The 144,179-nt window shown below is 41.8% G+C and overlaps 1 protein-coding gene across 1 annotated transcript; it reads left to right on the top strand.

Moving 5' to 3' along the window:
- Positions 1-31,421: 31,421 nt before the first annotated feature.
- PTCHD1 (patched domain containing 1) lies at positions 31,422-99,193 on the top strand. Its single transcript, XM_063127536.1, has 3 exons — positions 31,422-31,832; positions 67,291-67,951; positions 97,259-99,193. Exons 1-3 carry the CDS (start codon positions 31,482-31,484, stop codon positions 98,911-98,913), a joined length of 2,667 nt encoding a protein of 888 aa, XP_062983606.1. The 5' UTR covers positions 31,422-31,481; the 3' UTR covers positions 98,914-99,193.
- Positions 99,194-144,179: the final 44,986 nt, after the last annotated feature.

A 144,179-nucleotide genomic window follows, 5' to 3' on the forward strand; every position in this document is an offset into this window, starting at 1 on the left:
AGAGGAAACACAGGACTTGAAACAACGCCTTCATCTACATCAGCCTGCCTGCAACTTGAGATCTGCCAATGCCCAGCCACAGGCCTGCTCCTGAGAGCAACTAGGGTGGCGGAACTATCATAACACTGATTGTCACTGGAAGTTTCACATAGTGCAAATCCAGAGTTGTGTCCAATTTGAAGTGCTATTCACTTCAATGGGTCTACTCTAAGTAGGCCCAACATTGGTTGCAAACACAGATTGGATATTCATGAAAAAGATAGGAAGAACACCCAGAGATTAGGTTGACCATATGAAAAGGAGGACAGGGCTCCTGTAACTTTAACAGCAATGTAGAAAAGGGAATTTCAGCAGCTGTCAATTGAAGAGGGTGAAATTCTCTCTTCATCACAACAGTTAAAGCTACACTAGCTATAGTAGAGTGGCCAGATACAAAAGAGGGCAGGGCTTCTGCAGCTTTAAGTGTTGTGATGAAGAGGGAATTCCACCCTCTTCAATTCACACCTGCTGAAATTCCCTTTTCTATATTACTATTAAAGATACAGGAGCCCTGTCCTCCTTTGCATATGGTCACCCTACCAGAGATCCAATCATCTCTAGGCACCAGCAATTAACATTAGAGATTAGAAGACATTTAGGAGAGGTAGCAGTGGTAGATTAAATCTGTTTACTGTTAAAAAGCTTGGCATCTGCCTTTTTATAAACCGATACAACTACTTTTGATGGACTAAGCAGGCCATGCTTAGATGGACTCTGAATCGTTTCAAAAGCTATGACTGTAATCCATTTTACAAACTGCTATGATATACTTCTTTTTTCCCCCAATTAAAATATTCACCCAGCCAACAATGACAACAGGCATTCTTTGCCCACAGAAGAGATAGCAGGGAAAATAGCAAGAGCAGCATCCAATGCAGCCTTCACTGGCTCCATTGTGCTCGCAGGACCCACAGCTTTCATGTGTCTACAAATAACACCAGAAATAAGTAGGAACACCCATTTCCAGATTGGAACATGTCAGCGGAGCTCCCATCTGGAAATGAGCATATTTTTAAAACCCCAAAAGCCCTATTGCACATGCAGTAGGTCCCCATAAACTCAGAAGCAGATTAGGATATGCTCCAATTGCCCCCTTTTTTTCCAAGAAGTCCCTCATATTGACAGCCCTGTCTAATGAAAACCCAAAGTGGCTAACAATATACACATACATGATGGTATACCATTAAGAGTAGAACTGGGGGTTTCCATGCATCTGACTTTGAACTTAAGCAACATCAGTCTTATGGGCTGACATAGCACTTGGAAAAAGTGCATAGCCTCTTGTGTCCACGTGTGCCCATCCACTTGAAAAAAATATGTAACCTTTGCTACTTTATATAAATAAAACATGGCACTCCCCTAATTTTTTGTGGGTGTTTAAAAATTATTTTTCATCTAAAATATCCTCAGATTAACAGACTTAAATTCACAGAGTGGATCAAAACTGTGGTAAATTGTTTCCAACAGTTCTGAAGCCCTTCTAGCAAGCTTTGGACCCCTACATTGAAATCTGTGCTTCCAGATTTATGTGCTTATGTTCCACTAAAGTTATTTCATCCAGAATGAATCTTTAGTGTCATATATTTTCATCTCTCTGGTTTACAATACACTATCAGTTGTATAGTGTAGATTTATCTGGTGGGGTGATGGGGATAAACTAGAGGAAGACATCTGACTTCAAAAAGTAGACAAGAAGAATGAGGTCCATTCCTTTCTATTCTAAAATGTTGTCATTCTATAAACCACTATAGAGGTCCATTGATGAAATTTGGCTTTTTCAAGTAGTTCCCCTATTCTTTTGGTATTATTTTTATTAACAAAAATGTTGTTGTTGTTGTTGTTGTTACTATTACTACTATTGCAACTACTATTACTATTACGAGGTTAGTAATCTAAAATGTGTATGACCAATTTTTCTACAGTTTAAGGTATCTTATTTTATACAGTTAATTTCATGAAAGAGTATTTCCTCACTTTTTCATGTGTAATATCATGTACATGATACCCATTTAATCCTTTAAAACAGGGCTGGGGAACCTATGGGCTGAGGGTTTCATGTGAGTCTCAAGTCTAGTTTGATGTGGACCATGGCCCACCTTGCAAACTCCACCTGCTTTGGCTCCACTCACTGCTGGCTCTGACGTCACCCTCTGCCAGCATGCAGAACCTGACTGATTACCCCCAAGAGAAAGTAGCTCCTGACAAGAACAAAAGGTTCCACACCCCAGCATTAAAAACAAACTTTTTTTTCAAAGTTAGACCTAAGTTAACAGGAGAACAACCAGTTTTCAGCAGCAGACTGACATATATATATTCACAAAACTTTCTCATGAGGCTGCCTTAAAATTGCATTGTTGTTGTTGTTTCATATTGACATTCCCATGTTGAGGAGACTTTTCTTTATTACCAGCTAGCTGATGTTAAAAGTAAGGCTTTGTCTTATGTAGTTTCTCTGCCACTCAATACATAGGTGATGAAACTTATACAAAGAATGATGGACTTAGATTCATCATCTCTTTTGCATTACGTGATACACAAAACACTGTAAAATAATCTGCTAATTAAACTCCTAACATTCCCATGAAGCATGTAAGTAAATAGTACTATTCCTGGTTTACAAGAGGAAGCAAACAAGAGGTCTAAAGGGACCTACTCAAGATAACTTTCGGCAGCTTTGCCCCTTACTAGATGTAGCAAAAGTTAGAGGAATGAGGGCACTTCTTTCTTATGAGTATCATAAAAGGGAGTCCCCACCTGTCTCCAGGGTCTATGTATCTCCCCACTGGATATTTGGCACTGGTAGGCTATATCTAATTTGAATTACTGTGTCTTAAGAAAGATATACACAAATCAGAGAACGATAAAGGAGCTTTTAATGCGTAACACTTGACAGAAGGCCAGGGGATATGATAAAAGCTTCTATTTATCTAAAATGCCTTATAGAACAGAAAGAGCAAGCTGGAAAACAGAGGGAACAAACTGTTCAGCAAGTCTTCTGAAGGAATGATTATATAGCGATGCATTCAATTTGTAGAAGACTTACAGCACAATCCTATGTATGTTTACTCAGATTTAAGTCCCACTCTCCCCAATAGAGCTTAATCCCAGATATGTATGCATACGATTGCAGATTTAGGGAGGTATCAGCAAAGCAAGTTGCCCATGGAAGTTCTAGAATCTTTTTTCTACATAAGCAACTGTCAATTATTGTTCGCTGCTAATATATCCATTGGTCAGTCAACCATTTTGTGGTTAGAAGGAGGTTGAAAATGTTATTGTGAAATGAACCAGTTCTCATAGAATCATAGAATAGCAGAGTTGGAAGGGGCCTACAAGACCATCAAGTCCAACCCCCTGCTCAATGCAGGAATCCACCCTAAAGCATCCCTGACAGATGGTTGTCCAGCTGCCTCTTGAATGCCTCTAGTGTGGGAGAGGAAACAACCTCCCTAGGTAACTGATTCCATTCTTGTACTGCTCTAACAGTCAGGAAGCTTTTCCTGATGTCCATCTGGAATCTGGCTTCCTTTAACTTGAGCCCGTTATTCCGTGTCCTGCACTCTGGGAGGATCGAGAAGAGATCCTGGCCCTCCTCTGTGTGACAACCTTTTAAGTATTTGAAGAGTGCTATCATGTCTCCCCTCAATCTTCTCTTCTCCAGGCTAAACATGCCCAGTTCTTTCAGTCTCTCTTCATAGGGCTTTGTTTCCAGACCTCTGATCATCCTGGTTGCCCTCCTCTGAACACGCTCCAGCTTGTCTGCGTCCTTTTTGAATTGTGGAGCCCAGAACGGGACGCAATACTCTAGATAAGGCCTAACCAGGGCCGATTAGAGAGGAACCAGTACCTCACGTGATTTGGAAGCTATACTTCTATTGATGCAGCCCAAAATAGCATTTGCCTTTCTTGCAGCCATATCACACTGTTGGCTCATATTCAGCTTGCGACCTTCAACAATTCCAAGATCCTTCTCGTTTGTAGTATTGCTGAGCGAAGTATCCCCCATCTTGTAACTGTGCATTTGTTTCTATTTCCTAAACTTGGCATTTATCCCTATTAAATTTCATTTTGTTGTTTTCAGCCCAGCACTCCAGCCTATCAAGATCACTTTGAAGTTTGTTTCTGTCTTCCAAGGTATTAGCTATCCCACCCAATTTTGTGTCATCTGCAAATTTGAAAAGCGTTCCCTGCACCTCCTCATCCAAATCATTAATAAAAATGTTGAAGAGCACTGGGCCCAGGACTGAGCCCTGCGGTACCCCACTCGTTGCCTCTCCCCAGTTTGAGAAGGTTCCATTGATAAGGACTCTTTGAGTCCGATTCTGTAGCCAACTGTGAATCCACCTAATAGTTGTTCCATCTAGCCCACTTTTAGCTAGTTTGTTAATCAGAATGTCATGTGGTACTTTGTCAAAAGCTTTGCTGAAGTCAAGATATATGACGTCCACAGCATTCCCACAGTCCACAAGGGAGGTTATGCTATCAAAAAATGAGATCAAATTTGTCTGACAGGTCTTGTTCTTGACAAATCCATGTTGGCTTCTAGTGATCACCACATTGATTTCAAGGTGTTTACAGATTGACTTCTTTATAATCTGCTCCAGAATTTTCCCAGGGATGGATGTCAGACTGACTGGTCTGTAGTTCCCAGGTTCCTCCTTTTTGCCCTTTTTGTAGATAGGGACAACATTAGCCCTCCTCCAGTCGTCCGGCACCTCACCCGTCTTCCATGATTTTGCAAAGATAATAGACAAAGGTTCTGAGAGTTCTTCCGCTAGCTCCTTCATTACTCTAGGATGCAGTTCATCGGCCCTGGAGATTTGAACTCATTCAAGGAAATTAGGTGTTCTTTGACCATTTGTTTATCAATCTCAAACTGTAATCCTGCCCCCTCAACTTCTGCTTCACTTTTTCCATGGGGGTTGTAGACCCGCTTTTTGGAGAAGACTGAGGCAAAGTAGGAATTGAGCACTTCAGCCTTTCCTTTGTCATCTGTTATCAATTTGCCATCCTCATTAAGCAGTTGAACCACCATTTCTTTCCTCTGTCTTTTACTATGTGTCTGAAGAAAGCCTTTTTATTGCTTTTAGCATCCCTCGTTAATCTCAGCTCATTCACATCTTTAGCCTTTCTGATGCCATTTCGGCACTTCTGCGCCACCTGTCTGTACTCTTCTTTTGTAACCTGGCCTTCCTTCCACTTCCTATATGTATCCTTTTTTTGTTTTCAGGTCATCTCTAAGCTTTTTGTGGAGCCACATTGGTTTCCTCTGTTGTCTTCTATCTTTTCTCCTTGCTGTGCCTTTAAAATTTCCTTTTTTAAATACTCCATATACTAGTGAAGATCATCAGTAGCATTTACTGACTGCCTGGTCCTGTACTGAAAGCAAAATTCACTGCACTAAACCAGCCAAAATGAATTTGCACATTTTCAAAATGGCTTGTGCCTCATCTGCAACTGCTTCCACATTTAGAATTAGTTAGTCACAGAATTAACATCCACTCAAAACCTTTATTGCAAGAATTTAAACTCATTTCTCCTTAACTTCTTTCAGGAACCCATAAAGTGAAGTTATATCACACTTGTGAAGTTCCTGATGATTATGACTAACTGATGTTAATAAATCTAAGGATGCTGAAAAAGCATAGCTACAGTACTAGTGAGAAAAAATCTTTAAATGATTCTGAGCAAAGGCATATGACACATTCATATTTTACATGAGTGGTGGTAGAAGTTAAGGCTGATATTAAAGAGCTCCAGCTGTATAAGCCTGTGTGTTACTTTCTCATGTTATTAAAAAACAAAAATAAAGAATTTATTTTAGGACTCTATGATCATAACAAAAAAAGGAAATTCAAGGACTCAAGAATACTTTCAGAAGACACATTCTAAAGCAGCTTCCCATAGCAACTACATCTACATCATTGTATTATCTTCACAAAATGAGTTTTTGATGACCCCAAAAATAAATTCAGTGCATCTGCTATTTATGTTGGATAACACTGAATAGAGTTGAGGTGTGGCTTTTAAGGCTGCAGATATCCAAATGCTCATGCCAAATGAGTATCAAGGGTATAATAGCTTTCTTCCCCCAGCCCAGCCCCAAATTTACCAAATATTTCTATTTCATTCAGCTGAACTACTTATATGCCTTTTGCAGAGTCATGGGCTATGAAATTAATTGCTTGGCCTATGAACTCAAATCAGATTCTCTCTGTGGATTGTTGACTCCATGCTGGCATTCCAAATGAGCTTTCTTTTGAGAGTTCTCCAATTTCATGTCTATAGAACTGTCCATGGTGCTGAAAAGTCTCCTTCCCTCCTGTTATATTTGCGTCCTATCTCTCCCCAGTAGCCACCGTACTGACCTTATAATCTCACAACCACCATATAAGGTAGGCAGTGATTTGTACAACATCATCCTATGAGCTTCATAGATGAGTTCTATGAACTTGAGTTTCCCAGAAACGAGCCAAACTTTCTAGCCATGACATCACACTGGCTCCAGTGCCATCAAATCAACTACAGATTCAGGCAAAGGATATTGCATGTTTTCCTGTGTAATTTTTTTTTAAAAAAAATCCACATTCCAGTTCTGTTATAGTTGTTTTCATGGGCACTGAAATGACAGCATACTAAGAAGGGGACAGAGCGGAGGAAAAAATGTCAATTTGCTTGCAGCAAGTTATTTGTTTCTCAACAAAACTATTGATTGCAGGTTGTGGTCTGAGGTTAAGTGTTCTTTTCTTTGAAGAATAGCAGTTTTGACTTAAATTACATTGTTTACTTTGTGCAGGCGGAAAAGTACAAGTCATAGTGCTGTTTCACCAAGCTTCGTGGTTGCTGCTCTAAATCTCACAGTGTGGCTGCCAGCCAACATCACGAAGGCACAATATTTGTATCTGCACAGGGCTTCCCCATTTCCTTCTTTGATTCTGTGTGGTGAGCCCACAGCTGCTCACCATGCCGAAAATCCACTTTCCACTCTGCCATGCCCACCCACATTTAGAGAAGGATTTGCAGGGACATGTTTAAAAGCTGAGGTTCCACATGGCAGGCAGGGACACCTCATCATCCTTGCACACAAATCTACCAAATTTTGTGTTTGTTTGTTTTACTAGACCAGCTTCCACAGCCACAGCTACAGTATCTAAGAAAAGCACAATTAGGAGGAGGAGAGGAAGGAGTTGGACAGGTGAGGCCCACTGTATTCTTTGGTTGGTCACCTGACACCAGAGTGCTCCATAATTCCTCCCGGCATTAACCCTTTCTATGGGTCTGTTTAGAACCTTTGCAAGCAGAAATAACTACCTTTTCATAACCACATCTTAATTCTAATGATTACTCATGTTATACCCTGCCTGGTTGTAACACCATTAACTCCAGGTAATGGGCCCTGTGGGGAAACTCTGTTCAAGACCCTGGAAAGCTGCTGCCACTCAAGACAAGTCAGTGGGCTAAAAGAATTAATCATTCATCATTTTGACTCAAGGTGAACTAAATGTGATGATAATTATGTCATTACTGCTTGGGTGAGTGTCCCCTCTCCCAATAAATAGCAGCCACCAGTGGGAGGGAGTGAACCAGATCAGGTCTATGCATTAAGGAAGGGGGGCTTTGACCTTTTTCACCACCCATGGTCCAGATCCAAATTTAGAGCACAAAGATGAATGCTTCCCCACCCCCAGACCATGAGTCTGATTTGCCTTATCCCTCCCACCCATGACTACCATTTATTTGGGGACAGGAAGTAGATAGGGAGACATTTCTCCCACCCTCATAATATAAGAACCTGGGGTCATCCCATGAAGTTGATTGGTGGGAGATTCAGGACAGATAAAAGAAAGTACTCCTTCACACAGTGCATAGTTAAATTATGTAATTCACTTCCACAAGAGGTAGTAATGGCCACCAATTTGGATAGCTTTAAAAAGGGGTTGGACAAATTCATCGGGAGAAGGCTATCAGTGGCTACTTGTCCTGATGGCTATATGCTCCCTCTAGTATCAAAGACAGTATGCCTATGTACACTAGTTGCTGGTGAACATGGACGGGAGGGTGCTGTTGCATTTCCTGTGGATTTCCTGTGGGCAGCTGTTTGGCCTCTGTATGAACAGAATGTTGGACTAGATGGACTCTTGGTCTGATCCAGCATGGCTCGTCTTATGTTCTTATTTTACTTAGCCATCCAAGGGCAAGTGATGTGATTAACATTGTGTCTGGCATGACTCAGTATAAAGCAACAGCATGTGCTCAGTATTTTAGAGTATTCTACAGTGACCCAAACTAGTAGAGAATGTGGTGGGTGGCTTCAGATTAGGATTCTCCTGAGGAGAATAAGAAAGGCAATTGAACTACTTTTGAAAGTCTCCTCAGTGTCAACAATGCTATATCATGTGGGATAGGGAAGGGAGCTGATGTTTGAGAACACCTGAACCCAAAGTTCTCTTGAATGTCTGCAAGTGTTTGCACACTTCTGAGGCATTGGTCTAAATGTTAAAGAGGAGGTGAAACAGTTAGAGCAGCTTTCTCCAATCTGGTTCCCTGGAGATGGCCATTGGCTGGGAATGATGGGAGTTGCAGTCTATCACATCTGGAGGGAACTAGATTGGGATTAGAAAGAGGGGTACTATTCAACTATTTTGGACATGCTCGATAGATTTTATGTTCTACTAACAATCTCAGTGGAATTTGGTTTACTGCTGCTATGCACATTTTCTAATTGTGTATCAACTACATCAGTACAGAACTGTACTTTTCTTGAAGGCATGATGCCTCTATTTTAGATTAATTAGTCTATCTAAATATATGAACAGCTGTTTGATACAAACGCATGCCCTTGACAAAATATTTGCAGTTATCACTTTCTAGTAAGCTCCTTCCCTCAACTCTCTTATTTAACTCTATTTAATTAACATCAGCCAGAATGGGCTGCCTTTCAGGCAAACCTGTTATGTTATCTCATTCGTTCCTTTCCTGCCTTTCAAAATATAGTATGAAAGCTCTAAATTGACTTGTCTTTTTGGATTAGCTGTTATGTTTCAGCATATTGGAGCCATTTAGGCTGTGTGTTGAAAAGGGGGAAATCACAAACCATTTGTCCATTACTGTTTGGCTTTTCTTCTCTTTTTTTCATTCTCATTATATCATGTGTTTTGTTAATGCACATATTCATTAATACTCAGGAAATGCCCTTCTGACATAAATCAGTGAACAGATGGGTGCAAACTGGCCAAGATATTACTCCCACAAATGCAAAAAAATTAAGATAAATACAAGAAATATAGGGGTGCATAATATGATTGCAGTTTGAGATTGATAAACAAATGGTCAAGGAACACCTAATTTCTTTGAACAAGTTCAAATCTCCAGGGCCCGATGAGCTGCATCAGAGAGTAATTAAGGAGATGGGGAAGAACTCTCAGAACCACTGTCTATTAACTTTGTGAAATCATGAAAGAAACTTCCTGACTGTTAGAGCAGTACAACAATGGAACCAATTACCTAGGGAGGTCATGGGCTCTACCACACTAGAGGCATTCAAGAGGTAGCTGGACAGCCATCTGTCAAGTATGCTTTAAGGTGGATTCCTGCAATGAGCAGGGGGTTGGACTTGACGGAGAGAGCATATCTTCTTTGAGAACTCGCTTACACTTCCATAAGGAAATTGGCTCACAGTTTTAGAACTCTGGACCTAAGCAAGAAATGATCCACGCATAAGCTGATGTGTTAGTAAATGTAATCACTTGTATCCAACACACTAAAGTTGCATTACAATGTTTGTTTCCCCTTTTCATCTGCTTTTTCAATCTGTTCATGTTAATGGTGCAATCTGAAGATCTCCAAACCAATTTTAGTATGGGTGCTGTCAGAAAGAAAAGCAAGCTAATGGACTGTCTCAGGGACAGACCACAAAACTGCATTTCTAGCCACCTAGGGCACGTGTATGGGAAATGAAACCTACACACAACTATATTCTATACAGATTAGTCACAGACACTTTTTCTTAGAAATCACCATGAATCATTAAAGGGCTGCCTACGAATGGCTTTTGGGAGCACCTACTAAGGAATCAGGTACTGACCATCCCAATGTTTCTTTGTGACTAATGTTCTTTGGATATTCTTATTACAATGGTTGGAGGGACAAAACTGCAATGATCCAGTTAAGAATCTGTGTTTTACAGAACCAGCTGTAGAACTGAAGGTGGTATTAGGATTAGTATTTAAAGCAGGAGTGAAGACCAACTTTTATGTTCCTGAGTAAAGCAAAGGGCAGAATGTCTAAGACTGCACCTTCCAAAATGAAAACTTGCAAGTGTATTTTGAATTAGGCTGATGGGAGGGAGGGGAAAATCAGATCACCAGAAGATGAGCAGGGTTGAAGAGATCAGCATAGAAATAGGTAATAAAACATAATGTAAAACCTAACACAGTGTTTAGGCCATGATTTTCCAGCCTGATGTGCTCCATTAGCACCAGCCAGCATGGCCAATGGTCAGCAAAGCTGGGAGCTGTGGCCCAAAACTTCAGGGGGGCAACAGGTTGGACAAGTCTATTTTAGGCCATTACCATCCAGGTGACTCCACACTTTGTATGGCAAACACAAAGGGTGTATGTAGCTTGGCTTTGCACAAGTCTTTCCTGCAGCATACAGATGACATGCCTGGGTTGCATTTAGTTTATGTTTATAAAATGTTATGTAACATATTTAAACCATCCATAGAAGAAAGGGACTGGCTAGTAGCCACCCACCAGGCTTCCTTTGGCGGGGCACCCAAAGGAGGCTCCAAAGATAACTGAAGAGTCCTAACAGGTATATATTGGAGACATTCCTTTGGACATACTAGCTAGTCTCTTTCTACTAGTCAAGTCCCTAAAATGTCTGTGAGAAAAGGTCTTTGCCAGGCACTGAAAGAATAACTATGTAGGTGCCAGGCAATCCTCTTTGGGGAGGGCATTCCTTAATCAGGATGCCACAACTGAAAAGGGTGCTTTAGGAGTACCCTGGGGCTTCTTCCTGATTGATGGATGGATGGATGAAATCACAGAGCAACCAGATTGAAGGTTAGAAGAGTCACTAGGCTGAGAAATACAGCACTCTTCAAGGAAGACTTAGGGAACTACCAATTGATTTTTATTTTTTGGGAGGCACCAGCAGAAGTTGGAAAACTGTTAAGTTGTTCAAGTACAAGGCAGAGGTGGGGGACTGAACTCCAAAACACAAAACCATTTTTTGAACCAAAATAAAGATGGAACTGGAGGGCAGAGGGGCAGGAAAGTTGGTGAGTGCCAAGAGAGGTGTCTCTGGGCACTTTGGTGTCCCTTGGCACCATGTTGGAGACTCTAGCTTGAGAGCAACTTTCTCCTTGCTGAACTGTCTCTTTGCTAAACTCCAGGAGAGCAGGCTAATGTTTGTCACACGAAGTGAGGAATTGCCCAGACTATATCTTAGTGGAACTGGTTACAATCCCAAAAGACTTTAGGCAGGAGCAGATAGCAAAGCAAGGGTGGAAGGATAAAAAACTAAGTAATGAAGTTTCCCCTCCTATAGCACCTTCAAAAAAAAAGTATGTACATTTTGGTTTAAAAATTAGTAACACTATCTTCTTCTGGGAACCTGAACTCTCTCTCTCTCTCTCTCTCTCTCTCTCACACACACACACACACACACACACACACAGAGAGAGAGAGAGAGAGAGAGAGAGAGAGAGAGAGAGAGAGAGAGAGAGAGAGAGAGAGAGAGAGAGAGCTCTAGCCATTATGACATCAGCTATGAAGATGAAAGTGTGATGCCATTGTGTCTGAAAGGTTCCAAAACTGGAAGGTAAATGGAAAGATAACTTTATTATGGTTCTAAATCCAATAATTTCTAACATGATCTCAGAAGCCTATTTTGAACATGAAGGAGGATTTTTATGATATATATCAGCCCTGCAATCTATTTGGAATGCCACAAACACACACCGAAGCCTGGGATAAGTGAATAAAAGGCAGTTCATCAAAGCTTTGAAAGATGTTTTTTCCCCACATCCACTGACTGCACATATGAAGAGAAGTTGGAAGGTGCATCTCCATGCAGAGGTTTGACTTTCCTCATTCAAAATGAGCTTCTGCAAGCAGGATTGGAAATACTCTTGATCAGAATTTCTTACTAAACATGAAATGCTCACTGGAGGCCTAGCCAAAGATTCGAGATTAAGATATCTTTAAAATAGTACAATGTACTATTGTGGCATGGAAAGGAAAGGCAAATCCAATGGTTTCATACAAAACCTTGTGCAAATTACATCTAAGACATATTCATTCATTGCTTTGTTTTGGACAAATTGTCCAAGTTTTGCAGTAAAGTCCAATAAGAACCTTGTGAACATCTGTAAATTCTTTCTTCCAAAATCAAGTTCTCTATTCTAGCAAGGACAACTGTGAATGAAACCAGATTGGAGTGTGGGGATTCCCCAGCAATGGGAAATTTCTAGTTAGGAATCATATTTGATTACATTTCCTTGCCCTGGACTGCTACATTTTTTCATTGTGAACACAGCTGCTGTTTCAGAGTAAAGACTGCAAACAGTGGTTTCTTGAACTAATGGCAAGTAGTCCAGGACAGTCGTTGGTGGTCCAAGGTAGGTTGGCAAGTTCTATTTATCCTGCTCCTGTCATGAAACAATACAGCAGTCTTACCCAACCTGGTACCCTTTAGATGTGTTGGACTACAACTCCCATCATTCCTAACCATGCTGGGAATTATGGGAGTTGCCATTTAACACATCCGGAGGGTACCAGATTAGGAAAGGCTGCAGTAGAAATGTAACATGAGAAACAGAAATCAGGATAATTATCTCTTCAAGAACATTAGAAAAATATTTACTGCATCATACATAGCTTTTATAATGTATTTGTTTTAATCCAACCTACATTCCCATGTGTGTATTCTTGTTTACACATACTTGTAATATTCACTCACCCCAGGGATGCCATGAGACCACAAATGAGTGTAGGAATGGAGTGAGCACCTGCCTATTGAGACATTATCCACTTCACCAAGAAGTATGAGAGTCCTCATGCCATTCTTATGTGTTAATTGTATGCTGAATAAGACTAAAAGCTGTGAATTCTCCACATTCATCATCCACAGATGTTTGCTTTATAGCGCCTGCTCTGCCATCAGCATCTCAGTTGCCTTTTAAAAGCATTGGTCTGGAACTTCATCTATAGCAAAAAATTGCATGAAAGCCAGCACAGCACAGCAGAAAGATTAAAAGAATGGCCACTTTGTTCAACCCCACATATGCTCTGTTTGTATAATTGTAAGATTTTTTTAGCATAACTGGCAATATCATGATATCCTTAGAGGGCCCCTCTTCTTTATGTGCCAATATTAATGTGTATTTAGGGGGAGAAATTCATTCAAGTTCACATTTTAATGCCAACCTACCTATGCAAACTGAAACTTGGGTGTTCCTTCAAAGTCCCTACTTCTCTAAAATTTGCAATGGAGTTCTCTAATTTTTTTTAAAAAAACATACAAAAAATGCATATATTCAGGAAAATAACATTCCAAAATGTATTATATAGGAAAATTGCTCACAAAAATATATGACACTACTTCATACTAAACTGCATGTATTAAGAGAAATGTGGACAAAAATGATTGTGTATTTTTATTTGTTATTTTTTTTAGAAAACTCTCAACATTTGGGATGAACCAAATTTAAGAAGAGAAATTCTCAAAATTCAAGACAAACAGAACGTAAAATTAGAAAAATGGGAAAACAAAAATGAGTTTTGTCAATCCCTATGTGCATTCCATGCATTTATACCAGAGTATAAGGAAGCCAGGTTCAAATCCTTGCTCAGCTATTTACTTGTTTGTTTAAAATGTTTGTCTTTCCTTCCCTGCAAAATATTGTCCAAAGCAGCTAACAACTTAACCAATTTTGCTAACTATGGATCTCCTACTTTATTAATTATTATTATTTTGTATTTGTTATATTGTTATCTCACCTTTTCCTCCAAGAACCCCAAGGTGATGCATACAATTCTCTTCTCCTCCATTTTATCCTCACAACAACCCTGTGAGGTAGGTTAGGTTGAGTCAGTGATAGGCAGAAAGTCACCCAATGAGCTTCATGACCAAGTGGGAAATGAACTCGGGTCTCCCCAGTCCCAATCCAACAATCTAACCACTACACTACACTACCTCTCTGTAGAAGAATGTACGGGTAATTTCTATCTTCATAGATGGAGCCCTGGTCAGTTCACTATCTCAGTCTTAGCCTAACTGGTGCCATAAGATTATTGGGAGAATAAAATGAGATAATCTCATTGTAGGGATAGGGGAGACATTCACATTTTAATGCTGATTTACCTAATTATGTACATACTTTGGGGGCGTTATGTGAAACATAATTTGCACTTGTCCAAATTTCACAATGTAGAAAATTCATGCAAAAAATTAACATTATATTAGGAAATTTGTTTGCAAAATGTGTATATTAGGCAAAAATGCATTTTACATGCATGCATTTAAATGCATGCATTAGGAGGAATGTACACAATAATCTTTATTAATTTTAATGCAAACTCAATGTTCAGGATGAACCAAATTTACAAACGTAAAAATGAAAAAAAAATGAAATTGACAGATTTGCCCATCCCTACCTTACCAATGCTACTTTGGAGGAAGAGCCGAATCAATATGTAGGGAACAGACACAAAAAACTACATGTTAGAGGGGTGGAAATAAGTGGCACAGTCCTACCTCAAGTAGCTGCATTTGCAAGAAGCAATTCACTAATGGCTTTTTCCAAACTCTACTGATGTTCAAACTAATCTGTCAGTTGGAATGTAGCGAAAAAGTAGTTGGAACAAAGTTTATCAAACTGGAGTGCATGGCCCTGCTTGAATCTGTGCCAAGGTTACAAAACGGAAGGTAGTCATAGACCTTTTATCTGAGAAGACAATGTTTGCCAGCCAGCAGCAGAAAAAAGCCAGACTTCATGTATTGTTTGGAGACGAGGGAGAGACTGCTTCAAAATGTGTTCTGACCTTTTTCTTAGAAATACAGGTGATAAAGTTAAAGATAGGGAGAACACTTCAACACCCCAAGGATGCTGCAGGTACCAGGTACACCCTTCTTAGCAGGCCTGAGTCTGAAGAGCACACAACATCTTTCATAATGTAGTTCTCTTCAAGTTGCTATCATTGCACTTTTATTCACATGCATGCATGGATTTGCGTGTGTGCATGTGTCAAGATGGATGAGGAAACAAAACAAACCTTCCCAGAGGTATAGCATGCACATTGCAAATTTATGTGCTGTATTTCAACAAAGTTGGGGAAAGCTAATTTAAAGTCTGGGTGCAGAGAATTGCTCAAACAACTACAAAGGCGAATCCCGGAATCATCCCTGTGCGTCCACATGACACACAGGGGATCCCGGGATCAGGGAGGGATGATCCCTCCCTTGCCCTGGGATCTCGCCCTCCACTTTGGGCCCGCTTTTTCCGCGGTCCTGGGCTGAGCCCAAGACCATGGAATGTGTGGCCTGTTGCAGCAGCTTGACCCGGCTCCACACGATTACTCGCGCGGAGCTGAGAGCACTGCACCCATCGAGGTTAGGGTGGGGGGAGCGGGGAAATTAATTTTAATTTTTTAAAAAAACCTTGCCTTTGCGCACGACCATTCACGCACTCCGTCTTCTTTAAAAAATAAAAATGGTGGGTGCGACGCCTCTCCTCCTGAGGTCATCGCACCTTATGTGTAAACAGAGGAGGGATCTCACGTTAATCAAAACGCAAGATCTTCCCTCCTCCATCATGGGATAGAAGGTAGGTCTAGCTAAGGCCAAAGATTGAGGCCAAAGATTTAACACACACACACACACACACACACACACACACACTATAAAAAAGAAAAATGGCTTGGTTAGTATAGCAACCCCCTAACATATGGACCAATATAATAATTCTAATAGTCCTAACATAGAAACAGAGAAAGATAGAGGTGGAGAAAGTTAACATTTACCAAATAAGGAGTGCAAGGAGGTTGTATGGAAATAGCCAGACAAGGGGTTGGCCAGAGGAAGCTTGGATGCTGGTGAAATGGTGGGATCTGACTGTGGAAATACGTTTCAGATGAGGAAAGGAAATAGAGCTGAAGTGGTTACAATTATCTTGTTTCAGAATAAGGGAACACAAAGTGCCTCACTTCCTGGTTGGTCACAGATATTTGGAAATAGGTACAGGCTATCCTCTAGTTTCCCAGCTTTTGTTGATACATTCAAAATGGGGTGATTGCCCTCAGATACAAGACCATGGTGATGATGGGGAAACCAAAGAGAAGTTTACATGATATTAGGGACCCTGAAGCAAAAACATGTAAAAGCCTTAAGATGGTGGTTCTCCTTAGATCCTAGATAACCAAAGAAAATAATAATCATGGAGGGTGGCAAGGAGACTTAAGATAGTAATGTTTATTACTTCACTTACTTCAAATTGTAGTAAGCCAGCCCTTCTACATTTGGTGGCTCTCCTTCCAGCATCTGACAGCTAAAAATATGGGATGCTTGGTCCACATTATATAATATTGAAGTATAGAGTGCTCCTACTTGGGCTGCCTACCAGTCACACCCTCTTCTGGAATACTCCATACCATTTCTCTACCACTCTTGACTTTCCATTCTGGTCTCCAACATACAGTCAGTATTCTGTAGCCACTGAGAATGCTCAGTCCTAATTGCTCTGCTTTAGCACCCCATATCTTCTGCATACCTTAGGGTTCCTCTGAGCATACTAATTGCTCCCTCGTATTTCTCAGTAGCTTCATTTTGGCTACATGGCTATTGGTAGTCAGCACCTGAATTTGCTAGAAGGAGCAAGAACTCATCATACTTTGACAGAAAGTGTGAGCAAGGCATTCCCATGTGATGGCTGGAGTATCCCCAAGAATAGCAATTTCAAAATATACATTTTACATTAGATACCACCTATCTCTTTATTTGCATGCATGTCACACAAATCTAACTCCCATATTCTATTATTTCACAATCCAGTAAAATGTTAGTTTAGCATCTGTTGTACCTTCTTTCAAGGTCTTCTGTTTCAGATAGTTGCTATTTCCCCTCTTCTTTAATATCCCTTTTCAAATTCCCTTCCTCTGTATTATTTACCACTTCCTTTCCATCATTTACCACATCTCATATTGTCAGTCTCTGTCTTTCCAATCCCCTCATCTCAGTGCACTGCCATCGCTGCATGTTCTTAATTAGGTTTGTAAGGTCTCTAGGAACAGGAGATGTCATTATGTGTTTTGTAAAACATTGTGTGCTGTTAAGCAACACAATGAATAAGTAATAGGATTTTTAAAAAATTTCTTTGAAAGTTAAATAAGGGCCTACTGCCATCTTAATATTTTCAGTTGATTAATCATCTTGCTATTAAGTAATTAATTAACCATGAAATCTGATGTATATCTACTCAGAAATAAGCCCCATTGAGTACAGAGGGAATTACATGCAGGTAAGAGTGTAGTGTTGCAGCCTCAATCAGTTAAATTAAATACATTTTGATATCCAAAACTGAATACCTTTTTTAAAAAAAATGAAGAAAGGCTATTGTTTCAATATATGAATATTTAATAAACAAAAGATTGGAAGACCATCTTTAAGCAAAAGAATTTGCTTGCTAAATCTATTTAGAGTATTCTGTCTCTGAACATGGACAGCCAAATAGCCTTGAGAGCTCATAGGCAAAGCATGATAGAGCCAATGCATGAATGCATTTCATGTATCTGGTTAAGAACAAAATCTAAATAGTGCATGTGAGAGAGCCCCATCAAGATCCCAAGCACACTAGGAAGAGGGATGTTCTCCAGGATTATAGATTAGGAGGGGGGCTTTATGAGGACAACAGACTCCCTGCTGCAGATGTTCAGCCCAAACACATGGACAGTTGCAGGGAAGGGCTGTGGGAAATGAAATGGATGGAGCAGGGCCAATGCACACATCCCCATTGTCTCCCTTAACACAACTGGAGAATGCAAGGGAGAGCCTCAGCCTCCTCCATATGCAGTAGGGAAGCAAGGAATAGCTGTTCCACATTCAAAACCTCCTATACTGCATGCAGAAAAAGAAAAGCAGATCCATTGCTCTGCCCTCTGCATACAGAAACCTATATGTGGGTAAAGAAGGAAAACTATGAAGTTCTGAATGACAAACCTGCAGGCAATGGGCTACAAGGCATGATACAATACACAGAGACTGCCTAGCCACATCTTCATGTAAGGGCTCACATTGAAGTGCCATGTGCAGAACTAGTTGAATGATGTAGCATAGCACTCTGTTTGCGCATAGGAATAGAGCCATGCCTCAGTGGTAGAGCACACTATAGTATCTCCCTGGCTCATATGACAGATGAAACGTACTTGAACTACAATTCAAACCAATGACTGCTTTCATTCTTAAGTGTACAAACAATTGCCCTGGAACATTATAGCCGAATGTTTTATGATAATTAACAATTGCATATTCAGCAACCTCATGCTGTTATTATTTAAAGTACAATATTAATTTAACCTATAAATTGTATACAGTAACAAATGCATCCTAAGATAATAATACTGCCACTTATTGTTCTGAAAGAAGGGAGGGTTGGAAAGACATACTCTTGACTTCTGTGACTGCCTCTTTCTACATCTTACTCATCCATATCCAAGCCCATGAATGTTAATAGGAAATTTGTGGAGATAAATTAGCATATTGATACAGTGGATAATGAGAATTAACTATGAATTAATTATGAAAATAGATACACCAAGGTGATCTAATGCTGAACGTTAGAGGCTGGGAATTCAGAAACTGATTGGCTATTAGACCTCTGTTGAATGGGTGTAAGAAATTGTCTAATGAAGAAACAATTTTTCTTGCGCAGAGAGCAAAAGATGTGCCATTCAGATCATTGGATGTTTTGTGAATGGCTTTAATGGCCATTGGATCTGACATTCAGTATGTTATTTTAATTTGCTGAGACAAATTTTTGTTCGCGTACTTGGTAATAATATCGGTTTCATTTGTTTACAACAGTGGTTCCCAGGGCCTTATTGTTGGAAGAACCCTTGGGAAGGATTGACAGATGGATCCACCAAGTCCATAGGAACAATTATGGAACAGACCTGCTGCTGTCTGTTTTTCCCCTACCTGTCTTATGTCTTATTTTCTGTATGAATTCTATTTCTTTTCTTCTCTTTTTCCATTCTGTGGGGATTTTCCCTCCATTCTCTTGTCCGCCACTTCCTTCTTGACATGTTTTTCTTATTAAAGTCATTTTCTATAGGTACTGAAAAATTCATCTCAGCTATGAAAGCTACTATCTTCTGCACTTGGGAATAAACTCCACTTTACCCAATAGGACTTATTTCCAAGTAAAAGTGCTTAATCAAACTTGTGCTGCACACTAGTTGCTTAAATTCAAAATGTAATATAATGTTGCTTTCTGCTATGTATCTTATAATATTTTGAAGACTCATATTTAATTATACATGATTAACATGTTCTAGCACTTTACTAATATCATATTCAGTGGAGTGGGCATCAAAAGGATGTGACACTTTGATATGATTACATTAGCACACTATGCCTTTCTCAGAGAAGATGATAAAGTCAAGTACAATATAAGGGTTGAATCCCAATCATTCTAATAAGAGATTCACACAACTACTTTACCAATACAGGTTATCATTCAGGACATGTAGAGCTGATCATGTGACTATTCTGACGCATACAGCAATATTCTCATCTGGTCAAAATATAGGTTTTGACCTATATTTAGTTTTTTTTCATGTAGATGAGCCATGCTGATCAGACCAATGATCCATCTAGTCCAGCACTCAGTTCAAGCAGTGGTCAACTAGCTGCCTGTAGAAAAAACCCAAGTACGACATGAGTGCAATAGCACCCTCCCAGTTGTGTTCCCCAGCCAGTGGTGTACATAGGCATTACCACCTCTGATACTGGGGGTAACATATAGGCATCAGGCCTGGTAGCCATTGATAGCCCTAGACTCTATGAATTTGTCCAATCCCTTTTTAAAGCCATCCATATTGGTGGCCATCACTGCATCTTGTAGTAGCAAATTCCATAGTTTAACAATGTGTTGCAGTTTTGGTCATGTGGGGCCTCAAAGATAGGGGGTTCCCTAAAAAAAAACCCATGTGTTCTTTCAGCTCACATCCCACACCAACCATAATTCATGCTAGTCTCACAGAGGCTATATGAAGGAGCCATACATGAGTACATCTGAATCTGTTCCTGGTGGGCCAGGGTGTACAGCGGCTAGCCTGCATGACTCTGAACAACAAAAACTATTAAACATATTAGGTTGGATCATAAGGTTCGCTTTCTCCAACATAAGGACCTTCCCCTTACAGAGGAAGGGAAGCTTTGGATCCAACCCATTATTAACAGGAGTATAAAATTTATAGCTCGAATGTCAACATCTAATTTTACATAGATAGTATCATTCATGCACAAATGCTTCCACGAGCCAAACAAAATGTAGACTTGTCCATAAAAGAATTGGTATATATTGGAAACAACCTTCTATTAACAAGAAGCTGAAAAACAACTAAAGAGCTCTGCAAGTTTATATTTTGAACTCCTGATCAACATGGAAAAACAGAGGACGAATGTGAAAGTAGCAGCCACTTAAGACTGTGGCCACAAAATGCATTTATCTCTGATACATTTACTCCACTTTTCTATAAAAGTAATCAAGATGGCTTATAATCCCAAAAGCTATAAAATAATAATAAAAACAAAAATAATTGTAAAACAGCACCTAAAAGTTATTTACATCAAATATATAAATTTGATAAAATCTTAATTAAATACAATATTTCTCCAAAGGTCCCCTGGAATAAAACTTCACAGCTGTCAAAAAGCAAACAGTGATAACTCAAGGACACCCCCTCAAGGCTGCTATTCCAAATTCTGGGTACCATGACCCAAAAATGATGGAATTAAGCATCCTAAGAAAAGGATTAATCGGGGGGAAATAAAGATAATGGGGGCAACACTTTGGGGAAACATTTTTGTGAACCGCCCAGAGAGCTCCGGCTATTGGGCAGTATAGAAATATAATAAATGAATAAATGAATGAATGAAACTGTTACAAGTCAAATTTCGCACATATGTACATGACAATACATATGAAGCTTATTGTGCCTAATGTGGTGTTGCCTATGGTCCGCTGAGCGAAAGAGCAGTAGCAGTGTACATAGTGTGGGAGAAATAGACAATCGTACTAGTCTAACTACAGGCACTCTTGCTTCTGGCTACGTGTACCATACATAGAGTACTGATGGATAAGACGAACAACTAAACATACAAGAAATGCAAGCATGAGCTAGGCCAAATGGAAACTTCAGTTAGTGCAGAATGCTGCTGTTAAAATGTTGACGACCGCTAACATCATTTCCCTTGTTATATTAAATGCATTGCTTGCTAGTCTGTTTCCAAGCTGAATTCAACGTGCTGGTTGTTATCTTTAGAGGCCTAAACGGCTTGGGATTAAGTAACCTAAAATACCACCTCTCGCTTGAGTCTTCCAGCCTTCTAAGATTGCCTAATGTGGCTCTTTTGTGTGTGACACTGCCTTCTGAAGTACTACTGGTGGTAACGTTTTTCCTTCTTATTGAAATGTTTACTTGTTTTTTACTGGGATGAGTTTTTATTTGATAGTTTGATCATAATTTTGGTTTTTATTCATATTTTATTGTTAGCCACTTTGAGTATTAATTTTAGTGGAAAGGTGGGATATAAATTTAATAAATCAATTAATTAAATGTGAAAGAGTGCAGGCAGTTTCTATACTGGCACCCAGAACATGCAACAAGAGGGCTCAGGAGGGTAGGTTGTCTCATTCTTTGCAGTTGTTCTGCTGCCACTAGAAAACTTTTCCATTCCAGCAACATTTTAATTTTTCTGCTGCTTAGATTTCTTTTGGATTATTTTTAGACTTTTAATTCAGTCTGTCTCTCGGTTAGTTATTAGTTTGTTGATGTTTTCATCCAATTTGTTTTATCATTTATTTTATCATGTACTGGTTGTTTTGCTTTTAACTGATGTTATCTGCTTTGGACATCTTTTTCTGCAGGGGAAGAGTGGAGTATGAATCTTATAAATAAATCATCAACATGAGAATTTGCCATGATACTAGAAGTATTTAAAGCAGAACCCAACCAGTCCAAATGAGTATATATATTTTCTCTGTGTAGAATATACTACCTATCCTGTCCTTGTGCTTCTTAAAAGCTGCATTTCTAGAGATTGGAACAGTTGCTGTATGGCTTTCAAAGATTGTACAAAATGAACCAGTACATTTGAACAATGAGTATATCCTGTATTTGCATGTTCTTATTAAGCAAAGAAGAGTGGGCAGATTACCTACATAGAAATGAACAAGCTGGAAGGTTCTGGAATACTGAATGAATTTCAGAACATAACACATGAAACTGTAAAGATGTGCTAATAAATAGGGAGAATCATAGAAAACTGAGATTCTGATCAAAGAGTCTTTCTAATTTTCTGACAACAAAATGCAAAGAGGGCAACAGAGAATATTGTCGGTCATATTTAATGAATTTAAGTTACTGAGGCCTCACGATATTTGGCCAAATATCCTGAATAGTATAAGAAAAATCTTCTCAAGCATGAATTAACAATCAAATTAATCAAGTGTGGAAGCACATAACAAATGCTATAATGTATATTGTCTCAGATATTAGTCTATTCCTATTTTATTCAACTGTGTATGATACTGAAGTTATTAATCCTTTGCTTCTGTGTAATTTTTATATTTTTTAGTTTAAATTAATTATCATATTTTAGTCTGTTTTCTTATTTAGTTTATAAATCTTAATTCATCTATTTCTTTTCAGAAAATTGAATATTAATAATTCTGCTCCACAGATTGAGAATATACTGTAACTGCCTTTTCCAAATTCAACTTCCATTCTTCCAAGTATGTTTAGATGACTTTTATTCTTTTAGCTTAGCCACTGATAACTAAAGTTTATAGTATCAATACATTTAAAATCTCAATTCATATTTTGCATCTCTATTAAGTTAGCAATCTGGAGAGATGTGGAATGAATGGAAATGTCTAAAACATTTACAGTGCAATCCTGAATACACTTGCAAGGAAGTAAGCCCCACTAAACATAGAGGGACTTAATGATGAGTAAACATGTGCATGATTGTAGTACTGTTTATCACTTTGAAAGATCTTTCATAAAAAAAACTTTTCATATTTTCTTAAGCAAAGAATAGAAATCCTATTCAGCCTCAAAGCCTAAAGACTGCTTTACTATGAAGCTAATGAAATCAATAATTGCTCACAGTATAACAACTAAGTTCAGTGGGATTTACATCATAGTAAATATGCAAAGAATTGTAGCTTAAGATACAAGGATAAATATGGAATCTTATTTGGAATATTACCGCTCAGTAAGTACACACACAAAAATTAAGGGTAATGCTGATGAATTGTTCCAAGACTGGACCATTCATACACATGTGGTGATCTTGTTTCTCATAAAGTAATTCTCAAACTTTGTATTTGCTAAAATGATAAGTCAAAATGTATCAAAATATGCTTGCAATCGTGGGTGTCTTCCATTAGATCAGCAGGATGTTTTGCACAAAGAATTTATTTTGCATGTTGCATTCTGTAGCAGTAAAAAGAGTTACAATAGCAACCTACTGGAAAGGCTTAATGTGGAGATGGACTGAGTAGGCAGTGCCTGTCTGTTTAATCCCAGGGTGCAAAACCTCAGAAGGCTATGCACTGTTGCCCTATCCACAGATTATTTGGTGGTTTCCCAGCACATGTGCAGTTTTATTCCCATTCTCAAAGGTTGAAATGCCTCCCCTAAGGTTTACAGTAAGAACTTTAACATAAAATATGGTGTTATTTTTGGCATTTGGGCTCCTCCCCTTTTGCTTCAGCCCCACCCACTACTGGATTGAGGCCCTTGAGAGCTTCTCCAAAATGGAATCTCTGCCAACAGACCGAGTGCTCCATTTCCCTCTCAGGGCTAAGCATCCATCAAAATACGTAAGTTCGGTCTAACAGGAAGGGGTGAAAAACTTTCCCTTCAGCTTATTCCCTTTTAATTCAACTTTCCTGGGTTGAAAATGTGTTAATGGCAGCTCTCTATGGCTAAATGTTATCTGGTTCCTTTTTCTAGATTACATATCAAATGTGGGCAGACTTCAAGCTTGCATGATTTTCTCTCCCCCTATCTTTTTACTGGAACCCAGAAGTTGACCAACTGAAACCAGAGACATAAAAGTGGCTCCAGTAAACAGAAAACAGATGTTGAGTCCAAGCACTGACACGAGCACAGCACGGCCTGCATCAGGGGTCAGCAGTATCAAGGTGCTGAGGCCCCACTAGGGATGTACAAAAATTTAGTTTGCACTCACAAAACAGTCGAACATGCCCCATTCACAACCCCAAATGAGAGCACTAGCATGTTCTCTCAAACTGTTCTCAGATTCTCAAACATGTGTTCTCACTCAAAAATGGAACAAATTCCAGAGGAAAAGCTATCTGAAATTGTGCTATTTTTTAATGCGCAATTTCACGCAGTAGTCTACGGGTGGAAAGTTCTGCAACTTTGAAAAATATTCAAATTTTTGTGCAAATTTGCTGTTTGGTCGTGTTTGATTTGCACAACTTTCTGATTCATGCAAATCAAGTAACAAACACAAACACTCGTAGAAACCAAAGGAGTGACAAGCAACAAGCTGATGATCAGAGAATCTGGGCAAATGCGAACGTCGCTTGTTTGCCCATTCTTAGGCCCCCACAACCTCACAAGGGCTGGGGCCAACTGCTGCTGCTGAATTACAGCACATTGGATGGAAGGACTTTGCTCTTAATCATCATTCTCTGTGCTGTGCACAGCAACACCTCCTCTGCAAGTGGTACAAAGCAGATGCTGTCCAAGCGCCCACAAAAGTGATCCAGTGAGTAGTGCAAGGAACAACTGCTGCCATCTCCAATCACTCACTTGCTGTCTCACTCTGGGAGGTGCAACAGGAAGGACTGTGTCAGCTATCCTGCCAAGAGGGAATGTGCAGATTAGTAAGTGAGCAAGAGAAAGTGGTGGTTGCTCCTGCCTCTGCCAACTCAGCATCTGTCTGGGTGGCACACTAAAGCAAATTGGAGCTACGGGTTCCACCCAGAGTGTGCAATCATGAAAGTAGTGATATAACCTGGTAAGAACAGCTACTGCTCACCTTTTCGCTTGGTGGTGCAGCATGGCAAATTAGGTCCTGTGCCACTGCCCAGAGAGAAATGCTGTCTCTTCCCATGGACTCACCCTCTCTCTGGGCATTGCAGCAGGGAGAAGTTTGGGCTTGGCTGCTAGGCCCAATTTAGGAATGTGAAGACCTGTAGAGAAAACGGGGAAATGTAGGTGGAGGGGAAAGAATCCCCTTTTTCCAGACCATTTTTGGTTTTTCCGGAAAAAAATTTGAACACCTTTGGTTTATGAAAATTCCTTTCAGAACGATAAATAAAATATTTAAGCCAATATTTTGCTACCCAGCCTTTACTCACCCCAAATCATTTCTAAAACTATGTAAAAACACTTTTATAGAAAGGCTAGAAATGTAAAATGACAGAAAATAAGGAAGCCATGGGGGGATTTTTTTAACACCTCTCTGTAATATCCCACAGAAGTTATTTCTACCATTCCTGATTTAAATTCTTGATCTAATGTATCATTTTATTGATAAACACTTAGCAATGCTCCAAGTCATGTTGTTTCCCAACATGTAAGAAGAGTCATCATATTATAATATGGAAGACCATGTGCAATCCTGATAGTTTTTGTTTTATTCTAGAGTTTTGTGTTTCTGGACTTCTTCTGGTTATTTGCTGTAGCAGTCAACTAACGTACTTATCGAAAACCCACATGCAAAAGAAATACAGGTTATCGTGCCACTGCCACCAGATGTGACAGAACAGCAAGTAGGTTATCTTTAGAGCAAACATGGGCAATCCTTCACCAAACTGGTGCCCTCCAGATATTTTGGACTTCAGTTCCCATTAGCCTCAGATAGCATAGCCACTGGTCAAGAATGCTGGGTACTGTAGTCCAAAACATCCAGAGGACATCAGGTTAGGGAGGGCTGCTTTAGAAAAATAAAGCAGCCTTTCTGTTACTAAAGTTATTTTATGTATAACACGTTTGCTTATAAAATTATTATATTTTACGAATGCACAATGGTAACTCTCCTCACATGTTGGGAAACTGAGCATAAATTATCAGTAAAATATACTTTAGATCAATAATCTTAATAAAGAATGAAAAAATTACTATGCTGGTAATCTTACAGAGAGAGTTAAAAAAAACCTTCTTCCCTCATGGCTTTATTATTTCCAGACATTTTACATCTTTAGTCTTTCTATAAAAGCATTCTTATTGCATAGTTGTTAGGATTCATTTTGGGGCGAATAAAGGCTGGGTAATAATACATAAATAATTCGTCTTAAATTCTAAAAGAAAATATTTCATAATCCAAAGCTGTTCTTTTTTTTCAATTTTTAAGAAAAAAACAACAATGGGCCTCAGAGGAAAACATTTTTCCTGAATTCTTCTGTGTCTTTTCCTGGGCCTTCACAGCTGTAGTTATCCTATGTTTCTTTTTTAAAAAAATAAATAACTGAGACTTTGATATGTAGATCTCACTGTGATGGTTTTTAATAAAGTTTTCAGTTAGACCTCACCACTATAGAATGCTGCCTCAGGTATAAAACCTTTTAACTGCTGCCGCTAAATTAAACTCTTTCTACCTAAAAGAAACTCAGTAGCCTGGTTCCTATGGTGTAGGCATGGGATTGAAACCACCACAAGAGACCTTTCAAACGAACAAAGAAAAAGATGTTCATTAATGGATATTATTTACAAAAGTGAATAAAATGTCACTCTACAAATAATAGGTTGAGATTGCTTAAGGTTTCTTAAATTAAATATGGTTGCTTACTATTCCTAAGCGGAATCTTTCCCAGCTAAATAAAATATCAGTAGCTTTTCCTTCAGACCAAATTTTTCTAAACTCTACCCTACAAACAGGAAAAGGTTTAGGGATTTCCTTAAACTTCCTTACAAATAAGGACAGATGCTGTGCACCAGTCTTCCTCTGCCTCCAGTTCTTCCGGCTTCTTTTGGCTTCTAGGATGATTCAGCTTTCCATGGACTACTTGCTGAAGTTCCTTCTGGCCCCACAAAAAATAGGAACCTAAAATGTGTTACATATAACTTGCTTTGCTTATAAATATGTTTGGTATAGTAAATTTAAAAGTATAGTTTATTCTGACAATATTGACTGAGTTTCCTTTTTAAGTTTTTAATTTTAATAATTTTATGAGCAGGACAAGTTATACAAGTTATTCCCAGTTTGTGGAATGGCTTGCCGGGAGAGATTCGTCAACTTCACAGTCTTCCAGAATTTAAGAAAGCCATAAAGACTGATATCTTCCTGCAGGCCTACCCAGTTGAATTTTAAGATGCCTTTTTAATGGTGTGCTGCTTTTAATGCTGCACTGGTTTTAAACGTTTGAATTAGTTGTATGTATTTTATGGTGTTTTTATTTGTGCTGTACCCCACCTCAATCCAGAGGGAGAGACGGGTAACAAATAAATAAATATATTTACTATTATTTTTATTATTATTATTATTATTATTATTATTATTATTATTATTATTATTCATAGTATAATTTGTGTTCCTACAGCACCCTTCCCCAATTTGGTACCCTCCAGAATTTTTGGACTACAACACCCAGCATTCCTGCCCATTGGCCATGCTGCCTGAGGGAGTTGATGGCAGCTGAATTTCAAAACATCTGGAGGACACTAGGTTGGGGAATGCTGTCCTAAAGCAACAAAGTGACTTTAGATCTCTAAAGAGCATTATAAAAATAAGTATTGCTTATTTTTCTATTTTTCATAAAAATTTCTGGGGTTTTCCTTTAAAAATGACAGGGAATTTTGTTTTTACCATGGCTTCAACATTTTCACAAATAGCCCAATCCCCACCACCGCTGAACCCAAAAGGGGAAGTGCAGGCATCCAAGTAGGCAAAGTTGGCTAGTCATGCAAGGAGCTGCTGCCCCATCCTCTCACTTGCTCAACTGCTCCTCATTGGATCAGTTGCCCCTGCCATGCTGCCCAGAGGAAAAATAGAGGTAAACCGAAAGAGCAGCCCTGTCTCAACACCGTCTGTCTGTCTCTCTGCAGTGTGGCAGACAGTACTGAACCAAGTGTGCAAGAAGTAGCTGCCACTACTTCCAACCACTTGCATGCTTACTTTATATCTGTTCATTCACCCTCTCTCTGTGAGGGCCCAGCAAGGCCACTGAGACTAAGCAAGCAGAAATCATGGTTGCACCTTAAAGATTTTTAAGGTGCTTGCTTGAAGACCTCTGCTTGGTCATCCTCTCCACCACCACCTGTCTCTAAGCAGCATAGTAGAGAGAATGGGGCTAGCTGGACCCAACCTGAATTGCTGTGCTGCCCAGGGAGAGAGCTCCACACACAAGCAGGTGTGTCTGTCCACTTCCACACCTGCTTCCACCCTCCAGCAGTGGAGGCTGGTGGCTCCGATGTCAGCGGGGCACTAAATTCACTCGGGGTTTCAGTAGCACTCTAAAGGAGCTATCCAAGGCGCTGAACCATAATCCCAAACTGGGTTCAGCACCTTGGATAGCTCCTTTAGCGGATTCACAGCCGCCAGCTTCCAGTGCCCTCCAGTCCCTTGCAGTGGTGGGGACCCGACTAACTTCCCTGCTGTGCTCTCCAGAGAGAGTGAGAGGGGGTGGGTAAGCAAGTGGGACCACAGGCCCTTTCTCTCTGCACTGGGCAAAGTGCCACTGGCCCCCATGTTCCCCAGAGAGCAGGTGCTCTCACCACCTCTGCCCGCCTGCTTGCCCCCTTTCTCTTGGGGTGGGTGGGTGGAGGGCAAGACTTGGAGGGGCAGGGCGGGCCTCACAAAGGCATATTACCGAGGCATATTTCCATTAACCTGGAACTGGCCGTGGGTGCCAGGCTCTGGGGTTAACTTAAGCCTTTCAAAAAAAGCCTTTCATAGAGAGGCATGCCTTTCTCCTTCCTTGCCAGGGCAGCCCTTCCTCGGGCTCTTCTTGCCCTGCCTTTCGGTGGGGCCACCTCCACCCCCTCGTGCCCTCAGGAGCTTGGTCGACGCCTTGCCCGCCCTTCCTTCCTTCCTCCCTTCCTCTGCCCCAGCAATGCCTTCCACGGCATGGCCTCCACCCAGCCCTCGGTCGCGCAGGCGCTCATAGATACAAAGACCGTTACTTCCCTTCTCCGTCGCGCCTTTTTCCCTTTTGGGAAGAGGGGGAGTGGCGGCGGCGGCGGCGGCGGCGGCGGGGAGAGTTTTAGGCAAGCTCCGGGCAAAGGGTTAAGGGCACCGCTTTCCTTGCGGCTTCACGTTCTCAACGGGCATGTGCGAGGCGCTCGCGCACATGCCCGGTTAGGCTTGAGAGACGGAGCCTTCCCTGCTCTCGCCCCAGCCAAGACCACAGAAGCAGCGTCGTGCGGCGAGAGACCGAGGCAGACGGAGTCGGGGAGGGGGGGGAAGCACCCCAGACAGACAGACAGACAGACAGACAGACCACGCGAGCGAGGCAAGTGGGAGGGAAACCACGAGCTGGAGGACTCGCCTAGACGTTCCTGGCTCCTGGCCTCTCAACCAGCGGTTCCTCACGATGCGTTGACCAAAAGAGGCGAGAGCTTGACACCAATGAAATACACAAAATTGTATCTCTGCGCTGATCCCGTCGGGAAAACTATGGGCGCCGCGTTCGCCCGCGTGCGGAGAAGTCCACCTCCCCCAAATGCGCCGCTCCGGGGACTCCTTCAAAGGTGAGGCTGGAAACTTTGCCATGCGCCAGGTGCGGGCTCGGTGCCTGGCTCCCCCTTTTCCCCGGGTGATCTTCCGACACGGCTGGGCAGCTCTTTCGCTTGGATGGCACACGCCGGCGCCGCCGAGATGGATCTGACCTGAAGTAGGATCGGCCCGTTTTGAAACGTTAAAACCACCACCACCATCATAGTCCCAGGTGTGGGATCTGGTCTTTAAAAATAATTATACGTTTTTCAAAAAGGACCCCCGAGGTAGGAGTGAAGAAGGGAGGAATCCCTTTCCTGAGATGATTAGTCGCTGGTAATTTGCAGCCGGCAACCGGGACTTCCCAGCTAAGTTGCCCGCCCGGTAAACACTCCCCGTGGGGCGGTGAGTGGAGTGGGGAGCTGGTTTCCCTGACTGATTGTCTTGAATGCGACCCACCAGATTCTTGATCCCGAGAAGACGCGTGAGAGCCGGGGAAGATGAGGCGCGGAAGCGCTGCTGCGCCTCGTCGCTGGTTCTGAACCACCTGGGCATTGACTAGTCGTTTGTAAAGCTCAACAACTGTCATGAAAAAGCCGGGAAGAAAACTGCCCCTGAACTCCGGCGGTAGTGGCGGCGGCAGCAGCAACAGCGTGTGCTTTGAAACGGTGAATTTCTCCCACTGGGGTTTTTTGACTGAGGAAGAGGCGAGTCTCTTTCCTGTCATCGTTTAGAGGCGCGGATGGGGGAGGAAATCCATTAATTCAGTTCTGCAGGTGTGTAATCAGCCGTAGCCCTGGGATCTCCTGTGGATCTACAACCGAGCAGCAACAACAACAATCCCAATACCCCCCACCCCCACGAAGGAGCAGATTTCTCGTGCTGATGCGTGCGAGTCATTTCTATTTTTTTCAGGATTTGAGGCTTTTCCTCCCTCCCCCATCCCTGCCCCCCTCTCCTCTGCTCCACGCCGGGGAGTGGGCGCTCAGCTGAGATTAGTCAGCAAGTGTGTCGAACCCCCACTTCGATCCCCACCCCTAGAACCTCTCCTGGACAACCTCCCCCACCCCAAAAAAACCCACCCGCTTGGCAGAAGGAGCAGCCACCTTAAAACGAAACAAACAAAGAAATAGGTGTTGCCACCAATACGATCTCGCGGTTTCCTTCCTTTTTATTTCCTCCCTGTCGTGTTGGGGGGGGGGGGTTGGTTTTTTGTTTTGTTTTTCCCCTTTCTCGCCGGCCCTCTCCGTTTCCCTGGAGAGTCTTTGTTGCTGTTTAAAGTCAGACAATGAGGCGCCGGGAAACTCCCCTCGTCAGCCTGGAGGGAGGCAAAGCGCTTTAGCACCCACCGCGCACCGAGGGGGGTGTGGGCAGGGAGGGAGAGTTGGCTGCCTGGTCAATTTCAGCCCGGAGGGGAAGCTCCCGCCTGCCTGGGCTCCCCGATGGTTTTGCCTGGGCTCTGGGAGAGCTTCAGATTCCGTCGTGCGCGCCTCGCCCTCCTGAGCTGCTTCTGCACTAGAATGTTGCGGCAGGTCTTGCACAGGGGGCTGAGAACGTCTTTCGCCAGACTCGGCCACTTCATTGCCAGCCACCCGGTCTTCTTCGCCTCCGCCCCCGTGCTCATCTCCATCTTGCTGGGGGCCAGCTTCAGCAGGTACCAGATCGAAGAGAGCGTGGAGCACCTGCTGGCCCCCAAACACAGCCTGGCCAAGATCGAGAGGAACCTCGTCAACAGCCTCTTCCCCGTCAATCGCTCCAAGCACCGGCTCTATTCCGACCTGCAGACCCCTGGGAGATACGGCAGGGTCATCATCACATCCTTCGTGAAGGCGAACATGCTGGACCAACACCACACCGAGCTGATCTTAAAGGTAAGCAGGAGCAAGAGGAAAGAGAGACTACGCTCCATTCTAGGGGAATCGCCCCCCCTCTCCTGCCCGCACCACACTCCTTGAAATCCTTTCGTTCACACCTCATTAGATTCTGTTTTTAATTATGAATAGATTTAGCTGCATCCTCTCTGTGTATTATGTATTATAACTAACCTCTCCTGCTTTGTAGCTATTCCCTGCCCTTAGCTGCCAAGTCACATCCCTGCAACAGTTGGGTTGACTACTGGTTGCAGAGAAGAACCGAGATTCCCTCTCATCTTGGGAGGTGGTAACCTAGGAGGGGGAGGGGGATTTTGTGAATGAAGGGATGACAGTTTAAAAACATTCTTCCTTCACACAGACATATTCTCTCTCTCTCTCTCTCTCTCTCTCTCTCTGTGTGTGTTGTTCCTGCTGTGCAAGTTGAGTCAGTGACAACTAGTTTGTAGATTTGAACCTAAACTTCAAAATTGATTAAAGGGATTTGTAAAAGCAACACTTCTGGGTCTTACCAGACATATTTCCTATACAAAAGATTAGCCCTCTCCACAAAAAAAGCCCACCCTTAAATTAATGGCTCTTGCAATTTAGCTCTAAATCAAAGACAGGAGTTGTTTTGTTTGAGATATATTTCTTTTATGGCATTCCAACCATATCATTTTGAAAATTGCCTCACACTATTTTCACACACACACACACACATTATTCCAAATCAAAGGAAAGGGTAAATTTTCAATGGTTTCACTGTATAGATGTTTACTGTGTAATGTATGCATGTCATGTCATTAGATTTTACCTTTCTAGGTCAATATGTACTATGAGAGCCGCTTATACCAATATTCTGTCATAATGTGTTGGAAATTATTTTCATATTTTCATAATTCTGAGTACAGATTTCAGATAAAGCATGAAAAAGAGATGCAGAAAGAAGATCAAGTTGAGGAAAGGGAATTTCTGAAATATGGAGAAATGTTTTAGAGGTGTGGCTATGAGCATCCACACATACTTTTTAGCATTAAAACAACCGCACTGCATGTTTACATTCCTTCCTTTGGAAATTGCCAGACGTTGACTTTCAGAAAACAGAAAAATGTCAATGAGACTTCAGAACACACTGCAAAGTAATCTTAAATGTTTGACCTTTAGTTTCTCTCTCTCTCTCTCTCCTCAAGTGAAAAATACATATTCATAGAGAGTCCTGCAGATTCCACCAAAAGAATATGCCAAGCATCCCCTGGACTGTTTTTTTTTAAAAAACAAAACACTTATTTGCAATGGAATCAGTAATACTAGCATTTGCAGAGCTAATATTTAATGATTTATATGTAAATACTAGTATATTGACACAGAAATATCAACAAGCAGATGTTTTCTCATAGAAAAAAATCTGGCAAATAAGAAAACTCCAAAGATGTAAGTCCTTTCATTCTCCCTGAATGCATTCCCTTAGAAGCAGGCATAGGATTAGAATGGGTTTTCTCCTGGAGTGCTAGCTCTAGAAACCTTGGTCCAATGGCAATGAGGCACAAATGTCTCTGGATCTTTTCCCAAACATTTTTTTATGGAATCCATTATGTATTACCACAAAACAGAATTGATAGTTCCATCAATGAGATTGATCATTCTTTCAGTATTCAATACAATCTAATTTTTATAGTCAGAATTTAGCCACAGAGCAGTTATTGTTCCTTTAATGAGATGATGGTAAACCACACTCCATTGTCATTTTGACACCATGGACTCTTGTAGTTAGCATCAAGTCATTAGCCACCCCAAATATTCTCTGTTGCTGCACAGTAGTCATCTGTTCCTGATACAGCAGCCTCTGTTTTAATGGTTTCTTGTTGGGACTGGTGCCATGCTCAGGTAAATGTGTGAAAAACGCTGGAGGTTGGGTTTAAGCCAGTAGTGACAGAAATGTCGTTCTTGGCAAGCTGTGGTGAGCTGATGCTGAATTGTGCAGCAAATGGTAGCAGGTGAACTAAGGCTGCCCAAAGCCATTACCAGGGCATGGGACTTACTTCCAAGTAAAGATGCACAGGATTGCACTACACTCCTAGGTTCTCCATGTTATTGCTATATTATAAACATTCCAACAGTCAATTTCCAAAATCCATATCGCCATAATACCTTTATTAGACCAAGTCCTCACAAAATGCTGTGCAAGCTTTGAAGCTCTTCAGAATTCTTCAGCAGGAAAGAATTTGCTTTGTTTCAGCAGGTAAACAAAGCAAAAAGTGCAGGGGCGGGGTGGGTGGGGAAGTGGCTGATGTTCAAGCCATGGAGTCTGTATTTCATTACCGTCGTAAGATAGAAGGGAGGAGGAGGAAGCTGCCGACACTAACCAAATACAGACTCCATGGCTTGAATATCAGCTACTTTTTCCTCCAAGTTTTTTTTTTTTTGGGGGGGGGGGGGGCGGTTGTTTACCATCTTGCCTGATAAAGAATTCTGGAGAGTTCAAAAGCTTGCACAATATTTTGTGACTTTTGCGTTGGCCTAATAGAGGTATTTTGGAATTTTTCTTTTGGCCAACATGGCTACCTTAGCGATATAAGAATAACCAATAAAACAAGAAAAGGAATATTTCATTGTCTGTGCTATAGGCAAAAGTACCTAAGGTAATGACTAGAAATGTATAGAATATATTCCTTTGCCTTTACTAGGTCGGTGTATCTTGCCTATCTAGAATTGTTCTCTTGCCATTTTCCTCCTTCACTTTCTTCATTTGCCAAAGAATGGCCATGGCACCACAGATGCAACCTATTGATGGTATCTATCGTGTCAACTTAACAGATGGAAATCGTCCCATCTGCTCAAGTCTGGAGGATCTCATAACTGGAAAATTATTTAAAGTATACTAGAAGGAGATGTTCTCCTCCCCCACTGTTTAGTTGCAAAACAGTTGAGTCTTTATCAGATAGAGAAACCAAGTGTTTTCATTTGGATTGTTGATTGTTCGGTTTTCAGCACTGTTTCCTGTTTATGGGTGTTGGTCTTGAGACATAAGGGCAGGACTATTTTTTCACTAATGAATCATAGTTGATAGAGAAGGGTGGGGGAAGCATGGAGATATAGTCAGCAAGACTATATCAGCAACTGAAGGCTCCCCGACTCAAGATGGACCTGAGATCTTAGTGTTACATCTGCTGTCTATTCTACACTAAATAAACCTTAGTGTACACTTTGAAAGGTTTTTGGAAAATTTACTGCTAACATTCCAGAGCAATTCAGGAATGAAGACAATCAAAACATCCCAGATGTGGTTTGGACATAGCTGATTTTTGAAAGGATTTCTAAATTTGTCTAAACAAACCCTCACTGGTTGCTGGAAAGAAATCTTACTACACTTCATTTATTTATTTTGTCCCTTGGTTGATCTCATGTGGTTTCAGTTTTCAGTACAACCCTATAGCTACACTCCAAACTTCCACTTGCAAATATAATTAAGTAACTGCTACAGCCACTGCTTTGTAACTGGTTTCCTTTTTTGTTTTTTGTTTTATTTATTTATTTGACAGCCAAAACAATGGGAAAATATGTCAGTTCTTGCCCAAGTATAGCAAGTTTACCTTTTTTCCTGATGGAGAGATGATCAAATACTGAAACGAGAGAGGGGTTTTTAAATGAATAAGCTTATGTCTTAAGATGAAAATAGGAATCTCACTGGATTCTGGTACCATAGCTTCCCAATGGATAGGAGAGCTTGTGGCTCTAATGTTTCCTCAAACACTTAGCAGCGAGGGAAGCTAATAAAACTAAAAATGCAAAAGCTACTAGCCTGTTCAGGTAAGACCTGTGCCTTTATCCTAGCCTAAAGAGGGATTCTATGTAATGACGTGAACCACTAAAATTCTCTAAGGGGGTCTAAAGAGACATAGTGTTTCTTTAGCCTCATTAACACTCCACTTGATTCTGTGCTTAGTAATGCTCCCCTGTTCTTTCTAGATCAACAAGACACACAAATGTCTTTTTCTGTTAGGAGAAGTGGCTATAGTATTGCCTAAATTCATAATAATATAGTGGGATTATGTTTTGGGGTTTTCTTATTTGATTGGAGGCTGGTAAAATCAAGGAACCAAGACCGTGTCTACACATGAGACAATCCTTTCTTGTGTAAACTGATAATATAAAAGACAACGGTGTGGTATTTCCTTGTTTAGTTCTGTGGGTTTAACTGGATTGTGGGGGAAACTACCCACATAGCAAAAGGGGAGCTGATATTACAACCCAGGCATGTCTCTTGAAGAGACAGGTCACACATACTATATATGCCAATTTCTCCCATGCTTACAAACTAAATAGTACTAAAAAGAATGCTATTTTATGTTTGGAAATAGTCTGAATCACACAAAAGATAGGGAAGTAATGTTTGCACAAATTCCCTACATAAATATGGTGCATCAGGTTGCCTTGATGTTACTACCACCTCTTTTGCAATCTACAGTACCTTGAAAGGCAAAACACAGAAGGGAACATAAATGTCTATCCAAAATAATTAAGGCTAGTATCAAAAGATTGCAAAGAACAAAATATTAAAGGCAAGCTTTGAAGAACAATTAATAGCTTCCCGTAATAAATTGTTATCTTGCATTTCCTTTGGCTCCTAAAAAAAAGCAGCTATATTGAGGTTTTGTTATATACAATTGATCTGCTTTCAACTTTCCACTCTATAAATAAAATAAAATCTTTCAGTTAGGAAGTTAAAACTTAAAATTAGATAAGATAGATATTTCAATAGGCTGGCTTCATGTGCAAGAGGTATTCACTTCTTAATCAAAAGTCAAGACATTTCAAACATTTGGTTCCAGTGCAAGTCAATACAAACTCACATGATACAGTTGAACCAGCCAGTTCTGTTCCAGTTCATATGGGAAAGTTTTAAATATCATTCACATTATAACATTTATTTTCATGGTAGATTCATTTAATACCAACCTTAATCGTAGGTGGTTAAACATACTAGACAGAAGAATGCCTACAGTGGGTTGGTGTCAATGGACTTAAGATGGTCATAAGTAACTTAAGTCACATTGATTTCTATGAGTCTGCTTTAAGTATGGCTAAATCTAAATCCAAGCCAAAATTACACAAAATTACAACATTGTATGTTTATCCAATGTTAGCCTAATGTAAGTCCTGTGCATTTCAATGGGTCTATTCTAAATATGACAAATATTGTGGGGAACTCTAGGGGAAAGAGGTTGATCATGAATTATATGACATAACATTAAAGGATTTAATTTGATGTCAAAATATTTCTTTAATCTCTTACTTACATGTCATCCATCTCCATTTAGCAGACTTCCTCTCTAGTACTTACCTCAGATCTTGAACACTGGGTACCCTGCACTGCCTGGAATTCTGCAATCCTCTCTGTAAGGGAATTTGCTTTTTGGTGAGCTGTGTATATGCTGACCATTAGATAAAAGTAGAATTGCCAAGGAAAAAAAAACTGGCTGGTTTGAGTTTTGTTGTTGGTTTTTGCTTTGGAGCCTGTGCTTAGACATACAATGGGCAAGGATTGCTTCCCCCCTATCTTTTTTAAAAACCTGTTCATTTTGGGTAAATAGGCAGCTTTCTCCACTGGCTGGCCCCTGGGGCCATTGAAAACCTCAAGTCCTACTGAGCCCAAGGCATATTGTGAGTTTTTGCCCTTGCCCCCAGATGACTCTGCACCCACACACAACCATTTATTTTCAGGATTTGGCAACTCTGGGTCAAAGGCTACAAAATAAGGTTCCAACAACAGCTTCAAGTGAAAGGAGTTGAGCACTTGAACATCAACTACCAAGTGGTTTCTTCATAGTTTGTAAGCGAATTTCAGATGGCAAGCCTCTACCTTGTCATCTGTTTCCTGCCCATTTATGCACTTAAACAGGATTGTAAAGAGTGCAGAGTATATGAGCCTGGACAAACTCAAAGCACAACATGGGTTTTGTGTGCTATGATTCATTTTGATTGGGGGCCAATGAGTGAACTACAAAATCAGTGTTCTTAGTCAGCCCCTTAGGCCAGGAGTCCCCAACCTTGGACATATTTTGGAATCTGAGAAACTTGTGGGCACCACCACAAAATGGCTCCCATGTAGAATGTGACTAGTCACATAATGGTTGCCGTGAGGGCCTAGCTATTAAAAAATGAGTTAAAGAGATGCAGGGAAGAAATAGTGAGTCTACAGACTGGGAGAGAGGGGAAATAGCAAGGCAAGGGGGTAGACGGTAGAGAAAATGCAAGGCTAGAGGCTGGGGAGAGAAACAGTGAGGTAAAGAAATGGGGAGAGAAATATTAAAGCTAGAGGCAGCGGGGAGGAAACCACAAGCAAAGGGGTAGAGAAAGAGCAAGGTTAAAGGCTAGGAGGAAGAAACTGAGCTAAAGAGGTGCAGGGGGAGAAAAATAGGAGGGCTACAAGCCAGGAGGGAGGGGTAAATAACAAGGGAAAGGGACAGAGGGAAGAGAAAGAGCAAGGCTAAAGGCTAAAAAGGGAGAAAAAGAAAAAGGCTAGGAACAGGGAATGCAGGGGGGAAATCGTGAGGAAAGTAGCTAGGTGGTGCAGAGAGAAATAGCTAGGCTAGAGACTGGGAGTGGGGGGAGAGAGGGAGCAGAGGGGAAAGGGTCTGTGTGGGCAGAATTTTGGACGAAGCCAGAAAGCAACTCTTTCCTTCTTTGCCTGCTCACCAATAGCTGTTCTGCAACAGGTTCAGGAACAGGAAGGAGAACCTAGCATCCTAATGTTTTTCAAGGTTTTTTTTTTTTATTAAAAATAGTGTTTTGAAGGGGCAGGGAGTGGTGAGCTGCTGCATTGGGGTTTGTACATTAGGCTCCTTTCAGACATTACACCAAACTGCAGCTGCTTTCATTTCCCATTTGTTTTAATTTCCTGTTTGCTCAGCACTCCTGTTTCTAGGTGTAGCAGCATCCAGACATGGAACAATGGCCATAACTAAGGTTTATTGATTTGGACCTCATGCCAAATCATGGTTAAGGAAGCTTAATTATGGATTAGCAGGATGTCCACATGGGGGGGAAATGGTAGTTTCCAATCAAATGGCAAGAAACTATGCAGAAACCGTTTTCAAGTGTGTTTCAACGGTTCACAAATGCACATGGACTCAACAGGTGGCAATCTGCACCATGAAAGATAGATGTGCTGCTGTAAGATAGATGCCACACAAAGTCCACCACCACAAGCAGGTGGAGAAATGGTGTATCATAATTTCCTGTCAGGCCTGTCAGACTTTCTGTCAGACTTCCCAGGCAGTTGAGGCTGGGGGAAGGTAAAGGCAGCTTCCTAGGTGTTTTCTTAGGGAAACAAGAGCATGATTCCCAGTTGTCCATGACAGTGAGCAAGCATTATTCTTTTTGAAGTTTCTTAAGGCTCTGGGAGGGGTTCACTCTGGATCTGCTCTCGTCTGTGAATAGAAAAATGTTACCATGGCGGTGTGGCTGGCTTTCCTGGAGTTTCCTTCTTTTGACCAGAATTGTGTGGTGATGCACAGGTTGAATTCTCTCCTGATTCTCTAGTCACTGTTTTGAGACCGGCTGCTGTCTCTCAAGTTCTGACAAGTCCTTGGCCAGCCCAAGCTGTTGTGCTACCTGAGATGGAGCAGAAAGTGGCACCCCTCTTCCCCCTCCCCCAGCCCAGTCAAGATGCATAACAATCCCCTTCACTAGGACTTTTTTTTAAAATTACGTTTATATCTGCCTTTCCACCAAAAATGGTGCTCTTGGGCAAGGTGTTGGAATGGGTGGTTCCTAAGTAGCTCCAAACATTCTTGGATGAAACAGCTCTTCTTTAAGCTTGGTTTTAGAATGGGAACTGCCTTGGTCACCCTGAGGAGTAACCTATGCCAAGAGAGAGACAGTAGGAGTATGACGCTGTGGAGTCTTTTAGAACGCTCCACGGCTTTTGATATATCAAACATGGTATCCTTCTACATAGGCTGTCTGACTTGACTGTAATGCAAGGGTTCAGCTTATACTTGGATGGCCAATTCCAAAGGGTGGAGTTATGCTCTGGCACCTCTACCCTTTGATGTTATGCTGTGGGTTCAAAAAGGCTCTATTCTATTCCCATGACATTTAACTTCTACATGAAATTGCTGACTGAGGCCATCCGGAGATTTGGACTGAGGTGTTAGAATGCTGATAACACCCAGCTTGCCCACTCTCCTTTTCATCTAATCCAGGTGAAGCCATGGATGCTCCGAATCAGTGTCTGAGTGTGGTATTGGACTGGAAGCTTAACTGAGTCAACTGAGACTCAATCTAGACAAGCAGAGGCACAATTGGTAGATAGTTCTTCTGCCTAGCTGAATGGCTTTCAACCTTCTGGACCAGGTTGCACTCCCCCTAAAGAGTAACTAAAGAATGGGTGGACTGCAGCTCCCATCAGTCCTAGCCAAACCCTCTTTGGGCAGAGATAGCCTTGCTAGAGCTATCCATGCTCTAGTAACCTCTTATTCGAATTACTGCAATGTATTCTATGTGGGGCTGCCTTGAAAATGCACTGGAAACTTCAGCTGGTCCAAAAAAGTGTGACAAGACTGTTCACAGGGACTGGCTGTTTCAATCATATCACACCATTGCTTTTTAATGTACACAACCTGCCAATCCATTTCCAAGACCAGTTCAAACTGCTGGTCCTTAACATGAAATGAAATGAAACTTTTAAAGCTCTTAATGGCTTAAAGCCAGGTTTCCTGAGAGATAGCTTCCTTCCATCCTAGATTCTTCAGAGGCCTCTGCTAAGTAAGTGTCATTGGGTGATTGGGTGACTGCCAGAGAAAGGGCCTTTTCGGTGGTGGCACACTGATTATGTCTTCCCAGGGAGGCTCACCTGATGCCTATGTACTGTAGTTGTCATTCAGCACTAGGTGAAGATCTTTTTATTCTCCCAGGCATTTTAAGATTGTTTTTAAGACCTTTTTCTAGTGTGAGTATCGTTGTTTATTTTATTTTATTTATTCAATGTGTACCGTTGTGAGTTTTTAAGCTGTTGGATGTTTAATTTTTTAGTGTTTTGTGGCTTTGAATTAGAGGACTATGTTGTGAGGGCAATATATACATGTTGAAAATAAACAAAGATGCAGTCCTATGTATATTTAGACAGAAGAAAGTCCTACAATTCCTAACATGCCCCAGCCCACCACGTATAGGATTGTGCCATGAAAAAGATTAGATAGATAGATAGATAGATAGATAGATAGATAGATAGATAGAGCACAAAACCAGTGAATATATTTTGGCACCTGGAGAAAATTCCATAGGTGTCTCTCCCCTATTCCCTGGCAGTAAACACTGAACAATAATAAATTAAATAAACAACAATTTGCTGACCTTTCATGACACTCAAAATCAGCTGCCTGAATCAAGTCGCCTTACTGCCTAATGATACAACCAGCCCCATCTTCCTCAGACAAGCAGTTGTCTTGAATTTTTTCATACCGAGGACTCATCTATAGCCCAAACATGTAGTGGTGGATCCACTTTTTAATTCTTTACTACATATTTTCTAGTACTGGCTCCAGACCCCACCCCCCAGTTGAGGACTAATGATGACCTATGTCAGGAGAAAGACAGAGAGAGTGTGACTGTTGATTCTCCTTGATCTCTCAGTGGCTTTCGATACCATCGATCAAGGTATCCTTCTGGGACAACTGTCCTAGTTGGGAGTGGGAGGCTCTGCATTGCAGTGGTTCCACTCCTACTTGACAGGTCGGCTCCAGAAGGTGGTGCTTGGGAGACACTGCTCGGCCCCATGGATTCTGCAGTATGGGGTTCCGCAGGGGTCAGTCTTGTCCCCCATGCTGTTCAACATCTACATGAAACCATTGAGTGCGGTCATCCAGAGTTTTGGAGTGTGTTGTCATCAGTATGCTGATGACATGCAGCTCTATTTCTCCTTTTCATCTTCATCAGGTGAGGCTGTGGATGTGCTGAACCAGTGCCTGGACTGGATGAGGGCTAATAAACTGAAGCTCAATTCAGATAAGACTGAGATGCTATTAGTGGGTGGTTCTGCTGACCGGATGGAGGGTGTTCAACCTGTTCAGGATGGGGTTGCACTCCCCCTGAAGGAGCAGGTTTATAGCTTGGGGGTTCTCCTAGAACCATCTGTCACTTGAGGCTCAGGTTGCCTCGGTGGCACTGAGTGCCTTCTACCAGCTTTGGTTGGTGGCCCAGCTACGCCCCTAACTGGACAGGGATAACCTGGCTTCAATTGTCTATGCCCTAGTAACCTCCAAGTTAGATTACTGCAATGTATTCTACATGGGGCTGCCTTTGAAGATGGTTCGGAAGCTGCAGCTTGTGCAAAATGCAGTGGCCAGAGTGATAACAGGGACCAGAAGGTTTGAACATATAAGACCCACTCTGGCCCGCTTGCATTGGCTGCCTGTATATTTGCGAGGTGCTGGTTTTAACTTATAAAGCCTTATATGGCTTGGGACCATCATACCTGATGTAACGCCTCTCCTGACATGAACCTACTCATACACTGCGCTCAACGTCCAAGTTCCACCTACGGGTGCCTACTCCGAGGGAAGCTCGGAGGATGGCAACAAGAGAAAGGGTCTTTTCTGGGTAGCCTCCCAATTGTGGAACAATCTCCCTGATGAGGCTCGGCTGGTGCCCCGCTCGTGCTCTTCGCTCCTCTGATGCCATGTTTCTCGCCTGCCCAAGGGTCTCTACTTCCCTTGCTCGGCTTCGTCCGTTTTCTTCTGCTGCCCCTTATGCCTGGAACGCTCTTCCAGAACATTTGAGAACTACAAGTTCAACCGCAGCTTTTAAAGCTCAGCTAAAAACTTTTCTTTTTCCTAAAGCTTTTAAAACTTGATTTTGTTCTGACTTTATACTGTTAGTTTTACCCTAGCCAGTGCCTGTTTACCCTACCCTGTGCCTGTTTGCTTTCTCTTCCCCTCCTTATTGTTTTATTGATTTTATTAGAATGTAAGCCTATGCGGCAGTGTCTCGCTATTTACTGTTTTACTCTGTACAGCACCATGTACATTGATGGTGCTATATAAATAAATAAATAAATAATAATAATAATAATAATAATAATAATACTTTTCTCTTCTGCCAGGCATTTAGCAATATGCAATTAGCCTGGATTTGTTTTTGTATGTTTTTGTGGTTTAAAATTGTATGTTTTTGTGATTTTAAATTTTTGCATATTGTTTTTAAGTGTTTTATCCTATGTAAACCACCCAGAGAGCTTCGGCTATGGGGTGGTATACAAATGTAATAATAACAACAACAATAATAATAATGATGAGATAGAAGATACAGAAGATACACCTTGTAAATACCTAGTCCAGCTTGGATGCAAACAGAACACCTTTTGTTGCTATTAATTTGGTGGCAATTTGTGACAAATGTTTTCCCGTATTTTAGCTTCAAAAATGTAGGATACTTATAAGGTGAGACATCCTTCTGAATGTTGAGCACCATTAGCAAAAGGAACAGTTTCTGACCCCCCAAAAGAACTGCATGTATCAACCATCACTGTCATATAAATGTGTTTGGGATAGCGATGCAAATCTTTCACTCTTAATGGATGTGAATAAATTGCATTTCACCGAGGGAGATTTCACAGCATAAGGGCATCTTTCTTGAATACTATGCAATTAGGAGCCTTTAGTGTATGTATGTGTGTGCATGTGTGTGTTTGTGAGTGTGTTGATGGGAGGTGGGGGGAGATAGTTAGGAACCATGTAGAATTATTTCTTATTTATTTCTTATTTACTTCATTTGCATATTACCCATTAACAAAAAAAAGTCCTCCGGGCAATTTCCACTGTGTATCTAAAACAGATCAAAATAGTATCAGATTAAAAACCCACAACAGAGAGTACCAAAAGTACAGATTTTAATAGCACTCAAATGCTTTCATCATGACACTAAAATGCTAAGAAAAATAAAAAGGTCTTTATATGGAACCAAAATGACAACAACATAGTCCCCAAGTGACCCTCTGTTGAGGGCATTCCACAACCAGGGTTCCACCCCTGAAAAAGCCCTCTCTGTAGTAGCCATCCTTCTCACCCCATTTGGTGAGGACACTTGGAGAAGGGCTCCTGAAGAACATCTTAAGGTCTGGCTAGGCATATATGGGAAGAAGCAACCCTTCAGAAACCTGGCCCTAAACTGTTTAGGGCTTTAAAGGTCAATACCAGTACTTTGAGTAGGGGCCAGAAACATACAGAAAGCCAGTGCAGATGACAAGAAAAACTGATAGAAGCCCCAGCAGAGCACTGTACATCTTTGATTGGTAGAACTTCTCAGCAGGGCTGGGAATAGTCTGTGGTTGAGTGGTTCAGGACCCACTTAGCCAAGAAGCTCACTGGGTGAGATCTTGGGTCAGTTGCTAGCTTTCTGACCTACCCTGCAGTGTTTTCATGAGGGTAAAATCGAGAGGGAGGAGAACATTGCATGGCACCTTGAACTGTTTGGAGGAAAGGTGGCATCTAAATTGTTTATATCTGTCTATGTCATTATAAGCTAAGGTTGAATTCTGAGATCTGTATATATTTTTAATTGAAGCATACTTTTGTGTGAGTGTGTCTATATATACATATATAATTTGTTTTACACAGTTTGTTCTGCTTCTGCTGGTCATGGGGAAGGCCAAGAGGTTAAGCAGAGCACTGAATTACAGCCCCATAGAAATCCTCAAGAGGGTAAGCAGAGCACTGAACTACAGCCCCATAGAAAGTCTCAATTTCTGAGACTTTCGCAGATGTTTCCCACGTGCCTTCAGCAAGAACTATTAATTCGCCCACTGTAAAAGCTCATATTTTAACATTCTAAACAGTACGCCTAGTAACAATTTTTATAATGTACAATTAAGGAATTGCAGAATCTAAAAGGCCCTGCATGCCTATGTTTAGCATCTCAGACCATTTTATCTTTGCTGCAGGGAATGTCCAAAATTTGGTCAGTGTCAACATACATAAGTGTATGGCAACAATTACAAAAACATGATAGTGAATACTCACCAGTATACCTCCAAGATTTCAGACATTCAGTCAAGTCGTCTGTGCTTATCAGTATTTACATGTGAATATGGATGTCCACCAGATTTTAAATTTTCACTGCAGCAACTTGGATGATTGAATGCCGATCAGTTTGGAAGCAAACAAGGCCACCCAAAAATAAGGTGGCACATAGGGATTACATAGGTACCGTGGGTACATAAAATTATATACTTTTGGAATTTAAAAGGAAAGCGTTTGTTTGTTTTTGTTTTTTTAAACATTTTGAAAAAGATCTGTGTGCTTTTAGGATGTACGGAATGTTGACGTTTTAGTTGAGGAAAGAAAGGAAACTGAAAGTGAAGACGAGAACAAGGAAATTGGCCTGCTCAGCTCATAGAGCATGTCTTCACCAGTCGATATCACAGGGATCGTCCCGGATGATCCCTCCAATTCCCCGGGATACCTTGGGACGCTTTTAGCCCATTTTTTCCCGTAGTCTCAGGATCATCTGTCCCGCTTTCATCCTGGCTCCTCATGAGTAAACACTAGGAGGCAGGAACCGGGCACGGAGCTCTTCAAGTGCTCTGTGCCCATCGGGGGTGGGGTGAGGGGAGTGGGATTGGTTTGTTTGTTTTTTTAAATACTTTTTCTTCAAAGAGCACATGCACTCATCTTCTGTTAAAAAAAAATTGGCAGGGGCAACATCCCTCGTTCCTCCCAGGATGTCATGTGCACGTCTGTACAAAGGAAAGGATCTTGCGAGCAGAATATCGCAAGATCTCTCCCCCCTCCCCCCAGGTCTAGACATGCCCCTAGCTGCTTATAGTAAGGGATGCATGCAGTAAAAACTCCCTACTTTCAGTAAACAGATTATGTATCAAGGAGAACAGAAAAGAAAAGGGACATCTTTTCCCTTTCCCGCCCCCCAGAAATACTCAGCTGGCATTCAGACCCAAATTTCAGCCCTCTAGTGCTATATAGTACAGCAGGGAAAGATCTGAATGGGGAGGGGGAGGAAAAAAGGCATATTTTTTACTTTCCCTTTCTTGAAACTCCAAGGCTCTGTTTCCAGACAGGCTGGAGCTTTGAATAGGAGAAACCCTCTAAAGGGGTGGGGTACACTGCAAACTTTTATTGAAGGTCTCACTTGTACTTATTAGAATAAGTTTTATGCTAAGTCACTATTACAGTTATCAATGGATTTGTTCTCCATTGGGTTCCACTGTTCCAATGGTCTTATAAAAAGAAGCTAAGTAACCCATTTATAATCCCTTCTGTGAGCCACCAATGAGATTAAACCCACTAAGTCACTGGCCCGAGCAACCGTCTTGAACTCAGGTGTTCATGGATCACTAGGGCAGGATCCCAAAAATAGATTTGTTTTTGAAACAGCTTCTTAAATTTTGTCTTCTGGGGTGTGTGCCACTGACATTTGTAACATTTCCCTCCGCAAAGCTCTGAGGAGATAATTTTTCTCTTTAATGAGGGAACCTGGGGTTGTCCAGTAACAACGCTGCTATAATGACATGGCTCCAGGGGCTCAGGCATTGTAAAGGAAAAATGTCTCCCATCATGAGAGTTTTTAACCCTACCTCCATGCAGCATCCTTTTTATTTCTTCTAACCACAGGTTGTGCTTTGTCCTTGGCCTCAAAGTCAATCTGTAAACAACAGAGGGCAGGATTTATAGTTCCGCGGTAGTGTCACAAGTGTCAGCCTGTCATATCGACAGTGTTTTTCTATTTTTGTCAGATTACTCACTCTGCTGGAACAAAATATATCCATCAGACTAATTTTATATGGCGAGCTATATATTGCCACATGTCTAGTGACACAGCATAATTTAGAGGAACAACAGACAGTATTTCCCCACAAAATACCACTTACACAGGGTCTGAAAACAAAGGCAAAACATTAATATATTTTTGAAATGGCTGAGGGGAGGTAAGCTGCAAGGTTGAGAATGGGCAAGCTTTGTATGAATCTCCCTGAATCTCCCTCATTCTTTACTACTACTCAGATTAGTAGTAGTAGTAAAGTATGGGATAGTTTTATAACAACCTAGTATGAGTAATGGTTGAGTCCTAATTATGAGGACCTATTGCCAGAGCCCCTAATTCCAGAATCTTAATTTTGGAATTAGGGCTAACATTTAGCTGTGAAAATTATTTTCAGTTGCAAGGTCCATTCCTGCAGTGCCATGTTGGTTCCAGGTTTTGACAGACCCCCACCACCCCAGGACCCCCTCTCATCCTCCCTGCAGATGCCCATTTGCTGCCCTTCTGCCTCCAGACAGAAAAGGCAAACAGATAAGCAGGTGGTGGTAGCTCCGGTTCCTTTTGCCCACTCCTGTTGCTTGCTGCTGCTCTCTTTTTGAGCCAGAGGAGCAAAATGGGTGGACGGGTGTCAATGGCCAGATGAACAACAGTAGGGGCAGGGGGAGGTCTGGTGGTCAGTAGTGCGCCTCCTGCTGCAGCGCAGGCCTTTATAGGTGTCCACCACTGCCTAGCTGTGAGGCTGGTCCTCCTGAGGAACATGAAGTCCTGTTAAAGAAAAGAGTTAAGAATGTTCAGTACACCTTTCCCTGGCCACAAATCTTCCCCTCCCAACACATGTGCATATTTATTTTTGAATTGGATGTTGCCTCTCCTCCAACAGGTGCAAAAGTGATTCAGGATCATGAGGAAGGGCTTCCAAATTAGAGGACATCCAACTCTCCTGAAAATCCACAGGAATCTTTTCTGTTGTCCTGAATCAATGCTGGATTTGTTTCAACCTGTTTTTGGTTCATATTTGGCTTGGGAACATCCCAGATTAACCATCTAACCCTCCATTTGTGTCGTACAGCTTGGTCCTGTCTGGGGGGATTTTGCAGAGTGGGAGGCCTTCGACTTGATCATAGTACCATATTGAACAGCAAGGTTTACAGGATTTCAAGGATTATTTAACAGTGCAAAGGAATGCTTCCTGGTAGAAATGCAATTTGTTTACTTAAAAGGATCAGGATAGACTTTAATACACACTGTGTTTCTTGTTCCTTTTTCTTTTTCTTTTCTTTTTCAGTTTTGGTTTTAAAAATACCCACCAATTTTCCCAGATGATACTTCTTTGTGCATTGTACTCTGATATATATATATAGTGGTGAGATCTTTTTCTTTTTACATTTTGAAGCATCTTGTTAATAGGTGTGGGACAACAACTTTCTCCCCCCTATTTTTCTCTGCAGTCGCCCGAATGCTCCCTGTTTTTCTTTAGGGTTAGCTATGCTGATTCAGATATGTACCCCACTGAAAAACTGAGTCATCGACAAAATAATAAAAATGGCTAGCTGCAGGGTGATGCTCTCAAGGTGCGTACAGGTGTACATAATTTCAATAGTGAGTTTGTTGTAGAAGCAACATTTGTCGTATTTTATTTAGACGTATCATTTTCTCTCATGGATTAAGAAACCAATTCTGTGTGACTGTGTGTGAAGTAGGCTGTGCACAGTGCTGATTGGCTGAGAATTATCGGACATCACCAACCCACCTCTCACATTCTCTCTGAAGCAGTTTTTCAAGGCTTTTGAAATTGTCTGTTGTTTGCTACTTCTTTTTTTACTAAAAAGGGGAGGGGCTTTCAGAAAAGTGGGCTGTGCTCCTGGAGCACAGTGGGGAGGAAGATAGCAGTCACTTGATCAATTTGATTTGATAGTCAGTATGTCTATCAAATGCATTGTGCAGGGGTGGAAAAGGTAGATCTCAAGCTGTGGAGGGAAAAAAGCCTGTGGAGGGAAAAAAGTTCAGGACATGTTTGCCCTGTCCTGGACGGGGTTGCACTCCCCCTGAAGGATCGGGTCCGTAGTTTGGGGGTGCTCTTGGATCCAGAACTGTCACTTGAGGCACAGGTGAACTCAGTGGCAAAGAGCACCTTTTATCAGCTTAGGCTGATATACCAACTGCGCCCTTATCTGGACAGAGATGGCCTAGCTACAGTTATCCATGCTCTGATAACCTCTCGTTTGGATTACTGCAATGCGTTATACGTGGGGCTGCCTTTGAAAACGGTCTGGAAACTTCAGCTGGTACAAAACAGGGCAGCAAGGTTACTAACAGGGACTGGCCGCCGAGACCACATTATGCCAGTCCTTTTCCAGCTTCATTGGCTGCCAGTCCAGGTCCGGGCCCGATTCAAAGTGCTGGTATTAACATTTAAAGCCCTAAACGGCTTGGGGCCAGGTTATCTGAAGGAACGCCTCCTCCCATATGTACCTGCCCAGACCCTAAGGTCATCCTCAGGGGTCCTTCTCCGTGAGCCCCTGCCAAAGGAAGTGAGGCAGGTGGCTACCAGGAGGAGGGCCTTCTCTGCTGTGGCACCCCAGCTGTGGAATGAGCTCCCTAAGGAGGTTCGCTTGGCACCTACATTATATGCTTTTAGATACCAGGTGAAGACCTTTTTATTCTCCCAACATTTTAACAATCTATAAATTTTAAATAACATGGTTTTAAATTTGTAATTTTGCATTGCTGCTGTTTTTATCTGGTTGAGCTTTTATATTGTATTTTATATTATGGTTTTATACTGTTGTTTTATATTTTGAATGTTTTTAATTTTTGTGAACCGCCCAGAGAGCTCCGGCTATTGGGCGGTATAGAAATGTAATAAATAAATAAATAAATAAATAAACTAAGTCCTGATTTGCATGTCCGTTTACATGCACCCTCAGCTATGCTGCGGGAGAACAGCCAAAGGTAACTTCTTATGCACCATATTTTGTTACAAGTTCTCCTTTAATGGCAGGAAAATTGAACTCTATAAGAACTAAATGAACTCTATAAGACCTTTTCAAACATAAGCATTTTATACATAATGGGAATGGTTGTTTATTTGCTTGTTGCACTTATAGACTGCCCAACTGGCAGAGACCCTTGGGGGAGTTTATAAACCTATTTTTGTTTATAGAAGAGATTTATATACCACTTATTGTATTTAAAAATTTCTCTAAGTAGTGCAATGAATAGCATAGTAATATCTCTATCTCTATGCTTTGGCGACATACATATGAAAACGCATCCTGTCAGCAATAATGGTTAAGAAGGCACCTTTTTATGGACAAGAGCTCTGACTTTAAACAGGTGGAGCTTTTACCAGCATGAGATGTAATGGGAAAATGACCTATTGCTCTCTATCTGTTATGAACTTCTGTCCATATTTTTTTTTAAGAAAGATGGTAATCTGAAGCAGGGGAAAAATAGAAATTACTTATGATGACATATGTTTAATTGTATGCTACCACAGGAGGCATTTACAAGCATTACCATAGAGGCAAATGTCACATTGAATTGACTTCACCTTTGTCTTGAGTATATATTTGTCAAATTTCTGACGAGTTTAAGCCACTAGCAACCATAAGTGTCCATAAACATTATACTTTGGTTCACTAAATCTCTCCCTTTTTTAATGAATGATACATATGATAGAAAATTACGATAATTTTACATATGTAATAGTATGGTTTTTTTCATTTTCACAATGTATTTTCTGTTCTCTTTCATTGATATTCACAGTAAAAAGAAAAGAAAAAATACTTTGGTTTGCTATGGAATCACATTTCATAGGATTACCAATTTCTATTAAAATGCATCTTTGCAGTCATTGAAAAAAGCTATTGCAAAATTGGTAGGGATTCAATATTTAATTGATTAATTAGTCAAGCAATTTCCAACTATTAATTCACTAAAAAAGGTATCAAAAATTAAACTGGCAGATTTTTCTAAACAGTGTTTTTCATACAAATACTTATAAAAATTGCATATAACAAGCACATCTTTAAATATGCCTGCAATGTCTAAGAGGAAAGTATGTTTCACAGATATGAAAATAGAATTGACTAAAATTAATATTTTTAAAAAATAACCAGTTAATTAGATTACAGCCCTAAACACTGACGAACTCGCAATATTTTGTGAGATTCCATTGTCTGATTGACTGACTTCTCAGTCTTCTAGTTTCCTTGAAAACTGAACCCGCAACCTAACCACTAACAGAAGAAAATATGACTATTCTCTATCTGTTCACTACAGAAGAGATAGATTATTAGTATGGAAGAGATACAACCAACATTGTGCAACAAAGGGATGATGTCATGTAGATTTTCTCTTTATTTAACACTGGAATAAAAACCAGTCTTTGAGAAAGAATGAAGGGATTCCCAGAGAAACTACTTCATCTAGGCTAGAAGTGCAGAACAAATGGAGCTTATGAAGGGAGGAGAACTTGCAAGATCATTAATCTTATTTGCCCTTCGGTTTGAGTCCAATTTATGCATACTGCTGGTGGCAAATAAACTGTCCCCCAAAACAAGATCCCAAAACAAGGGGAGACTGGTGGATCTGATTTTGGTGGGGCGGAAAGTCCATTCTGGGCTTTAGTTAAAACCAGGCAGAGGTCTAAAGGAGCTATCCAAGGTGCTGCACCCATTTTGAAATTTGGGTCCAGCAACTTGGATAGCTCCATTAGCCTTTTAGCTGGTTTAACTAAAAACCAGAATGGAATCTTTTTCCCACACACACACACCAAAACTGGATCCAGCAGCCTCTCCTGCCTGCTGCTGTGGCAAACATCAGAAGGCAGGAACTACACGGATAGGGCCAAGCAATTGTCAAATGGGAAAGATCCACACAAATTGACCTCACCCATATGGTTCCCATATTCAGACTCTCACTGCAGCATGTGAGATCTAACAACGGAGGAGTGAGTCCAACATCACACAGACAGAGGCCTTTCAGTAAGTTCTCGTTCATGTGAATCGGAATCACTGCTTCTTTTCCCAATGTGTATTTTCAAGATAATTTAGCATGAATTAGATCAACCTTACAATGCTTTAAACATCATTTTATTAAACCAATCACAGTATAGTTGTGTTTTCTTAACAGATATGGAAATATCAATATGAGTTGTGCATTTTTAATTTTTATTTATTTTTTGACAGAATCCTGGACCCACAGCAGTAATTAAAAAAAACAACTAGTGTCAGGGCCAGAACCTGTACCATAGGACCATTGTTAGTGTCTGTCCTATGTACTTCTTCTTTTTTTTGTGTCTCAACACACCAAGCAGCAGCACCAGGCTAGATCTAGCATCCATTTAATTTCCCAGAATGCCCAACACCACCTCCCAGGATTGTATGGACAATTGCCACCCATGGTCAGATAAGCCTGCTAGGACCCAGTGACCGAAGAGGGGGCCACCAGCAGAAATTTTACCCAGGTCCCGTATTAGACTTGGAGTTTGCACTGTATAGTGACCAACCAGATGTATGAGGCAAAATGGAGCCTATGCAGGCCAGATTGTAGGTGAAACATGGCTTCCTGGGAGGACTGGAGTAAGTATGGGTTAAAGGAGGGAAAGAAAAAAGTACCATCCAAGACCCCCAAAAATAAAAGAAGGATGTGTGAGAGAGATAACTGATGTAAGAGCCTGCATATAAAGATGAATATGCTAAGCAACAACTCATTGATTTGATATGAGAAATGTTCCGGGTCTCCTCCCCTTCTCAGCTCCTTCTCTCTCCTTTCACTCAGCCTATCACAGAGGATGGGTTGTCTACACGGGGGATTTACTCTGGTACTACTATGCTTCATACTTGTTCATGGTTCCCTCTTCTCTGCAGCAACTGCAGGTTTTCATGCCATAAAACCCGTATTTTTGCATAGTTGTTTTGTGATGGACTTTCCCATTGTGCCAGATTCAGTGCAGTTTGGGAGTCCGTGTCACCTCAACTAGTAATACTGACTTTGGCACCAGTTGGAGAGAGCAGCACTGACTGGTGCAAGGGAAAGTTATATCATCAAAGCCTTTTCTGCTGTGGCACCCAGGCTGTAGAATGAGCTCCCTAGAGAGGTTTGCCTGGCACTTACGTTGTACTCTTTTTAGTGCCAAGTGAAGACCTTTTTATTTTCCCAGTATTTTAGCAATTTACTATTCTAGTCTTCTAACTCTGGTATTTTAAATCTCTGTCTTTCTGCTTGGTTTTATTCTGGTTGTACTTTTGTATTGGTGTTTTTTTGTCATAATTTTAAGCTTTCATATCATAGAATCATAGAATAGCAGAGTTGGAAGGGGCCTACAAGGCCATCGAGTCCAACCCCCTGCTCAGTGCAGGAATCCACCCTAAAGCATCCCTGACAGATGGTTGTCCAGCTGCCTCTTGAATGCCTCTAGTGTGGGAGAGGAAACAACCTCCCTAGGTAACTGATTCCATTCTCGTACTGCTCTAACAGTCAGGAAGCTTTTCCTGATGTCCATCTGGAATCTGGCTTCCTTTAATTTGAGCCCGTTATTCCGTGTCCTGCACTCTGGGAGGATCGAGAAGAGATCCTGGCCCTCCTCTGTGTGACAACCTTTTAAGTATTTGAAGAGTGCTATCATGTCTCCCCTCCATCTTCTCTTCTCCAGGCTAAACATGCCCAGTTCTTTCAGTCTCTCTTCATAGGGCTTTGTTTCCAGAACCCTGATCATCCTCATTGCCCTCCTCTGAACACGCTCCAGCTTGTCTGCGTCCTTCTTGAATTGTGGAGCCCAGAACTGGACAAAATACTCTAGATGAGGCCTAACCCAGGCCGAATAGAGAGGAACCAGTACCTCACGTGATTTGAAAGCTATACTTCTATTAATGCAGCCCAAAATAGCATTTGCCTTTTTTGCAGCCATATCGCACTGTTGGCTCATATTCAGCTTGTGATCTACATCAATTCCAAGATCCTTCTCATTTGTAGTATTGCTCAGCCAAATATCCCCCATCTTGTAACTGTGCATTTGGTTTCTATTTCCTAAATGTAGAACTTGGTATTTATCCCTATTAAATTTCATTCTGCTGTTTTCAGCCCAGCACTCCAGCCTATCAAGATCACTTTGAAGTTTGTTTCTGTCTTCCAGGGTATTAGCTATCCCACCCAATTTTGTGTCATCTGCAAATTTGATCAGCATTCTCTGAACCTCCTCGTCCAAATCATTAATAAAAATGTTGAAGAGCACTGGGCCCAGGACTGAGCCCTGCGGTACCCCACTCGTTGCCTCTCCCCAGTTTGAGAAGTTTCCATTGATAAGTACTCTTTGAGTCCGATTCTGTAGCCAACTGTGAATCCACCTAATAGTTGTTCCATCTAGCCCACTTTTAGCTAGTTTGTTAATCAGAATATCATGGGGCACTTTGTCAAAAGCTTTGCTGAAGTCAAGATATATGATGTCCACAGCATTCCCACAGTCCACAAGGGAGGTTACCCGATCAAAAAATGAGATCAAATTAGTCTGACAGGATTTGTTCCTGACGAATCCATGTTGGCTTCTGGTGATCACCACATTGATTTCAAGGTGTTTACAGATTGAATTCTTTATAATCTGCTCCAGAATTTTCCCAGGGATGGATGTCAAACTGACTGGTCTGTAGTTCCCAGGTTCCTCCTTTTTGCCCTTTTTGAAGATAGGGACGTTAGCCCTCCTCCAGTCGTCCGGCACCTCACCCGTCTTCCATGATTTTGCAAAGATAATAGAAAAAGGTTCTGAGAGTTCTTCCGCTAGCTCCTTCATTACTCTAGGATGCAGTTCATCGGGCCCTGGAGATTTCATATTACGTATATTTTTTGCTGTACTTATGGTTTAATTTTTTGTGAATCACTCAGAGAGCTTCAGTTACTGGGCGGTATAGAAATGAAATAAATAAAGTGTGAACCCAATGACAGAAGTTGGCTAAACATGTCTACTCAGAAGTAATTCACATTGTCTTCAATTGCTCTTACTCTGCCCAGAGCAGAGAGAGAGCTGGGGAGTTGGGAACTGCTTTGCCTTTTGTTTTAAATCTCCACTTATCCACTGCAGCAGACATGTACATAGGGCGTAGGGAGTTGAGAATTGCTTTGCCTTTTGCTTTTGTGTCTACTCAGAAGTAAATCACATTATCTTCAATTGCTCTTATTCAGCACTGGAGAGAGAGAGAAGGATGACGTTCCATTCTACTTGTGGGTCTCTGCCTACACAACCCCTAACTAATGCTGTTTGCTCCATGAAAGTGGGTTATTTTTTAATGTATATATTGCTCTACTGGCTAGATGTGCCATGGGAAGAGCAAATCCGAAGTCATGAAAATCCGGTTTTAAATGGAATCACCTCAGAAAGTGTATCTGTGTAGATGGGGCCAGAGATAGGCTGGTATTGAAGCCAACTCTGAGTGCAGGGATAAAGGGATGGAAGACCAGTGCTCTTCACACCTGAGCAATGACCCACCCAACAAGAAAAGATCAGTTTCATAGCTTGGGAGTGCTTCTGGATCCTATGCTGGCTCTGGATTGTCAGATGACAGCAATGGTGAGGCGCACACTTGCACAATTATGTTTAGTACTCCAGCTGAGATTGTTCCTGAATAAGTCTCATCTGGCAACAATTGCCCATGCCTTGGTTATATCTTGGTTAGAGTTTTGCAATGGGTTTTACGTGGGGCTTCCCTTGAAAAGCGTTTGGAAACTTCAGTTGGTGCAAAATGCAGAAACTAGGCTGCTAGTCAGTACACTGTTTTGTGATCACATCACTCCAGTATCGGAAGATCTAACCTGGTTGCCGATTGTTTTCCAGGCTCAGTTCAAAACCAATTTAAGTCCTGGCTATCTCAGTATGAACCTGCTCAGTTACCAGATCAGCAGGAGAGGCCCTTTTGAAGACACCAGCCTGGTTCAGGCAATACGCTAAACCAGTGGTTCCCAAAGTGGGCGGTACTGCCCCCTTGGGGGCGGTGGGATTGCATAGGAGGCATTAAGAGGCAAGGGGGCAGCAGAGGGGAGCTCAAGGTGGTCTTTTCTGAGAAGCGCCTCTCCAGAAGGTCTTAAAACCCAGGGACATTTTTATGGGAGAAGGTAGTTTGGTCCCAAGCCATATAGGAGAAGAATCCACATATGTATTAATACCATTTTAGAAGAGTCCTTTTAATGGTGAATTGAAATGTTTCAAAAGCACCAAAACGCTAATGAAGAGACATATCCTGCTTGGTGTGCCCTGCCACGCCGGCTGCAAAACAGAGGCGTTCGCTCTCTTTTCACTCCCTCCCTTGGCAAGCCTGCGGCGGGTGCTTCAGGATTTTGAATAAATATTCAATTAATTGTTACTGTTTTGAATTTTATTGTTATTATCTTCCTTAGTGGGTCGTTGAAAACCACTATTCTGAATAATGATTTTTATAGTGTAGGGTAGGGGGCACTGGGCATGAGTTTGTGGAAGGAACCAAAGGGGCGGTTACCTGAAAAAGTTTGGGAACCACTGTGCTAAACCATGTTGCTTAAGCACAAAATGGTTAAAGGAATGCTTGTTGTCTGAACAAGGCCATTATCTTTTGCAAAAAGGGCTTTCACCTGCATTGCTTCCTCACTCTGGCAGGCACTGGTCCCCACTCTCTGCATTCAGGAAAGAGGTCAAGAAATATTTTTAACTTTGCTTTTAAATTTGTTATTATGATTTTTAACTTTGCTTTTAGATTTTCACTGTATTTTTATCTGATTGTTTAATGTTTTGTTCTGTTTTATTTTATTTGGGGTTTTTTTTTTTTTTTGTAAATCACCATGAATGGCTTCAGAAAGTCGGTAGAGAAATACCACAAATAAATAAGCTGGCAGACTCAAATCCTGCAATAATCTGTCAGGTTGTGAAGAGCCACTCAGCTGGTCGTATGTGGCAAGTGATAATATCCAGATAATGGGAAAGGGAAATTATTATAAATAAAGGGAGGGAGGGAGGGAGGGAGGGAGGGAGGGAGGGAGGGTGTGTGCATGTGTGTGTGCGCGCATATGACTAGTAAGATCTCTCTATGCCACAAGAGAATAATAGAATTGTGTGTGAGCAAATGGATAATCTGTTTGGTGAAGTAGCTAGCAACGTTTCTGAGTTATCTGCAGGTCTGGCATCTGTTGATACCTAACCGGGGCCCTTAATTTTTTTTTTCTTTGCCCAGCACTCTGTGCAGTGCCAGGCTGCTCGTCCTACCCACTTTTTAAAATTCCCCATAATGCCTCCAGCCTAGCATCTTTCTGGGGCTTTGTGGGATATTAAAAGGATGGCTAGACTCAGCAGCCCAGCCAAATTAGCCTACCAGAGCCCACTGACAGGAGAGTCTGATTTGCAAGACTGGGCTAGAGGACTTCCCCTGACTACCTCAGAGCATAAGAGTGAGGAAATGGGGGCAGAGGTCTTACCCTAAAGCCAATTGCCCAGGGGGAGAGCAGGTGTTAGTGCCATGCTTAGAGAATTCTACCAGTGCCTCTTATTATTATTATTATTATTATTATTATTATTATTATTATTCAGCTGGGGACTCTGTGTTAGAAAGGTTTATTTATTTATTTGAGAAGATTATTAAAATGTTCATATTCTCAGCAAGGCTGCATGGTAAAGGCTTGTAAAAATTATGTATTTTCCCCTCCCAAATCTATGTAAATCTTTGTCAGTTAATTATCCTGGAGTGCACTTGCAATCACTATTGCCTATTAGAGTCACCACTTTTGCAGATGAAAGATAAATTAGAAGAAATGGGATGTTCTTTTTTTTTTTAATAGGGACAAATGTTTGGTGCAAATTATCTGAGCTGCGGTGAGTTTTCATGGCCTTGTTTCTGTAACAAGGGCTGAAATTTTTGTCTATCACCAGGCCTGGGCAAACCACTTTTTTTTACCCACATATTTCTACGTCTGAAGCCATGTTTTCTTTTGTTAGCACTCGCACACTGAAACCAGACATGCAGATAGAGACCCTAACTTACCGCATGCCAAACAACACAAAGCGTTACTTATTTTCAACTATCTTATCCTACTTTCCCCCTGAAATCCTCTGCAGTATGAACAGCATTCTATACCTGCATGCTGTTGTTATTATTATGCCTTTCTATATTTTCTTACAAATGGGAACAATAATTTTTGTCTCTTATGTTATATTGAGAAAACAGAAACTACTTTTGTGGGATTTTAAAAGAAGCCCAATTAAACTAGTTCAATAGGAAAACTTCCTACGTATAATCTCTGCCACAGGAGACACCCTGAATTTAATTATTATTTATTTATATAATATACTGCTCCACTTCTAAACAGATTCTGGAGCAGTGAACAATAAAAGATAAAAGGAATAAAAGATCATATTTAAAAATATAATTCCAATGAAACCACGGCTGATCAATTGAGAAAGTCTGGTTGAAATAAAGATGACTTAAGCAGATGCCAAAATTAACACCATGTTCATGCCATTCTGTAAACCACAACAACTGTCCCCACTCCCCGGCCCTCCAGCCTATGTTGGTGCTGCACTGAGTACCCAGACAAACAGAGCAGGGTCAGTTCAACCCCACCCAAGCCTCAGTATTACATGCCACATCAGCCTTATCATTCACTATTAAATCATGAACATGTGTACAATCTTATTGCGATCAAACTGATGTTAAATACATTTTAATAGAGATATGGATGTAATTATAGAAGGACAGCATCCCATAAAACTTTAGCAGAGAAGGAACTAACTAACATTCGTCTCACTACATTTGGGCAGATAGCCATGCATTAGTGTGTACTTTTCTTTGTTCAGAATTTTAGCACAGGGTTTCTATATGTAAGGTACCCTCCTGTTTAATTTACTGACATGCATGTGATCTTTTCCTTCAAAGAGTAGAGACAGTATCTCTAATTCTGCTTCCGCCCGTGCCCAAACATTTCGTCCAAAATTGTGTCACTAAGATGAAACCCTGCTCTGCTGATTATTTCACATAATGATTACCTAGCCCTCTGTTACTATCAGTTGAGCCATATTTCCAGATGAAACCTATGACTGAAAATTAAAAAAAAAAAAGACTTCTACTTGCATTTGAATTCCTGGAACTGCCTGCCAACATTATTATCTCTCTGAATACATGTTTATGCCTATCTAAAATTACAGGACAGATACCTCAGAAAGGCCTATTTTTAAAGTTTATTAAAAATGCGCTCTAAAGCGACATCCAATTAACAAAGCAAAGAAATGACGGAAATAGTGGTTAGTAACTAGATTGGCCAATGGGCTAAAATAATTTTTAAAAAAGAGGTCAGGAAGAGTTTCTCTCTCCTTGTTATTAACTTGCTGCTACTTCCGCTCATAATCTGCTGAGGGGTTTTTTGATTTTGTTTTTAAAAGCCTCCAATCAATTTGCTGCCTTTCCTAGGTCACTGACAAGGCAATGTAGCTCTAATGTTTTTGGCAGCTCATCCCTTCTTCTGATGCTACCAAGGACCACTGGGGCTAAACATCTACTTTTGTTCACTAAAAGGCTGGAACATAGGAAGTTGTCTTCTACTGAGTCAGACCATGGGTCCACCTAGCCTAGTATTGTCAATACTGACTGGCAGCAGCTCTCCAGAGTTTCAGACAGGATGCTTTCCTAGCCCTAACTTGGAGATGGCCCATTCTGCCATGCCCGGCAAAGCCTGGGCATGGGGAGGGATTTGTGGGTGGGGCAGGGAAGAGACCTGGCTATCCTGCATTGGCAGGATTTCGCGCCACTAGGGCTGGGAGGGGTTTTAGCCCTTTAAAAGTACGCGTCTCACCCCTCCAAGCCCTCTTGCTTCTGCCACCTTGAGCCTGGGGGCATGGGTTGGGGGTGACAAGGGAAGGTCTCCCTACCCCACGTAGGGGATGGACAGCAGGGCGGCGAAACGGAGCGCCACCCGCTGGGCCTGGAAACCTCGCCCCTTCACTTAGGAAGGCCTGACACTGGCCTGGCTGGATGCCCGATGGGAACCCCCCCTTTGCAGATCTTGAATAAATGTGGCCCAGTTTAATTCCAGCACTTGTGTCGTCTCTTATTTCTTGCATCCGTCCCACAAGCCAGGGATCAAACAGCAAACTTTCTGCATGCCTGGGCTCTACCACTCTAACCCTTGTGAGTGACAGGCCAACTGCTGAATTACTAGATTTGACCCGTGGGCTTCCAGATGTCCACCATAAGATTTTTCTTCACAAAAATAGAAGAGGTTTGTCATGTCAGTGGTAGCTATTGCCTCACACACACTTTTTTTTTTTAATATGAACTATTCTTTTACTTGGTTTGCTCCCTAAACAATTTGGGGAGGGGGGAAAGTCTAATATACATTTAAGGGGGAAATTTGGGGACAGGGAGAAAAGTGTGACACCCTGGTAATGTTGTTCAAGCCTCACTGCTGCAGAGCTTTAGTGGGAATGCAGTGTTCTTCCATCTAAAATTATTTATACTGAGCAAGCTCCTAAATTATGAGCAATGACTAAGCAATGTCAGCCACTCATTTTTGCATCTCAGTTACGAAGTCCTCGTGCAGATTATATTATCATCCATTTAATCTGCCCTTTCCAATCTTTTTTTTTTTAAAAAAAACCACAATATTTTTTTGTTGACAACAATTATTTGGAATAATAAAACGTCTCGATCAAGCCAAGCTGCTCCACTGCACCATTTTCAAATCCTGCATTCACATTTAACAATTCTGTGTTGATTAAGTGTACCCTAATGCTGCCCCAATTAAGCATCTTTCACTGTCATTAAACTAAAAAGTTTCCTGGGGAATTCTTTTAATATACTGTGTCCAAATGAATTAGCATGTACTGTAGTAATTCACGTTTATAGCACCTTTCATGTTTTATATCAGACAAAGAAGAAGGCATTGAAATAAATTCCTTGAAAAATGAATTATTGGGACTGAAATAATGAGCAAAAATTGAATGCAGTTTTGCTGCTGTTCACAATGGGAAGGACTTGGGGGGGGGGGCAGAAATAGCCCTCCAGGTCTCAAATCTACTGGGCTTTGCTAATCATAATGAGTCAGCAGGTGTTGGCAACAGTTAGCAATAGGGGTTCTCCTGCAAACACTTTCAGAAAGCAGAGTAGCAATTACTAGTATTGCGATGTACCCATTTTTTTTACCTGTACAATTTGAGAATTGAAGATTTATGTTCAGTCCAGATCATCCAGCTGCTGAAAATCTGAAGATGCTTCGCAAAGGGAGCAAATAGACTAGGACAGTATCTTCTCCTCTCTACCTAGTCCTTGGTGCTGTCCAGTGGTTTTAGACTGCAATTCCCATTGGCTCCAGCCAGCACGTGGGAGTTGTAGTCCAAAACATCTGGAGGGCACTGGATTGCCCACCCCTGCCAGCTGTCACTTGTCTCCCCCCACCCCCGGCAGGATTCATGCTTGCCCAGTTCAGCATTGCTCAGGAACCCAGCAGAACAAAGAAGGAGAGATAACTAGGGGAGACAGAAACCAATTGGTTAGGGCAGCGTTTTCCATTCTCTCCCCTTGTCATTTGGTACATGCAGGAGCAGAGCTCTGTGATCAAAAAGAGAAAGATAAACCAGGTCAACAAAAGCCCTGGATGAGTCAAATGATAGCAGAGGAGAACAGCCCAAAGTAATCCAAACTCCCTCCCATGACCATGTTTGCCTCTCCAAGAGCCCCGAAGGACTGGGCACAAAGTCCATCTGGTCCAGCATTCTGTTTGCCACAGTGGCCAGCCAATTATCTCTGGAAACTGAAAAGCAGTCATTTCCTGTGTCTGCCTCCAGCATGGTGTTCAGACTGAGATATATACGGCCTTTGGACTTAGAGGTGCCATTTAGCTGTCATAGCTGGTCTCGCTCTGGTAAGACCTATCATTTATGAAGGATTTTAATTCTTATCAAAAGGCATCTCAGAGTCTGTCCATTTAGTACATGCAAAAGCAAGGAATAAAATCATTGACCATCACTTCTGCTGGGGAAAAGCAGCTTCAGGAAAGGGGTGATTTTCAGTGGAGAAGCCGAGCGGGGAAAAGTTAACTCTTTCTCCACTGGCTGCTTTTCTGCTACAGTTCCTCCCCTCAAACGCCTTTTTTGTCCTACAGGGAGAAAAGGCTAATGAGTGGGATGTCTGGGCTGTAGAAGACTGTCAGCTGGAAGGAGATGTTCTGTTACACTAGCATTGGGCAAAGCTTTCTCTTAGCAGCTACCACACGAACACTTAAGATCAACACACAAGGTATCAGACTTTCTACCAGGCAATCATTCTATAACCTCATCCATACATTTCAAGTGGCATGCAAACATTTGTTTATTTTTATACGTAATGTTTGTGTATCTGTACTCTGCCTTTTCATCCTGTTCAAGACAGCTTTTCGGAAAAGCAATACAATAAAATAATGCACATCTAAAATGGCTCAACACATATACACACACAGTACAATAGCAATAAAGTAACTTACATTGCAGTCATGTACAGATTTCTTTGAAAGAAAATCATGTTGTGTTGAGGGGTTCTTACTATTATTAGTGTTTAGAATTATAGCCTGCAATTCTAGCATACATAGAATATGTACACTTGAACTTAGGGCTCCATCACACCAACGTTTTATCACACTCTCGTCATGCCTGGTTTGCGGTTTTGCAGCATGGCACTCAGATGATGGCGTGCCTGTCCTGCAGACACCCCACCTCTTCCCCTCTCTTTTTCGTGTATTGCTAGAGCGGGGAAAGTCTGAATTATTTCCCCCAAATGGAATTAAAGTGCCCTTTAGCCCCCCGTGTAATCCCATTGTCTCACTATTTTCTTTGTTGGGGGAGTGTGCTTTGAAGGGAGAGCTTGCTGACCCCACCCCCATGTCGAACGAATGGGCTTCTGCTGAGCCGATCTAACATACAGTTGCTGCTCCAACCCCATCCTCCTTGCCTGCAGCTCCCTTATTCTTAAAGATAAAGAGATGAATCTTTGGACCATGAGAGCTCTTAAGTAGGGCTTTAAGCATGCCAGATTTGAATCAGATCAGTTCATCCCTTGATTTTTTAGGAATTTTTAATTCTCTCCCCCCCCCCCAACATTTCTTCCCATTAACACACACACACACACACACCTCTGATTTTGCGCAGGAGTGGTTTAAAGCAGAATCGGGGTGGGGGGTGCTCAATGGAGCTCGTTTATCGCCTGGACTTGATTCCCTTACTCAAGAGTAAATCCCATTGATTTCAATTGCATTTACATCCAAGTCATACTAAAATCTGATGCATGCTTACCTCTGAGTAAACCCCATTGAACAGAGAGAGACGTACTTCTGAGTAAACACATATAGAACTGACTTTTAATAGTGTGGTCACTCAGAAGCTTTTTTTAAAAAGTCTAAAACAGAAAACTGGAAATAAGTGCTCTGCAACCCTATGCTTACTTCTGTGGTCTTACTTCTGCGGTAGCATCTGAAACCAGAAAAGTGTGCAAGGAGAATATTCCTATGCAATATGGCCATTCTTGCTGACCAGGAAAAGCCAAACTTATCTTATTCAGACAGGTCCCTCCTTCAAGAGAGTGTAATTACGTTTGTATAATGCAGTAAGGTCAGCTGAGATATAAGCCCCCAGGTGTTTACAGGGCTTATTAGGCCAGCTAAATGGGAATGTGTTCTTCAACTCCAGAGGGAGTAAGGTTATATTTATAATTTCTGAATTTTGTAGATTAGCTTTGTACCCTAAGGTAAAACTAAACTATACAACTTCTTTGTGATCTCAAGTTAAACGTGTAAAATTTCCAGAAATTTCGAAGCCATGAAAAACTAGTTTGTGAGGAGGGAGACTGTTACAACTGCAAATTTGGACAGAAATTGGAAATACTAATTTGTCAAATCTAAGCTTGCATTATCACTTTGAGAAGATATAATTATTAAGTACTAGCTGATATACCCAGTGTTGCTCAGGTCCGTGAATAATTTTTATAACATTTATTTGATATATAATACATTTCTATGCAACTTTTTCATCTTTAGGTTGTTGTTTTTGTTTGGTTGAGTTAGTAGATTGTTTTGTTAGAATAAATGGAAAATTGTGTTAATAAGAACTGTATTTTAAATTAGAGCCTCGTGATAAACCACATTTTTTGTTTTACCTGAAATGCCTACACCTCTCATCATGCCTTGGCCGGAGCAGCTGTCTAAACTTCAAAAACGATCAGGACACACGACACCCTTTCTACCAGCTAAAAAAGATGCAAACCTGAAGATATGTTTTCAAAATATACCCGGCATTGCCCAGATATCTGAATAACATATAGGGAAGCGGATCCACCACCTTATGGTGCTGGTGACATTATCAAACAATTAAGTAATGCACAGGGCACGCAACTACTAAACTTGTAATAATATACAATACTGGAGTGAGAGAATATTTTTTATCTTTTATCACAGAAGAAATAAGCAGTTTTCACAATGTTATATATAAGTAGAAAAGATAGAGGGACACATTCCTTAACTCCACACTAAAACTCACTTTGAAGTCCCGGCCAGAACTGTAAAGCCTCAAGTAGGGCTGTGCTCCACTCCGATTCAGATTGCGAATCCGGAGCGGAGTGACCCAATCCGCCTCCGCCAAAAGTGGATCAAAATTGGGTCGGGGGAGCTGCAGATTGAGGCAAAGCAGTTCGCCTCCATCTGGAGCACCGAACACAGGTAAGGGGGGAGGGGGCTCACCTGGTGGTGGCTCAGACCGTGTAGCGACGGCAGCAGAGCCAGGTAAGGGGACAGGGGGCTTACCTGTGTCTGTCACAGTCCGTTGCAGGCTTCAACTGAGGCCCAGCCTGCGTCGGACCATGACGGAGGCAGGTAAGTGGGGGGGGCAGCGGAGCCAGGTAGGGGGGGGCTTATTAGGCCCCCATTTTGACCCCCCCTTCCCCACTTACCTGCCTCCGCCGTCCACCACGTAGGCAAGTAAGTAGGGGGGGCAAAATCTCGATCCACCCCTCTGGATCTCGCTCCACAGAGCGGTTCTGGGGGTCCGTGCACAGCCCTAGCCTCAAGACGTGGTGGATTTCTCATTACAGCTGGTCATGACCATGAGTCATAGTTTGGTGGCAAGAGAAGACTCTTGGGAGCTCCACCCAAGGCATGCTGGGAGTTGTAGGCATAAGCCCCTTTTTTTTATTAAATTCTTTAAAAATACTTAAAACCCCAAAATTCATGTTTTTAGATTTTTTTTCTGATCCATGTACATGAAGTCCTCTCTGGGTGAACAACATTAAGACAGTACCATATGTGGAAGTGGGTAAGCATTTAGGGACATATGTGACATTATTTCCACTTTATAGGTAGAGATTACTTCGCACATACAATTGTACTGTTTGGTCTATTTGTGAAATTTGAAAGTATAAATGCTTTATTAGTTTTATTCAAACAATAATTACAAATATATCTTAGAGATATACTACTAGCAAGCTGCTGTATCCAAAAATACCTAGGGATATCTTATTTTTTAAGCTGCTAACCACAAACAAAATTAGCCAAATGAAATCCACAGTGCATCCTTTAAATAATAAATCATATAACCTCAAAAATACTACTCTTTAAAAATTTCTTTCTCTAAACTGAGCCAGTCTCTAAAAGACCAGTTTAGATTTTGAACTTTAAAAAAATCCATGGACTTCAGAGAGCAGAAGGTCTGTACCTTTAGAAACAAGAATCTCTACTATTTCACATTTCAGCTTGTTTCTTGGTTTGGTAGATCTGTATATTTTGAAACCAAAATCAGTTTCTTCTGCATGCTGTCATGTTGAACTTAGATGGATGCTCTATTCTTCCATTCAGATGTCCATTGGCTACATAAACTATTGACCTTGGCCTGTGGGTTCTTGCACTCTCCACTTCTTTCCTTCAAAGCGCTCCAACTTTCAGGCCTCCAACCTTTCTTGACTCCTATTTTATTTTAAAGGTTTGTATCCCACCTCTCCCAAGGTCAAGGCAGCTTCCAACAAAATGAACAGCAGCACCAGAAATACCAGTAGCAGCAAAGCAATTTGAAATGACGGTCTCGTAAATCATAAGTAGCTGAAAACAGTGCACTATGTCATAAGAGTACTTCATAATCAGAAACATCCTCTCAGCTGTCATAGGTCCTTTTGTAGAGATCGGTCCCACATCTTCATCACATCTTCCCTTGATGTTGAGTAGAAAAAGCACATTGTGATCAGGATGGTTCTGTGAACAGAAAGTTCCATCATCTCCTATAGCAGGGATAGGCAACCTGGTTTCCCACTCCAAGTGTTTGGACTACAACTCTCATAATCTGTGGCCATTGTCCACGATGGCTATGATTTATGGGAGTTGCAGTCCAAAATTCCTAAAGGCACCATTTGCCTTCCCCCTGTTCTACAACTTCAAAAGAGTGCTTCCAACAACAGGAGTGTAGAAACTCCAGTCCAGAGTCCAAATCATTCCCTTACCCCATTTCCCAGGCCTCAATTAAATTCTGGCCCTCCTGGAACCTCAATCCAGCCCTCTCAGGTTCTCCAGATGGCCGTACCCTCTTCCCCAGCCCCACCAATTGTTTTGTAGTTTCCCAGTTTTGGTGCCTTTCTTCCCATTCTAAAAAGTTGAAATGCCTCTCCTAGGGCATTTCCTAAGTTACTGGCAGTGAGAACTTGAAACTAAAATATGCTGGCAATTTGGGTCCTGCTCCTTTTGCTTTTGGCCCTGCCTCCCCCCCCCCCTTGTCTTTGGCCCTGCCCACCACTGGAATTGGCTCCCAAAAGCTTCTCCAAAATGGCATTCAGCCCTCAGGCCAAAATAGGTTCTTCACTCCTCCTCTAACAGGCCAAAGGTTGCTTAGTAGTAAGTCTACCATTTTAGAATCATTATAGTAATGCAACCACGCTAAAAGACATAGAGAAAGGACCTGTTTTGTTTTTATAAACTGATCAGATGAAAAGATTCTTTATCTGCTTATTACAAAGTTGCTGATATATGCTTCTTCTATTACTTTTCATTTTGCTTGTAGTAGATGGATAATTTGTAAACTGAAGCACAGTTGCTTATTTGAGTATGTGAGAGAAAAACAGCAACTGACTGAGACAGCTGGGTTCATACAACACACCATCCCACCATAGGTTATTGTGTTGTCTGAACGCAGCACTTTTTCTGCAGAGTGGCCTGTTAATAATGCAGTGCGGTTTATTTTTCTCAAACAAGACACTTTGAGAACCCATGGCTTGTTGTTGGGTTGTTCAGGGTGGTTAACAATCCACACCTAGGGGTTAATGAGTAGCTATGCAGAAAACATGATGCATTCAGACAACATGACAATCCAGAGTTCAACAACAACCCATACTAGGTGGGTTAGTGTGTTGTGTGAACCCAGACTATTTCTGTATGCCAGAAACTAATTGGGGTATGGGAAATGGAGTTCACAATACTTTAATGTATATTTTCCATTTTCAATGGGTACTTATGATTACTACTGCAGTTATTAAAACTTGGTTAGATATTGTTGGTTGTTTTTATGCTCTTCTTGGTTTTAATTTTTGTAAACCGCCCAGAGAGCGTCAGCTATTGGGCGGTATAAAAATGTAATAAATAAATAAATAGATAAGGAGAAACAAACTGTGTTGATAAACCTACTGCTCCTGTACTGCTTGCTACAATGCAAGATTATCAGACGATAAATAATGCGTGATTTTTCTCTCCCTTATAGTTGCACTCTGCTGTGACCAGGATCCAAGTACGAAGACCTGGTTTCAATTACACCTTTGCCCATATCTGCATCCTAAATAACGATAAGTCTTGCATAGTGGATGACATTGTGCACGTCCTGAAGGAACTGAAGGCGTCTCGCTTGTCTAATCAAACTAATTTTTCTATCACGTATCCAATCACACACTTAAAGGATGGCAGGGCAGTGTACAATGGACATCAGCTTGGCGGTGTCACCGTGCACAGCAAGGACCGGGTGAAGTCTGCCGAAGCCATTCAGCTTACCTACTACCTGCAGGCAATCAACTCCCTGAATGACATGGTGGCAGAAAAGTGGGAATCCAACTTTTGCGACACTGTTGAACTTTTCCAGAAATCCAACCAGAATGTCACGATGTACCCCTTCACTTCATCATCTCTTCAAGAAGACTTCCAGAAGACAAGTAGGGTGTCAGAACGTTACCTGACCACGAGCCTGGCCCTGGTGCTCACCTTGGCCATGCTCTGCTGTTCCATGCAAGACTGTGTCCGCAGCAAACCCTGGCTTGGCCTCCTTGGGTTGTTAACTGTGAGTCTGGCCTCTCTCACTGCAGCTGGAATCATCAATCTGACTGGTGGGAAATACAATTCCACCTTCCTCGGAATCCCGTTCATCGTCCTAGGTAACAATCTCTTATTCTGTTATTGCTGTGAGTCTGTCTGAAATATCTCCTTTGTCTGAAGTATGTCACAGACCCAAAGCTGCCAGGATGAAGGCAAAGGAGTGAGCATTGTGAAGGCTTAGGCCATTTGGTAAAGCCAAAACTTGTTTAAGCGTTAATAATCATTCAGAATTTAGGGGTCTGACATGCTTGCTTTGGACCAATAAATCATCAGAACGGCTCTCACTCAGCCATTTCTACTTTCTGTCATACTGCATGCTGAATGTCAGTCCACATGATTCAGATACACTTAGGCCAGATCTACACCAGCAGGATATAGCACTATGAAAGTGGTATGAAAGCAGTATATAAGAGACAGGAGCCTCACCAAGCAGGATATAGCACTATGAATGTGGTATGTGTCATGGGCCCCAGTAGTTGTCAGTGCACTTCAATACCACTGTAAAGCAGTACTGTGTCTCCTGCCTCTTATATACTGCTTTCATACCACTTTCACAGTTCTATATCCTGCTTGGTGTAGATCTGGCCATAGAATCACTATTGTTCGTATCAGGGGTTGGGAACCTCAGGCCTGCAGGCCAAATATAGCCCTCCTTGGGTCCCAGTCCAACCCTTCAGGGTTCCCCAAAGACTACACCCCCTTCCCCTTTCCCCCAAGCATCCGTTGTTACTTGGTGTCCTGGCTTTTGCTCATTTCCCCCATTCTAAAAGGCTGAAATGAAAGGTATCCTAAGTTACTGGCAGTAAGAACATTGAGGTAAAATATGCTGGTATTTTCACCTCATTCCTTTCGCCCCGCCCAACACTTCAAAGCTTTCTCTAAGAACTTTTCCGAAATTGAATTTGGCCCAGGGGCTGAAAGAGCTTCCCCATCCCTGTTTTATACTTTACACGGAATGGAACCTAAGTTGTTCCATAGCATAGTTTTGTCCACAGTTACATTAAAAGTAGAGATTAGCACAGGGAGTTATGCAAGAGAAAGTCATGGAGGAAAATCAACTGCATACTTCTCTGTAGAAAATGTGACCCGCTTTGGTACTTCTTAGCTTTATAACCAAATCCTGTACAACTCCTTTTACTGAAATGTGAGGTATCAGTTCCCTTGGTGAATAAGAGCAGTAGCATGGATTTATTTTTCATTTACATAGTACACACAACATACTATCCTTAAACTCTGTACTGAGTACATATTGCTTTTTATCACCGGCATTTATTTTATTCAGAATGCATCTAGGGAGCAATAACAAGTTGTCCTGGTTTGATTTTCAGTTGATAATCATGGATTTACTTTGTGCATGACATAACAGAAGGATGCTCTGTTGAACTGGAGATGTTTGCTTTCAGGCAAAAAAAAAGATGAAAGCACATACATACCTCGGCTTTTGCAAACTAATTCTACTCTGAAGGACTGACTGTGGGACTATTTTTATGCCTCACTGGAGATCTTCATGGGGTGGGGTGGCGGGGGGATAATATCAATTATTTTCTGATTTAGACAGTATAAAGTACCATGACATATTGGGTAGGCTGACCATATGAAAAGGAGGACCGGGCTCTTGTATCTTTAACAGTTGCATAGAAAAGGGAATTTCAGCAGGTGTCATTTGTATATAAGGAGAACCTGATGAAATTCTGTCTTCATCACAACAGTTAAAGCTGCAGGCGCTATACTAGAGAGACCAGATTTAAAAGAGGGCAGGGCACCTGCAGCTTTAAATGTTGTGATGAGGAGGAAATTTCACCAGGTTCTCCATATATACAAATGACACCTGCTGAAATTTTCTTTTCAATACAACTGTTAAAGATACAGGAGCCCTGTCCTCCTTTTCATATGGTCACCCTAATATTGGGGATGAAAGCCATTAAAACATGTTGGGAGAAAATTGGGCATGGTTCAAAGGGGTGCTCCTCTGCATCTGCAAACACATCTGGTTTAACAGTGGTAGAAATATTTTCATTAATGAAATAATTCTCTGGATTGAGTTTTCTGTAATAACCATACCAACTGGAGAAATAAAAGTGTTCCGCTATCTAGCATTAAGGTAAACTGTGCCACTAATTCTGCCCAGATTATTACTTTATTATTTGTTGTTTCATTTCTATACTTCCCATTAGCCAAAGCTCTCTGGGCAGTTCCCAGAAATTACACACCACAATACAAGATAATAAAATCTCTAACTTGCAAAATTTAAAATAATTTAAACAGTTAAAACAGTTATAATAAGGGGTTTTATCCTGTGATTGAGATTGGTTACTTACAGAAGTTTGCAGGTCCTTCACATGATGTCATCAACCACCAGCACCTCTCTCGCATTTTCTGAGCATTTCCGCAGCTTAATTTGAAACGTAAATAATGAGCTAACAAAAAGATCCACTTTCAGTCAGTCTGAATTTGTACATGAAAAGAGGACGTGGTGCTATATAACAATAGTGTCATAAGTAGCTGTATAATGAAATATACAAATCTTGTAGATGAACGGAGTGGAGGGAGAGGGGGGAAGGGAAGCTCATGTAAAGGGCTGATCTTAATCCTGCAAAGGATCCAGAAGCAGAAGCCCTGTTAAAACTGTGGGATAAAAGGCCTCAGTGTGGAGAAGCCCTACTGGAGCTGACAATAGTGCCCCATCATATGCCATCAAATGCTGCAGCCTGCAAGTAGAGGACAGTCTTAACCTGGCACTGAAAAGATAACAATGTTGGTTCTAAGCAGAACTCAGTGGGGAGAGCATTCCATAATCAGCAGGCCACTACTGAGAAGGCCCTCTCCCTTGTTGCCACCTTCCAAGTCACCCTTTGAGGAAGCACTCAGGGAAAGGCCTCTGGCATTGATCATAACGTCTTGGTAGGTTCATGTCAGGAAAAGCAAATTATGTTGACTTCCTTGGGTGTTGGAGAGGAGGACAATAGTTATTCTAAGTAGGGTGTTGAAAAGAAACAACTGAAAGGTATTTTGAAATACAGAGTTTGTAAGAACAGATTTCAAGACAGGGAGGTTATTTGGATTAGATGACCTCAAATTATGAGATGACCTCAAATGAAGTTCCCCAAATTATATTTTTAGAAACCCCATGGTTTCGTTTTGCCTTCTTTCATAAATGCTGTGGGGGTGGGAGCAGAGAAGACAATGCAGACTTCAGACCATTGATACCTGCTTGTTGACAATTTTGCTCTTTTGTCAATTGCCCAGTGCACTGATTTGATAGAGGCTTCACAGCTGAAATTTAATTTACCGCGCTTCTTTATGTTTCAGCATAAGTGAGCTCATATTGCTTCAGCACATCTTGTAGCTGTATAATACATCTCTCGGGTGGGTTTCTTGATTTTAAAAAAATACATTCAGATTGAATATTAAACCTGCTAAGATGTGTGCATAATATGCATGCTCCCCTCTTGTGTTTTAAACTAAAAAGCCATTTTAAAATAATCTTTCACAGCAACCATTTGTGGACACCAGATGCTTAGCAGAAAGTAAGGAAGTTAAAATCGGAGGGAGAGATGACTTCATGCCATTTCCAAGTTACGTCTCCCAAATATAAGATAAATACCATGAAGTCTAAAGGCAACATACTGCAGGGATTTGCTGTCAAGAGGCTAGTTGTTTCTGCCATTCCCATAAATTTGTCTGTGGATAATGTGACAATGCTTTGAACAAAACTAAGTAGATTGTGCAAAATATATCGGCCTTCCCAATCTATGTCAGAAAAAGGAAAGCATTCACCAAAGAAATTAAATCCACAAGTCTGCCCGTAGATGATGTAGCACGGAGTAATTTTTGAATCATACCTGGATTTAGGGATCAAGACACCTGTCGCCCAAGGAGAACTTTTCACATTTTTAATTGACTGCCCGTGAATATACAGTGATCCTCACTTTTGTATAGGTTAGAATTAACTCTGCCATGTCTTGCAATGCTGAGCTTCCCATTGTTTGACAGCAGGTACGCGCACATTTTTGTTCCCTCCAGGAATGAGTTTCAAGCAAGCAATTTAACTCTAAATAATTGTCAGAACAAAATTGCCCAGTTCATTTGAATCCTTCCAATGGTTTGCATGGCTTAATAAAAACTGACAAAAGCTAGACTGCAGAGTGAAGGACCAGTGCATAGAAGGCTTCTAAAGAATCTTTAATGAGAATTAGTTCAGCCTGGGAGATGGCTTTATCTCTCTACCAAAACGTAACATTCAGTACTAGTATCAAGAAATTACATATTAACTAGAGACAACAGGCCTGGCTGTTTTATTTTAAATCAATATGAAACCTGCAACCCTCCTGACCCCATCAGAAGCGACTGTAAAACAGACCTCTGTTTATACTCATCACTCACTTGCCTTCCCACACAGCAACACAGCCCCTGGCCTACTCATTCCCTTCTGGGCTTGTGCAAGGTTTTCCCTTGGCCAACCTAGCTTTTTACTTCCTGCACAATATTTTCCAAATATGGTATGTGTGACTTTGAGGTTAGAATAGACTTCTTCTCTAGAAGCACTCTTAACATTGAATCAACTTGTAAGTGGGGAGCAAGACTGTAGTGACTTGCAGTGGGAACATCTGCAGTAAGGAAGCCTTCGCACGTAAAACTGTAGACGCAAAAATAACCATGTCCTCTGGAACCCTGCACAATCGAGGTTTCAGATTGGGTAGTCTTCAAAGGCTGCCTCACTGAAGATGGCTGTGGCAAATGCATAGACATCAGGGTGGGGCAAGCAGACATGCACAATGTTAGGGGTGGGGCTAGCCAGCATAACCCCACTCCTCAATCACGTGTTGATTCAAAGTATGAGTGTTTCTAGTGAAGGGAGCTAATGTTTGTCCCCGCCCCCAAAATAACAATAATTGGACTTACAGGCATCATGCAGGGGGGGAAATCTGCTATCTTTGGATAGATGAACATTGGGGTCTACAATGATTGACGGGTTAATTCTTCCTTGTGAATGGGTCAATTCATCTTGTTACTGTAGGCTCTGTGCTACATAGCATAGCGTTGCAGGGGTTCCTTATGGTCTTTATTTTCATAGATTGTGCCTTGGATCTGGTTCAGATGTTACGCTCCTTTATTCGCATCCTCCATTCAAAACCAAACTTTTTTTTAACAAAACTGGGTATGGAGAGAAAGATGCAGAACAGTGGGATGGGCAGTTGGACATAGTCACAAAGGGAGGGGGGTAACACTTGCTATAATAAAAGGAACTTGCAGTAATAAAAGAAAGGAATATATGGTTCATTGCAACTTATTGTGGCTTGTTAGAATCCTGTGTTTAGCATCTTCTGCGATGCTATTCATCCCATGGGGAGAATTATGGCATTATGCCTTCATACAAAGTCAATTCATATCAGGAATAGCCCATCAGCATTCTTGCATGTACACCTGTGTTGTATATTTAGACCCCTTCTATAGGGAAGGTTCCCTGCATTCAGAATAGATCTGCAAACCAGCCCTTCGCTCTCTGCTTCCAGAATGCAAGACTATTGTTTATATACAGGATATATCATAACCCTTATAGTGATATTTGGTCAACTAGTTGCTGTGGCATAATGATTGCTAATCATATTAACTCCCAGGTTTAATCCCTGGCATCTCCGGTGAAAAGATGAGACCTTGCTTAGACAACGAGCTCCATCCAATGAGCATTTTATTGCACGCTCGTTACTGGGCACTCACGGATTTTTTGCAGGTCTCTCCCATGATGTCGTCTGCCTCCCGTGCACCTTCCACCCCTTCTGGCCTTCCTTGCATGACAAAAAATCTCTCCACAAAGTTTGATATATTTTAATCCCGGAAGTTGCTGCTCTCTCCTGCTGTGTGTTGGAGAAGCAGCGCCATTAGACCAGTGGGCTCAATGGGCCTCGTGCTCGTTGTTTACTTCCTCTTTTGAAAGAGGAAGTAACTGAGCAACAAAAACATGGGCAGAGAAGCGACGGTAGGGAGCGTGTTTCCCCCTGTGTGATGGAGCTCAACGTGAAGGGGGATGGGGAGGAGAGCCCCCCAAAAAATCTTCAGCTGAGTCTGGTGTGTATCGTCACTACTTGACTGGCAGAAGAAGAGGAGAGGTCCTCCCTGCTCATAGCCTAGGAAAGGCTCCCAGTGGCCTTGGTGGTGGTGCCTGGAGCCAAAGTGGCTCATGCTTAAAAAATAGTGAAGATCACTGCCTTGTGGAATTGTAGAAACTGAGATATCCATTGCATGACTATATCTGAAGCCCTAGGAAGTAGATATAAGACCAGATTTGGGGGAGTGGGGGAATTCTAGTTGCCTGATCATTTTAGAAACTATTGCAGACACCTAGGAGTTTTTTTTTTAATAGTAGTAGCAGTAGTAGTATTAATTTTAGAGAAATATTAGCACTTTTGCCCTCCTCTCCTCTAGAGGACATACAACCTAATGTGCCAGTGTGCATCTCAGCTACACAGAAGAGCTGTTTGCTGGGTCCCACTGCAGTGTGGGCAGGGGTGGGAAGCCAAAGTGCCCCCCCTCTTTACTCAGTGGTGTGGCAGCACTATGCCCATGCGAAAGACTCCCACACTATGCCAAGAAAAGGGGTCTCTCTTCCTCTCAGCTTGACACGGGCAGGTTGCCACTGTGGCAAGTGGGAAGGGCCACTCTTCTCACTTTCTGTCTGATGACTTTTATGAAAGAGTACCTACATTAGTACCTCTACCCCCATCCAACCCCACTAAAGGATTGAAGAATAAAATGAGAAGGAAAGATCAGGTAGAGAGCTTAGACCTCAGAGTTGTACTACATCGGGGGAGTGGGGATGTGTGTGAGCTGATTACTCTTTGCCTTTGTTGCAATATAGGCTTCCCCAACCTGGCGCCCTCCAGATGTTTTGGACTCCCATCAGCCCCAGCCAACATGGCCAACAGTAGGAATGCTAAGGAAAACATTGGGAAGGCATCGGGTTGGGGATGGCTGCTGTAAATTGTGAAGACCCTCTTATACAGATTGGGGGTGGGGAGGATGCCAAAGAGAGCAGACCTGCCTCCAGGTCAGTGCACCTGAGAGTTTAGGTTTATCCCAAAACAAGCAGGTGCCTAATTCTTTGCCAAAGAAATCATCCAAGCACTACATGTCATAAAACAAATAAGGAAAGCTATCTTGTGACAAGCATTTGGCGTGGCATTATGTAGCCAGTGAAAATACTGCAATTAGTAACTTGAATTCAAAACATTTCCCTTCATGTTAAAAAAAGAAAAGAAAGGAAGGAAGAAATCACAGTAGATATTCATAAAGAACCAGTGCTTCTTAACCTATCTGAAGTTATTAGCCAAGGATGCTAAAATACTTAAATTAAAATAAATTATTTAATAACATGCCCCTCCTTAAAGAGCGGTCAGTGTCCATGCACATATATCTGTTCCTCTCCTTGGTACAAATTCATCATTCGATCAACCAAAACATTTTGCCACAAGTGTGTTGAATTCTAAGTGGTGATGCTTAGAATCTTCCTTCCACCACTAACGTTTAGATCATGATTTCATTTCATTTTTCTTTTAGGTAGTTTTCTCTTATTTTCTTGTTTTTCCTTTGGTTTGTTTCTTCTTCCTTCTTTCCTTTTAGGAATGTTTCTCTAATCTTCTCCACCCACCCCCCACCCCGTATGCTTTATTTTCCATATTATTTTCTAATAGATCTTCTTCCTACCACCATCCACTTCACTCCACCCACCCCATTTTTCCATTTTACTCTATTACTGTTACTCTATTTACTTCCCCTAATTTGGTGTCTTTCAGATGTTTTGACCTATAACTCCCATCAATCCTAGCCATTGGCCATGCTGGATGGGGCTCATGTGTTGGGGGAAGCTGTCCTAAGCTATTTGCCCTTGGCAACCATTCTGGTTCAGTATCTTCGCTTTACTTTTGTTCTCCCCTTCCTGCTCATTATGTCCTATACTCTGTCATGCTGTCCCCTCTTCACCACTAATATAGCATTCATTATCTGCCCCTCAGCTTCCCTTATCTTAACTTCACTTTTCCCCCTCGCCCCTGGTTCTTCCACATAGTCCATTTGCTCATGAAACTCAACCCATTCTCTTTTCTCATCCTGCACTTTATGCTGTGCCCTGCTATGCATCTCCAGTAATTTCTCTGTTCACAAACAGTCCTCTTCTCCTGTCAGCTTTCTTGTTAATGTCACAGACCACTCCTAGGGAGATAAGCATGCTTACCGTTCAACCTGACAAGGTCCAAAGTGAGTGGCACAAAATTATTCACAGAGAGATTTAAAATGCTGCAAGATTCTTTCCTTCACTACAAGTTGCTCTGTCTGCGATTTCAGGGCCCTCCAGACTATTGCTTATACTGCAATGGGTGACCAATGTGTATTTCCGCAGCCAGGGCAGTGTTCAAACCATGCGCACACAAAAACGCTGCCAGAAAATATGAGGATCCGACCACAGGTATCACAAGTGTTATGTGAACATAGACATTGCATCACTAGCGATGAGCGATACAACATCTCCATGCTTCCACCATTCAGTGTACCATTAAAAATGTCTTTTTCCCTAGAAGAAAAATTTAGGCTGGGACAAAATGGAAATTCAGAGACAACTGCTTAAAACATATTTTGGGTGCCACTGTGCCACAAACCTCCTGAATCACCCACCTTTTTTGTGAATCCTTAAACCGAGACTGCAGAAACTCAGGCCTAGTACTAGTCCATTCCTAAATCTAGCCCTCCTGGGGTCTCAATCTGGCCAATGCTGTTCTTCTTGCCTGCCCACCACTGGAATGTGGCCCCTGAGAGCTCCCCCAAAATAGAATTCAACACTCAGCCTGAAAGAGGCCCCTGATCTACTGGCTTTTACTGCTAGAGATTGTTCTGTCCGACAGTGGCCATTTTACTTTTGAGAAGCACCCTCCTTCAATGTGCTTAACAGATAGGTACTGCATAAGTTGCTCTTTGTTCATGCTTCATTTATGAACTTTGAAACTTCAGGAATACACAGCAAGCCACTTAAAGGGAAATCCCTGCAATGTACTTGATATTTTTTTTAACATTATCTCAATTTCCCAAAGGAGACATCTAAGGTATGGGAGGGGGGATGGTCACAAACAGGGGGCTTAGTTCATCAAAGCAAAATGTTTAAACTATTCTAACAGCCATTCTTCATCACATTTGTATCCCTCGCCAAGTAGATTCTCCATACCAAATTTCATATGACAATACTAATAGTCATTTCAGGCTTTACACTGGTAGAAAAACACACAGAACCACAGGAAAACCAAGATAGCTTAACAATGGAGCTGCTCTTGTGGTTCCATTATTTCGGTAGGCTATACATCCTCTTCTCCAGCAGTGCCTGCAGATCTACTGTCATGTCAATGTCACATCTTAGAATTTTGAGAGAAGGGCAATGCAATTGACAACACCCTGAACAAGACAATCTCTCCATCTCTATCCCTTGGGAATCGGATATAACACTAGCAAGGGCTTGCAGAAAAATTGTGCAAAAGGGGGGAAAAATACATTGGGGAGATTTTTCCCTTTGGAGAATAGTCTGTCAATTAAAATCTTATTTCTGCTGTAAACTAATTCAAGACAAGCAGGACGATCAGGAATCGTATATGGGATGTGTGTGTTTGCTGACTAAAATATATTTACATTTCTAATCTTCCTTCTTCCCAAGGCTCGGGGAAAATAGTAGCTATCTAAAAATAACCAAAAAATACAAAAGACAATGAATAAATAATAGAATAGGAAACTACAGTGATCTCAATTTGAACTTGGACCATTAGAGACTATGTCCTAATTTTGCATTTTTATATTATACATCCACACAAGCTTAAGTGAAGTTATATGTTCCAAGTGATGAATGGATTTGCTACTTTCAAGACACACGGAGCTCTTTCCCAGCAGGGGATCACAGCTGCAACTCCAGAGCACTCTCACCAGCACAGTGTTTGGGTTGCTGTGCTGTTGCTGCTATGCTTGTACTAGTCCATTCAGGAAAGTAGCCCCTAGCCAATAAAAATAGTCACAAATATCTTGAATATTTGTTGAGAAAGAAATGTAGGACAGCTTCTGGGGATTTCAAATATATTTGACCACTTCTCTTAAATCTGTCACACTGGATGGTTGATGGCTTCATTTTTCTCTTGGGTTGCCATTGTTTAGATACATGTTTGTATCCACCACAGTTTTTGACACCTGAATTGTGCACATTCGAGAGCATTTGGAGCGGGGGGAGGTTATACTGTTCAGTTAGCTTCGCTGGAATGTTTGTAGGTGTGCAGCTTATGTGTGTGTATCGACAGAGAGAGAGAGAGAGAGGGAGAGATGAAATGTGAGATATTCTTCATTTTGCAGCATGCCAGCCTTCCAGTTTTAAAAAATAAAAATGATTTTAAAATGAAATAATGATCCTGAGGGGCATATATATCAGAGACCCTGGGTCCAACCAACACCCTGGTTCTGACATCTGGGAATTGAAATGTCCTACTCCTACTTCTGACAAAGCTTTGGAGGAATAAATAGAGTTTTCTTCAACTTAAATGCTGAAGTAGGTGAAGTAGATTTCTATGTGGCATTTTCAGATAGCTAACAGAAACGCTTAGGTTTCATTACCTTCTAACTAGGGACGTAACCCTTCCTGTAAAGTACCCAGGCAAACAGTCTTCCCCATGCTTCTGCTAGGGTACCCCTGCAAGCAACGCTTCTGCTTTGATCAGACACAAGAAAAAGCACCTGAGGGCAAGGACAAGTGAAGCCTTCTGGCAGGCTTCCAAAATGCCTCTTCCTTCCCAAGCTCTACTCGTGTTGCCTAGCAACCCACTATTCTTTTCCATGTTCCATGTTACTAACCCATTTGTCAGTATGTCTTTGTACCTTAGGCATTTTCTGAGCTACATTCATGGACTCATCCACCTCTGCTGCAGTATCCTTCCTAACCCAGTCTCTGTTTTTAACATGTTCATTAAGGTAACAACATGTATACTTTGGCTACCATGTCTTAATTACGTTAAGTCAGGAGTGAAGATATGAGTGGAGGTGGGGAAAAAGGTGTAGGAATTTCCTCTTACTTTCTGTTGGATATCAGGCATGTGGATCAGTACCAGAGGGGAGCTGTGTAACTGAGCTCTCTGGCATAAATAGCAAGGAGGGTCGAGTGGTGGCAGAGAGGTGGGCATTTCCTCCATTGTAAATCACATTTTCTTTCCAGCTCTCTTTCTCCACCCAAGTCTTCTCTCCTGGCTTCTTGTCCTCCACACATTTTGGCTTTGTTCACTTCCCCTCTCCATGGTGGAGAGATTTTGCACATGCCTCCAATTGTTAATACCCTCTAATTTGTAAAACTAAAAAATAAGCAAGTGCCAGAGTACACAATTCTACAACAACAACTTTAATATATGTTTGATGAAGCAGCCTTAAATAACTCTGGTTGCATACAGAGCAATCCTATGGTGATCAGGAATGGGGATAGTCTGTGCTGGATGTTCACACCAGTTAGAGAAGGTGGGAGGGAGCTCTTTACCTTTTATTTCCTTTTTTCCTCAACAGTTTTTCTTTCCTTTTTTAAAAAATGTCCTCCCATGGATTCCACTGGGAGGGGAAATAACTACATCATCCCCATGGCTGGCATTTCCCTCCCCACCCCCATCCGATTCTGGGGGTGACCTCTTGGATCTGGTAGAGCCAAAGCCTCCCTCAATCCTCCACTGACATCCCCCCTCAAAGCTTCCTTTTTGCCCTTACTGCCTTGGAGCACCACAAGCTGTCAGCCATGGCAGTAGAACTTTCCACAGCAGATCAAAGGAGGACCTCCAGAGTGGACCCTTCGCATCTCAGCCTATGAAGGGTAGTGTCCTACGGCCAAAAGAAAACCTTCCAGAGACTATGGGACCCTCGGTCATGGAAGTCTCAAAAACTCATGCAAATTTTGTAACTTGCACTGATGCTCTGTCTTCAGTGCAAAGACAATTTTGCTAATTTGTCCAAATATTGCCCAGTTTTGAGAACATACTTTTCATATAGCTATTGCATGCAGGAACTAACATTAGATCAACTTGTAAAAGTTTAGTGCAGTGTCAGTGCTAGAGTAGCTTCCTCCACCAATTTTCACATGACGTCTCAGTTGTGGCTATTGTAGAAATCGCTTTATTAAAGAAGCAAACTCTGACAGTAGGTTTGCACTAATGGTAAACCATAATTTAGGGTTACATGCACAAGCCAGAATGTGTATGTACAAAGCCCTGGGCTCAGGCACTCCCATTTCTAGGAGGAGGAATAAAGCAGAATTTTTTTTCACTTCAACAGATTTGTCATTACATGCAGATCAGGAATTATTATTTAAAATAAATGCTAGTCAATTGCTAAACAAATCAGCTTCAAACCCTGGATTATTTGTTTGTTTGTTTAGCAAACTAGAGTGTATTTTAAACCACAATTCCTGGCTCACACGTAATGACAAACCAAGAACCTGCGAAAGCAAAACTGAAGTTTTGCTTATTTCACCTCCCTAGGGTGACCATATGGAAAGGAGGACAAGGCTCCTGTGTCTTTGTTGTATAGAAAAGGTAATTTCAGCAGGTGCCATTTGTATGCATGCAGCACCTGATGAAATTCCCTCTTTACCACAACAGTTAAAGCTACAGGAGTGACCAGATACAAAAGAGGACAGGGCTCCTGCTGCTTTAACTGTTGTGATGAAGAGGGAATTTCACCAAGTGCTGCATGCATACAAATGACACCTGCTGAAATTCCTTTTTCTGTACAACTGTGAAAGATATAGGAGCCCTGTCCATATGGTCACCCTACTCCTCCCAGTTGCATAGGAGGAGCAAAGGGAAGAAGAAAGGATGTGAACCTAGTACTTCATGCAGGCTCATTTCTGCTTGTGCACATATCCCTAAATTATGGTTTACAATTATGTTCAAATGCAGCCTGAGAGTGTTCTCAGTACTAGGCAATAGTTGGGCAAATAAACAAAATTGCTTCATATTGATGTATATAAAGAAGATAAATAGCTGTGCTTTAGAACAGTAGTTGAGCCAACTAGAAAAAAGTCACAATTCATTTAATCCTGAGTCAAGCAAGATGTAAGTGTTGTCAAATTGCTTTGGAACAATTACCACAAAACATTTAAGCTGAACAGAAAACATAAGTGCAAAGTTGCCAAGGAAGTTCAATGTGGTGGACACATTTAATTTCAAAAGAGGAAACTTCTCAAAAAGTTGGTGATTAGTTTAAAAAGGGTTAGGAAGGCCAAACCTTTTCAGGACACCTTTGTAGGTTACTTAAAACATCTCTAATAAAAGCTCATTTTAGGTACACACAGATCCAAGAGTTTCCAGTCTGGTTAACAAGCAGCATCAAGGAAGCTGTAAAAAGCACGAAGGCTTTCATTAAGAAGTGGCTGTTTTGCCCAAGTGGGGAAGAAGAAAATTAGCACAAATACTGGCAAAGCAAATCTAAGTTGACAATAAGGCAAGCTGAAAAATATATATAACTCAGGAGCATATTGCTAAAAATATTAAGCAATATCCAATAAAACTTCTTTAAATATACGTATGCGAGTCAGGAAACCAGCAGCCCATAAACAGGTGGGTGAACTGTTGGAGGACAAAGATTTTTTTTAAAAAAAAGGATTACTGGAGGAAGTTAGAGAGATTGCAAAGAAGTTAAATTAATTATTTGAATTAGGCATCACTGTGGAAGAAGTTGGACTGACACCCACATCAGAACCAGGTTTTTCAATAGAGGATTTGGAGGCCTAAGTTAAATTGAGATAACAAGGCATGGGGGCACTTTGTACATCATGACATCCCAGACAATTTTAAACCTTGGGTTGTCATGAATGAGCCAACATGATAGTTCCTGCTGCCATGCAACCAAGGGACACTCCATCCCAGGGTTATTTACTGTGACAGCTTGTCAGAAAAGACAAGCAGGAGAGACTAAGGCCATTGCTAGATGAGGCGTTAGCCCGGTGTGAGGCCCGGTCTCCCTCCTGTGCATCCAGATGACGCACAGGGGATCCCGGGGTCAGGCCAGGCTAAGTCCTCGCTTGAACCAGGATAACCGGATGTGGTTATAGCCCGGCTTTTCCACAGCCCCAGCCTGAGGCCGGGGCTGCGGAAGGTCTAGCAGGGTCCGTGGCTTTTCCCGGCTGCTCGCTTACTCGCGAGTAGCCGGGAGAAGCCACAGACTGGGCACAGCACTCCATAGGAGCACTGTGCCCATCAGGCCGGGGGGGAAATCACGGACGGGGGGTGCAGAGGGGGCATCGGACATGATGAGCGGGCAGGGGGCGGGCATGACGAGTGGGCAGGGGGTGGGCATGACGAGCGGGGACAGGGACGACGAACGGGCATGATGAGCGGGGACGGGCATGGCAGACGGGATGGGCATGACGAGCGGGCATGGCGAGCAGGGATGGGCATGGCGGACAGGGGGAAGAAGGACGGGGACGGGCATGGCAGACGGGGGAGGACGAGCGAGCGGGCAGGGGGGGCATCAGGCATTGTGGGGGGGAATCAGGGGAGGGGGAGCGGGGGACCCTTTATTTTTTAAAAAAAAAAACCCTACCTTTTTCAGCGGTGGGGGAGCGGGGGAAATGCCGGACGCGACGGGGCTTTCCCTTGCCCCGTCATGTGTTACGTCTGGAAAAGGGCGACGACGCGCGCTAGCTGTAGCGTACCGTCACCCCTACTCCCCACCGGATTATGTGGTAGGTCTAGCAAGGCCCTAAGCAGTGTGAAGTAGCATGCTAGTTCATTCACAATAAACCAGAGGGTTTAAAAAAAGAAAACCTGGATTGTTGTGATGTGCTAACGGGGCCAATGTCTTGTTACCTCTTTTTACTTTTATGTATTTTATTTATTTATTTATTACATATTTATACTGCCCAACAGCTAAGGCTCTATGGTCAGTTTACAATTAAAACCATAGTATACAAAAATCAAGATTAAACTTTCAAATGTTAAAAATGTCATATAAAACCAGAATAAGTTACAGCCCAGGGAAAGCTTGTCTAAAAAGATACGTTTTCAGGAGGCATTTGAAAGACATTACATTTTCCACCTCCCGAACCACACAATGGAGGGTTTTCCAGAGAAGGACCACCATCAAGGTTCTTTGTAATGACAGTCTGTTAGTCTTGGAATGATGAGCCGGGCAACCTCTGATGATTGTAAATTTCATCTGGGTGTATATAAGGGAAGGTGATCTGCTAAGTATCCTGGTCCCAAGTTGTTCAGGGTATAACCTTGTACATGGCTCAGTAGCTAACAGGCAGCCAGTGCAGTTCTTTTAACACAGGTTTTATGTGGACAGAGCTAGGTGTCCCAGTGAGCACCCTAGCTGCTGTGTTCTGCACAAGCTGCAGCTTCCGAACCACACACATGGGTAGCCCCACATGGAGTGTGTTACAGTAGTCTAATTGTGAGGTTACCCGTGCATGAATGACCATGGCATGGCTATCCCTATCCAGGAATGGGCATAGCTGGCATACCAACCAAAGTTTATAATGGGCGCTCCGGGCCACCAAAGCCACCTAAGTCTCCAGTGACAAAAATGATCCAGGAGCACCCTCAAACTACAGACCTGCTCCTTCAGAGGGAGTGCAATCCCATCCAGAACATGCAAAAAAACCCAATTCCCAGACCTGGGAACCACCAACCCACAAGGCCTCTGTCTTATCGGGATTCAACTTAAGTTTGTTGGCCCTCATCCAAGCCATAACTGTATCCAGGCAGCAGTTCAGAATGTGCACAGCCTCTCCCAGATCAAATGTTACAGCAGCAGGGACCACCCCATCACGCAGTGATTCATTCACCTCTCCCTTGATCCATCTGGTCAGCCCCCCATGGCTAGCTTAAATAAGCCATGACAGGCAAGGGTCAAGAGAGCATGTGGTGGGTTGAGCAGATACTTGTCCACATCCTCAGGCTCCAAAAACTGGAATTTATCCCACAAAACGGGATAAGACAATGCATCAGACACTGAATCAATAGTGGCATTCAAGTCAGCATGAAGGTGAGCGCATTATCCTTAAAGTGTCTTGCAAACTCATCACAGTGATCTCTCAAAGGTTCTAGTATTGGATTGGGTGGGTTAGATGTAAGCAATCCACAAAACACTCAGAAAAGCTCAGCTGGACAACAGCTTGAGGATGCGATCGAGGCAGCAAAGTAAGCCTTCTTTGCTGCCTTCACTGCCATGCAGTAGGCATGATTATACACCTTCATGACGAGTCTTACGCCACTTACGGCCGTCTTCTGACCTGTTTCATTGACTGGAACTCCTTGGTAAACCAGGGGGCCTTCCAAGTTCCACATTGTGGAAGAGGGCACTCAGGAGCAATTGTATCAATGGCCCTTTGCACCTCGCCATTCCATAGTGTGACAAGGGCCTCAACAGAATCGCCAGCTCTGGCTACTGAAAAATCCCCCTAAGCATTCAGAAATTGCTTGGATTCCATAAGTCTCCAGGGATAGACCATCTTAATGGCTCCTCCATCTCTGTAGGGAGGGACTGGCACCATGAGACCAAATTTCACCAGGAAGTGGTCTGACCATGACAACTGGGTCATGGAGTTCCTGGACTCATTGACAAATTAACAAGCCCCCTGGTATAGACAGCAGACATTGAAGAATTAAGAATGGAGGCTGGAAAATTATTAAACACATGGACCCTGATCAGATGACACACTAAGCCATGGTGGTTAAGTATTTTGAGCTAAATATTATGGCTTAGTGTGTCATGTGAACCATGATTTAGTGTGTGGTGTGAACCATTCATAACCATGGTGGCTACATAACCATAGTTTAAGCACACTCACTATCCATTTGCTGCAAAAGAGTTAGCAGCCTAACCATGGCTTAACATGTTGTCTGAACAGGTTCAATGAGTAAATCTTGCTGAGGAAGAAGCCTGGGTTTTGCAAAGGAAAATTCCATCTCACCAACCTTTGGAGTTCTTTTTGAACATAAATATAAAGTTAGGAGTGTTTGGGTAGACATTATATACCTGGACTTCTAAATTTAATAAATAAGTAAATAAAAGCTTTTTACAAAATCCCTTACCAAAAGTTCCTAAATAAAGTTAGCACTCATGGGATAAAGAAGCCAGAACCTTTTATAGATGGATAACTAGAAAAGAACAAGAAGTAAACAGGCGATTTTCATAATGGAAAGAAAAAGCACCAGGTTTCCTCCAAATATCTTATTGGCACCAGTGCTATTTAAGATATTCATAGATGATCTGACATAAGGGAGTGAGCAGAGAAGTAGCCAAATTTGCAGATGAATCCAAATTATTTAGGATGGAAAGAAAAAAGAATGAAGCAGACTGTGAAGAGCTCCGAAAGGGCTCCTCCATACTGGTTGAATGAGCAATAATGTGACAAATGGGATTCAATATAAGTGATGCATACAGAGCCAAATATACTCTGATGAGATCTGTACTGGCTGTGATTACCTAGGAAAGGGATGGTACAATCATGGTGAATAGCTCAATGGAAACATCAAGTCCTGTGTGTTGCAGGAGTGAAAAGAAAATCCATGTTGTGATTGCTAGGAAACAGGTTGAAAATAAGCCTGCCAGCGTCCTAGTATCCATATACAAATGGATGGTGCTTCCACGTTTGGAATGCCATGGTCAAATTATCCAAATATGGATATCATAAAAGTGGAAGCGCATTCAGAGCTGATTTGATCATCCTCCCTTTGAAGACCAAATAAATACTTGGAACTTTTTTAGTTTGGAAAAAAAGAACTCTAAGGGGCACATAATAGAGCTTTATAAAACTATGAATCATGGTCAGAGAGTGAACAGAGATAATTTTTCCTCCCTCTCTCATAATATTAGAACTTGAGGTCACCGGTGCATAATTAATTCTGGAAGAGATGCCACAAGATAGGATGACGGTAATTGTTTAACGCCTTTCAAAGGAAATTAGTCAAGATCCTCGAGGTCTCGCGTTCTCTCTAATTGTGAGTTCAGGTGGTTCCACGTCTATCAGTATGGAAGTGAAACAGGGATACACACAAATAAGGTCATTGTTTCTCCATACCTGGGGACTCACGAGTTAAGCCAAAATGTATGCTTGTAAATTAAAAGAAAGGGCTGATATTAACCTGAAAAGACCTTCCAAGATGTATAGAATGTTCACGTGTCAGTTGGAGGGGGGTGGGGTGGAGGTAAGGCACTGATGTCATCTTCTGCAAACACACACATGCACCCTCAGAATTCCCTGTTCTCTCTGAGCTTAGCTGCAATCCTCAGAGTACCTGAAGGGAAATAAATTCTCCCAGCAACATTTTGAGATGGTTTGGTACTGAATGGTAAAAGCAAGCTTCATTTAACTCAGTGTAACTTACCTCTTAGTAAACATGTGTAGGATTGCATTGTAGTCCCAGAGATTCTATATTATTCCTAAAGAGCTGATACTAATTCCCATTGCAACTTCCTGTGGCTTATGGAGATGAAAGGGAGTTTTGTTTCTGTCTGCAAATCATCAGAAATTGTCTCATTCGCAACCCGAACACAAGCACATTTTTCTGGAAAAGTTCACACATTCCTAAAATTGCTATCGCATTTGAAGAATTCATAATTTTGCAAAACTTTGCGCTTTAAAATGTACACTTAAAAAAATGTATTTCACACTTTAACGGGGGAAGGGCACACTTGAAAAATGCACGTGCAAATGTGCACTTTTCCATTCAAATAAAAAGAAAAACAGGTTACAAATGAGAACTGTAGTGAGATGAACTGAGCATCGAAGTGGAATTTGGAGAATCTCAGCCAGCTCTAGCATCCCTGGTTCACCCATCCCTAAAAGTTTGTGGACTATTTGGGGCTTTGTAATTACTTAGAACCAACGCAACCGGCAGCAGCCATGTGAAAGCACTCTAAATTATTCCCCATGGCAACCATTAAAAACACCCTGAGCTATTTGTGCAAGAGCAATTGGAGAGGAAATAAAGCTGCAGCCAAGGAGATGCTCATTCCTCCATGGGGGCATCACTTCACCAGTGGATTGCCAGTCCAATGGATGGGGTTCCACTGCTTCAGAGCTACCATGTCAAGGTCACCCATAAAAGCTTTCTGGAGATGGTGTAGTGACCAAAATGTTGGACTGGGAGTCGGGAGATCCGAGTTCAAGTCCCCACTTGTCATGGAAGTTCACTGGGTGACTTTGGCCCAACCACAGACTCTCAGCCCAACCTACTTCACAGGAAATGGAAGAGGAGGATTATGTACACCGCCTTGGGTTCCTTGGAGGAAAAAAGGCAGGGTATAAATGAAATAAATAAATAAATAAATAAATAACATAAATTATGTCCAGTGTGGTCCCATTGCTCCATTCCACTGTGTTCCACACTCCTGGATCAGTCCCAGTGCAGTGGTTATTTTTTTATTATTGCCGCTCTGTATAGCTGGGGAATCCCATGTAGGCGGAACGTTTGTGAATAATGCCAAGATTTGGTTGGCCTTTGTTCCCTGCATAGTGTTCAGCCCTTCTACAGTCCTGGGGGCTGAAGGGGGGGGGAGAGATTATGATCTTAATGAGAAAGAGCTACTTCATCATTCTTTAAATATAAGAAGCTGTATCTGCTTCAGAAGGGAGGAAAAAAACATGGACTTGGACTCTGTAACATGCATTCTTTAAGTAAGTCCTAAAGGTAGCAATGGGGTGTTGTTCTTTTCTCACTTCTGTTGCTCGGTGTTTAATGTCTATTTAGACGGATCTGAATTATTTATTCAGGCATAAGAGAGGGAAAAACACTGATGCCAAGCCATAACAGGAGAGGCAGATGTGTCAGATCTTCAATATTTTTATCTCATTTTCTCTGCTGTTGCTTCTAGTACCCTCCTTTGCTTGAACATTCCTGGTGGTAGAATATCTTCTCTCAGAATATTTATTTTATTTATTGCATTTATGCCCCACCTTTTTTCCTTCAAGCAACCCAAGCTGGCGTATATAATTCTCCTCTCCATTTTATCCTCACAACAACAACATCTTTCTCTCCATCTGCAGCTACCATATCTTTTATCAGCAGGTCAGATTTACTGTCTTTTTCCAGATAAAGTCTCTGTTGCTGAGACATTGCAGAAATAGTCTGGAATATGGAGGAACTATGTTGTTCCATTGAACTCTCAGGAATATTATATCAGGAGGTTTTATATTAGGTTTTTGTTCTGTTCTGGTTTTGGCTTGTAATTTTTGTGAACTGCCCAGAAAGCTTTGGCTATTGAGTGGTATAGAAATGAAATAAATGAAAATGAATGTACAATAGGATGTTCAATCCTAATAAGGACAAAGATCCCAAATGCACAGTAGAAAAACTGTCAGAAACCCTAAATGGGAGTCAAGAAGCCTGACATGTTTGGTGAAATGGGAAAATGATGCTTTTTTATTATTGTTCAGAGGAATATATTTATTGCTTGGATAAATATGTATTTATTAAATGGATTTATATACTGCTTAGCATATTTAAAAATATTTCTAAGCAATTAGCTGCTCCAATGGTAGAACGTCATGGTGACTGAGCTTCTTTACTGATTCAAGATGGGTCAGTGGGGCTCCAAGAGCAGTTATGATAGTTGGATACTGGTGATTGGGAATGGAAGGAGCTAGATGTCTTGGTGTGTGCTGGTTTGTTATTTTACTTGGCCTTGAAAAAAATGGGAATTGTTGTTGCAGTTATTGTTGCTTTATAAGAAAATACATACTTTGTTATTTATCCACTGCAGCTTGGAGGAAGCCAATACCCACATGTAATGCAGCTGACAATTTATGCATCAACAACATAGTTGCCCTGGTATTCTTGAGGGTACAGGGTAATGGAAAGAAAATTCCTCAGGTGGGGTACAAGCTGGAAATAGCAGCATTAGGAGCTCTCAGTAGCAGTGTTTGGAGTGAGGTGGCAAAACAGGTGTTATCAATGGCCCAGTGAATGGTTTCTAGAGAATTGGGACCATCGACAGAGCTGAATTTTTGTAAGCAGACCTGAGATTCATTGGAGAGCTTTGAAAGGCAACCAAATATAATAAAGGATAATGTTACCTAGTCATATGAAAGAAACCATGAGAAAACAGTTATTCCTTTGCTGAGAAAATTCACTGAGAGCATATGCTCTTTTCAAGTCCCAATTCCTGACCAAGAAGTTTGCTTCCTCCAGCCCCACAAACTTGTCACCATTAAAATACCAAAGAAGTATGTTTAGCTATCTCTTCCTTCTCTGCCTCCCCCATTCACCATCTTCCTAGACATAAAATCCTATCTCTTGGGCTATACTGAAAATAAAGCAACAAAAACAAATGAGGTATTTTAATACAAAGCATTCAGCCAGAACATGAAAGATGTCATTTTATGGCAATCTTACTTTGCTTCTAACAACATATAAAACACCATGTAGATATGCTATATACAATGGATATCTTTATTTATTTATTTATTTATTATTGCATTTATATCCCGCCTTTTTTTCCTGCAAGGAACCCAAGACGGCGTACATAATCCTGCTCATCCTCTCCACTTTATCCTCACAACAGCAACCACCCTGTGAGGTGGGTTGGGCTGAGAGTCTGTGACTGGCCCAAAGTCACCCAGTGGGTTTCCATTACCAAGTGGCGACTAGAACTCGGATCTCCCGATTCCCAGTCTGACACTCTAGCCACCATACCACACTGGTGTATCTTTACTCACTTGCTATTCTCAATATCAAATGCTTCAGATCTGGTGACCTCTTGGACTTGGCGCTACCTTTCCTAATCTGTGGTATACATTTTAGCTGAGCTTCTATTATTGTGGGTTTGAGTAATCTCCAAGCATTTTGAAGGGATTTAATCCTCTGGACTCCCCCTTTCAATTTCCTTTTCACCAGTCCCCTCATTTCAGAGCAATTTCTCCTTTTAAAAGAAAATGTGACTGTTTTAGACTTTACAACTCTTCCTTGTTTGGAGGCCTCCCTGGTTTCATTTTCCATCCCAAGGTCACCTTGCCTTGGGGGACAACAGCACTTTCCTAGCACTAAATTGGTTTTGGAACCCAGTATTGTCACCCACAGTGCTTCTATGGAAGAACCTACCCTCTTTTAGATGTTCTAGTCCACTCAATGCTATGCCTTCTTCGATGCACAGAGCAATCTCTCCCCCAGTACACCCTTCATTGTCCTTCTTGTAGAGTTTATATCCAGAGATTACTGTAATCTACTGGTTCTCTCCATTCTACCAGTCTTCTGTAAGGCCCACTATGTCTAGGTTCTCCTTTAAAATCAAGCATTCTAGCCCTCCCATTTTAGCTTGCAGGCTTCCAGCCTTTGACATAAACACCTGTAATGGTGTCCGTCCCTGATGCCTCTGAAATGTGCATCTTTTGCTATGGTACGTAAACCTCTTTGATTGGCTCTCATGTCCTATGTAATCACGACCTATTCCCTCTCCTTCTACATTTGAGCAATCAAAAACATTTTCATCTTCATCTCATTGGGATGATTTAACCTGAACCGGATGCTTCCCAGTTCCTGTCGGCTTTCCCCAAGCATTTAGTTTAAAAGTTGCTCTGTTACTTTTTTTATATTTAGCGCCAGAAGCCTGGTTCCATTTTTATTCAAGTGGAGACCGTCTCTCTTGTACAGGTCCAGCTTGTCTCAAAATGTTCCCCACTGCCTAATAAATCTGATCCCCTGCCCTCTGCACCACTGTCTCATCTACGGCATTGCGACTCCTCAGCTTCACCTGTCTAGCTTGCCCTGCACATGGAACAGGTAGCATTCCAAAGAAGGCCATCTTGGTGGTACTGGATTCCAACCTCCTCCCTAGCAACCTACATTTTGCTTCCAGGTTCCCACAACTACATTTCCCCACATTGTCAGTACCAACATGTTCTGTGACAACTAACTCCACCCCAGTACAATCTACTAGGCTATCTAGATAGCATGTGATACCCACAAGCTTTGCACCAGGCAGGCAATCACCATGTGGTCTACACACCCATCACAAACCCAACTGTCTGTGTGTCTAATAATTGAATCTCCAACTACCTCAACCCCCCTCCCCCTGGAGGTACATCCTCAGTGAGAGAGCATATTTGCTCATCCCCCAAGGAATGAGATCATTTCCCTCTTCCTCAGAATGAAATCCTCCTTCTCTGAGACCTGCATTCTCCATGATAGCAGAGGAGCTCTCACCTTAGGAGTGGGACATAGCTGGTCTCTGAAGGTCTCATCCACCAATCTCTTTGCCTCTATGAGGTTCCCCAGGTCAGCAGCCTTGGCCTTAAGGGAACAAATATGTTCCCTGAGAGCCAGGTGCTGATTACACTGAGCACACACCCATGACTTCTTTCCAGCAGGCAGGTAGTCATACATGTGGCACTCAGTGCAATACACTGGATAGTCTCCCCTGCCCCTGCTAGCTTTCTACCTTCATAACTGTGTTGTTGTTGTTGTGATGTGTTTTACATGAAAAAAATAGTTGCTTAACTTGCTTATTTGTTGATGCTTTGTTACTGGGGCTGAGACACTTCGTCCCTGGTGCTCACACTCAGCTGGCTCCCTCGAAAGCATGCCTCCTTATATAGATAGTCCCAGCTGCTGCTTCAGTGAATCTGATTGGAGGGCCTTGTTTGAAAAGCAAGGAAGTCTGGGTGTGAACTTCTGATCAGCACTAGCTTTCAATAGCTGGGAATATAGGTCAAGTGCCCCCACCAGCAGCAGCAAAGGTGATTCCTATTTAGGAAGGAGGTCTGTTAAGAATAGTGAATAGGAGACCTGTTTAGGAGATATCCTCTATTCAATGGATTGCTGAAAGGGTCAGCAGACAAAGGGTAGGTGATTTGGAGAGGATGTGGCTTGCAAGGTCTCGATCCTTTTCTCTGTGTTTTTTTAAAACTAAATGATAAGCTGATCTCTTAAACTTGCTTTATTTGATGAACTGCTCTTTGAGGCCTAAATCCTGAGCCTAAACTGAGCCCAAATTGAAGTTACCCCAAACTTTTTGCTGCTCATAAGCAAGCTCTTCCACTAGTTAGTCCTCTTGTCAGAATAGAGCTATGAATGATTACCAATTTACAGCATATTCTATCATTATGTCAACACTTGATGTATTGTAAAAATTCTCTTTCCCACTTGGTAGGATGATAAGAGGAGCACGCTAACCAGTAGTGAGTTGTTTGTCATCTTTTTGGGTGCTCTGGTGCATTGTCTCTGAGCCCAGTTCAGTAAGCTTGGCAGTGAAGGAATCACTGTCCCCTCCCTATGCATCTAAAGTGATTGTTGAAGAGAAGGAACTGTGGCTGCATTGCCGCTGAGCCTAACTCCTCCCTCTCCCCATAGTTGCTTTGGAAGCAGAGGTGAGGTTCAGCCTCCCTTTGCCTCTGAAGCAACTACTGATGGGAGGGAGAAGTTGGGCAGCTCCTTTTGTTAACAGAGCTGCAAACATCCCCTAAACCTGATTCTGCCCTCCCAATGATAGATTCACTGCAGGGAAAGATATAAAAAGTCATTTGTCACAGAATTTCCTGAAGATTCCTGCCTGTCAAAGACATACCCCCAAACGTTCTCCTGTGTGTCATTTTCTTTTTGAAGTTAATTGTAAGGGAGAAGCAACATCATTGCTATTATCCACAAGTTTATATGAATAAAAATACCAGACTTTGTATGTGCTGGATCACAACAATTTAGACCTGCCAAATTAATAAGCAAATTTTAATGTTTTAAAGCCAGGCCTGATTATCAGGCTGTCTTTTTACAAAATTATAACATCCCACAACTTAAACTGAGGGCACCACAAATTCATAAGATGTGATTATGAAACAGTGATTCAGTTTTTAGAATAATTTGTTCAAAGAAGCCAGATTCATGTGGATGATACATAGAATCCTCAGTCAGTCTTGTCTGCAGCACTTAAGGGAACTATAAAAGGATTAAACCTCTCGGTTCCTACTTTGGCAAGCAATCTGTTTTTCTTTTTCTTTTTCTTTTTAAAGGTCAATCTGCCTTTACAAAGGCAGTGAAAGTGAACTTAATAGTTTTCCCTAATGAGAATAGAACGTATCTATTTAAAACATAATTAACAATGGGATGTCAGTCACCGGTTGTACTTTTTTTTTTTTTTTGCTAGATCTTATGTCTGGGGAGTTTCAGTGCTCCCAATTAGCTTTAATGGGGGCACTGTGCTAGTTGTTACCACATTGACAGTCTTGACCTGCCCAGCAGAAGCAACTATAAAACATTTTGGGAAATGAAGATGAATAGCAAACATCTCACCGCAAATAGGACGCAAGTATTATTTACATGTCTATTCCTGTTGGATATGTCAAGATTACAAATGATTATGGCCCTGTTGCATCCAAAATGGAAAGGAACAGATCTTGCTCTTGTAAATATCAGATGGTTACATGCTGAGAGGAGCACCTTCACATCTGAGTCTTCCCTGTGCTCTTCTGGATGAACCTTTCAAAAGGTGAAATTGCTGTAACTTCTAAATGACCTCATCGAGGGGTCTGTTCGTTCAGACCTATGGGTCTGAAATTGAACTCTGGCATTGTCAGAATAAAAACTCCTGCCAGGGGCTTAGGTACCTGTGCAGGATTTTTTTCAGTATGTTATCAAGCACCCACCTGCATGAGGGCTTCCTAATTCACTCCAGTTTTGGAGCAATTCCCCTATAAGGAAAGGTTACAATGTCTAATGCTTTTTTAGCTTAGAAAAAAGGCATGGGAGGTGAAGACATGATAGAGGTGTATAAAATTATGCATGCTGTGGAGCAAGTGTATAAGGGCAAGTTTCTCTCTCTCTCTCTCTCTCTCTCTCTCTCTCTCTCCTAATACTACAAGCCCAGGGTCATCCAATGGAAGCTAAATGGCGAGAAATTCAGGACAGATAAAGGGAAGTACTTCTTCACACAGCAGATACTTAATCTGTGGAATTCACTGTCACAAGATGTAGTGATGGCCACCAATTTGGATGGTTTTAAACCCAGTTTGGATGGTTTTAAAAGACAAATTCATGGAGGCTACCAGTCATGATGGCTATGTATTACTTCCAGTATCAGGGGCAGTGTGCCTCCAAATACCCATTGCTAGGAGATTCAAGAGGAAAGGTACCATTACACTCATGACCTGCTTGTGGGCTTCCCATTGGCATCTTGTTAGCCACTGTGGGAACAGAATGCTGGACTAGATAGGCCTTTTGTCCAGCACATCTCTTTGTATATTCTTAAGTTCTTAAACAGTTGAACAGATATTTCCTAAGACAGGATATTTAGGAAGGACCTTCCAAGGAGATATTTTGTTTTTTGAAACAAGTTGGGTTTTTTTTTTATCAATTCCCCTTTTTGTTTTTGCATTGGATAGTGCCCATTTTCATTATGTGATTATTGGAGAAATAGAGTTCTTAGACAAACAACATAATGCATCTTTTAATCCAAAGATCTATTTCAATTTGACAAATGCACCGCAGAAATGGAGGGTGGTGGTTGTATATCAAGAGAGTAGAGTTTTCAGAATTCTCTTTCAGTTTGGGTTGTGAACTAACATACTAATCATACAGTGCTTTAAGGAGCAGTTAATTCTGCTGATTAAATAGTAAGAACATTGCTTGGCTGAAAATATTGCAGTACAATATATTAACTAAAGAGTATCCTGCAAAGGAAGAAAATGAAAGATATTGATCTAAATTTAAATTTCTTAGAATAAACACTGAATTTTTTGCTCCAACTGATTCTTTGTTCTACAAAAATATATAATCTAATAATGCTCTGGTTTTACCTTAGGCTAAGATCCCTTGCACACTTACCTGAGAGTAATTCCCATTGAACTCAATGAGAATTACTTCTGAGTAGACATGCACAGAATTGCACTGCATGAATTTTATAGCAACTTTGAAGACATATTAGTACTAAAGTTAACTGTCTGGATGCATTAAAAACATCACTATAAAGAAAAAAAGAGGCAGTCTTAGATAATACTGATTATTCAGATTCATTCCAATCTGTCTTCTGACCTCGGTCATTTGAGTTGGCTGGGCAATGGACCATTAGAGTACAACAATGTTGGTACTCCTGACCACCTCAGCAGTTTTCTATACTATCACCCATAGTATCCTTCTGGACCATCTTGCCAGGATGGAATGTGGAACCACATTGGATCCTGGCCTTTCTGGAGGGATGGACCCCAGAAGGTGGTGCTAGAGGACTTTTTTCACACCTTTGGGATGCCTCGGGGTTACATCTTGTCCCCCATACACTTTAATATCTATTTGAAACTGCTGGGGAAAAGCACCCAGATTTTTGGGCTAAAGCAGATGGGAGGAACCTGGGGCCCTCCAGATGTTGTTGGACCACAACTCCCATCAGTTCCACTGAATGACCATTGGCCTGGGCTAAAGCGTCATCAGTATGCAGATGACATACAGTTCTATCTTTCTTTTCCATCTGCTAGTCCCAGGAATGATATGGAACTCCTGAACTGGATGCATTTTTGAGATGGATGTAAGCAAACAAGATGAAACTTAAGCCAGAGGTGCTATGAGGTTAGGAAATCTGCCAATCTGGATGGAGGTTTGCATCCAGTTCGGGATCAGGTTGCTCTCCCCACAAAAGTCTGTTGAGGCTCAGACCCAGCATCTTCCTTGTACTCAATCTTTTGGGGAGGTTACATCCTTTGCCAACTTCCCATGACACCCATTTTGTGATGGTGCCTAAAACAGTTTCTCAAATTGCTCATGGCCCAAAAAGTTGCCTAACTCTGCCATAGAACAGCCTCCCACAACCTGTAGTCCAAATTTGCCAGAATACAACAACCTTCTTCCCCAGCCTTATCAATATCAGGACCTTGGTATGAGGGATGGGAACTTGCACTGCACTGCACTCCCAATGAAAATCTCTCCCCCCCCCCCACACCCTGCCTGACCAATGGGCGTTTTCCTCCAAGACTAAATACTGGGGTTAACCATTTCCACCTGCACTGCAGTCCCAACATAGATCTCACCAAGCTGCTTTGCCCAAGAAGGAAGTTGCTATTGGCATCAATCGCAGTTTCTTTCCTGGAGCAAACAGCAGTTTGAGCGGGGGCAGTATTTTTTATTGGGATGACAGCATGGATGAAAAGGATTAAACCCCTGCCCCCATACATACTGTGGTCCCAACCCTGATCACAAACAGACACACAGATACATGATCATTATTTGTTAAAGAGAGAGGGCGGAGAGAGGGAGAAAGAGAGAAACATGTTTAATGCAATATGTCATTTGATCCTCCGTGACATCATTTATAGTCCAAAATGTCTGCTTTCCATAGCCTTATTCTTGGGGGGGAAATGTAGTGACTATACTTCAGCATGCTCATGTACATCCGTGGTTCATGCATGTAGAGTTTTGCATAGAATTTGTACCTGGCACAGAATCAAGAATCAAAATTCCATTATGGTTGTTTAAACCAATATTATAGACCTTATGGTTGGAAAATGTGACCTACAGAATTTTTTATCTGGTACAGAATCTTAATTACCTTAGCTGGCTTTGTGTCTGTTTTTAAAGCAAATACCTAACCTTCATGGTTAGTGAAACTGATTGAAGCTCCCATGTAATGGACTAAACTTTGACCTGGGCTTATAAAGCATGTTTTCAAACATTTATGCAATTAGAAGGACTAGGAACTTGCTTTTTAAAACAAAACAAAAAAACCCACCACAAACAGATATTCTTAGGTTTATGAATGCCTTGATTATACATTCACTGCAGCACTCTGGAAAAAGCTATATCTGCATTCTGACAGCTTGCAGAGTTTTTTCCATGAGAATGTTTATTTAAAAATTAAACAAACTTGGTTAGGTTGTATTGATTGCAGAATTTAGTCTGACCACAATATTTGAGTTTTCTTGCTCCAGGCAAAGAAAGAAAAGGGAGGGGGAATAATTATCTTTGCCATGGCTCTTCTTATTAACCTCTGTTGCATCTTATATAAAAAACAGTCTTCATAGGTAAGTTCAATGGTTTATTTCAATATCAATAACATATAGTTCAAGTTCCCTTAACTTTGGTAACTCTTAAATCTTCACAGAGTGAAAACATGGCATGAAAGATGCCTAATGTAATTTTAATTTGGATAACTGGACTTGTTAGCATAATTCTTCTTGGCAATGAACTTGGCTTTTCCTGGCACAGTGTACTACCAGCAAAGATATGTATTTCCATCCTTTAAAAGCACTGTGGAAGTGAGTGTGCATGTGGTTTCCCCCCACAGCAGGACAGTTTCTTCTTAAATTAATACCCATAAATGAACGGCACCTTTGGAGATCTTCACTTTGCTCCTTTGCCCATTGACACAACACTAACCAGTTGCTTTCCTCTTTATTCCAGGTCATGGATTATATGGAACTTTTGAAATGTTGTCCTCCTGGAGGAAAACGAGAGAAGACCAACATGTGAAAGAGAGAACGGCCGCTGTGTTTGCAGACTCCATGCTCTCGTTTTCTCTCACCACTGCCATGTACCTGGTCACTTTTGGAATAGGTGCCAGCCCCTTCACTAACATTGAAGCAGCCAGGATTTTCTGTTGTAATTCCTGTATTGCAATTTTCTTCAACTACCTCTATGTACTCTCCTTTTATGGTTCCAGCCTCGTGTTTACTGGCTACATAGAAAACAACTACCAGCATAGTATCTTCTGCAGAAAGGTACCAAAGCCAGAGGTATTGCAAGAGAAACCTGCCTGGTATAGGTTTCTTCTGACAGCCAAATTCAGCGAGGACACAGCAGAGTCAGAGGAGACAAACAGTTATGAAAGCCACCTTTTGGTGTGCTTCCTCAAGCGTTATTACTGTGACTGGATAACGAACACTTACGTCAAGCCTTTTGTAGTTCTCTTTTACCTTATTTATATTTCCTTTGCCTTAATGGGCTACCTGCAGGTCAACGAAGAGTCAGACCTTAGTAACATCGTAGCAACTGCGACACGAACCATGGAGTATACAGCTGCCCAGCAGAAGTACTTCAGTAATTACAGCCCCGTCATTGGGTTTTACATCTATGAATCGATAGAGTACTGGAACATGACCGTTCAAGATGACATGCTAGAGTACACCAAGGGGTTTGTGAGGATATCTTGGTTTGAGAGCTACTTAAATTACCTTCGAAAACTCAACATATCCACTGGATTACCCAAAAAGAATTTTACAGATATGCTGAGGAACTCCTTCCTGAAAGCCCCCCAGTTTGCCCATTTTTCAGAAGATATCATTTTCTCCAAGAAGTACAACAATGAAGTGGACGTTGTGGCCTCCCGAATGTTCTTGGTGGCTAAGACAATGGAAACCAAACGAGAAGAGCTTTATCATCTCCTGGAAACCTTAAGGAAGCTCTCTCTGAAATCAAAGGTGAAATTCATTGTTTTCAATCCATCATTTGTATACATGGATCGTTATGCCTCCTACGTGGGGGCCCCCTTGCAGAACTCCTGCATTAGTGCTTTATTCCTGCTCTTCTTCTCGGCATTTCTGGTGGCAGACTCTCTCATCAACGTATGGCTCACGCTCACTGTTGCCTCCGTCGAATTTGGAGTTATAGGTTTTATGACCTTGTGGAGAGTAGAGCTGGACTGTATTTCTGTGTTGTGCTTAATTTATGGGATTAATTATACAGTTGACAACTGTGCGCCCCTCTTGTCAACATTTGTCCTGGGCAAAGATTTCACAAGGACTAAATGGGTAAAGAATGCCCTAGAAGTGCACGGGGTAGCGATTTTACAGAGCTACCTCTGCTACATTGTTGGTCTGATTCCTCTCGCAGCTGTGCCTTCAAATCTGACCCGTACACTGTTCAGGTGCTTGTTTTTGATAGCATTAGTCACCTTCTTTCATTGCTTTGCCATTTTACCTGTGATACTGACTTTTCTGCCACCATCCAAGAAAAAGAGGAAAGACAAGAAAACTCCTGAGAACCGGGAGGAAATAGAGTGTGTTGAAATGGTGGATATGGATAGTACCCGAGTGGTTGACCAAATTACAACAGTCTGACTAGCTGGTTTGTTTTGCTTTTTTTAAAAAAAAAAAATATACCTAGATATTACCAAGAGAAGAAAATCATATTGATTATAACATTGGGGGTTTGGATGTCTGTTTTCAAATTAAAACCAGGAGCATCCAAAGTAGTGTGTGAATGTGGGGGTGGGGGGGATAACTGTATGTTGATTGGCCTTTGCATAAAAAGTACAGTGAAATGTACATTCACCCAGTACAAAGAGAGTGTCGATTTGGGTTGCTTCCTGAGATAAGATAACAGAGGTGGGTTACTAAATAGCATATTGCCATGTCTGCCCTGCAGATGATGCTGCCCCTGTGGCAGCCTGCCAGCACATTGCAAGGTCAACTGTCAAGGCTGAAGGAGCAGTAAGTGTACATTTTGGACACAGAGGCTATAGCATTTTTTCAGTACAGCAATAACTCAAGTCAGTGAGTCAGCTATTATGGATCTTAGCCATCACATTTAACTATTGCTTTTTCCCCCCCTTTCTTTTTCTGAATGGAAACGTATATGCAAGTTTGTAAAACAAAACAACAAAGGCCAAGAAAATCAAAGTACACAAGGATAAATACAGCAGTCAATGTAGGGTCTCATCAGAGTTGCCTTCTTTTCTGAATTAATAGATAATTTAAAATGTAACTAATTTCCCGTATATTTTAATATAGTTTGATTTTATAGCGTTTCTTTTAAAACAACAACAACAGAGAATTAATGATATGTATAAGACACACATATGCACATGTGATCCTAGTTCTCTGATTCAGCTCCACTTTCTGAATGGGTCCATCTCATTTAAGAGACCTGCTTTATCAATGCTAGATTTTGTAGCATTCTCATAAACAGGCCAGGAGATCTAACGGCAGATTAGAGAAGGGATATATTAAGCACTTCACTACCAGAATCCATGAAATAAGCCTCAGATGCCTAACTTTCATCGAGCAAATGTGAATGTTGGGGCACTTTTTAAAATGAGAGCCCTTCGCTCCATGCCATTCACTAGTAATACACACGAATATCAATGAACAGCTTTACATAACATGCAATGTAGGCCACAGTCCTCATTCAGTCATTTCCATTTCTGAAATCTCCACTGTAGACCATGAGCCATGGAAATGAGTGGAGATACTCTGAAAGAATTGGCTTTTGAACTCTTAATGCTGCAATCTTCCTTAGGGTAATGTTCAAAGCAACTGCCCTAACAATGAGGATACACATTGGACCCCATCCCTGCCCTTAGAAAAGATGCCTTTGATATCAGATGCCCTAGCCATGTGGAAACCAATTTTACAGATTGATAATTAACATGACTGCAGTCACTGTTGGCAGAGGGGTCTCCATTTTAATACCTTCAGTCTCTTTGGTGCATCTCCTTGAATTGGCTGAAGCAGCATCCCCGTCTGTGATAACGGAGCAACACAAGATTTCCTTACCATACGCTCACACCTTAAAAATGAGAAGACATTATGACAGAAGAAATTATAATGAAGAAGCTAGCGACCAATTTTGCTTTAGCTTCTGCAGCTAAAAATGTCGTTTCTGTTACACACCCCAGAGTTCCCTCCAAGTAGTCACTAGCACAGTCACACTGGTACTAGGGATGTCACACCAGTCTGCCAACCCCACCATCTTCTTATAATTCTATCTTTTTTCCTCAGTCCTGCATCTCCCTTAAGTCTCTTTGTTGTTTATGAGCATATGCATATTGTACCATTTGTTATAACAAATTAGTGGTTCGCTTAGGTTTCATTTGTTGGTTTTCAGACGCACCTCCTTGCCATTCTTGCTGCTCACCTTTGATGGAGTATTTTTGTTGTTGTTTGACTGTGGGGTATCTGTCTGCGTGGGGAAGTTAAGATGTTTTATTCCCATTTAAAATATTTTGTCCTTCTTGCCAGCATGAGAGGTGTTCTAGCGGGAGAGATTTGTATCCCTGCCAAACCTTTTTCCATCCCAAAATGGAAATCACCACACACACAATAATCATAATACCCAGATTTGGCAAGCTGCTGTGTACACAACAGCTCTAATGAATATGCAGTAGCAACTGGAAGTTACTGTGTAAGTTTCTTTCTTAGAAACCCACAAGGGAATTGATGCCACCTTTTTTATGTGTACAGCACTTGTGGATTACAACCAAAACTAAAATACAAACTAGTTTAAAGAGGGAAATAATTTATTTATTCCCCAATTCATTCCACTGCAAGCTCAGGCCCTGTAGTATAATTTATATATTGACCTACAGCCCTTTCCCCCCCACCACCTTTTTGGTGAAAGTTTAAAATGATTCATATCATCATCAACATCATCATCTACAAGGTGATTTTGTTCTTCCTACCCCAGATTTTGCTGCAGAAAATCTATGCTACAAACATGTATATTTGCTTCAATTGTTTTTCTAAAAAATTTCAAAAAAATCTTTTACAGACACACACACCATATAATTACATACATGCATGTATGCATGCATATACACACCTGCTCCTGAGACTACTTTTACTTTGGCTGCCAAATACAAAGTGGGGGGAAATCCAGTGCAAAGATATGCACATTTAAATCTCGTTGAAATTAGTGGGACTTTAAAACAGCAATTCTGTGCTGGATTGTGGCCATTAAACTTAGATTTTATATGGCTTGTCATTACATTTTCAAAATGCCATCCACTTAGCCTAAGTGCTAATAACTTAAAATGTGGTTACAGTAAATGCTTAAGTTTACTATATTAATTTTTTTTTACGAAAAAGAAACAGTGGTCAGAGGAGATTTTTTTTACTCTGGAGGTGAAAAAATAAACATAATTTACTCTGCCCAGCAAGTTCATTCACACCAGTCTTCCTGGAGATATTATTCCCTATAGTGGCTTTGTGTGAGTTCATTCTCAGCTTACAAGCAATCTGAGTCTAGGGGGAAATGAAGGAAGGAAAACTAGAGCAACTGGAACAATTGCACTGTAAATGATCCATATCCAAAATTTATGCCCAGCATTTTATTGGAAACAATGCAAATTAGATGAACTCAAAAACCTGAAGAAAAACTATCTGCCGAAGAAAAATGGCAGACACCTTACTAAATGAAGCCAGCCTTGTAAAAGCTTAAAGACAGCTAAAATGGGTTGTTGTTACAGTGAAAAGTACTCCATTCTCTTTACATCATGGGCGGCTCCATATTACAGTGCTGAATGTAGAAGTATTTGGGTTTTAAAGTGCTAAATACTGTTCTTCTATTCAACCGGTGTTTATTCGCCTGCCAATGGGTGGCTCCTGCTCCAGTCAATGATTTGGTTCCATTAAGAAAACAGACACCAAACTAGTTTTAGGAGTCTTTAGAAGGCTGCATCGAAGTTGAAATCCTGGCCCTTGTCTATTCGAGGGAAAAGCCCAGGGTGGCTCCGCAGTAGCGGCATGTCACTTATATGACGCTGCAGCCATCACAGAACCATCCCAGGGCTTTCCTTCAAAGATCCGAAATTAAAAGGTTGGGGGCTTACCCCGACTTTTTTCTCTTCCAGTGAGGCGATGCCGCATCCCCAGTCTGTTGGAATCTTCCAACTTTGCGTCGGAGGCAACTTTGGTCGCTGGAAAGCCTCTGGCGCAGCTGACAGCTCCCTCTCGCTCCCCTCACCTTGCCTCCTGTTGTGGATCTCGCCCCTTCCTGTAAGTGCCAGCAAGTGTCCCAGCAAGGTGAGGGGCGCCAGCACCGCACTGGGGGCCATGGAGGGGAGAGGAAGGGTTGCTGCTTCTCTAGCTGCCCATGTGGGGGGGGTGTCCCTGGTGGGCGGATCAGCCCGCATCCTCCCACTAGGCCGAGGCCAGGCTGGGGCTGCTGCCTTATCCGGTCCGGGGAGCGCATTGCCTTGGTTCTGCCTCTGATCTGCCTGGTGAAGAGCCTTGCGGTGCCCGCCGGTCCGGAGCAGACTACAGTGCACCCCATCCTCTGCCACACTTGCGTTTCAGGCCGTGGAGACTACCTGGCAGGAGCACAAGTGCAGGATAGTGGGGTCTCGAGGTGCCCTTGTATAGACACACCCCTTGAAGTAGCATATTCACTTACTTTCTGAGAGAAACTATTTTCCCAGGTGTGTGTAGATGCTTAGAGAGTGCAGTGTATATCTATTAAGGAGAGTTTGATGGCTTTACAGATTATTTCTGTAGGACGGGAATGTGACTGCTAAGAATACAAGCTGGACCTCAGCCCTGTGAGCCAAATCCAGCCTACCTGGGGTCCTAATCTGGCCCTGGCCCTTTCTCCTGACTGCCTATCATTTCCCACCTTTTGTGCATCTCCCCTCCCCTCCCCTCCCCTCCCCACCCCACCCCCAGGCCATTCTGGAAAGTTGAGATGCCTCACTTAAGGCTTGGTTACCAGCAAAAAGAGCTTTAACTTAAAATATGCTGATAATTTTTGGTGGTTTGCCAGCTTGTGTGCAGTTTTCCCGCATCCTAAAAGGCTGAAATGCCTCTCCTAAGGCTTAGTTATTGACCATGAGAGCTTTAAAGTAAAAAAAAAATGCTGGTATTTTGCCCCTCTCCTTTTGCCTTATGCTCCACCCACTGAGAGCTTCTCAGAAATTGAATTTGGCCCTTGGGCTGAAAGCATCCCCCAACCCTGCACTAAGGACACATGAATGGTGTCCATGCCAATGAAGAGGACAAAGGAATTGGGGGCCTGTTTCCAGGGCTGAACTATAGAGGGAACAACAGCTCAGCTGTGGAAGTAGCAGGAAGCGTGGTGTCCGGTCTTCACACAATGAAGACAAATGCTAAACATTTGCACAAAACTACATGAATGCAGTTTGTGTTTGTGCAGTTTTGTGCTGTTTAGCATTTGTCTTGGTTGGTGACTTACAATTTCTGCCTCCGGTTTTGTGATTTTGTCCGGTCTTCACAGACGCTATAGAACTTGAATGCCTGCAAGCCTTGCTCCCTCCTCCAGACACCCAATTAGGAGGGACAACTGAGCTCAGGCAGAAGTTCTGAAGCTCCACAGAAGCATGTCTCCTTCCCACCCAAGCTGTGGGGCCGAGGGAGCCAGGCACTGAGCCCCATTAAGCTCCAACCTAGTCGGACTGAGAGCCTCCAAGATGCTCTTCAGATTCCCAGGCTATAGCTGGGACCTCAAAACCCTGGGATCTGCCACTTGCAACATCTGCAATCACAGCCCCAGGCAAGGCTCAGAAGGAGCCACCGGTCAGGTTCTTTGTTGTATGAAACAGAAGCTTAATGCAGCTCAGCCCTTGGCAAGCCTACATAGCAAACTCTGTTGAGAAGATTGCAACTGTATTGCTGATACGTCAAGCAGAAACTAAAGGTTAAACTTGTGAATTACATTATTGACTGAAATACATAACCTACATAAACAGCATTTCGTACAACCATTGTTAATTCAAAGCAGTGAAGAAAACTAATCTGAGCCGCAGGAGTAATGAACCGGCAAGCAGGAAGCACCAGCAAAACTTTGAAGGGGCTTACAAAAAGAAAAGGTATCGTTCAGAGGCTACAGAGCATGAAAGCACAAAACAGCTGCCAGATAAACTGGAAGAAGAAAAGTGATAATGTATTATTATTTTTTAGTGGGAGGCATTATGGGATAATTTCAATATGCTTGCCAATAGGACCTGGGGCAGAAATGTTTACCATCTCTACAATTGCCCATCACTTTCCATTCTGTTGGTCTAGGTAGTCAACTATTGGGCAGAATCCAGCGGGGTGTTTATGCCCACATGTGGTGGGTCCCGCCAATTCCATTGCGCAAGTGGTACCCATCACTTACACAAGGGAGATTGAGTGCTTCCTAAGGGAAGCCTGAAATGAGCTGAAATGCCCATTTCTGGAAGGAGTCAGGTCAGCCGAGCTACTTTATGCGAACTCTGCTGAGCTGCCTCCTTCCAGAAACGAGCATTTTGACTCATTTCTGGTTGCCCCAGAAACACTACATTGCCATTGCGCAAGTGGTGGGGGCCTCTAGCGCAATGGAATTGGCAGGGCGGAAGCCAATTGGCAGTGGGGTGGAAGCACCCAATTGGATTCTGCCCAATACATCAATACCATGTTGGATACAAGATCATCTCACCTTTGGTGACTATACTTAACACTCTGGTTAGAAACAATGGGAGTAATCCAAGCAAAGTTACTTATATGAATCAAATTATACTGATTTGCCTAGTTTTTTATTACTATGTAAAGGAGCTTAGAAAGTGAAGATAGTGTTTGTGTTGGCTGAATAAGATCGTCATCAACACTTCAGCCTTTTGCAATCAGTTTTTGTTCAGAGTGAAAAGCTATTATCAATTAGATCAGGGAATTTCTGGCTCGTAGACCCTCCTTGGATTCCTCCAAGCCCCATGTGCCCAGGGAAGCCCCACTGTTATCTCTGATCTCAGATAACAGCAGGCATCCCCCTGTGTGCCTCTCTCCCTCCCAATTAAAAATTTTCTGATGCTGCTGTATTTATATTTGTTCTGTCTCTGCAGGGCCAGTTCCTGCTTCTGGGGGACCCTGAGCAAGGTGCCTCCTGGTGCCTCCCCCCACTGCTGAGGCCACTACAGGCCATGGTGACTGTGCCTCCACCTCCTTCAGGCAGAAGGCTGGTGGCAGTTCCCCTCAACATTGCCAGTTGCTCACCTGATGACATAGCAGTGCTTCTTAGCGATAGCTGCTGCTGCTGCCCAAAGAAAGGGCCCCCATAAGCAGCGCTGCCTACTGCTTCTTGCTATTGCTGATCATTTACCTGCCCAGGTGGGCAGGTGGTACTGGCAACTAGGGGGTGCCGCATCCATGCTCTTGCTCGCTCCTTCTGCTGCTCATAGCAGCCACCGCCATGTCCTCAATTCTTAGCCTGCCAGCCTCCAGCACCTGGCTGATCAGCTTAGTCAGTGGCAGCAAGCAGGCGCTGCTGTGGCTGATCAAACGCAAAGGGAAGAAGAGGAGAGGAATCGTGGTCACCGAGCCATCCATGGCCTGGCCCATGCAGCACCAAGTAGGATGTGTTCTCCAAGGAGGCCCAATCCTGGCAGCAGAAAGAAGCAGCTGCCACTGACCTCATCCCTGTAGGCCAAGCCCAAGGGTCATATCTGGCTCACATGGGCTCCCAATCCACCCCTCTAGGGTTTGCCAGGTGGCCAGTGCCCACTTCTGGCCCCACCCACTTTCCCTGAACTGCCAATCATTTTATGGTTTCCCAATTTTTGCATGTTTCCTCCTCTTCTAAAAGGTTGGGATGCCTCCCCTGAGGCTTTGTTGCTGAGAAAGAGGGCAGGCGGTGGTGAATGCAACTGCATTAGGGTGGGTCAGGGGTCAGCAGTGGGCCCTCCCAGAGCCCTGAGACCTCCGTATCTTCCCAGTTATGCTAACCTAGCCCCAATGCCAAACCTGTGTCTCTGTTTCAGTGAAACAGCAGTAAAATAAGAGGAAAATAATATTACATTTTAAACCCAGCAGATTTAAGAGTGAGCTACTGCATTTAGGTCACTTGCTTGTAGCAGGCTGACCACGAGGAGTTCACCGTTTTCAGAATGACTAGATATGAAGCCGACTAAACTAATGGTTGCACATATGAAGCTCTTTTGAAGACTGCACAAACAAGCAAAGTTGAAGGGAAGCCAGACTAAGGATGAGCCAGTTTGCATTTACAGCTGCCCCATGGGCATGTCTCAGAAGAGCAAAAAGGCTGCTGTCAAAGGGCTCACAATGAATCAGTACTCCTGTGGATGTGAATGTGTGAGAGCTGGTCCTCTACTGAGGGAGGGGAGCTATACACATGATGTGTATGATCACAGCGGCCCACTAAAGAGATGCTGTCATCACAAAAATCATGGCGGCCCCAATACAGAGCTGCTAGATCCCCCACACAGTGCATGTGGGAGTTGCACCATTGTAAGCACGACAGCAGCCTACACAGGAAGCCAAAGTATGTAAGCGTGATTAACATTTCCTTTTACCCTTCACAATTTTCTCATTGGGGCAGTGCACATACACATGTTGGCTTTGTGTGCATTTCTTAACATTGCATTCGTAAGCGCAGTGGAAGAATGTCTGCAGTTTAGCCAAGCGTTGCACATTCATCCTGAACGAATCTGAATGGAACAACTTCTGCAGCCACCTACGGTCCTGATGCAATCTGAGAACTGAGCCACTAGCATATGATTCTCCCTCTACAGAGCTACTCGTCAGTTTGATTTAAAGGCGGGGAAGGTGTATTATCAACCACCTGAACTCTGTTTTCAAAGAAATATTGGGGTTGGGAGCTGGAAAGCAGCAGCACTTGAGTGGGAAGAATTAGACCCTCAAGAATAGCAGCAATACAGTGCAAACTTGACAAAGAAGAACTGAATGTAACATTCATCCAGCCAATAAATCTGGTTTATAGCTTTCTCTTGTCCTTCAGAAGGAAATGAAGGCTTGCTATTATAAAATGTTGGCTTCCTCTGTACTTTGCCAAATATAATATTCTAGTCAAACATAGGTAGAAAAGTATTTTCACTGCAATCACTTACAAAGGTCTGTTCATTTTCTCATATCTTCCTAATTTGCTTCCTGGCCATCACCTTTCTAATAAATAAGAAGAATACCAAGGCTGTAGTCTACTGGGCAACCATGCCTTCTGCTTTGGAACTGTGCAGGGACAGGCTACAGTTGCTCAGTGGTGAGAAAAAATCAAACATGTTTATGCATTCCTCTGTTGTTACTTCAAATATTCTAAGATTTCGCCTAGATATTGAAAACTAGTTTGCAAGGCCGAGGCCTGGTCACTATAGTCACTTGCCCCGGAAGCAACGAAGTTTGTGTAGTGGAAGCGTTCACCCTACAAACAACAAACATGGGTATAAATCTTGTCTCTGTACAATGAGGTGTCCACTTAGAGCTCCAACATATTTTTTACCAAAGTGTTTGAACTGGACATGAATGTTCACACCAATTAAGCCCTGCCTTTCCTTCTGGAAACATTTGACTCTTGTTAAGGTGTCCTTTGGCATAATTTTTTTCCCTTTTCTTTTTACAGGCTAGACCAGTGATTCTTAAAGGGCAGTTTTTATGTGCTTTCAGGTTGCCTGTGAGACCATGACAAAATGAATATACTGAAGATTTCTTTGAAGCTTCCATCACAGGCACTTGCTTCTTAAGCCCTGCAAGTTCTTGCAATGGGCATTTCAAAGAAACCACTACCTGTACTTATTACCTTCTAAGTGGGAGGCCTTTCAGATGACCTCCTCTGTGCTGTCTATAACATAGAAATATTCAAAGAAATAGCCTAAAACACAGAAATCCTCAGTTGTGAATAGGAGAATCAGATTTCATAGTCCGTTCTTGACTAACAAATATTTCAGTGATGTGGAGCATGCACAATCTTGGCAATGTTTTTCGTTGTCCAATTGTGCTTCTCCGTTCCCTTCAACCTATCAGTCCAGTCACTGGTCAGAGTGTAGCTGCACTGCGGTGCAGAAGGAGCCATTTTTTAAATCTGGAATCCGTTCAAAGAGCCCATCCTGCAATATGGGCAGCCATAACAGAAAAACATTCAGCGAAAAGAACATGGAAAACAGAACGGAGGTCCTCAGTTTAACAAAGTGGGGAAACTCTTTGAGCTAAGAAATTTAAACCATGTTAGGTGACACCAACAGCTAGTCATAACATTCTCAGACCAAACATTGGCCAGATCTACACCAAGCAGGATATGCCACTTTGAAAATGGTTTGAAAACTGTATATGGAGCGTTTCCTGGGCCCCAACAGTTGTCACTACTGTTATAAACCGTTTTAAAGCGGTAGTGTAGATCTTGCCATTGATTGCCTGACACTTGCTGCCTATAATTAGTAATGGCATCTTAGAGCTATTTACTGAAATAATTTGAATAGGTTTTCTTGATTGACTGCAGTCAATCAACTGCTTATTCTGATTAGTCATAGCCTTCTCTGGTATGACTCTGATAGAATGTTTTTTGAGGGTTGGGGGGGGGGGGGCATTCTGAGACAACAGATGAAATCCAGCAAGTGAGCTAGTAGCAAACAAGGAGCACTTACTAGAAAAGCAAACTCTAGTTATTTGACTAGATTTGTTGAATACTGATTATTTTAAAGTGTAATCAAAGTACACTTTTAGAACCTTGGCAGTTGACCTTCCGTGGGTAAGAACGTTGAGGTGTTTGGAGACTCATAGGCTCCATTTAGTGGCTGATCATATCCCTCCTCCTCATGCTCTGTGAAAAGCATAGTCCTATTGGATATTTGTATGCAATGCATATTTAGATCCGGATTTACCTAACATGGAGTACCTGGGCCATGTTTGGAGACATGGTGGTGGTGACCAGTTGGTAGTGACTCAAGTTTGCTCTGCAAAGTCCAGACTGAACCAACCCACTATGCTGCTCCCACCATTGTGAATTCACAGACATGACAAAACTAGCTCTGAACACTATCATGTTAGGCAGACCCAGGAATGAAGTTTTAATCTATGATGAAAGTAAATGTGTAATGTATGTGCATCAAAAAATAAACTCTGTGGCTATTAACATATTTCAGTGAGCATGGAGGGGAGGAAGGGAATCTCAGGTGACTAAGTAATGTAATGAAATAAATTATTATTATTATTATTATTATTATTATTTGCTTTCTTTAGAGTTTTTGTGGGTTTTTCAACCACTGGAGAGGGAAATAGTGTTCTAAGAAATCAATATATTTGAAAGCCTGCTGTTTATTTTATGTCTTTAAAGAGAAACACTCTTCTCTCATTTTGTTTTTCCTTACAAAATTCCCAGAATTCAGCCACTATGGTTTAATGCAGTCTTCCCCAGCCTTTTGCCCTCCAGAGTTAGACTACAATTCCCATCATCCCCAGCTAGCACAGGCTGATGGGATGTATTCCAACATACCTGAAGGGCAACAGGTTGGGGAAGGCTGGTTTGATGGCTCCCCTAACACTCTTTTACAAATGTAAGCACTCAGGGGTTTCACTGAAAAGGGTGGCTGGATGCAGCTTCAGGACTAATTGTTATCCTACAAAGTTATGTAATTATGCACCAACAGCTGAAAGGACACAATTTTAAGTCAACCTATTGTGACAGACACTGTGTAATGTCATACAATCAAATGCAATGTTTAGTAAACATAAACCTCTTTGTCATTTTGTATTTATTTATACAGGTTTAAAAAAATAAAGCACACATTTAAAAAAATGTGTTTTGGTATATTTATAAACTTCTTCACCCGGGACTCAATTTTTAAAATACAGGGTGATTAAGAGGTTCACCACACAAGGCTGAAATCCTACACCTTTACTGGGGCTTTCTACTTCGAGATTCTTTGCTGGATTAAGATTGGCTCATTCACACAGGCAGACACGTGGTTTGAATCAAGGAAAGTCCTTTCTTGGCAAGTTCTATATGTTTAGTTTTACAGCCACTAAGTGACGCTGTGATTACAGCATAATGCCATTTTTTTCACGCAGCCGATAGATTGGCTTAACGTCCCTTATCGAGCTATCTTCAATCTTTTTGGAAGTATGATAAAGGTCATAAACCAAGGGGACCTGGAGGTTGATGACATTGTGCAAACATCCATGAGCAACCAATAAGCCCCATGTGGAGAAGTTCTAAGGTATTGCATTTAAACTTCAAAGAGAAAACATACAATGGCTTTTCTTGGGTTTATAATAGAATTGTATGGCTGCAAAAAATGGTTACACAGCCCCATTGGACAACTCATTGAAACACATCAGTGGGTGACAATAGACTTAAACCCAATACAGATATTCAGAGGAAGGTCTTTTTTCTGCTGCATCTTCCCTCCACTCCTCTACTGACATATGTATCTAGCTCTGACTCTAGCATGGATTTTTGTGTCTGTCCCCCCCATTAGAGATGTGCACAGCACATTTCATTAGGGTGTGCACGCAGGGAAATTTATTTTTAAGGTGCTGATTGGAGCAATTGGGGTTGGGAAAGCACCTTTCCGGGGCCTCTGGAAAGTGCTTATTTCTGGAGGCTCCAGAGCCTGGGCACATCCAGCACACCCCATACACACACCTATGACACCCATGCAGACAGGGTGGAGGAACCTTTTTTCCCTCAACTGCCAAGCATCTTTAGTCTTTTAAACATTCTAAAAACCAATGGTTCTAGTTTTTCAGCACTTGGAAAAAGCTTTAAGGAAGGAGTGGTTTCATGATTGCCAAAGCAGCTAGCCAATCAGCACTATGCATAGCCAGATAGGAAGGTGGGAGACAGGAGTCTTTATTTATTTATTTATTGCATCTCTATGGGCCAGCCAATAAACAATCTACCCAGTCAGCTTCTGGATACAGGAAGAACCAGTTGCTCCCAGGTTTGATTAAGTTTTGAAATGTATATAGCTATCCTAAAAGGAGTGATCACAGCTCCACGGAAGACTCACCTCAAAGATGTGCACATCTGTTTCAAGCCTTGAGTTCTAGAAATTCACCTTCACTGAGTTGTCATATTAATTCCTGATAAGAAATGAGATGGTCTCAAGATATTCCCCGCCTTCAAGGTACCTAAGATGTTTTTGTTTCTTGGTCCTGCCAAGTATCTGCTTGTGATTATAAAGTTGGGAGGATCTGAAGCCCATCAAGTCCGAACAAAGCTTTGGATTTAGGCAGAACCAACCATCCACCCACTCATCCCTGTGCCAAGAAACCCTTTGCAGTGGAGGCAGCAGTATATCACAAGCTGGGAACAAGTGCTCCTCAGATCCAGTTGCTTCAGATGCCAACCACGCTACATGTTGCAAGGTAAAGCAAAAATATGTGGTTACCCAGCCCTTAGACAATATAGAGATAAATTCCAAACTTGGTGCTCAGTCAGACCCCAAGTGTAAGACAAACCTATACTACTCAAAATCCTTTTTCTAGAGGGCATAGAATGTGATCCGTGTTCCCAAAACCAAATATTATCCTGGCACACCAAGATGGAAGTAAAGAGGAAGAAAAAACTTGAAGATTTCTTTAGTTCTTAAAAGTTAATAGACTGTATGCCTTTCTTTCTTGTGGGCTTATCAAAGCCCTCTCTGCAGGCACAAAATGGTTTGAGGGAGAATTTTAGGATTTGTGCGGATGGACCTAAGAAACAGCTGTTGCACCAGCATGGTCTCTTCCAGTCCTTGCTGATCTGTAGGACAAAATCTGCATGAGGTTAATGCATTTCTTGGCTGCTAAACCTCCTACCTATGCCTTCTACACTGTCAAAATTAAAGTGATAACCACGTTCTGGTTTACTATTACATTCATAGGAAAGAAGGGTATTTGAACATGCAAGCATTCATTTTGCACAACAGAAAGAGTGGCAGATCAGAGAATGCCACACCCAATGGTCATCTTAACAGGGAGGGGGGGTAATGTTTCTTTCAAGCATATGTGCAGGGAAAGGGGGGCAATGTGTATCCCCTTGCAGCATGTCTTCTGCTAAAACCTCCCTAGGATGTAAGACTACACATATCTCTCAAAGAAAACAGTGACTTCATTTTACAAAGTACTTCATGCACTCTAGTGTAGAATAGATATGAATCTTTAGAATTACCAGTAAATGTCAACATTCACCAGGTTTCTGACCCAAACCATGACATCCATTATATATATTAGCTTGAACTCAATTTTCAAATCTGACAGGAATTTGTCTTGGAACAGGCAGCATTGTAAGAAGACACAAATATCTCTGAAATGGAGACATGTGGTGTCACTAGTCATTTTTCAGCAAGTAATTCTTTTGCCATTACAACAGGGATTTAGTCAACATAAATACAAACTGAGCAGCACCGTAAATGTTCTTCCTCTCCTATAAACTCACTCACTGTTAACATTTTCTGCTGCCACCATGCTATTAGCATAATGAGGCAACAAAGGAGGGTTTTTCAGTCAGCCAGTCTGTATCGTTTGGGAGACTGTAGGGGTGGGAAGAGATCAGAGGTCTCAGGACTTTGTGCGAATGAAAGTGCAGAGCTAGATTGTGTAGTCTTAGTGATGGGATGTAGTAGTGGCTGCAAATTCCCAGGATGTAGTAGTGGCTGCAAATCTTCAAACACATGCAAAACAACAACGAAAACATCTATTTTCCTCCCTCTGGGCTGCTAAATAGATAACATGTGAATTTTGTTCCCTCTCTCTTTAATGTATTCTTGTATTTATACTCATTTTCTAAGGAATCTGCCCATGATATGCGGATAACCACTCATCTATTTCAACAGAGTTGAAAACATTCCTCCTGAGAGTTTCAGTAGAAGCACAGAGAAGGCTCTCTCATGCATCCCTACTAGTCTGGCCTTGGTCACTCAACATCAGGCCTCCCGAACATATCTTAGAAAGCAGGCAGACTGGTATGGAAGGAGATGGTCCTTTAGAGTATTGCTCTTGGCACAAACCTGAAAGTATTAGTCCGGCATATGAGTCTTGCACTTTGCCAATTTCCTGACATACTGGGGGCCAGCCAACCTCCACAGTAAACAATTTCTGAAAAGATGTTGGGGGAAAGGGGCCTGTACCAGTGGAGTAACTTCAGCTCAGGAGTTCTGCTCAAGAAAGAATACAAAAAGGTAGCAGCTGTAGCTTCTTCCACTGTCAGGCAGATGATGCAAAAGATGCCAACAACAACAGCTTCTTCAGCTTATAGTCCTTGACTACCCTTCATATTGGAGACGAGAAGGATTATAGGTTCCTTGGAGGAAAAAAGGCGGGGTATAAATGTAATGATAATGATGATGATGATGATGATGATGATGATGATGATGATGATGATGATGATGCCCTGGGCTTACAGAAACTGCCTAAAAAACTAAATAGACCCCTCCCCTAAAAAGCTCTACAAGATTTTTAAAAATATATTTAGCTAATTCATCATCTGATCTTTGCACATCGTCCCAGTATTGTTTGGGGTTAGGATGAGTGGTGCCAGTTCAGCACAAGCAGTCAACCCAGTGCCCTCCAGATATTTTGGATTCCCATCAGTCAAGGATTATGGGAGTTGTAGTCCAAAACAAGTGGAGGGCACCAGTTTGCCTTCCTCTACAATACAGTTACTTTTTCCCTTTGATATTTGGGGTACAGCCACAACTAACCATAATTCCGGCATTTCCAGTTTTCTGTACACCTAAACCTGTACCTGAGCCTCACCCAACCATGCAGCCACTGTCAGTTTCCTACTGATGGGTGGCTTCTATTTTAAGGTGTACTATTTTCTAGAGGTTTAAATTTAGAAAATAAATAGGGGACACAATCCAACACAGACATAATGCACACCTAATACTATTGAAACCAACAGGTTTAAGTATGTATAACTCTTCAAGGTTTGCCTCAATTATGGACAGGATATCATAATACTTACACATTACAATACTTAGGCATTAAAACTAAAACACTTCTGTTTAAAAAAAAGGAATAGAAACGAGTAGTATAATTGTTCACTGGGTGGAAAGGCAGTAGATTTAGGGGTTAGGGTTTTCTCCTTTTTCTTTTAATGTCTGCCCTATAAGCAAATCTGTGCAAGTGTAATAAATTCCACCAGAGCTGAACAAATACTTCATTCTGAATAATTCATCTGATGAGTTTATCCTCTTTCTCTTTGTAAAATATCTACAAAGCAGATCAGTTTTCCCCAATTGTATTTATTACTCTAAATTAGTCTGCTTTTTTGTGATTCCAGAAATCATATTACAGATTAATTGAAATTCTTCCCGGCAAGATTCTTATATTCATTTGGTATAACATTCATTCCAATGTAGCATAATTTAACCCCAAACTTGGCAATCTTATGTATTTGGCTACAAATGTCCAGACAGCTCCTTAAATCAGCAACAGGGGTGAGGGGTGGCAGTAGTCAATTATATAGAAGTCTTAATTTAATACTACTGAAAAGTGAAAGCCAATCAGAAACATATCCAACTCCTTAGCACAACTCCTTATAAATAAATCCCATTTAGTCCCATTTAGGACTTGCTTCCAAGTAAATGTGTGAAATCCCATCTATGATTCAAATTGGTCTTTGGCTTGCCCCAGAGTGAATCACCCATGCTTCCATTTTGTACTTTCTATGTAACATCCATGCAGAGCGGGAATACACAAATCTCCGCTGAGGTAAATCATCTCCATACCCAACTCCTATTCATCTCTGCAGGGCAAAATGCATTAACCCCACTTGGCACATAAACTGTGACAAGGTACACAAGTACTCATGCTTCTTGATCCTTATGTGTAACATCCAAGGCTTCGATTAGTCCACCATGCCACCATTACTAACCACTGACTTTCAAAAATCAAACATTTTTCGGTACAAGTTCCTGTGAATGTGGTCTACTCCATTTATTCCCTTGGAGCCTTCCACTCAGGTGAATTGGGAAGCCATTATGTCCAGGTTTCCATTACAGTCCCCTACTGTAGGAGTGGACAACTCATGGACCACATGTGGCACCTATAGCTGTTTTTGTGGCCCCCTGCCCCTGACACTCTATCCTTCTGCTTGCAAACAAAGTGTACGCTCCCCACATGCTTTATTTCCTTGTAAAATTGGCCTGATTGTTGTTGCTGACACAGCAAATTCATCAGCAATTACAGAGGTAAAGTGAGGCCCCCCAATGGGTTCTGGGGAGCAATTCAGCCCCCAACCCCCAGAAGTTATCCACCTCTGCCTGAGTGTGAAGTGACTCCTACATTTTTCTAGAAATCCCATTCTAGAAGGACTCTCATTTTGTCTTGTCTATAACCATTCACAAATAGCTGCCCCCAAAAGTGCTGATTGAGACACCTTTCTCAAAGAGTTTGACAAATTCTGCATCCTTCTCGTACAGTCTTCCTGACCTGGTGTCCTCCAGATTTATCATACTACATCTACAAAATGACCATTGACTGTACTAGTTGGAGATTATGGCAGTTGAAGGCCAACTCATCTGGAGGGCCCCAGCTTGGGGAAAGCTGTTCTAATATAACCAATTTCAGTGGCCTCAGGACCATTGTTAGGAACATAGGAAGATGTCTTATTCATGGTCACACTCTTTGTCAATGTAGACCAGGGTTGTCTACTCTGATTGTCCACATCTCTCCAAAGTCTCAGGTAGAGAAGAATCTTCTCCTCAAGCATGCCCCCAGGAGAGATGGAAATGTAAGCCATCCCTGAATCTGGTGTAAAGAATTTCCCTCCAACTACATGCAATGGGTGGGAAATGTTTGTTTAGAAAATGGAACAGAAAGAAAGACAGGAGAATGGCACTCCTTCCTCATTTCCCCTTGGTAGGGCTTTAAATGCTGTGAAGACTCCAAATTGAGCAGTCAAATGGTTCTGTAAATGATCCTATGTGAAAGTCAAAGGAAAAGATTGGTATAATTTTGGATATTGTAAATACAATTAGCAAAAAATAATTTTGTAATATGACATGTCAGTTTCTCTTTTATTCTTACATTGGCAGAGACAGTCATGTGGAGACACTGTACAGGTCAGTTCCTCCTGTTCTGCTAAACCTATATGTGAGCTTAGCCATGATGTGAACAACACAACTTTTCTGCTCATCACACTGGGCAGCTACACCTTATAGCCTCAGGTCCCCTGAAATGTCCTGAGGAGCAGAAAACTTGTTCTGAAGTGTGTGAACTCCAGGTTGGATAGAGGCCTCTTCGGGTACAAAAATTATGGAATTGGCATCCATTTAACTATTGCATACTAAGCATAATGGTCAATTTAGCCCTGCTTGGATGGATTTACTGAACATAAACACAAAATTTAGACAATGTTCACTGTAACCACATTGAGGCCACAATCCTATACACGTTTATCTGGGAGTGAGTCCCATTTAACCCAATGGGCTTACTTCTGAGTAGACATGTATAGGTTTTCACTTCATTTGGCAAAAAGAAAACATGATGCGTTTCATGACTTTGCACATCATCAGCAAAGTAACAGGCTTTAGCTAGACCTAAGGTCTATCCCGGAATCATCCCAGGGTCATCCCTGCCTGATCCCTGGATCCCCTGTGTGTCATTTACATGAACAGTGATGGCCCCGGGACAATCCCGGGATAAACCTTAGGTCTAGCTAAGGCCTCAGTCACGTGTATTGGCCATTGTTCTGTTCTTTGGAGGTTTTTCACTGCAAAAAAAGGCCTAATTCACGGGGAATTTTAAATAGGAATTATAATTAATGTTTGAGAAGTGCTTCCAAATCTTTAGATGAAAAGCGCTAAACCTGAATAAAATATGAAGCATTTCTATGAGCTATTTAAAATGCATGGTATATTTTTCCCAAGAGGACAATAAAAACTAGTTTGATTTAGGTCCTTTTGGAAATAGCTATTTACACAGACTAGTTGATCATCCTGTGCTAAAAGTTGTGATATGAAAAATTAAAGAAAAAGCACCATCCAGATCCTATGGGCCTGCTTTAGCTGCAGTGGCACAAACAGAGACGGGTTTTTTCCACTGCTGCAGCTGAAGTGGCAATCCCAGAGATGGCAAGCAGCCCAGGTGTCACTGTAAACCTACCCGAACCTATTTACTACAAAGAAAAAGAGCCACAGCCAGAGATGGCTCCCACACAAGAAAAGATGAAGCAGCTTTCAGAAATGGCACATTATGGACACCCTTTAGGATGGCCATTAATACATTGCCAAAAAGGAGGAAATTTATCACCCAAAAAGATGACATCAATTTGCATACACTAATATACAATATATCTCACCATCAGCAAGAAGAATGACCAGGGCAGGATCTACACTACTGCTTTAATATGGTTTATAAGAGTAGTGACAACTTTTGGGGCCCAGGACACACTCGTGTATATCTGGCCCAGGTGAACTTTGTATCTTTCTCAGTCTGCTGTCCAGGGGCTGCAAACTGTGGTTGGGCAACTTCAATGCTCCTGTTCTCCCTTCATTATGGTTCTTTGACCTTAAACCAGACTTGACCTCAACAGCCTTTCAAAGAGAGAACTGTTCTCAATAACGTAAGATGCCTGGCCACTGTAGCAACCTCAAGGACAGCACCATGGAGGACAGACAGTAGCTCTGACCCTTGTGAACCACAATCTACTGGAATGTCGCTGTCAAGGCAGGAAGAGGTCGTCTGGATTTTTTGGGCTCAGCTGCAAAAATGATTTGACCTGCCTCTTTCCAGACCCTTTCAGTGTATCTAGGCAGCTTTGAGGTTCCTTGGCTAGGGAGCACTCCCCAGGCCTGGCCTGAGCCATTTTGCTAAGTGATGTGGTGCACCAACTATGGGGTGACCACATGGAAAAGAGGACAGGGCTCCCATATCTTTAACAGTTGTGTAGAAAAGGGAATTTCAGCAGGTGATATGCATGCAGCACCTGCTGAAATTCCCTCTTCATCACAACAGTTAAAGCTGCAGGAGCCCTGTCCTCTTGACCAGATACAAATGACGCCTGCTGAAATTCCCTTTTCTATACAACTGTTAAAGATACAAGAGCCCTGTTCTCCTTTCCACCCAAACCCTGCCCCCATCAATAAAATATAATGTTTCAGAGTTAATTCGTAGGTAATGACATAGTTGAACTCTCTCAGGGCTGTCTGATCCATTCACCCATGCAATAAAATTATTCTCAGGGAGAAGGAATGATGCTGTTTTTATCAGCTGGTATGTCTGTCTCGATGCAGTAAAAGAAAAAGAAAAACCATTCACGCACACACATTTCCCTGAGTAAGACTGATGAGTAATTTGGGATGGTTCTCCGCCTAAACAGACATTACATGGTTTTGTAGGTGCTTAGTCATTTTGCCCTTCATTTCACATTGAAGGATTTGCTTTAGACACATGTAAAACCAGGAAGGATAAAGTAGGAAAAGAACCTGCAAAACTCTGCAGTGTATTTTTTTTTCCCCAGTGCTAGAAAAGCATCATTCAAATGAGGGGTGCTTCCAACTGAAGCCGTTATTGTGGAATTGCCCTGCTGCCTCATTCATGGGATTTTACAGGGTTATTGTCGGCATCAGTTTGTAACCCTCCCTCCCGTGATTTCAGTTTGTAATGCAGCTTCTTCCATCTTGTCTCCTTTCAGGGGGGAAAAACCATTAAGGAGGAAGAAGGAACAGCTGCACAACGCCTTTTGATTGGTAGCACTCGGAGCCCTCCATCTGGAAGCACCAAACAGTCATTTAAAATATGACACGCTTGTTAATCAATCGTTTGGCAATTCAAAGTGGGCATTATTGGTTTTGGCCTTTTTAAAACAAGTGGCCTCCAAGTCCTTGTCAATTGTGTCTCAACACAAGCACTTCCAGCCAGCCTCCGCTTTGTGAAGAGAGCTTTTACATCAACACTGAGAAAATAGGAAGAAGAGGTTTCCAGGTCACAGAGTAAATCTTGCAGGAACCCTAACTCGGCTATTTTACGAATTATGCTCAGAGAGGCCAAGGGAGAATTCAAGACGTAGCTAAATGATTAAAAACAACATAGTGTAACCAAGTAGGGCAGCATCAACACTGTGAAAGAATACTCAAGAGTTGCAGCAGGGTGATACTTAAATATAGGGCTTGTTCAGACAACAAGCTAAGCCATGGTTAGGCCACTAACCGTTTTGCAGCAAGTGGTTAGTTGGACCCCATTCAGAAGACACCTTAAACCACGGCAAAAAGCCTTATTCACCATGGTTAAAGTCATGGTTTATGGTGTCTTCTGAACACAGCCTGGCTTTCTGGCTTAACCACCATAGTTAAAGCCATGGTTTAAGGTGGCTTCTGAATGGGCCCTGAGTGTGTTTAAACTGTGGTTATGTAGCCACCATGGTTAGGAATGGTGCACACTACACACTAAGCCATGATGTTTAGCTCAAAATACTTAACCACAGTGGCTTAGTGTGTCATCTGAACAGGGTCATAGTCTGTTCTAAATATAAAGATTATGATGTTTTTCATTAAGAGTATAGTATTTTTTCCCCACCAGCGCATAATATGTCAATATTTCCTCGGAGGCTTAAAAGGAAGTTTAGTGCTTCATATGGAGGCTTGATATTAGAGGAATTTTCAAAAATATCTCCCGTCTGCTGCATCCATGCTCCTCCAGAAAAGCCTTCCCCAAACTGGTCCCTTCCAAATGAGTTGAACTACAACTTCCAGCATGTAGAATCTAGAGTCTACAACAACGGTGCAGAGCCACAGTCCAACCCTCCACAATTCTCAATATGGCCCTTTCCTGACTGCAAATCATTTGGTAGCTTCCCAGCTTTTGTGCAGTTTTTTCCCATTCCCAACAATACCAGCCTGTCTTAGCTTTGAACTCTTACCGCCAGTAACTAAGCCTTAGGAGAGGCTCTCCTAAGGCTTAATTACTGGCAGTATAAGTTTTTAAAGTAAAATAGGCTGGTATCGTTGGGGGTGGAGGGTTAACTTTTATTTATTTATCAAGAACAAGACCATATCATTAATAACATCAAACATAGTAAAGTTCAACAATACAAAAAAATAAAATAAAACCATGTTTACCATATTTATCTGCATTTCATGTTCATTAAAATGGTATGTCCAGATTAGTCCTTATTAGCTAGGGTAACCATATGAGAAGGAGGACAGGGCTCCTGTATCTTTAACAGTTGCACAGAAAAGGGAATTTCAGCAGGTGTCATTTGTATATATGGAGAACCTGGTGAAATTTCTTCATCACAACAGTTAAAGCTGCAGGTGCTCTGCCCTCTTTTAAATCTGGTCACAGTATAGCTCCTGCAGCTTTAACTGCTGTGATGAAGAGGAAATTTCACCAGGTGCGACATACATACGAATGACACCTGCTGAAATTCCCTTTTCTATGCAACTGTTAAAGATACAGGAGCCCTGTCCTCCTTTTCATTTGGTCACCCTATATTAGCACTGTTCTTCACCCTGCTCCTTTTGCTGTGGACTCCTTCCACTGCTAGAATGAGGCCCCTGAGAGCTTCTCACAAATGAAATTCTGACATTGAAATGAAAGAGGTCCTCTACCTATCATCTAGAATGTGATTATAATGGTTTTATAACCTGGGGGCTGTCTAAACATTGTCTTTGGCCTGGGGTGGCTCCAAATCCACATGGCATCAGTTATATGACACAGCCGCTAATTTGGAGCCAACCTGAGGCAAAGAGCCAAAGTTGCGAAGCAGAAAAGTCAGGGACTTACCCCAACGTTTCCTGCCAGAGCTAGGTCAGTGCGGCTCTTTCCCATCTGTCCTCACACGGGTGCTGATCCGGGGGCATTCCCTGGTGAAGGGTGACCTGCCATTGGTCACCGGAAGCTACAGGAGGGGGAGGGGGCAAGCCCAGTGAACCTAATGGCAGGCGGAAAGCCCGTGCTGCCTCCGTCTGTATAACTTGCCACCGCCCGCACAGCAGCGAAAGCATGGGATTTGGCAATGGAGCAAAGCCAACTCAATGCCATGACAACAGCCCACAGGTGGTTAGAGTGGTTTTGAGACTTTATTTTGGTAAAAGTATTATCTGTGGGACATTTCCCATTTTGCAGTACACATTCTAAAGTAGATAATATCCCAGGAAACCATGCTTTCCCAAGGATGTGTGCTAGGACTCACCAAGTCTCAGCCTTGACACCTGTCTTTTGTCAAGGTAGAACTTAACCCGGGACCATACAAGGAAGAATAGAGGGAATGTCCACAAATCAGGGATTAAGGGAAGGACTAACATATTAGAAGGCATGGTTTCCAAGCAGCTGTGGCATCTCACTTTCTAGACAGGGAGCACTGTGCTTCCTCAATTTGATATTTGATTTGTTGCTACAGGTTTTGTGTTTCTTGTTGTAGCACCTTGAAATACAATAGCGGTGTTATGAGGGATATCGGAGGAATCCACAACGGAAACAAATGAGTTCAGATTTTATGAATCTCAACCACAGATTCTGCAACAGACTGACTTTTCCCCTGTTGGGCAGAATATGCAAACTTGCAGACCATTTTCCTAACCTTCGGGAATTTTGCACAAATTTCTTCATAGAAAAATATGTTTTTTTAAAAAAACCCAAAATATGCATTTCCCCCATAGGCTGACGTGTGAAAATAGGCATGGGGGGGGGGAATTTGTGCATGTGTGAATTTGCACAAATTTGCATCTGCCTAAATTTGGAAACTAAAAAAAATTCAATTCCATCTATGGGCAGAAGACAGAATAGAAGTGCCTGACAATCTGCAGAACACAGATGGAACCGATTTTGTACAATCCATACACCCCTAGCTGCTACCACATCCATTTTGGCTCAGTGACACCTGCTCACGGTTTCTTTCCAAGGAAACTCAGTCCCACTGCTAGCACCAGTGTTACACACTCCCAATTCCTCAAGTGGTACAAATGTTCCAGGGGTTCTGCTACCCGCATTTGGCTTCCTTTGGAGGACAGAGAACACTGGAGACTTACAGCATTTCTGTAATATTGGTTGTTGTTTTTACAAAAATATAAGTAGAGTATGTGGAGACAAACAGCATGTGCTCATGTCACTACTACCAGGCAGCAGATCAGATACCCTACAAAAGATACCCAGAGAGAGGCCTCCCACTAGATACTTTCCGACAACTTTCATCTCTCTCTTTCTGTGCTTCTGTTCTCATTCCTATTTTGTTAAAAAATATTAAACTGATTCTTTTTTCTTTCACACATGTGTACACACATCAGTCCCTTCTCTTAGTTTGAGGGGTGGGTGTGTCACAGTCCAAGCTCTGATGGCTTACACCCAAGAGAGATCTTCAGTTATCTCTCAACCATTAGCACTGATTGAGGAAACATCCACCAGCCTATTCTGGGCCATTAACATACGATCTTCTAGACAAAAGGTTTGGTTGGCCAACAGCCATAACAAATTAATATTCCACCCCCATATAAATTATATCTAAGTAACAAAGGCCAGTAACATTGGCATAGCACCATGGAGTAACTTAGTGTATCTTACAGGTCTGACCTAGATGTGACTTCCAAATACTCCTCTTTTAACTTCTACCTTGTCCTTCTCAATCACCCGCCTTTTTGTTACACCTTTATCCTTCCCTCTGAAACGAATCATGTCTTTTCCTTTCTCATGTCTTTGGCGTAGATCCAAGAAAGAAAAGTAGTTGTTCCTCTTCGTCCACTGACGTCAGAATTTTTGTAAAGGGTAAACAGGTACAGACGCTGCCCAGAGAACTGACAGGGCATACAAAATGATGGTTTTATGCATCCAGATATGATTGTGCTCCTTGCATACAAAGATTTACTGCACAAAACAAAAAAATGGAGTTTATATGGAAGGAAGCAGCTATATGTGAAGCAACATTACCTATGCCATGTTCACTTCACTTCTGTTAAGTGTGCCTTTCTCCAGGTTTTGTTCCTCATTCCTTCATTAAATGTTCATGCACAATTGTAAAAATCTAAGAAGTAATATTCTTTATACATTTGAATCTATAGCTCACACTCCTTTGAAAAGATTTCAGGGTGGTTTAATACTAGATTGAAAATACATAAAATACCCCAATTACAAATCCAATTAAAAGGCTTGAAGAATAAAGCGTGACCAGGCCCCTACAATATGAACCAAATGAAAAAGACCTTAAAATGCTTTGGAAAAATTAGAGAGGCGTTGCATAGCGGATAAGAAGGTGGACTGTGTATCAGGGAGTCCCTAGTTCAAATGTCCCCTCTGCCATGAACTCAGTAGCTGGTCTTAGATATACTGTTCTCTCTTGGCATCAGTCCTTCTGTCTGCAATATAGGGATTAACACACACAAAAATGCATGTGAATAACTTTGAATGCTTGAAAGAGCCATACAAATGTTAACTGTTCATTATTTTTATTTCATTTATTATATTTCTATACCACCCCATAGCTGCAGTTCTCTAATCAGTTCACAAAAATTAAAACCATTAAAATATCTTATTTAACCCATTCACATAAGGGCATAAAACAGATAGCACACACAACAACATACATCTAAAAAATATAATCATTGCCTTTATTATGTGAGGAATGGGTTCCATAGACCTAGAGCTGCCTTTGAAAGCCTGTTTACTTGCATTATCAACAGTGGACTCCAAACAATATGCCATTGTGAGGAGTCACTGGAGTGGTGGGGGGTCATACTGGTTACCCAGCAACAGTAGCCAGCCTCATTTAGGCCTGGCTAAACAGAAGGGAATCAGGGCAGGGGCTCTCTGGCTCAAGGACTCTGAGGGAGAAGAAAGAGGTGGGAGAAAAGCATAGAATAAAAGCTTGGGTGCTGAAAGCTTAGGACACAGAGAAGAAAGGTGGAGTTGGAGAAAAGAGGTTCAGGAGGAATGGCTGGAAAAAGCAACTAAAAGGGGGGAAAGGAAGAAGTAAAGAGTAACTGACTCCTTAGGAGGCCAAAGAGCTGAAGCAGAGGAACGGCTGTTAGGTAGGGTGACCATATGAAAAGGACAGGGTTCCTGTATCTTTAACAGTTATGTTGAAGAGGGACTTTCAGCAGCTCTCTTCATCACAACAGTTAAAGCTGCAGGTGCCCTGCCCTCTTTTAAATCTGGTCACTCTAGTATAGCTCCTGCACCTTTGACTGTTGTGATGAAGAGGGAAATTCACCAGGTTCTCCATATATACAAATGACACCTGCTGAAATTCCCTTTTCTATGCAACTGTTAAAGATACAGGAGCCCTGTCCTCCTTTCCATATGGTCACCCTATGATAGGAAACGTAGAAGAGAACTTCCAGTGCAGGCAGGAAAAGACAGGAATAAGTGGACAAGAAAAAACTTGCTCAATTTTCCAGCAAGCTCAGTAAGAGAGTATCCTGACTTTACAACTAATTACTTATGTCTAACATCATTATATAGGCATTCTCTCTGATCTTGCACTACTTACCATTTATTGCTCTATGAACATTCATCCTAACCATGCAGCTACTTACCCATCCTGATCCTGTCAATACATATCTCTATTACACTGTAGTTTCATCCTGCAAGTACTTCATCTGTAGACATCTATTCTGATCCTACAGATACTTACTTGTATCATCTTACATTCATCTTGGTCCTGCAGCAACTTACCTCACTCTGTGACATTTCCTACTGGGTCTTAAAGCCACTTACCATAATTGCTCCAGAGACTTCTTATTCTGCAGCTACTTACCACAATTTTCAAGACAGTGGCTGAGTTTGGACAACACGCTAATCAATGGTTGTTTCCCATTCTGTTCCTTTTAAACGCCCCCCCCCACTAGTTGATTAGCATGTTGTCTGAACTCAGCCAGTGAGTCAGATCCTGCAGATACTAACTTGAATTATCCTGTGCAGTAACAAGGATTAATGAAGTCTATAGTTGCTGCATGTATGTGGTCACATAATAAAGTTCATGACCACATAAATGCAGGGAGGAGAATAAAGTTCTTCACATCAGTTTTGTTGTTGTTGTTTTTATCCCACAACTTTACCAGGGCTTCTGCTTCCAGATTCTTTGCAGGATTAAGTTCAACACACTTCCTGGTTGTTGTTGGGGGTTTTTTTTGGGGGGGGGCAATTGACTTTATCTGAAAGTTCTATGTAGGTCATTATGTAACCACTAGATGGTGCTGCTGTTATAGCATAAACCCCCATTTATACGCAGAAATTGAAACCAGGTCTTTTTATTACCTCATTATTTCCATTTCAAATAAAGCCACAGAAATGGTAGGGAGGCATGGAAGAGATGCTGGAGGTTGATGACATCAGGTAAAAGACCTGTAAATGTCCATAAGTAATGAGTAACCAATCTCAATCAAAGGATAAATGCCATGTGGAGAAGCCCTAAGAGAAAGTGGCATGTCCCCCTTGGCAGAGGGGGCACACCTTCTGACAAATATTTTCAGAGATGTTTTGGACATTGGGTTGGATTAAGAGCAAAGGCACAATCCAAGCCTCCAAATCCAATTTTGGGAGGGCATGGGACTAAAGGAAAGAAGGAAAATAACTAAAAACTGCTTCCTTCCCCATTCCAGTGATGGTAGCCTTTCACTGATAGTGGGAAATGGTTGGCTTCCACCCTAAGTTGGTTGCATCTAGGTCCCATTGAAATCAGTGTGAAAATATAGTAATGACTTAAATTCCACTGATTTCAGTGGGAACTAAATGCAACTATTTTAGTCTACATCCAGCCCATTCTGCATAAGCAGAAAGCTGTGCATGAGCATTGTACTTCCCTTTCCCAGCCTTGCTTAGAATGTCCTTAGCTGTGCCCAAGCATCCCCACCCCTACATAGAAACCCCTGAGTGCTGACTCCACATCTTGATCACATATATTTCCCTAGAAAGGGGAGCAGTGTTTCACAGGCCCAGCTTCAAATGCCCTAAACAAATGCCCTAAACATTAGATTACTGCAATGCGTTATACGTGGGGCTGCCTTTGAAAACGGTCCGGAAACTTCAGCTGGTACAAAACAGGGCAGCCTGCCTACTAACAGGGACTGGCCGGCGAGATCATATCACACCAGTCCTTCTACAACTTCACTGGCTGCCAGTCCAGATCTGGGCCCAATTCAAAGTGCTGGTATTAACATTCTAAGCCCTAAACGGTTTGGGGCCAGGTTATTTGAAGGAATGCCTCCTCCCACATGTACCTGCCCAGACCTTAAGATCATCCACAGGGGAAGTGAAGGAAGTGAGGCAGGTGGCTACTAGGAGGAGGACTTTCTCTGCTGTGGCACCCTGGTTGTGGAACAAGCTCCCTAGAGAGGTTCACTTGGCGCCTACATTGTTTTCCTTCCATCGCCAGCTGAAGACTTTTTTTATTTTGTCAGTATTTTAACACCTAAATTAACTTAAATTTGAACTTTGCTGTTTAATCTCATATTTTAACCTATATCAATTTTTGCTGTGTGGTTTTATCCTGGTTGTGCTTTTTATATTGTATTTTGTATTTGTGTTTTTAAATTGTTGGTTGTTTTTATGCTCTTCATGGTTTTAATTTTTGTGAACTGCCCAGAGAGCTTGGACTATTGGGCGGTATAAAAATGTAATAAATAAATAAATAAACCAACAAGACTGGGATGAAGTACAATTCACTCTCGCTTCTTCTCCCCTCCACTTGTTAACAGTAACCGATGCCATCTTTAGACATAATGGTACACAGGGTTGTATTCTCAATTGCATCCTTCTGACCACCATCATCCCAGCTGTGATACTTTCTCATTAGAATAAATAAGGCCTTTTGGTTTTATTTTGAACATCTCACTGATCACATATAGCACTGAAAAAATAGTTATAGCAAAAAGAAAATTAAAAGAAATAGAACATACTTTACCAAAACGTTTCTGCCTGGTGTTCAAGGGAAGGGCTTGCATACTCAGGTCTAAGGGATTTATTCATGAGCTCTGGATGAACAGATTGTTATGCCATCCTAGAAATCACTTTATCTCATTTAACTGTATCTAGATTAGTTAAAGAAAGAAGAGATCTTATCATACATTCTTTCAGAAGGAAGAACCCCAAAATTTGTTTGTGTACATGATTTAAAAAATAAAACCTTATTTGTGTAATAAACTCACCTAATCACACACAGTGAAAAGAACATTTATGCATTCAGGAAAATAGACTTCTGAAAGATCAGAAATTACACTGGGAGACATAATACAGTGTAACGAATTTTAAAAATTGAAAAAACACATCTTTGCTGGAAGCAATCACATTGATCAACTCACTTATAATTAGAGTTTCCATCATTAAGAATACCAAAATGTGCTTTTGCATGTGATGTTGGATACATCATAATGCCACATTTTTTCCATGCAGTTCATAAAAACAAGTCACTATTGAGATCTTTTAGAAAATAAAACATAATGGGTGAAATTATTAATTATTATTAATAATTATTATTGTTATTATATTAGAAGCAGCCTTTGTTTATGAGCAGGAAGTTTATAACAGTAGTGACAACTGTTGGTGCCCAGGACACTGTCCATATACAGTTTTCAAAATGTTTTCAAAGTGTTATATCCTGCTCGGTGTAGATCTGGCCTCAGTCTTCAGGACAATCCCAGATAGCTCTTCGATCAGTTATTATTCTTCTGATGTGAGAGGTTGTAATACCATTTTTTGCATCACTTGGGAAGCTGCTCCTTTGTGTTTTGTCACAGTCTAGAGTGAAAATGAGCACATAACATACTCGCTTACTCATTACAAATTTTCATAGCTTTGTAGAAAGTAGAAAGTTTTTGCTACAAATGTCAAAGCACCACAAATCATAGTCGCACACATAAATTTGAGTAAAATGTGGCAGCTAGATTTTTGGTATTTCACGGCCCCATCAAATATTGATTCTGCATACTTATGAAGTAATAAAAGTTTGTCTCCCTTCTCATCCATGCTATCTGCTATACCTTGATGTCAGAATTCTGTAGATCAATGAAAAATTGATATGCTAAGTTATAACAGATAAACTAGATGTTTAACATCATACCAAAGTTAGGTTTTTCCTCCTTCCAATTTCCTTTTCTCGCTGCAGTTGTTTACATTAGAAATATTTTGCTGAAATTGGATTTTTATGAGAATTCTTCCTGTGCTACTAATCTTTCATTGCTATCAGATTGGTTTCATGGGCATTTCATGGGTACCCAATGAGTCATACTTTTTACTAGGCAACTGGCCACTTCCATATTATTCCTGGGTTGATTTAAGGTACAGTTCCATGCAGAACATATTGCAGAAGTCTAATCGTGAGGTGATAAAAAGTATGAATGATGATAGCAAGCCTGCATCCTAAAGCAGGATCCACAATCTCTGTGCCCGATAAATAAACACCTTCTTGGACACAATAAAATATGAGTAAACATGTTACAAGTGACCGAGGAGGGGCAGAAGATCTACTTCTTGTCAGTCCAGAAATCTCAGCCTCAAATATGCAAATAAATATATCTAAATTAAATCAGATCACAAATAATATTCATTTGCAAGCAAAAATGTTACCACACAAACAGTAAAGGTTGGAAATTAACTCCCTTGTATTTTTCTCTCTTCAGCTCTTAGATTGTTATTTTTCTCTCATAGAAAAGTCTGGTCTTTTCCTATTTTATTTTAGGTTGTTGTTGTTGTTGTTTTAAAATTTTAACCCCTTTACATTTAATTTCTTGAAGACATTACCATTTTTCCAGTTTGTGTTGCTTTCATTGGGGGTTGTAGCAACATTTCTGAAGTGATGATTTATTTTATTTTAAGAACAACTGATGGATTCTGAGTGGATTTTGGTAAGTGGGGCTTGAATGGGAGATTCTTTCTTAGCCTACTATGAATTTTCAGATGGATATAATCCTCATATCAGAAGCAACATTTGCTGTTTACATCTAATTCCATACCCAGTAGAACACAGATAGGAAAACATTAGACTCCAAGCCAGCATGCTAGATACCTAGGCCAGATTCTAGCCACAAACAACACATTGCACATGCTGTTATCTCTACTGAATGTTTTTCAAAAAGTGCATTTTCCTCGAATTTAAAGTTACTTTCAGATTAAAACAAATCAAGCACAGAATGTGCTATATAAATATATAATAATAATAATAATAACTACCATTCCAGAATTCCGCAATGCTGCAAATTCAGTGCAAAAGAATACAAACCAGATTAATGAATTATTCTTTTAAAAGTATTCAAAATTATATTCTGATATAGATCCTTTTTTGGTTTCTATTTAACTCCCAAGAATGTATAAGTAGCAAAAAATCTACATGGCATCACTTCATACAGACTCCTCAGGAGCTCTGTGCCCGGTTCCCGGCTCCTCGCTGTTACTTGCGAGGAGCCGGGACAAACCGCAACGTGCACTCATACGTTCCACGGTCTCGGGATCATCATAGAATCATAGAATAGTAGAGTTGGAAGGCGCCTAAAAGGCCAACCCCCTGCTCAATGCAGGAATCCACCCTACAGCATACTTGACAGATGGTTGTCCAGCTGCCTCCCGAGACTGCAGAAAAAGTGGGCTAAAACTGTAGGGCGATATCTAGGGGAAAGGGAGGGATCATCCCACCCTGCTCCTGGGATGCCCTGTGCATCATTTGGATGCACAGGGACAATCCAGGGGTGATCACCGGGATATTGCCCCATCTAGCTATGGCCTTTGGCACTCCTTGAGGCTATGTTTGATCTGTATTCCCTGGCAGCATCAGAGATTCCTGGGGTGTCTGGATTCCTATGCATGGTGAAGTCATCCTCAAAGGGACATGGCATTCTGTTTTTCTGTGACAGAACTGAACTGGCTCCTACTTTGGATGACTTGCAGATTAAATAGACAGCTAAATTGGAGAGGCCACTAGGTACTTCTCTGTGGAATTATATCCTTATGAATATCAACAGCTTATATTTCAATTTGTGACTACAGTTAATCCAACAGAAAACCATCTTGTAGGACACATTGGAGATTTGACAAATTTGACTGACTGAACATCCTGGAACACAGCAAATGCTGGATCTCACAATTCTTGTAGTAAATTGCATTATAGCCACAAATTAAGGCAACAACACACATACAGAGGAAAATATGTAAAAAGTGGCAGGAAGTTTATACTTTGTATATACGATATATACCTGAGAGAGTTCTGGTACCTATCCCTAGTAAATCACTGCCCCTGTTTAGTCTCTTATATTGACACCTGAGAAGGTTTTGGATATATTTTTTCTTAATGTTTTCATGATGATGATGATGATGATGATGATGATGATGATGATGATGATGATGATTTTAGGAATGTACACCCAGCTTCACCCCTCCAAGAAGGAGTTGCTCAATGCTGCTTACAAAAACAACAACCCATGTCTTCAACTTGCCAGTAGAACACAGCTAAAGAGGGAGCTAACCTAACCTCTTGAGGCAGGAGTTCCACATGTAGAGGTGCCACCTCTAAGAAAGTCCTCTCATGTGCTGCCACCAACTGTGCCTCTGAAGGCAAAGATACATGCAAGAGGAATGCAGTGGCTGATCTTAAAGGGCAGACAGATTTACATGGGAAGAGATAGACTTCATGTAGCGTCATAGCGAGGTCCCAAGCTGTTTAGGGCTTTCCAGCACTTTGAATTGCCCTTGCACTAGTGAGTACAAATTTCCTTTCCTCTGCTGCCCAAATAAAGGCTGCATGTATTTGAGTTGCAGATATTACACTACAACTGGAGTAAGGAACCTGTGGCCCCAGCCAGCATGGCCAATGGTCAAGGAGGGTCATGGATTCCCCACCCATGCTCTAAGAAGTACAACCATTGCATGGTTGAATGTTTTTAACTTTTTTTAAAAGTAAACTATATCAACCATGCCTTGAGCCCGCATTGTTGGCGGTGTGATGAATCTAAAGGAACTTATAAACACATGTGGTGGGCTTTCCCCACACACACACACACACACACTATAGAAAGGTTTTGGGAACAAATATTCAACTATACTAGTGATGTGACTCAGCAAAGCATAGAGCTCTCTGCAGCTACCAGATTAATACCATTATACCTTGGGACAAATGCAAAATTAAAACATAAAAAACTGTTAGCCTTTATTTGGACTGCAGCCAGGCTAGAAATGGTGGCAAAGTGAAGGTCCAATGCAGAACTATCTATTAACAGATAGAAGCAGAAGATATGGGACTCTTTGGGGGCACAGGGGAATCACAAAACAACTCAATCTCAAAAGTGGCCAAGCAACATCAGACAATTTTTATGAGACTTGGCAGTCATTTATTGAATCAGCAGATGTGAAAACAGCTTCCCTGCACCCACCAGCTTCCCATGGTCAACTTTGTAGAGACAGTTTAAGCTGGAATAGCTTGGAACACATTACACAACAGGAACTGCACGACATGTTCCCCCTGTTATATCATTCAATATAGGACCAATAATCAAATGAATTATGTTTAAATTACTAGTGTCTGATGTATTTGTGAACCGCCCAGAGAGCTCCGGCTATTGGGTGGTATAGAAATGTAATAAAATAAATAAATAAATAAATATTTACAAATAATAATAATTAAAAAGCAAACAGCTATGGCTTTTTGACTAACATCCCTTTGTTTTTGTATAGGGTAGGCTGTTGCAGAGAAAATGAATATAGCATACATCAGGCAGAGAAGAACATTCACCTATGTGTTCTCTCTCACACACTCTCTCTCACTCTCACACACACACTTACTTTCAGCTATGGAAAGTATGCTACTGTGGCTGAATAATATATTTTAGGGTGACCACATGAAAAGGAGGACAGGGCTCCTGTATCTTTAACAGTTGCATAGAAAAGGGAATTTCAGCAGGTGCCATTTGCTTATATGGAGAACCTGGTGAAATCCCTTCTTCATCACAACAGTTAAAGCTGCAGGAGCTATACTACAGTGGCCAGATTTAAAAGAGGGCAGGGCACCTGCAGCTTTAACTGTTGTGATGAAGAGGAAATTTCACCAGGTTCTCCATATATACAAATGACACTTGCAGAAATTCCCTTTTCAATACAACTGTTAAAGATACAGGAGCCCTGTCCTCCTTTTCATATGGTCACCCTAATATATTTAAAAATAGGATGGGAATGCATAAACACATACATTGATTGTATTCAGGTTTTTTTACTGATGATGACCAGTGTTGCACTATGGAGTAGCAGATGGGAACACAGGAAAACCAAGTTGAAATAACAACGAAGTTACTGCTTAAAAATGAAGTTCACTATGTGGCCTCAGAACACATCTGTCACCATTTCTCAGATTAATCTAACTGGTGTGAAGAGGAGGGTTGGATCCAGATTTAGTCATAATTAGAGTAGACCCATTGAAATCAATAGAACTTAGGTTAGTAATACTAGCTTAAATCTTATTGATTTCAGTGGATCAAATCTTAAGTATGACTAAATCTGACTCTACCCAATGTCTTGGGTCCTGTTTACAATGACCTTGACTCCAAGACAAAATGTATAATTGGGAACTCCTGTGGCTCTCCTGCACTGACAAATGACACACCGTACTTTTGTACTTTTCCTTGAATCATCATTCCTCATCCTGGTAACCTTTGGCTGTTTGGGACTACAATTCCCAGGATTCACAGCCATGGGCCATCCTCTTTACGGCTAATGGGAGTTGAACTTCAAAACATCTAGAAGACAAGGCTACCTTGTGTGGCCCTCCTGGAGAACTGCAACTTCCATCAGCTCTAGTCAATGCGGACATACTCCCCTTCCCTGCCTTATATCGTTCACATCTGACCTTGAGCACCATTTTATTCCAGGAAACAGTCACAACACTTGTCGTACACACAGGTCTGACCATTATAGTTGTATACATTACTGCTGTCCTTTATTTCTGTCCTGCCATGAATGATTAAAGAGAGAACAATATCCAGAGTAAAAATAAGACAAGAGTAAAACTGTGAATATAAATAAGTAAAATCTATTCATCTCTTCATGAACACAAATCTCTCAGAGAGGACTACAAATTAAGAGGATGTCCTTGAATGTCAAGATTTGTGTGCTCATTTCAGAGTTAAATAAAAGAACAGGAGCACATGTAATTAGTCTGGTACTGGGGGCAACATTTCACTTACAGCATACACTGCTGTAGTCCTGTTAAAGTCGTTGAATATATCACACCTGCTTCAATGGTCAGCAAGTCACACATTTGCTAACTATTTAGAAATTTAATTCAGTTCAATTCATTTAGCATTTTTCCTTTTGAATTTGAGGGAAATGTCTGAAGGGATAACAAAAACAACAGACAGGACAGTGCCTCTTCACTCTAAACTAGTATCATCCACAACTTCTTTACTCTGCCACCCATAACACACACCAGAATATTCCCAAAGCCCCAAACTCTGGATCTGGAGAAAGCCAAAGCTTGGCCAAAATCTGAGTAATAAGGCCACCACTACTGAGCCACTGTTGTGGTCTGAAAGTCGGAGAAGACTGCTGTGAATCATGTTCCTGATGGCTCAAAGCATAGTAAAGGCCTCTTCGCAAGATGTCCTCCACACGTAGGGCTAAATGTGGATGGAGATCAGGACCACACCTTCTGGCCCACCCTCAACATCACATAGCACACCTGCCTCTCCCTCCCTTAATAGTCACACGTTGTTTGAAAAGCATGCAGATGTACATACATTGTGCAAACAAAAACGTTGCACAAAATGGGCTCCCATTTGTCACACTCAATAGCCCTATGTAGGCCTTATTCAAACTAGCATTATCATGTGAGTAGAAACAGCAAGTAGCCCTGACTCCCAACATTGTTTTATCATGTAGCTCAGGTGTCCATGCATACAGCCTGAATTCCTGCAATGGGGCCCTTGCAGGTGCAGCTACACAAATGTAGGCTTCCATGCAATTCAAAACTCTGTGCACTGGGGTTTCTGTGGACGTCTACATGCATACAGCTAGTCTCCCTGCTGCAAGTGTTTAAGCTGTATGCATGGGCAGAGCTACATGGTGATGTGATGCTAGGAAGCGCAATTGGTGCGCCCCTGTTCCTGTTTGCATAATGAGTAAATAATGCCTAAATAGTGCTTCTGTGTGAACATTTATTTATTTATTTATGTATTTATTTATTACATTTCTATATTGCCCAACTGCCAAAGCTCTCTGGGGGGGTTCACAAAAATTAAAACCACAAAATACAGCATAAAATATAATATAAAACATAATAGCTTAAAACTACAGCATAGAAGTACAATCAGAATAAAACCTAGCTGCAATGCAGAGATTTAAATCAGTTAAAGCTGCAAGAGCTATACTAGAGTGACCAGATACAAAAGAGGGCAGGGCTCCTGCAGCTTTAACTGTTTGTGATGAAGAGGAAATTTCACCAGGACCTGCATGCATACAAATGACACCTGCTGAAATTCCGTTTTCTAAACAACTGTTACAGATACAAGAGCTCTGTCCTTTCCATATGGTCACCCTAAGTGCAACTGTGTTCAATGGAGCTTCCTCTGGAAAGTGTCCATAAGATTGTAGCCTTAGCAAATCTGTTTAGATTTTCATCAAGTTGTCTTTGCACTAAAATACCTAAGCATATCTTGTGCAACACCTTGTTCTTCCACGGGGTCATGCAGATTGTCTTTTTGTCCACAATGGCATGGGGAAATGGTTGGGGGCGAAGTGGGGGTAGAGAAGCAGCCTTTCTGACTTTTATGGGCCATTCACAAAAACAATCTAGGCACAGTAAAAGCATCTTCCCAGGCTCCCTCCCAGGCCAGAGTTACTGCAGAACACAGTTGCTTCTAGTCATCAATTCACACCTTCCTCATTCTTCAACAGAAAGTTGCAATAAAGGGCATTTTTCTCTTTTCTGAGCTAGAAACGTCACAGCTATCACATTTATTGTGCTTTCACAGGGGGCAAATGAAAGCTTTCCATCACAGTGATTCAATTTCAGAACAAATGCTTTCTATTATTTGAAAGTATTTCTTAACCCTTCCCTGGGTTTTAGATATAAACTGAGATCAGTAAAGATAAGTTCACATGAACATAAGAAGAGCCCTGCTGGATCAGACCAACAGTCTAAGTCCAGCATTCCAGTCACACAGTAGTCAACCAGGTGCCTGTGAAAAGCCTACAAGCAGAACACGAGCACCCAGTCAGTCATTTAATGGCACAACCTAGTTTTTCCAGGAAACATCCAAAATGTCTGCATAAACACAAGGTCAAATAACTCCAAATTAAAGTTACGCAAGATGTCAGCAACGTAGGCTCATGCAGCTAACTTAGGATGACCATATGAAAAGGAGGACAGGGCTCCTGTATCTTTAACAGTTGCATAAAAAGTGAATTTCAGCAGATGTCATTTGTATATATGGGGAACCTGGTGAGATTGCTTCTTCATCACAACAGTTATAGTTGCAGGAGCTATACTAGAGTGACCATTTTAAAAGAGGGCAGGGCCCCTGCAGCTTTAACTGTTGTGATGAAGAGGAAATTCCACCAGGTTCCCCATATACAAATGATACCTGCTGACATTTCCTTTTCAATACAACCGTTAAAGATACAGGAGCCCTGTCCTCCTTTTCATATGGTCACCCTAAGCTAACTGGGATGCAGAGGCCCTTGTAATAAGTATGAAAGTACACAAATTGTATTAGGAAATAAGACACAACATAAAAGAGCATAAGCCTTCCCTATTCAAGGCCCCAGTGCCCACACATGGAAGGATCCCCATAGTGCTCAATAGAGCCCTGTTGCTTCCCCTCTCCAAGGCGATATACAAAAAATTCAAAACATAAAAGACATCTAACATTAAAACTTAGTAAAACATTAAAAACAGAAGAATCATAACAATGATTTAAAAAACCGAGTTAAAAAGATGACCCACATACACACACACACACACATACCTTTCTGAATGCAAAGAGGGTGAGGGCCAGTCGCAACTCCCCAGGGAGGGCATTCCAGGGTTTGGGAGCAATGCAAGAGGAAGTCCTTTCCTTCGTGTTTGACAAGCAAGCCTCTGCAAATAGGGACATCTTCAAAAGGGCCTGTTGTGCTGATATTAGTAACCGAGGAGCTTCGTACCAAGATAAGTGGCCCCTCAAACAGCCAGGCCCGAAGCCGCTTTCCCATTTAAAGGTAGATGGGAAAGCAGAAACCCAGCACTATTGGGCCCTATGGGGATCTCTTTGTATGCAGGCATGGTACCCTCTTGCAGGAAAGGATTATGCTCAAAGGATTGTATCTGATGACAGCCCTACTTAGATTAGATCCACTGAAATGCATGGGACTTAAGTTAGACTAGACTTGGATACAAGCCACTGTATATCTTTAACTGCCTCATAAATACATGTTCTTAGGACTCATTCTGTAGCTCAAACTGTTTAGGGTGACCATATTTGGGAAACCAAAAAAGAGGACATCTAGTGTGTGGGGGGGGGGGGAAGCAGCTTTCTGAGTCCTGCAGAAAGTACGTTATTCCCCTGCCACCTTAAAGAACCCGATTGGAGTGGAGGAGGGGAAAGGATTTCATTCTGCACCACCACCATCCACTCCAATTGGGGCCTTTTCTATAATGTCCATGAATGACCCACTTTAAGACCTCAATTGGAGCTCGGGGTGGGGGAATGACGTGCCTCAAGAAAGCATGTCATTCCCTCCTGCCATGCTAATGGCAGCCTTAAAGAGGAAGGTGTGTCATTCCAGGACATTATTGAAAATTATAGAAAATCCCCCCTGACACCATGGAAAGAACAAAAACCAGGACAAATCTGGGGAAATCCTGACAGTTGGTCACCCTAAAACTGTTGCAACTGGAATGAGGCATATCTGAAATTAATACAGTTGCCCCATCTTTAGATAGCCTCTGCTAAGGTTGCTAGGCCTTCACCAGAAAGTTTCTTGTCCCATTAATGCAGCCATATCACATTAATGACTTATCTGCCAAATTAGGGAGAAAGAAAGTATTGCATGAGAAGCTGTAATGCCGAAGTAATTGGACTGCTATAAAGAAGGGGACAGAGATATTAACCTTGTAGAACTTTGTAATTTCCTATTTGAATACATTGTTACAGCCAAAGACAAAAGACCCACGTTTGAAACAGGAAACGACACCATCATTTTTATTCTAGACCTTACTCATGTGGTCGAACTCCAGGTCAGCAGCGAGTGCACTGGTGGTTCAGCAAGACCCATGAACATCGGCCTGGAGAACGGAATCGCTCACTGGATTTTGCACTTCTCCAAATTTCAAGATGTAGTTCTCAGCTATAAAAAAGAAGAGAGAGAGAGAGAGCAAGCTGTATTTTTAGGGTGCAATCCTATGCATGTTTAGACGGAAAGAGTCCTATAACTCCCAGCATGCCCCAGCCAGCCGTTCTAGCTGGGGCATGCTGGGAGTCGTAGGACTTTTTTTCTGTCTAAACATGCATAGGATTGCACCCTTACAAATGCAGGTTTTAATGAGAAATTTATTTATTTATTTATTTATTTATTTATTTATTTATTTATTACCTTTCTATACTGTCCAATAGGCAAAGCTCCCTGGCTGATTCACAACAATTAAAACCAACATGATAAAACATAATGTAAAGGTTTAAAGCTGCAGAACCAAAATGAAAAATAAAAGCCAAAATAAAACCTTGCAGCAGTACAAAGATTTAAAATACATTAAAATGTGTATTTGAACAGAATGGTCTTGTGAATGAACACATGTGAAATTGACCCAGACCAGAAAATCTGCCCATCTCTAGCAGTGAATAGTGAGTACCTGTGACCAGGGGGCTGCCTATACCTGGTGAAAGCCCCACGGTGGGTGCATGTTGGTGGGGAGGGGGTCATTTATATGATGCAGAAGCCACCGCATAGGCATCCCAGGGCTTTCCCCTGAAGCTCCAAAGCAAAAAAGTTGGGATTTACCCAAACTTTTTTTGTCTGGAGCGTGGTGAGGATGGTGCCTCGCCATCTGTCACTGCTGCTCCTGGCTCGCGACAGAGGCATGGCTAGGCAGGGGGAGGGGGCAAGCCAAATGGCCACCAGAGCACCTCTGTGCTGCCTCTGTGGGGAGAAGAGTCTCCCTTTCCCTGGCTTCAATCCCCGGGAAAAAGCCAGGAAGGGACAGCAGTGACGGCAGCGGTGGCAGCAGCTTCTCACTCCCATGATATAAACCCTGTGCTCCCTCCTTTGTGTGGGGATGATGAGGCTCAACCCCAGAAGAGTAAAAGTGTGGGATTTGGGGGGGGGGGGTGATGCCAACTTGGCACTGTGAAGATTAAACACACACACACACACACACACACACACACACACGGTTTGCTGGCTAGCTTATAGCAAAGTATAGAACCAAGGACAGCTCCATCAAAAGCTCTGCCCTACGGCTGAAGGTTTGAAAAATGAAGCTTGGGCTTGGAGCCTTCTGTTGTGTTACCATCAAGTTGTCCTTAGTTGTGCTCTCCACTGGCCTTTGGTGATTAGTGTGTTGGTGTAAAAAGAGGTTCAGCCTCATCACTTGAATGCTCTAAATTGGCAGTTATGGGGTCACAACCCAGATCAAAAGCCAAAGGTAGTTATAATCAAACCACAGGGCTGAAATAAAATTATGTAAGGCCCTCACCAGAGAGAGAGATAAACAGTTGCATTCAAAATGAAGAGGTTTCTGTAATTCACCAGTATGTGGCTTGAGAGCCTGAAGGAATATAGCTTCTTATGGTGTGTGTTTTAAAGGACTATAAACTACATAGAAACTGGGTTCTACTATCCACTTAAATTATTGGTATGTTATTAAAAAGAAAGACTGTCCTTTTCCAGATGGGTGTGTCTGACCCACTTTCAAATATCCCCAGCTCTGAGTTACAGAGAGACTCCTAGTGGGAGCAAATACCCTGCATCTGGGCCCCACCTCTTATGACCCTTTAGTAAAATGATAATATGTTTAATATCATCCTTGTGAAGTCACCATTCATTTTAAACAAAATATCCTTGCTATTAAATAAAAAACAAAAAAACTCATACCCCATGTTTTCTGGGGAAATGTTCAGAGTCATAAATTGACTAGGGATTGGAATAAAGGGGGAGGTCTTCAACTATTAATACGTAGTAAATCGTTATTAGGTTTGTGACAGGGATTCCTACCCATACATAGGTAGGGATGGGGGAGAAACCCAGGAGGAAGGGGGGAAATCTAGCACCTGTGGATAACCAAACAGAATGAATCCTCAACTGCCCAGGCCCCTCAGGTTGTTACTGGTAGGGCCACCTGCGGTCAATCAAAGGGTAATAAAAGGGATGAGGGAGAGGAGAAAGGGAGAGGCAGGAGAGTTGGGTAGCGGAAATATATGCACTTGTCTTTATTTAGCAGATACAAAGGACTACAGATACTGCTGTAGAAAAGAAAAGATTGTTGTGCCCTTATTTGCAGATGAGCTTTTCAGACTGGTGAGAAGGTCCTTGGGAAAATCTGGCCCCAGTGAGGTCTTCTGGGTCACTGGAGAGATACCAATGTAAGGAAACAAAGAAGACAGCACAGGAGAACTAGTTCCAGGGCTAGGTTAAAAGCTAAACCTTGGAGCTGGATTGGCATGTTGTGTTGATGTAACTTTCACACTAAACTATATTTGGAACTAACACCTGGCTTGCCTTAGATTGAATGTGTGCTGCCTAGGTAGTAGGGGAAGAGATGGAAAGGGACCTATATAAGTTTTTTGTAATGGGTTTTTTCTGTTGTGGTTGGATGGTTGGACATATGGAAATTTGGGGTTGGTCTTTCCTGACTTGCATGTAAAACCCCAAATTTAGGGGATTGTCCTGCCTTAATTAGAAGTGGTGGGAGGGATTTGATGATTTGCCATTGAGGTTAGAGAAAGAGGGACCTCTTCCCAGGCTTTTCATTTCCCACCTCTCAGCCCTTCTCCCACCATCTTCATCAGGACCCTCACCTCCAGCCATTTGCACGTAACCCTTTCCTCTTCTCTCGATCTCTCCAGAAGTAATGTCATCCCAGAATGGAGTTATGAGCTCCATCACAGAGTAGCAATGGCGGCTGTTACCTAGGGCCTGAGTACCATTTCAGCTCTTCTGTTCCACCCCACCTCTTTGGGTGTGGTGGAGCAGAATAGCAGAAATTGGAAGACATTGCAATAGCATTAACATTCACATTAATGCCACCTTCATGTCAGCTTCCGTCAGCTACTGCCATTTTTAGTCTGCTTTAACAAAATATCATGTGCAGTTATTTTTTGCCTTGGTAACACTCCTCTGCTTCTAACTAGCTTAAATTGCCACATAATTTAAATCACACCTAGAAAAACAGCACAAGCTGGCACGAAAGCTAGGAAGTTGTGCCTGGTTGTCTTACCTCCCGAATCCTTATTTAAATTCAGTGATAAAATAAGAGCTCCCTTCTTTATGGGCCTCAGAAATGTAATATGGCTTATGCCTGCCGGCTCTTATTTTCTTCTCTGATAAGAGCTACACATCACTAAAATAAATATCTTCTACACATGCCAAAACATAGACAGCGCTGCTGTAATACGTTTCATATGCTAATCAGAACTTGTCTATTTTAAATGGATAAGTGCTGTTTGTGTGTGAATACAGATTTCATAAACATTTGCAGAGTTACTCACCAATAGGTAAAAGTCTTCTAATTAAAATGTGGAAATGTACAATTTAGTTACAAAACAGTGATGTGACTGACAAGTGGCAGTGCTGAGAGGATTTAAAATACACTGTAGAGTGAGCGCAACAAGTATTTCTGAACTCCTGGCCTTTCATAAAAGTATTTTGAAAGCACGCTAGATAATGTTAGACAGACTAGTCAATATACATACTTGCCCCCACCCCATTCTCTTTTTTGTCATGCTCTGTTTGCTTCTGGTACTGCTGCAGTAGCTTTCCAAATAAAGAAGCCGTTTCCATGACACTAAACCCTTAATTTGAAGCAGGCATATGAACAGGCGGGTAGGAGAACAATTGCACAATGTGCCACTGCATATTTAATTTTCTCTCTCTCCTTAAGTTGAGCTGTGGGCAGAAATGGAGGACCTTCACAAAACCAAATGTAAAAATTACTCCTTATAACTGGCAAACATCATCATCTTGACTTTTTGTCTCCTAATTACATTTCTGGCTATGTTTAATATATCTTGGCTATAGGAAACAAGATCATTTTAATTAATTGTGTATTTGCCTTTTATCTTTCAGTCAAATTAGTTCCTCTGGTTAATGCAATTTGTTCTTTATTAGACCTAAGCTTGCTTCATTCTCTTCTCCGCTCTTCGTAATCAGTTTGGTATGTGCCATTTTCCATTTACTGTGAGGAAAATATACACTAAGTCCTAAGACAGAATTGTTTGCTTCTTTCCCTCACTCATCTAAAAAATAAATGTAACGGAAAGTCCCTCTCCAGATGGCAGCTGCAGTTGTAAATATGGTTTCATCTGAAAGGTTTAGTGACTAGCAAGGAAATGACATTCACAACCTTCCTCATTCTTATGTGAATCACACTCAGTAAAACCCACCCTGCCAAAGCGATCCGGTTATTTTTTAAAATCCCAGTTCCTACTTAAATCAAGGTAATCACTATCTGATCTTTCTTTTTTTAACAAAATGTAGATTCCGTATTTTCTTTTAAACTTATGCAATAGATTAAAATTAAGAGGTGAGGAACAATGAAGCTGAGGATAGGGCTTGGATTGCCTGCACACACACTGACTGACTGACTGACTGCTTGCTCTCAAATAACTAAAGAGACAAATGAACACTGCTCTCAGAAGCATCACGCAGCAGCAGTCAAATATTATTCATGTCCTTAGTTTCATTAGCAAGCCCAAGACACCTCCACTACAAACGCCCACGCAGACTCAGAGTAAACTGCTAGAGAGAGAAAATTATTTCCAGACTGCATTACACTAAATTGTTTGAAACAGGTTAAGATGCTTGGACACAGGCGGTGCAAGCTTCAGAGCATTCCCACATAGGTCGATCTATTCCGAATGTTGCAGATTACAATTCACGCAGGGATTAAACTTCATTTCATTTTCTAAATGGGCATGGGCATTTAGAAAATGAAATCCCAAATGGCATTTCCCCATCTAGATGTTATTGTGTGGCACCTGCTTAATAGGCAACTAGTTTGTGAGAGTGTTTGAATTTTAGAAGCAATTGAAATATTTGAAACCTTGACGCACATATCTATAAAGGCAAGCTTATATAGGGGGCTGTCTGGTTCTCAGGGACACTTATTCAGCACTTCCCTTTTCTCCCCTTCAAGCTGCTTGGAACTAGTGTTTAGCCCAGAAAGATTATCTGCTTGTCAAGACAAAAGATAAGATACATGGAATCACAGGCTTCATCTAGGATGCACAGTACATATAGGTGGAGGGGGGGAGTGATACATGGTTGTACAAGTCCTTATGCCACATGGAATATTCTTTTCTGCATTTCAAGTCACAGATGAAATCCCAAACCGGGAATGTGAGAAGTTCCCATTCAGCTCTGCTTTAACCTATATTTATTAGTTAATTTATTAGTCACCCCCACACACACTTTTTTCCGAGATGGAACCCAAGGTGGTATAGATAGGGTTCCCAGGCCGTCTCCCACTCAGCCACTGACCAGACTCTAATCAGCTTAGCTTCTGCAAGATGGCTGCATCATATGCTTCTGCTGCCTTCTAAGGGCACACTTTCCTTTAGTCTTAAATTGTATTGTTCAACAATTTACCTAGCTATTAGGCACAGGATAACTGTTGCTGAAAACCACTTGACAGTCCAGAACATGCCTGCCACCTGCTCCAGGGCAGCTGGACATGTACAAGAACAACGCACATAGGATTAAGCCTTTTGCATGATGCAATAAATGTAGCCATATGTACCTAGTTTAATTCTGGACATGGAGGCTGTACATCAGGGGTGGGCAATGTCGGGTTCGGGGGGGGGACTGCAATGCCCCTGCCCCTGCCCCTGCCCCAACCCACTGGGGATGCAACACACCATTGCTTGCTGCAGTTGCCAAGGCCAGCGCTAGCTATAGGCAAATTAAGCAGTGGCTTGGGCGCCGCCTTCAGAGAGGCACAGCCGGCCAGGACCTGGCCGAGATCTCATGCGATTTCAAGGGGGGAAATACTAAAGAAGAAGAAGAAAAGCCTTAAAAACAGCAAAAGAGAAAAAATAAAAGGAAAAAATTCATTACCATAACCAGGAATAAGGAGGAAGGTAATTAACCACAATAATAACAACGCAGGAGGAATCGGAGCTGCCTTCCTGTCTGTCTCTGCGTAGCAAACGTAGCCTCCAGTTACCCCAAACCCTCTCGCTCGCTCTGTTGCTCTGCCTGGTTTGTCCTTCCCCCTCCCCACGCTCCGTATGTGTGTGTGTTTTGTCCCTTGAAAATCTCTCCTTAGTGACCCTCCCCACCAAGTTCTTTTTATTTAATCACACACACACCCCTCCCTCATGTGCATTCCTCTCCCCCACGCCCGCCTCTCCATGCCTTTTCTGGCTTTTTTTGCCCCCCCCATCCCTGCTTTGATTCCTATTTATCTATTTTTATTTCTCCCCAAGTCAAAATCTGAACTCTTTCCCTAAAGTCAGAGTTCAGCTTTCTCTGACCCTCTCACCAATTTACTTCCCCACCCCAAGCCCCCAAATCTTTCAAGTCTTGCCTGCAATGTTCTTTTACTCTCTCTCTTTTACTCTGATCACCTTCGTTTTTCCCTGCCTCCCCTCTAGCCTCATCTTGGTCGGTTTGCCTCATGTGGAGGGGGCAGCGGCGGCTGGAAGGCTGCGTTGGTCCGGGCGGGACGCATGTGGCTTTATTTTGCTGCCCAGGCCTCATGCGAAGGCGGAGGTGGCAGCAGGTGGCTTCATTTTGCTTCCTGGGCCTGCCCGAGCCGCACGTGATGGTGCCAAAGAAGGGGGGCAGCAGCAGCAGCAATGCAAAGG

Source organism: Elgaria multicarinata, chromosome 5 (assembly GCF_023053635.1).
Source record: "Elgaria multicarinata webbii isolate HBS135686 ecotype San Diego chromosome 5, rElgMul1.1.pri, whole genome shotgun sequence".
Lineage (NCBI taxonomy): Eukaryota > Metazoa > Chordata > Lepidosauria > Squamata > Anguidae > Elgaria > Elgaria multicarinata.

Bases quoted from the DNA above. Each gene is read 5' to 3' on its own strand.
- PTCHD1 (XM_063127536.1), top strand. From the start codon at position 31,482: ATGTTGCGGCAGGTCTTGCACAGGGGGCTGAGAACGTCTTTCGCCAGA. The intron at 31,833-67,290 runs GTAAGCAGGAGC...TCTCCCTTATAG, and splicing joins ACACCGAGCTGATCTTAAAG to TTGCACTCTGCTGTGACCAG. The intron at 67,952-97,258 runs GTAACAATCTCT...TCTTTATTCCAG, and splicing joins AATCCCGTTCATCGTCCTAG to GTCATGGATTATATGGAACT.